Below are 144,179 nucleotides of genomic sequence, written 5' to 3'. Positions count from 1 at the left end.
AGACTTATTAAAAGACTATTAGTTATATTGTTGAATCTTTCATTTAGAGGCAACTTGCTTAACCTGATATACTCAGAAGGGTTTGGGAGAATTGAAATATTATTAATTTCATGCATTTTCACATATATATGATAAAATTCTTCTATTTTATCACATGCTCTAGTCACAGCAAACCTCAGATGAGAGCTCACATACAGCTTGTTAGCTTGTTCAATTCATGGAAAATGTCTGTCATAACCTAATGGGCAAACTCAGTCCTTATTGTCAAACTAATTTTCTAAATCAGACTTACTTTCTATCTGACTTAATTTTTCACTTCCAATGAGCACCTTAATACTCATTCCTGTGACAGCCATCTCATGTCTGAATTCCAGTGCTTCCACAGGTAAACATAAAGGAGACATGGGTACTGGTCACAAGTCTGTCTCCTGCATTTCTTACAGATACTTTATATTCTTTACTTTTACTGGTCTTTCCTTCAGGAGCAAATGAACTTTGAAAATAATTGGGTAAGGTCTGCTAAACCAAAGTGGTCAGTACCCTGTTCTACAATGTCTGAATTCAAAATATCCTAACTCAGGCCCAAATATACTATGTCTTATGCCACCTTAATTAAGGTAGGCGTCACAGTTAAAATCATTTCCAAGTATCCTTTTTTTTGGCACTGCTAAAGGGTTGAGTCTGGGGCAATGCGCCATGGTGAAAGTCAGGATTCAAGGAGGACTATACCTGTCCTTTGTAAAGTAGGAGAAGGATGACTATGAAAGAGGTGTTGGGGAAAGAACTGGCCTAATGCCCAACTGCAGGCACATTACTGAGCATGAAAACATATGTTTTTGTCCATGAATAAGAGATAACATGCCCAACTCTGAAAAGTTATTATAAGTTATTAACAAACTAAATGCTAGGAGGAGGGAGGAGGAGAGGAGAGGAAGAAATGAAACTTAAGAGGATCAGCCTAGAAGATCCAGCATCTAAACAATGGGAGCTCAAAAGAGAAAAAAAAACTCAAAATAGAAGGAAGGAAATTATCAAAGACAAATCATACTGGAATTTTGCTGAGCTGAAGAACAAGGCTTGAGATTTGAAAGTTTATTGTGTGCGAAACACAAATAAACAAAGCACAAAATTTCATCATGAAATTTCAGAGCACCAGCAGTTAAAAAGTACATATAAAAGTATCTAGAAAGTAAAGACAGGTCACATACAAAGAAACAGGATTCATAAAAGCATGTCATATCTGAATAGCAACTGTGAAAGCTAAAAGGCTATGGAACAATACCTACAAAATTCTGAAGGAAGATTATTTCCAGCCTAGAATTCTGTTCCCAGACATATTATCAATTGAGTGTAAAAGTAGAATAAGGCATATTTCCAGACATTCAAGACTCAAAAACTTACCTGTTCTGTACCTTCTCTCATGAAACAAGTGGAATGTGTACTGTGCCAAAAAAAAAAAAAAAGAGAGAGAGAGAGAGAGAGAAAGACATGCAATTCAGCAAAAGGAGAGAATTAAAGATAAGTCTCAGGGCAGGAGTCATAGGTGACAGCAAGCTCCAGGGCCTAGAAAGCAACCAATTCAGATTGAAGCAAGAAAAAGAAGGTTCCAGGGAAAAACAAAACTAAAATATTCTCTGATGTGTTTGGCCATATGAAGAATAATTTGGAACATTTAGAAAAAAAAAAGTAGTGCCAAGCACATAGAAAACTAAACAAATGCAAATAGGAGGCAATTATGAATTCCTAAGGAGAGAGTGCGGTAGGGAGCAGCATAGAAAGGAAATGTGCTAGTACACTTCTTGGCTCAATGGTGAATAATTAGTCACATAATTATGTAAAACACTGGATATTGTTAACAATTCTTGCTTTCAAATAAAATTTATAATAGTACTGGACTTCCCTGGTGGCGCAGTGGTTAAGAATCCGCCTGCCAATGCAGGGGAACAGGTTTGACCCCTGGTCGGGGAAGATCCCACATGCCGCGGAGCAACTAAGCCCGTGCGCCACAACTACTGAGCCTGTGCTCTAGAGCCCGCGAGCCACAACTACTGAAGCCCACACCACACCTGCTGAAGCCTGCGCACCTAGAGCCCGTGCTCCCCAACAAAAGAAGCCACCACAAGGAGAAGCCCACGCACCACAATGAAGAGTAGCCCCCGCTCGCTGCAGCTAGAGAAAGCCCACGCGCAGCAACAAAGACCCAATGCAGCCAAAAATAAACTAATTAATTAATTTAAAAAAATTTATAATAGTACTATATTATGAGATATGTGGAGAAGGTGAGAAATTGTGAGAAAAAAGCTCAATTATTATTTATCATAATAAGTTGTCGACACATAACCACCAAAATCTATAAAGCAAAAATTATCCATATAAGCCTATGTGCTGGTAATTTTCCCTGTGCTTCTGCAGATCTATGTTTACCCTTTCCACCCTGCTCTGTGACTCAGAAGGCTGATCTCTTCAGACTGTATCATCTAGGCTCCTTGTCTTTGGCTTCTAGTTGGATTTGCTTAATGGGCTGCCCTAGTGGGAAATGGGAGGATAAGAAGAGGCAGAAAGAAGGCTATTGTTTCCTTCACCTTCCAGCCTCCCACCCCTTGGGCAGTGACTGCACTCCTCCACTTAAGGCCACAGCTCCTGTACAGCTACAGCTACAGTTCTTACTGGGTTCTGATAATCATTCCCCAGAATCTTGCCTCTTTTAACCCTAGAGTGGGTAATGGCATCATACTACTGTTAGTTCCACTACTGCTACTCCCAGGTGCTTTACCATCCCTTGCTGTTTCCTTAACTCGGCCCACTCCTTTGTAAATCATTTCTTCATTAAGCTCCTCTAACCACCCCTTTTCAGGGGGCCATCTGTTTCTGCTGGGACCTGAACAATACAGCATATGAATTAGAACATGGATATTAAAGCTTTAAGAAATAGTTAAAAACTTTTCAAGTATTCACCTCTAAGAAGACTCATGGTTGAAGACGGATGGGGCAAGAAATTATTGTGTTTTTAAACATATGTAATATAAGCCTGTGCTATTCTTTAACCTTTAAATTATAGACATGCATTATTTTATAAAAATTAAAAAATTATTAAATAACAATAAACGTTTTAATTTAAACTATTAAATCAACTGAAAAAATGCTATATAGCACAAAAATGGATGAGATTATATATACACAATATATTTTAGATAGACGAGAGAGATTGAGAGAGTAAAGAGGGGTAGAAAGAGAGGGAGAAGAGAGAGGAGGAAGAGAGGGAGCGAGGACAAGAGAAGAATGTACAGTGGTTAGTGGTTATCAATAGGTGATAGGATTTCAGGTAGCGTGTTAGGGTTAGGGTTAGGATTGGTGTTGGGGTTAGGGTGTGTGTGTTGTGTGTGTGTGTGTGTGTGTGAGTGTATGGTCCAAGTTTTCTTCATTGTGCACGTATATTATGCTTATAATAGGCTAAAAAAATGTGGGGGAAATTAACCTTCTTTTAGAAATAGATGGTAGAAGAAAAGGTTCTGCAATTTGAAGAACAATACATGACTTTATTACAATGGGAGAATGTGTGAATATGTTTGTAGACTAAGGGAAAGGAGAAATAGAGAAGGAATTTTAAGATTCATGAGGGAGGATAAGTGAGGCATGGGAAAGTTTGATATAAAAATCGCAGGGCGTGCTATTAGAAAGGAGGAGACAGAAAGGTGAGAGAAAAATTTAAAAAGGAAAAATGATATGAAGACATTTTGAGGCAAAGAGTAAAAACGTTGAAGTTTCTTGTATCAGGTTGACTAGCCATTTTCTGCAGAGAAAGTACTAGGTGAGCTCCTACCCTGAGCAGGAATCTTAGAGATCATTGATTCCTGAACCAACTCCTATAAACCAATTGCACCCTAATGCTAAACCCTGATTATAGAGTTATCAGCTGAGTCATCTTGGGCAGTTCACATAATCTTCTAAAGTTTCAGTCATTTGCTCTTAATGTAAAATGAAAATAAAGATAGCACAGATTCTGCTTAAATTATAGGATTTTGCAAGGTACAAATAATAATTGTTAAAAAAATTTTTAATGAAATATGCAAATAATTTAGCCCTCAAATGATATATTTGTCTGCTTGGACTGCCATAATAAAATACCAAAATATGCCAAAATAAAATGTGTGACTTAAACAACAGAAATTTATTTCTCACAGTTCTAGAGGCTAAGAAGTCCAAGATCAGATGGTCACCTTCTCCTTGTGTCTTCATATGGCAGAAAGGGTTCTAGTGCTTCTTCCTCTTCTTATAAGGGCACCAGCTCTATCCAATTAGGGGCTTACCCTTATGACCTCATTTAACCTTTATCACCTCCTCACAGGTCCCATCTCCAAGTATAGACACTTTGGGGTTAGGGTTTCAACATATGAATTTGGGGGAACACAAACATTCAGTCCATAACAACAAATGGTAAAGAACTTTTACCTCCAGGAGAGAAAAACAAAAGACACACTGAGGGAGGGGTGGGGTGGAAAGAGGACCAGCCTGTCTTGGAGGAATTAACATGTTTTAATATTATTCTATTTTGAAGAATGAAAATGAAGCCCATTTTTGCTTTCTTTTGCTGGTGTCATCTTTAATCACACTTAAAAACTTTCCCAAAGAGTCTACCCATCAATTTCTTAAAGGACTCTACTCCTTTTTTTTTTTTTTTTAAATAATAGCACATTTTGGAAAAGGAAAAGGACTGGGGGCAGTGTGTGTTGCAGATATTGGAATTTAGGGTTGCCAGATAAAATACAGGACACTGAGTTAAATTTGAAGTTTGGAATCTCATGCAATATTTGAAACATGCATATGCTAAAGAATTATTCATTGTGTATTTGAAGTTCACATTTAACTGAGTGGCCTCTATTTTCATTTGCTAAATCTAACAGTACTAAAAACTTACCATTATAAAATCGTGGCATGTATGTACAAATACATAGACTGGCAAAATAGAATTAAAAACTCAGAAACAATCACAACTATATAAAGGCAATTAACACTTGATAAAATGGGTATTTCAAACAAGGGGAAAGTATATATAACTTGATAAATGTTACTGAACATATACATACCAGTTAGAAAAAATAAAGTTAAATGCCTACTTCACACTAACCAAAACAATTTGTTGCAAATGGAGAAAAGTGCTAAATTTAGAAAATAACAACTAGAAGGACCAAAAGAAAATGTGGATGAATACGAATCTAACCTAGGGTGTAAAAGATCTTTCTAAAATAAAGCAAAATAATAATAATAATAATAATAAAGGAAAAAAAGATAGCTTTTTCTACCCAAGTATTAAACATGTGTATGTTTTTTAAAAATAAATAAAGTGGGGGGGGGGGAAATTGTCAACATATACAACAAAGGGCAAATATTCTTAATGCCTAAAGAATGAGATGCCATTTTTTTTCCTGCCAATTTGGCAAAACTATTAAAAATGGTACTACTGAGGCTGGCAAGAGTGCTAAGAGAACACAGCCCTGACACACTGCTTGTGGAAGCATAAATTAGTATTATCTAGAGAAAACATCCTTCAGAGAGGAAAGGAAAGAAAAAACATTTTCAGATGAAGAAGAAATAAGGGATTTTTGTTACCAGTAGACCTGCTCTAAAAGAAATTCTGAAGACATTTTCTTAGCATTTCTTCATGCTGAAGTGATAATACAAATTATTATGACTGTAGTGGTGGTTTACCTGACTATATATTTGTCTAAACTTACAGAACTGTATACCAAAAAGAGTGAATTTTACTGTATGTAAAATTTATAAAAAGTAAATTTAGTGTTTTTTAAAATTTGGATAAAACAAAAGACAATGAGGGCTTCCCTGGTGGCGCAGTGGTTGAGAATCTGCCTGCCAATGCAGGGGACACGGGTTCGAGCCCTGGTCTGGGAAGATCCCACATGCCGCGGAGCAACTGGGCCCGTGAGCCACAATTACTGAGCCTGCGCTTCTGGAGCCTGTGCGCGTCTGGAGCCTGTGCTCCGCAACAGGAGATGCCGCGATAGTGAAGAGGCCCGCGCACCGCGATGAAGAGTGGTCCCCACTTGCCGCAACTAGAGAAAGCCCTCGCACAGAAACGAAGACCCAACACAACCATAAATAAATAAATAAATAAATAAATAAATAAATAAAAAAAAAAAAGACAATGAATTTATCGTCTCAGGGCACTCGAGGAGAGATTTTTTTCCATTTTTTTCTACCTATGGTCAGTCATCAAAATATGAATCAGCAGAAGAGGAATATGCCAATCATCAAAATCCAGAGATAATTCTAAAGCACGATTTGAGCTCCTCTTCACAGTCTCTGAGCTGACACTCAAAACCTCTTTCCAGAACAGCCAATGAGGCTTGACAGAGTTTCAGCATCATTGCCAGACCTCCCCAGGTGGAGCCATTAACAATCAGTGAAATGGCCCAAAAAGAGAGCACTGAAAGGAACATGAGTTTCAAAAACCTGCTCACTGCATTGTCAGTTTCTGAATGATGGAGAACTGAACAGAGAGGCCATGGTACCACTTTCCCTGTCTCACACACCTACCAAACTCTGTAGCAGAAATCAACTCCGCAACAACAATCTCATGTTACTGTGTAACCCTGAGTAGGCCAGGATGCGGCTGTCTCTGTCTGGAGTTGTGCTGACTGTCACCCGTCAATCTGTACAGTCAGGAATGTCTGTACCCAGAGCCTCTGGCAGCCAGTTCTACTTTAGACTTGTTCCCAAGTGACACTGGTGATTATTTTTATCTCCTAATGTTATTGTTTAACTAATTCACTAATGATTAAGACAATTTTGAAGACTGAGCAAGCCCCACTAACTAAAAGGCTGTTGCACTTTTGTTAACATGCAAAGGGCGTCCACTGCCTGCAGTTAGCTAATAATGCATTATAATTAATAGTACTTGGGGAAAGTATCCTGTCAGCGGGAGCCCTGAGGTTGTTTTCCTAACGTTCCAAGATGATCTCCATTAGGGTTTTTCTGTTTCATTGGATTAAGTGGTTGGTGTTGTATCTACTCTGATTCTTTTAAATTCTAAAAGTAATTTGGGTTCTGATTCCACAAACTCACAGAATTTTCTTCATTAGCATTTTCTTGAACTGACATGTGGGGTGCTGTGATGATAAAAGTGGATAACCGCCTTCTTATTTACTCACCTCCAATTCTGCCTTGCAAAAGCACATCTATCTCAGCAGGAGGGCATGGGCAAGCAAAACCCAGGGGAAGTCAGAACAATGATTCATCTACCCCATTAAAGATTTCTCCATTTGCTTGCTTCATCTCATGCTCTTCTCACAGTTTTTTGTTTTTTTTTTTTATTCCCCTGTGTATAGGATCTGCTGTGTTCCATTATTCTTACTTGGTGCTAAAAAGTACATTTTGTATGTAGGGAAATCAATCTTGGATGTCTTATACAATTAACTAGTACATCGCCTAACACCACTTTGCTGGAGTAAGAAACAGGTGATGATGGTTTCTGACACCAGAGCTGTTCGGTGAAAGCCAAGAAAAAGAACAGCAAATAACAGGGTGACAAGATAGCCAAAGACCCGTCCTCATCTCCCACATCATTATGACTGTAAAATAAGAACACACATAGAAATATTTTTGGCAATTTAGTGCCCGTCTCCAGATTCCCCTTCCCATCTCTGCCGTCCTCCATTGCCCACCCACATTCCAGGGGCAGTGGCTGAAGAGGGATGAACAGCATACATGTCCCACACACCACATTTTGCAAAAGCAAAAAGCACCTAATCATGTAAACATGATGGAACTATCAGAAGTGAAAGAATGTGAGATGAGTTATACATACTGTGAAACAAGAATCATTGTTCTTTTGGTTCTGCAATTATATTTCATTTTTATCAAGTTAGAAATTAAATACACAGGAAACCTCTAATAACTCTGGCATTCAGTCACGTGGTGGCGAGTCTAGTTGTGTAGTCTGTGCTGTGGGGTAGAGTATCCTATGAATGTCAATCAGGTCAATTTGGCTGATAGTGTTCTTCAGGTCTCCTATTTCCTTACTGATGATTTATTCCTTTACCTGTTCTCTGACTGCTGAGAGAGAAGTATTGAAGTCTCCAGGTGTAACTGGATTTGCCTAGGAGCATGACCTGTGCCACCATCATACATACACCTCCCCAACATTTTTATTATTCTAAACTCTACTATTATGATGACAACCATTTAAAAATGAGGAAACTGAGGGATGGGGAGGATAAGTAAATTGTACGAGGGCACTCAAATAGGAAATGTCGGGCAGGATTCAAACTGAGGTAGCTTGACTCCAGAGTCCCTACTCTTCAACCCCATGATATTCTGTATCCTGTCTCATCTGTGAATTTCAAGAGCGGGTCAGATGGGGCCATGACTTTATTCACCGGTTACAAGGCATCTGCAGCACAAGTCAATTTCTAGGGAAGCTCAAGCGCCACCCCGCCTCCACATTCTCCCACTTCCACCCCGACTCAACACAATCCCATCCTCCCCTCAAGGAGCATTAGAGGGGAAGCCCTGAAGGTATGCTGTTAGGAGTTGCAGCTTTCAGTGGGCCAGAAGAAAGTAAAAGCCCTTGCTTTGGCATGAAGGGCTCTTTGGGGTTCTTTCCTTCTTTCCAGCTTCTCTCGGTTCTTAGCTTCCTCGACTTTGTTCTGTTCGGGATGCTGGCGTGGATGGGTCTGAGCTCTGCCTTGAGAGGGGCCTCCACCCTGAAGAAGCCTAGAGGTGGGGTTATAGAGCCGGTACTGCTCTGAAGGGTAGCAATTCACCTGTCTTTGCTTCTTTCTGTCATCAGTGTGGATAAGACCCCAAAGGTCAAGTATGGAGTGTGGGCTTTGAGGAAGGACCTGTTCTCAGATTAGCTTTAGGCTAGAAAGGCAAAAGCCAGTCCTCCTGGTTCATTCACAGTTCACTGAGTCTAGCAAGGCCAGGATGTCTCAAAGGAGTTGGGGTCAAAGTTATACAGGAATAAGTAATGTGTATCATCCTGGAATATGGCTTCTGTGTAGAGATCTCCTTGGGACACTGCAATGGTGGGCCACTGGCCACTTCTGTTTTCATCAGAGAAAAACTCAAACCATAAGATTCTCCATGGGAATGGAATAACCACTTCTAAATCTAAGAAATGTAAATTCCCATTCAGAATACAGCTGAAGAACTGTTCCGCTGTAGGCCTCAAAGATATTTTTCAGACCTGAAGGCCCTTCTGATGTGGATTAGGGCAAACTTTGGATCCAATGCAAGACAAGCAGACCAGTGCATCTGATATCTTGAAAGCAAGAGATGACCAACCACTCTCTCTAATCAGTTGAGGAAGGACTGTGAGGTCTGAACACCAAATCCAAGGCTGATATCCAGGCACTTTGGGAGACCAGCTGCCAAAGGCACCCAGACAAACCCAGCAAAGCGGTGTTTATCTTGCTGCATTTACCACAGAGTCTGACCTCAGCCTTGTGGGCTCAGAAAGTCAGTCCCATAGGGTCCCAGAGCTGCCTGCCTGGCTTCAGGGATGCAGTGCATGTATAGGTAAAGAACAGGGACTCTGAAGTCACAGCACCTCAGTTTGAACCTGGGCTTTACTCTTTACTAGCTGCAAGTTACTTAACTTCCCTGTGCCTCTGTTTCCACATTTAAAAAATTATGATAATAATAGTTAGCTACCTTCTAGGGTTGTTGTAAGAATTGAATATGAGTTAATATTTGAATAGTGTTAAGACTAGTGTCTGGCACATAGTCAGTGCTTTTTGAGTGTTATTACAAAATTAATAAGAGACTGGTCATAATACCATAGTGGCAAATTATTTTACAATGAGAAAACAGAGTTGTTGAGCAATCTGGAATTTCATGTTGACCTGACCTGGCTCCAAGGGAAGCCAAAGCAACATGGTTTTTACTGAACATGGAATGTTAGCAAGCAAGGAGAGTTGTTATGACCTGAAGTATCTAGTAGCGTTAGGCTCTGAGATTGTTTCAGATTGGAACATTCCTACTAGAGATATGTTAGTATATTTATCAGGCAAGAATTATGGGCCTGGGTGTGTGTGGGGGGGTCATCTGGTTGCTATATGGTTACTTTGCATATCTCTACATTGATATATTGCAGCAGCTGTAATAATGATGATGATGAGAATAATAATAATTTGGTGACTACTTAGTATGTCCATTATAAACATTTTCTCATTTATTCCTCACAACACTCCTATAAAGTAAACACTTACAGATGAGGAAACCAAGATTTAGAGAGATAAACATGGTCTCTCTGCACTTTTGCCCTTGCAGTTTCCTTGCCTGGAACACACACTTGCCAGTCACCTGGATCACTCCTATTCATCCTTCAAGATTCAGTTCTAGTGTTCCCTCTTCTAGAAAGCAGGCCCAACTACCCTTCCTGAGGCCTCCTCTGGGCTAGGCACCCTTCCTGTCTTCCCCCCAGTCCTCTGCATGACCTCTGCAAAGCACTCACTGCATCATAGTAAAATGTTCTTAGCTGCCTCTTCCACTAGGGCAGCATGTGCCTTGTTATGACTATATCTTCTTTCTTCCCAGAGGTGCTTAATATCTGGCAGAAATGATTATTCAGTAGAATGAGTACAGTGCCTGGTACTGAGTAGGTACTCAAATACTTGGGGAATCACAAATTAGATAATGGTAAAGGCTTTAGGTATCAAACGGGTGATGGACTAAGGGTCCTTTAAGGTCCAGTTGTGAGGCACCACAGTTTTGAGATTCAGATTTGAGCCTGGCTAGCTTGAATAGATGATGCCAAACTTCACGGAGAAAAGAAGTGATCTCAAGAGGAAGATAAGGAAGTCAGCTGTGAGTTCAAATGAGCAAAAGAAATTACCCCTTCTAAGTTGGTAAACTTATCTAAAAGTGGAGGACCCACTTTTTTTAAAAGGAAAAAAACCCACAGTATATTCTAATGTTATTCTAGACTACACTAATTCTAATTTTCAAATGTAAATCTCTCTACAGTTGCTAGGAATTATAGTAGTTCGACCCTAGAAATAATCCAACTTGAGTCATATCCTCAAAGAATAAGCTGCTCAGTTACATAACTCAGATTACGTATTAAAAGACATGAAAATGCCACACAGGAGGGGAGGGTGAGCCCATCCGTATTACCAAATGGCCACTGCAGCAGTAGCAGTGGGCCTGCAAGTTTCCATTCACAGCTTTGATTTACCGTTGACCTCTACTGACTACCCCCGTGATCTTCACCAAGGTGTCTCATGGAGTAGTCATTCTTTTCTGCCATCTAAGGGCTTCATGAATTGTAAATCAATTCAAAGCTGATAAACACACATCAACTCCTACTTAAACTCTGTTCCAAAGCAGAGTTGTTTCCATTAGTCTAAAATCTGTTATAAACCTTTCACACTAGGAAACCCATGGTGAGACTCTCTCTCAGTAGAAAGCATATTTATTTCAGTTAAGCCTTGGAAACTAGCTTAAAATGTAACATGGTTTCTTTTGTCTTGTTTCTAATGCTTCTTCATTGCAGGGGTCTCTGGCAGAAGGCTGGTTTTGATTGTCATAATTAGATTAGATGTCATAATCTAAATTTCATTGCATGTGTGGATTGATTCAATAGTAACAAAGGAGAATGGTCGCCAGTTCTCTGTTGTTGAGCAAAGTTTAATCTGAGTGTTGTGGGATTATTAATTCCTTTACGGAACTCCATGCAAGACAAGGTGCTCATGTTCTTATGCAAATCTGTAATTTCAAACTGTGTTTGCCAATAACAGTGTCACTATAGTACAAAATCAAAGTTTAATGTGTCTGTGTCCACATGCTTTCAAAATGAGTTTCAGAGTCCACCTGCAATACAGATAAGCTGTGAAATCTGCTATTCTGGATTTTACCCAGGGAAGTCTCTGCAAACAACAGGCTGTGTGGTTATTTTAACGTGTGAAAATCACCCCTCCTTAGGCTGTCCATTTCTGTTAGACAGCTCTAAATACTGGAAACGACTTCATTAAATTGAACCAAAAGCTGCCTCCCTGAAATTTCTTCCATTTTTCAGGTGGGAATATCTTCCAGGTAAAAGCTACAGGGGCCCAATTTCAACCTATCACAAAAAATAACTTTCTAACAATCAAAAGCTTTGGTGGACAGTGAGCTCCACGTTATTAACATGACTACTGCGTGAATTGAGTGTACATGAATTGCACGTATAGATGCTCCTCAACTTATGATGAGGTTACGTCCCAATAAACCCATCATAAACTGAAAACATCGTAAGTTGAAAATTCATCTTATACACCTAACCAACTGAACATCACAGCTCAGCCTAGCCTACCTTAAGCATGTTCAAACACAGGACATGTAGGGTATCGGTTGTTTACCCTCATGATTGCATTGACTGGGAGCTGAGACTCACTGCCACTGCCCAGCATCATGAAGGAATATCATACCACATATTGCTAGCCTGGGAAAAGATCAAAATTCAAAATGTGAAGTCCAGTTTCCACTGAACGCCTATCACTTCTGCACCAGTGTAAAGTCAAAAAAGTCTTAAGTCGAGCCATCATAGGTCGGGGATCGTATACTATATGCCAGACCCTCTTTACCTATATGAAATCTTCTATCACAACAGCATCTTTAAGTGGGCGCTATGATTATCCCATTTTAGAGATTAAAAAAAAAAAGGCACAGGGATTTTAAGCAACTTGCCTGAAATCATACATGCAGATACTAAATGAGTAGAGCCAGGACTCAAATCCAAGCAATCTAACTCCACTGACCATACTGCAAAGCCCTGTGTATTACATCACCACTTGACACAGAAAATTCTAGCAGCAAAGAGGCTTGAACTAAATGACATCTGAAGTCTTTTCCCACCCTGAGAATATATAGCACAGGAAATTCTCATGCAATGTCAACATTTCCCCTTAACTACCCTTCGTCAGAGTCTGGAATAATTGCCTCTCTTATGTGCCTCCCTGGATGTGTGTACTTCTTCTATAATGGCACCTATCCAATGACTTTATTTATTGTGTTTCTCTCACAAAGAACTATACTTCCTCAGATTAATGACTACTTGTACCTTCTTCATCATTATATCCTGAGTACCTTGCACAGATCCTGGCACAAAGTAGGCAATCAATAATTATTTGTTAGATAAATGAATAAAGTATATAATGAACCAATGGTAACATCCTATTGTTCTACAATTTAAATTGCTGTCTCACTGCAGAAATAGATGCTGGAACGAAACCTAGGGAGAGAAAAAAAAGATATACACTCTTGAAGTTAAGGGTCTTTAAAAAGCATATCCTTTTATGCTTACTGTATGTTGCTTACTAATAAAAGAATATAAATATTTAAGAATAGGAGATTATTTAAATAAATTATGATCTGTTCACCCAGTGGAATATTGGACTTCTATTAAAAATGATGCTGAAAAATAATACTTAATAACATGGAAATACATTCTCAATACATTAAATTTTTTAAAAATTAAACCCATTTTTTGTGCATGTCAGAAAGGAAAAGAGGAACAAAATGGTATATACACACAAACATTACTGAAAGGATTATATAGCAATAATGTTTTTCTCTGCTGTAGAATCAGAAACGAATTTTTTTACAGGTGAAGGGTTTTTTTATTTCACTTATCTCTATTTTCTAAATTTCTACAATAAACATGTCTTACATTAGGAAAGAGAAAAATTAAAATTTTTTGTAAATGCCTTGCACATGCTGTGTAACTATTCTTAAATTCATGGGCATCAACCAAAAGTTCAGGGCAACCTAAAGGAAGTTTCCAGCCTTTTTCTTTAAAACCACTAAGTTCATCTGTTTTGCACTATTAATAACATAATACAACCACTTCTGCTTTATCTTAAAATTAATGGTATTTATTTGACAACTCAGTGTAACAGCTTGCTATGCACTTTCTTTTGGAAGTTTCCCATTTGTAACGTTAAAAACAGGAAAAATGTCAGCTGGCAAATGCATTCTTTTTTTTTTTTTTAGTTAGAGGGTAGATGAATGGGGGTGAGAAGCATTCTGATTGTCTATAAACAAAGCTTTAATGAAGATGTGTCAGAGTATTATTAAAGTGTGATTCTACTTTTGCAGAAAAAAATCTAAAGATCAGTTTATATGGCTTTATTTTTTACCTTATCGAAATATACAGAATTTTAATATGCGTATATTGTCTCTGACTTAGTTATAATGTGTGTCTGCATTGCTGTTTAAAATGTCCATTCATTATGTAATGTAATAAAAGAGAATCTTCAAAAATGTATTTAACATGAATGTTATCTCTAGGTGTTGTCATCATAAATACTGGAATTTATTTTTAAATTATTGAATATAGTAGGTGTGTTTAAGATAATAAATCAGCCTCCAAACAGAAGTGTTTAATTGATAATCATTTATTAACGTGCTTTGAAAAATTAAATTGTGAATTAAACAAAAAAAGTTTTTGTTCTTGTTTTTGTTTTTTTGCTAAATATGAATAAATTACCTGTATAAAATAATTAAAAAGGAATGGCTACAACTTACTACCCATGTACTCAATTATCTTTTTTTACCCAATACTTTAGTTGAAATACGGTATATAGGCATGTGTAAGGGGAAGGGGTGACTCTTGAGAAATATTTTTTCAAAGTGGAAACAAAAGCACCATAGACCATCATCACCCAAACTTGACTAAAGTGTTCAGAGGCTACTGTGCTAGCACGAATCTCCTCATGCTTTTACCTTTCTCCACTGATTGTAACAAATGCACTAACTCCCATGAAGTGTTTAAAACCAACCAACCAAACAAGAAGCAATAACAAATTCTTTATAATAACAAGTACCGTGGAAAAGAGAAACAAGTGCTGGTTGTAGAAATGAAAAAAACAAACAGGGGTAAGACAGTGATAGTTCCCGGCCTAGAACTATATAATCTGGGGGGAAAATTATATACAAAAATTCCAGGCAAAAACAGTTTTTCTAAATGTTTTCTTTAGGTCTTCCTATTTTTTGCCTCCAATAACATCAGACTTGGCAATTTCTAAAAAATGTTATGCCAAGATTTAAACTACTTAATTTTTTTTCCCTGCCATAACAACAAAAAAGAAAGGGTGGAGGAAGAGAGAGAAACAGGGTAAGAGAGAAGGGAAAATGTGGTGGGTGAGTAGTGCCACTGCTGGCTCTTGTAAAGAATTCCATTGTCAGTGATACGGGTAATGGTCAGGAAATAGTTTTTTTAATGAGGGGGGCAGGATGTGCAGCAGAGGATGCTCCTGTGGGTCACTGAAAACTGGCCCTCCTTCCACCTATTTGTGGGAAGGGTTAGACTTCAATGTCCAGTATTGGGAGAAGGAATAGAGAGTGGTGGGAGTGATGGGCCAGATGTGAGCATGAAGCAATCAAGAAGGTAAACAGCTTTGTCTCTCCAGACCTTGGAGTCATATACACAATAACCTGGGAACAATTTATCATCATTACAAGACTTCCCTACAAGCCACAGAAATTCTCTGCATTACAAAAACACAATATTTAGTTAAACCTCCTTCTCAAAAGAAATTGTTTATATTGAGAGACAGCAATGCATTCACAAAACAAAACAAAACAAAAAAACCAAAGTATTTTTTTAAGACAGAGCTATGGTAGGTAAAAGGCAGTAACTTGAAGAAACAAAAATCACAATTGAGAGTTATAACATTAAAAATAAGCATATAGTGGGTGTGCAATACCTCTGAAGATACTGTCCATCCTAAGAAATAGTGCCTAGATATTTAGCTGATGTGGATATGAGATATATTGGGTTGGCCAAAAAGTTCGTTCGGGGTTTTCCATAACATGAAAAACCCAAACGAACTTTTTGGCCAACCCAATATTTGGAGTCCAGTCTGGGTGTACAGGGATTGTCCTCGGAATAGCACTATAACTAAAGATAAGCAAATCTAATCAAATATGAGCAATCTGACTGCTTGGAGACTGGGATGTGGCAAGGAGCGATATCTTCTTGGAGCATGTGAAAAAATATATATTAAGAACTACATAGAGCAACATGGATGAATTCCACAGGCCAGTGTAGAGCGAAAGACACCAAATACCAAAAGGTCCATAAAGTATAGCCCATTTACATGATGCTCTAAAGTGGGCAAAACAAATCTGTGTGCCACAATTAAGGATACTGGTTTTGGGGGAGGCAGAGGATGAAGTCGGGTTTTGACTAGGGGTACAAGAGGGAAGCTACTGCACTGCTAATAATGTTCTCTAACTTCATTTGGGTGATGGCAATATGACGTGTATACATTTGTAATAGTTCATTGAGTTCTTAAGTATAAACTTAAAATTTGTTTACTTCTCTGTGAGACTTTACCGAGTTAAGGAAAAAAAGAAACATATGCACTTTGCAAAAATGGGACGCTGTACTTGACAACCTAAATCATTCTGGTTACCAGAGAGACCCACCCCATTATGAGACGTGTGTAGTGCAAATATTCTTATGGCCTTCATGACATTTCCATCACGATCATTCCTCTCCCTTTTCTCAGTCTCTTGAGTAGCCTTCTAAATGCTTGTTCAATCTCCCGGGAAGGCTAGCACAACTCTGGAGCCAGAGAGACCAGGGTTTAAATTTTGCTCTCATCACACTGACCAGTTTGGGGAGCTTGGGCATGTTCTCCATGCCTTGGTTTCTTCATCTGTAAATGAAATGCTAAAATGTGAAGCACCTGACACATTGACATTTTAATAAATGTTCACTTATTATCTCCAGTTTCCCTTCCTAGCAGTAAGAAACGCAAATTATTCTGGCTACTGGTATGTACTCTCCTGCTCTGAATAATACTTCAGCATTCCTGTGTGTAGCTGTCCTGAGAGCTGATCCTCCACTGGAGAGACTGGAACGTTCCCATCTCTGGGCTGTACAAAGTTGAGGTCAGACCCCACTGTGGAAAAGGCAGCTTTGTGAGGCCCCGACTGAGAAACCTGCCTGCCTCCCCTCCACCCACTCCCCTTTCTACAGGAACAGCTGACGGACAAACTTTCTTAGGTGACTGATGCTTCTTTCAACCTGATGGTAGAGTGTGCTTCTCCCATACCACCTTCCTGTCCCTTTACACAAACAGTTCCCCAGAACCCATGATGAGCTGCCACATTGAGACCAGCCCAAAGCAATCCGTACCCTCCACACATTCCCACCACTTAGCTTACCTGGGAGCGTTTCACAAAGCGCATCAGGCCATTTGAATTTGTATCTTCAAAGAAAACATTCTGGTGATAAATTCTAGCATTTTTTGTAATTTAAAATAAGAATAGAGTAACTGCCTTCTTGTGTGGTTGGCCGGCTGCTGCTTGCAAAATATCTACTGCTACTGCTGCCCAGATTACTGAGTACTGTTTACCGCAGACAGTGGTGGTGTGGCTTGGATGGTGCGAGGCCACTAAGGGTTGCTGCGTGCCCCGTGGCCTCTCTACCACTCTCATTTCCTAGTTGCCAATGGCAACTACAATCAAAGTGCCTCTTCAGTGTAACCACCAGCATCTTTTGGCCTAGTGTGGCCTAGCTGCTTCAGCTGAGACAATAGCACTAATATGTCACTCATTTAAGACAGTGGTTCTGAACCCTATCTGCACATTAGAATCACCTGAGAAGCTTAAAAAACAATTAACCTTTGCCTGGCTCCCCATCTACTCCCATACCCCCCGGGATCCTGGCTTAATTGTTCTGGGATGACATTGGTCATGGTTATATTTTAAAAGTTCCTTAGGGGAATCTAATGTGTAGTCTGCGTTCAGAACTACTGATTAAAGAAGTCTAAAGGCTATACACCATAATATGAATACTGGGTCTATCTGGGTGGTGAAGTTACATACAAATTCTATTCTCTTTTCTGTCGTTTTTGTTTACTGTTTTCCAATCTTTAAAATATGAAAATGTTTAAATTGCATATTAAAAATTTTTTTCAAAAATGAAACCTACAAGTAAAACATGAATTTAAATTTTTATTCCCATTTTTATTAAAGTCATAGCCCTACTTTGGAATAAATTTGAGGTAAATTGTAGAAATAATAATCAATGACAGTTATCTTTAAAAAAGTGGAATGAATATAAACCATACATACTCCATGTATTTAACATGGTATCATGATTTGAAGAGTTATTTTAGAATCCTCCCTACCCACAAATAGCTCCAGAGTGTCAGAACCCCCTTTCATTACTCTTTCCACTCCTTCTCTAAGTTAGATTCAGGCTCTTACACATATCTGGACCCCCTCAGGCCCACTCATCCTAAGGACCTATCTCTACGTAGACAGGAAGGATATAAGAGGTCCTTTTTTGACGAAGATTGGGCTTAAAATCACTTACACAAGATGCTCTGTTTACTGGTGGCTTGACTTGACTTGTGTAGAGCTGGAGCATACGCCTACCAACTACAGATAATGAAGTTTTCCAGAGTCCCCAACAAGGGGAGAGCACTCTTTGGTGAGATATATACTGAGAATTTAGGGAGAGTTTACATAAAAAGGCATACCAGTCCTAGTTCCTTGATGAACTACAAAATGCCTCTCACCCCCTTTCCTCTCACTGGGCAACTCTCCTTTCTTTATTAAAATTGACATCGTCATTTATTATCCCATACTAGTGTAACTGTTCGTATGAAATTGCTCTCCACATCAAAGAAGTATTGGTCTAATATGCCAGTAGTACTAATGTTAAGAAACCCTAGCTTACATATATAACTTTATTTGTATTTTCTGAATGCTACTTTACTCACTTGTAAAATGGGAATAAAAATACCTTCAAAGTATTTTCTGACCCTCAAAAATATAAATGATTTACTCAAGACCACCTACTCAGTAAACAGTAACACTAAGTATTGTTCCTAGATTTCTAAGTGTAGTTATCTTCCTACTACATTGCAAACTTGGTATCTGCTTGATTTCTCTGGTTCTCCTACTTGTACTCCTGTGTCTCTCTGTTCCTAAGCATGGTAACTGCACTTCTTAACCTTCTTTGGGTTCCTCATCTTTTCTGGCCTCTAATACTGTCTTCCCCGTGTCATCGTTTGGCCCTTCCGGTCCCCTGGTTCTATGTGAGGCCCAAGGACTAGTGTTACAGACTGAAATTTCTTCCTGTTTTACTGAATTTTATGTATACAATAGAATAACTTTTGAGATACAATTATTTTCTAAAAATAAATTTTGTTATTGTTTTCTTAATTAGCTCATCATTAAAACTTAAAAAAAAAAGTAGCAACAGAGAAAACTGAAAATAATCTCCAAACTTAGAAATATCTCTGCCATCACATTCAGTCTTTTTTCTATGCATATATATTTTTTCCTTCCATTACAAGGTATTGTGATGTCAACACTATCCTGTAATTTTTTTCCACTTAATACATCAGGAAACTCTATGTCACTAAATATTATTCCCTAAATATTTAGAGAATTCTCAATTCACTAAATATTATTAATGGCTTCATAGTAATTCATTGTATGAATTTGTTTAACCAACCCTGTATTGTTGGGTAGTTAGACTATTTCCAATTTTTATCTCTTATAAACATGCCTTTCCAAATATTCTTCAAACAAATCTTAGAGTATTGTTATCATGTTCTTACCTAGGAGTGGAATATAGGGATCAGATGACATGCAAAAGTTTAATAGTTTTCACATATAGTGTCAAATTGAATGGAAATTTTACTTCAGATTGGTTAATAGGCCATGGACATCCTTCATCCAGCTTGGTTTCTCGCTATAGTGGCCCCTCATTGCATATCTGTGAAATGGAAAACCAGGGTAAGGCTGGCAATTGATGGTGATTAGTAAGCACTTTCACCACTACTGTAAACTAGCTTTGAATAATCCTGAAATTCAATTCCACTGACCTTCAGTGAATGCCACATAGTACAAACATAAACACAATGTAGAGACTATAAAGACAAACTGCCTACCTTGAAAGTGTTTATAATTTAATTACATAATTATTACATAATACAAAACGTGAAAATAAGAAAATTACAAAGTGCTGTGTGAAGAAGATTTCTGAATGGGTTGCTTGGGGAGATTACATAAAGAAAATGAATTTAATCTGGGCTTTGATGCGAATAAGGTCAAACTTTGTCTAGTGTTGGGCAGAAGGGCACCTTGGGTATGGAGACATATGAAGTGAAACACTCAAGGGCAACAAAGTGTCTAAAATTCATTTTAAAAAAAGGACAGCAATCAAGGTGTCTCATGAGTAGAGTTAATGCAAGGCAATAATGGGAGATACCCTGGGGAAGCAGACTGGTATCAAACTTAACACTTTGCTGAGGAGTGGAAATTATTTGGAATGAAATGGGGAGCTGGTGAAGGGGAGAGAAATGTTGCAGGAAGGTCACTGTGTCAGCAGTGTGGATCAAAGCAGTCTTTGGTGTAGGGAATCATTACAGCAGCCCCAGTGAGAAGTAAATAAGGGCCTGGAAACAGAAAGGGATAGGAGAGAGGCAGACTGAGACAAAGAAAATTTATAGCTGAGACTCTTCGATTTATGTAGAACATAATAATGCAAGAAAGAGTGAACACTGGCAAAATTTAAAAGCTGGATTTATAGTCTGTGACCCCTCCCACCCAAATTTTTCCTAAATAAATATCCAATTAATTGTCAACAGACTGTTGGTCTGTTTATTTAGCTTTATTTGAAAAGCACGAGCACCACCTGGTGACAATAACTCAGATTGCCCCCCAAACGTCCTGAATTCCATCTTTTTTTCTTTCAATTTTTCACATGAAAACATTTCACACATACATAAAAGTTGAAAGAATACTAAAATAAACACCCCTATACCATCATCTTTATTTACCAGTTGTTAATGTTATACATATATATGTATATATGTATGTATATGTTATACATATATATAGTAATTATACAGGTATTGTAATTCTGAAACTTTTTCATGTAATTGTAGAATAAAGCAAATCAGCAAGTATATTCATGAAATTAGGAAAAAAGATTTCACTGTAAGATAAAAGAGATACACAAATAAAATAAAGTATGGAAAAATGTTATAATGTTAGAATTAGAAATATCAATATTACCTCATGATTTAAGAAAAAATTACTTCTTGGTTCCGTCCACTAATCATTTAAACAATGGAATTACAGCAGCAACAGCATACCTAGCACCCAGATCTTGGTTTTTCACATGCTTGCTAGTCATTTGAATATCTTCCTTTGTGAAGTGTCTGCTCGAATCTTTTCTCTGTTTTTATTTTTGTTTGTGTCTTATGATGGACTTCTTTCTATGTTCTGAATACAAGTTCATTATCAGATATATGTTTCGTGAATATTTTCTCCCATTCTATCGCTGTATTATTTATTTTCTTTTCTTATTTATTTATTTATTTTTGGCTGCATTGGGTCTTCGTTGCTGTGCGGGCTTTCTGTAGTTGCAGCTAGCGGGGGTCACTCTTCGGTTTTTTTTTTGGTCTAATAGTCCTCTCAATTATTGAGAGAAGCAGGCTAAAGTATCCCATTATGATCATGGATTAAAATTTTTTTCCTTGTACTTCTGTGAAATTTTGCTTTATATTTTTTGAGGCTATGTTAATAGGGGGAAAATATTTTGTAACATTATACCTTCCTGGTGGATTAAAACTTCTGTCACTGTGAAGTGGTCCTCTATCTCAGTGATGTTCTTTAATATTTTCATGATACATCATTTTTGTTTATTTATATTTAATCTTTTTGTATCCTTATATTTTATTTTATTTTTTATTTTATTTATTTTATTTTTGGCTGTGTTATGTCTTTGTTGCTGCTCACGGGCTTTCTCTAGTTGCAGCGAGCGGGGGTTTCTCTTGTTGCGGAGCACAGGCTCTAGGTGCCTGGGCTTCAGTAGCTGTGGCTCGCGGGCTCTAGAGCACAGGCTCAGTAGTTGTGGCACATGGACTTAGTTGCTCCATGGCATGTGGGATCTTCCCGGACCAGGGCTCGAACCCATGTCCCCTGCATTGGCAGGCGGATTCTTAACCACTGTGCCACCAGGGAAGTCCCTGTATTATTTATTTTCTTAATGAGCAGTTTTTAATTATGATGAAGTGCAATTCATACATTTTTCTTCTTTTATAATTATGCTTTTCTGTGTCCTTCCCAAAAAACCTTTGCCTACCAGTAAGTCACAGATATTCTTCTTATATTCTCTTCTAAAAGCTTTATAATTTTACTTTTTATGTATAAGTCTATGGTCAATGTAAAATAAAATTTTGGATATACATCTTTTATTAAATACCATCAAGTGCTTAATCATCTCCAACTTTGTTTAGATATTTCACATTTGTTGACTACCATAAAACAAACATTAAATGTCAAAATAAATTTTTAGGAACATGAGTTTTTTCCTTTTTTTTTAAATTGAAGTATAGTTGACATACAATATATCAGTTTTAGTTGTACAACATAGTAATTTGACATTTATATGCATTACAAATTGATCACCACAATATGTCTAATAACCATCTATCACCATACAGTATTATTATTTATTTTTTTTCACCATACAGTATTATTGACTACATTCCCTATGCTGTACATTACATCCCCATGACTAATTTATAACTGGAAGTTTGTACCTCTTAATCCCCTTCACCTACCTCCCTCACCCACCAACCCTCCTCCCATCTGGAGATCATCAGTTTGTTTTCTGTATCTATAAGTCTGTTTCCGTTTTGTTTGTTTGTTTTGTTTTCTAGATTCCACATATAAGTGAAACTATACAGTATTTGTCTTTCTCTGTCTAAACTTACTTCATTTAGCATAATGCCCTGAAGTTCCATCCATGTTGTCACAAATGGCAAGATTTCATTCTTTTTTATGGCTGAATAGTATTTCATTGTAAATATATACCACAATCTATTTTTATCTAAAGTGAGTCTCTTCTCAGCATGTACATGGGTCTTGCTTTTTTTTATCTATTCAGCCACCCTATGTCTTTTGATTGGAGCATTTAGTCCATTGACATTTAAAGTAATTATTGATAGGTATATTTATTGCCATTTTGTTCATTGTTTTCTGGTTGTTCTGTAGTTTTTCTGTTCCTTTCTTCTTCTCCCGTTCTCTCCTGCTGTGATTTGATGACTTTGTTTAGTGTTGTTTGTATTCTTTCTCTCTCTCTCTTTTCTCCTTTTTGTATCTGTCATAGGGTTTTGGTTTGTGGTTACCATGAGGATCATGTATAGCAACCTAGGTATACAGTAGTCTATTTTAAGTTGATGGTTGCTTAAGTAGCACTTTAGTGCCTCTCTTATAGATAGCATAGAGTTGGGTCTTGCTTTTTTTATCCAATTTGATCATCTCTGCATGTAAGTTGGAGTGTTTCTAGGTGCCTTATTATAATTATGAAATGTAATTATTAATATAGTTTAAGTCTATCATTTCATTATTTTGCTTTCTACTTGTGCTACCTGGTTTTTGTTCCTCCATTCTTCTTTTTCCTTTTTTTTTTAGTGAAATATTTTAATTTAAAAAATTTAATTTACCTGCTGCTTTTTATTTATACCTCTTTGCCTTAAATATTTAGTGGTCACCATAGAGATTACAATATATATCCTTAAATTTTCTCAGTCTACTTAGAGTTAATATTACTTCTCATAAAATGTGGTAACTATGCAATCAGTTAGTTCATAAAACCTCTCATCCTTTAGGCTATAGTTGTAATATGTAATGCATTACATTTACATATGTTATAAACTACAAAAGAGTATTATAATGTTTGCTTTAAACAGTTATATGTACTTTAAATATGTGCTTATGTGTACATATATTGTATATATGTATACTTGTGTATATGTATATTTTAAAATAAGAGGAAAAAATAATCTTGTGTTTACATACATATTACCTTTTCTGATGCTACTATTCCTTTCTGAAAATCTGAGTTTCTTTCTGGTTTTATTTCCCTTCAGCCTATAGAACTTCCTTTCACATTTCTGCATTAAGTTTTCAGTGGTTACTATAGGGATTACAATATACATCCTTAACTTTTCTTGATCTACTTAGGTCTGCATGTAAAAACTTCTATTTTACCTTCATTTCTCAAGAACATTTTTACTAGAGAGAGAATTCTAGTATGACAGTGTTTTTCTTTTATTCCTTTAAAAATTTTGATCTAGACCTCTGCCTCCAGTCAAAATTTTGTAAAAAGCATGAGATTTACTCTTCTGCCTTAATGACAACAGCAACGAAAACCACCCAGACACAATACATCAAACAACAGTTTTCCAGGTATTAGATAGTAGAAAACAGAGAACAGTAGTCCCCAACAGACAGAAAACAAACAAGGGAAACTAAGGGAAAAAGTCAGAGCCCAGCAGTCTTCCTAAGTTGAGGAGATGGAGCTGAGAGTACAAAGAGGCCACAGCAGCTAGAGTTCAAAGGACAAAATACTGGAGAAGAGAATGCTGCACAGAGAAAGAGCCCCAGAGATCCCATCGAGGATTCCCATCAGTACTCAGTGCATGTGTGTAGGGAAACTACCTGAAGCCATGGAAAGAAACATATGAAAGGATTAGAGGGAAAAAACTGCCTGAAACTTACATAGACCTGGGAATAGTGACTGTTCCCACCAGCCAGACTGCAAAAATTTCGTAATTCAGGGGCACTGGGTAAAGCACTCAGGAAGGTGCTGTCTCAGTAGTGGGAATAATTAGCTCTAGACTGGGCACTGCTCTGACCCAGGTAGTAAATCATGAGAGCAAGCCTTAAAAGGATCAAATTGTTTCCAAGTAACTTAATTGCATCTGAGAGAAAAACTCAAGAAGGTTTACAGGACCTAACAAGGAAAAGTTTACAATGTCTGGCATCCAATCAGAGATTACCAGTCATGCATAGGAGCAGGAAAACACAACACATAAAAAGGAAAATAATCAATCGCTAGAAACAGATTCAGAACTGACAAAGATGTTATAATTAGCATAGACATTCAAACAGTTTTTACAACTGAATTCCATATGTTCAAAAAGTTGAGTAGACACTTAGAAATACAAAAAAGATCCAAATCAAACTTACGATAACTGTGATGAATTTCAATGAATGGGATTAATGGCAGATTTGACATTGTAGAAGAAAGATTAATGAATTTGAAGGAATAGCAATAGAAACTAAAATGAAACATACAGGAAAAAAAGAATATATATATATATATACACGCATGCACACACACACAGTGTATACATGAGTTAGTATACATACATTTATTTCCTAGCTTTGTCTAAAGCCTAAAAGCAGCAAGCATACCTAATAGAAACAAGATCCTGATTTGTAAATAAATACCATTTGATTCTAGGGCCAAGCAGGAAAAATACAAGATAAGCCTGGTGCATAGTATAATCCCAGAAAGTGAGGAAGTACTTATTTAAAAAAAAAGTATATGGGGGCATGTCAAAAGGACATAGGCTCTCAATAGCCAAAGCTGGAAAAATTTAAACTACAGAATAGTGATATTGTTGATTATATACCAAAGAAAAAAATAAATATCCATGAGTCCATATTGATGAAAATAAGCAAACAAATAGAAGGGACAAATCTTTACAGAAGAATTTCAAGTAATAAGTTAAGAAGGGATGAGGGAAATAGGAAATCACCATTAGAATACCACAGTAATAATTGTTGCAGGCAAGATCCACAGACGAATGCTATAATTTGTAGGAAAAGCTTTAAGGAGAGACCAGACAAGTGCATAGCCTTGAAATATCTACCCCAATGTATTTATTAATAATTGTGGGGGCTTCCCTGGTGGCCCAGTGGTTGAGAATCCGCCTGCCAATGTAGGGGACACGGGTTCAAGCCCTGGCCTGGGAAGATCCCACATGCCACGGAGCAACTAAGCCCGTGTACCACAACTACTGAGCCTGCGCTCTAGGGCCCATGAGTCACAACTGCTGAGCCCATGTGCCGCAAGTACGGAAGCCCACGCGCCTACAGCCCGTGCTCCACAACGAGAGAAGCCACTGCAATGAGAAGCCCGTGCACTGCAACGAAGAGTAGCCCCCACTCTCTGCAACCAGAGAAAGCCCGCACGCAGCAACAAACAACCAACACAGCCAAAAATAAATAAATAAAATAAATTAAAAAAATAATAATAATTGTGGTGCATTTTTAACATATGTCCATAAATTCTTTGATATTTCTCCCACCAAGAGGTGGACATTAACTCCTCTTCTTGAGGATATGCTGGATTTAGTGATTTGCTTCCACTGAATGGAATATAGAAAACATGGCCTAAAATCTTCATTGTGTTTTCCATGGAAATGGCAAGGCAGGGCAAGGGAAACAGCTTAGGGTTGACTAGTTTGAATAATGTCAATAGGCCCTGAGCTATAGGATGTCTGGTACCTGGCCTTGGGTGATTTTAGGCAGGGGAAATATTGGCTTGGTATATGAGAGCTAGATAAAGGAGGTGGCTCGGGGTATGGACCCAGATTGGTTCCAAGGTTTATAAAATGATTTTCATGTGCCTGTGAATGCTGAATCACAGTGGAGATGCAAAGAAGTTTGGCCATTCACTTGGCTCTGTGATTAATGGATGCCAAATAGATGAATACAGAATCTAAGAAAACACAGAACAGAAAACATCACATAAACTCATACTGAGGAATATTTTTCAAAATACCTTGAGCAGTACTCTTCAAAACTAAATCATGAAAAACAAGGAAACACTGAGAAACTGTTACATATTAGAGGAAACTAATGAAATAGAATGGTGTGGTATCCAGAATTGGATCTTGGAACAGAAAAGAAAATCAATGGAAAAATTGATGGAATCCCAATAAAATTTCTACTTTAGTAATAATATTGTACTAATGTTAATTTCTTAGTTTAGATAAATGTATAGATAATATGGTTATGTAAGATATAAATATTAGGGGAAACTCGGTAAAGGGTATATGGGAACTCTTTATTCTATCTTTGTAACACTTCTATAAATCTAAAATTCATTCAAAGTAGAAAGCTTACATATAAAAAAGTAAAATAACTTTCCCTTGACTTCACATCTGACTATCTGTTATTATATTTCTCTCCTCCTTTTCTTAGCAAAAATCTCTGGAGAAAATTTTCTAATCTTTAATTTTTTTCTAACGTCTCCATTGATAGTTTTTAAACACAGAAAGAATATTCAAGGATTCTTTAAAAATAATTGTTCAATTTATTAAAATTACCAATTCAAAATCCTAGTTGTTCCTTAAACCTTTTCCCTTAAGAGTTTCTTATTTAGGTAAAATTTACATAGTAAAATGCACATGTCTTTACAATATGATAACTTTTTTTTTTAATTCATTCATTTTATTTATTTATTTTTGGCTGCGCTGGGTCTTCGTTGCCGTGCGCAGGCCTTCCCCAGCTGCGGCGAGCGGGGTCCACTCTCCCTTGCGTGGGCTTCTCACTGCCGCGGCCTCTCCTGCCGCGGAGCACAGGCTCCAGGCACACAGGCTTCAGCAGTTGTGGCACACAGGTTCACTAGTTGTGGCACACGTTGCTCCGCGGCATGCAGGATCCTCCCGGACCAGCGCTCGAAACCGTGTCCCCCACACTGGCAGGCGGACTCCCAACCACTGCGCCACCAGGGAAACCCCACAATATGATGACTTTTGATAAATGCATACACCCAGGTAATCCACACGTTTAGACATAAAACATTTTCATCACCCAAGAAAGTCTTCTCATGCCCCTCCGCCGTCCATACACCACCCCCTCTCCTAATTTTTTTTATTCTCTCAGAATTAATTTTTCTGATTTTTTTCCTGCCATAGATTAATTTTGCCTATTCCAGAACATAATAAAAAATACATTACAGTATGATTATTTTGTATTTTGCTTCTTCCATTTAGCATAATGTTCTGGCTTCTTTCACTCATCCATATCACTATGGTTATCAGTAGTTTGTCCCATTTTATTGCTTAGTAATGTTCCGTTTTATGAATACAACACAATTTGTTTATTCAATAAAGATAAACATTGATGGACATTTGGATTATTTCCAGTTTTTAGTTATTATGATGCAATAAGCTTTCATGTACTAGCCTTTTTGTAGACATTTTTTTCATTTTGGGGGTTAACTAACTAAAATTGGAATTGTTTTGTTTTATAAGAAACTCAAAAATGTTCAAAAGTGGTTGTACCATTTTATAATCCCAGGAGTTACACATCCTGGCTAACATCTGGTCTTTTCAGTCTTTTGAATTTTCATTATTCTGTTGGGTTTATAGTGGTTTTTCACCATGGTTTTACTTTTGCATTTCCCTGCTAACTAGTGATATTAAGTACCTCATGCATTTAACGGACATTCATATATTTTCCTTTATGAAGTATCTGTTCAAGTTATTTGCCCATTTTTTTAATTGTTTGCATTTATTATTAAGTCGGATTCCTTTAATTAGGAGGAATGTAAGCCATTTGCCATATATATTTTAATAGACTTTCTTTTTTTTACAAAAGTTTTTGATCTACAGAAAAACAGATAATATATTACAGACAGTTTCCATACACCCCCTCACCCAGTTTCCCCTATTATTAACACCTTACATTAGTATGGTATTTTGTTAAAATTAATGGACCAATATTGTTATGTTATTCTTAACTAAAGTCCATAGTTTACTCAGGCTTCCTTGGGTTTTTTTTTAAAAGTAATGTATATTTCTGTTCCAGAATCCTATCCAGGATGTTACATTACATATTTGTGTCATGTTTCCTTGGGTTCCTCTTGGCTGTGACAGTTTCTCAGACTTCCTTTATTTTAATGATCTTTACAGTTTTGAGGAGTACTAGTCAAATATTTTGTAGAATGTCCCTCTACTGGAATTTGTCTGCTGTTTTTCTCATGATTAGACTGGGGATATGGGTTTTAGGGATGAAGACTTCAGCGGTAAAGTGCCATTTTCTTCACATCATATTGAAGTACACATTATCAATATTGTTTATCACTATTGATATTGGCCTTGATCACCTGGCTGACGTAGTGTTGACAGGTTTCTCCAATGTAAAGTCACTGTTTTTACCTCTTTCTATACTGTACTCTTTGGAAGATAATCACTATGAACAGTTGGGATTTATGCTCCCTCTGTTTGAGGGCAGAGCATCTACATAAATTATTTGGAATTTTTCTACAAGGGAGATTTGTCTTTTTTCCTCCATTCACTTATTTATTCAATCATTTATTTATATCACTATTATGGACTCATGACATTTATTTAATACTTAGGGTTATAATCCAATATTATTTCATCTGTTGCTATCGACCTTGATCACTTGGCTGGGGCAGTGTTTGAAAGGTTTCCCCACTGATACTTTTTCTCCCATTCCATTACTCTTAGGAAGAAAGTCACTGTATGAAGCTCACACTTAAGGAGTGGGAAGTCATGTTCCAGTTCCTTAAGGTTGGAACAGCTACATAAATTATTTGGAATTCTTCTGTCCTGATAACTTATCTATTATTCAACATTTATTTACTAATTTAATCATTTGTTTATGTCAGTATGTACTTATGAATATTTATTTTATACTTTGGGTTATCATCCAACGTGACTTTATTTCGTTGTTCAAGGTGTTCTAGCTTTGGCAATAGGAATCTACTTCAGTTGATTCCTGTGTACCTTTGACATATCCCCATCAATGTAAGCTTTTTTCTTTTCATCCCCTTTTTTGGGTTTTGTTTTATTTTGTTTTTTGAGCACTTCCTTACACTCCGGTTCTACAAAATGCTCTAGGTTTACCTTGGGTTATTTCCTGCCCTAGTTGTAGAATCAGACATTTCTCCAAGAAGCCCTAGTTCCTTTTATTGCAGAATGATATTAGAAACCAAGATCTGGGCAACAGATTTGCTTATTGCTACCTCCAGGCCTTCTCAGCTGACAGAGCAAGAAAATATATACATGAATATCAACCTGGATAATATACACATCTATAAATATTTCTATGTATGTAATCATGTGTAGTTATACTAAGCTAAACATGAGTTCATTCTGATGTCTCCAATTCTTATCCATTACTACATAGATCATTCTAGTCTCCTCCCCTGTAAAGTTATACCTCCACAATGAGAAAACTGCCTTCTGTCCTGCACCATCTATTTACTTCATTGTTCAATTCCAGAATATATGTATAGCAGTATCAGGATTGTTAATCTATGTCCCCATGGTAAACACCTTTATCAACTTTATCAACTAGAGTACAGTGCTTATGTGCAATTCTTTTTGCCTTTGGCCTTAGAGACTCATTTCCATAGTTACCTAGATCAGCACCTTTCCCACCACATCTTTCTCTGGGGTTGTTTTATACATTGTAACACAGTTAGATTCACTTGTAATGTCTGCATTCCTCCCTGGATCCACCAACCTCCTAAATGAGTTCTTTTAATTGCATAGATTAAGTTTAATTCTAGTGCTGTGAAGTTGTATGAGTTTTAACAAATGCATAATGTTACACATCCACCATTATAGTATCTCACAGAATAGTTTCACAGCCATAAAAAAATTCCCTGTCTTCAACTATGAGACTCTCCCTACTTTCCCCCAAGCCCCTGGCAACAATGATCTTTTACTGACCCTATAGTTTTGCCTATTCAAGAAGGTCATATAATTGGAATCATTTTCAGACTGGATTCTTTCACTTAGCAATATGCATCTAAGGCTTATCCATGTCTTTTTCATGGCTTGATAGCTCCTCTCTCTTTATCAATGAGTAATAGTCCATTGCTTGAATATTCCACAGCTGGTTTATACGTTCACCTGTTGAAAGGTATCTTGGCTACATATATTTTTCTTATTATTTTCTCCCAGTCTATAGCTTGAATATTCATTTTGATAAGAAGTTTTATATTTGATGAAGTTTAACATATTTTTTCTTTTATGGTTATTGTTTTCTATGTCTTGTCTAAAAAATTCTTTGCTTACTCCCAGGGAATGAAGATATTTCCCTATGTTTTCTTCCAGAATTTTAAGTTTAGGTCCATGATCTACTTTTGATTAATTTTTATGTAGCATATGAAATAGAGACTGAGGTTCTTCTTTTGTTGTTGATGTGAAATTCATATAACACAAAATTACCATTTTAAAGTGTACAAATCAGTGGTATTTAGTACAGTCCACAGTGTATGCAAAAACTACCTCTACTTATTTCTTACATTTTCATCACCCCAAAAGAAAACTCTGTACCCATCAAGCAGTCTCTCCCCATTCCTCTCCTCCTTCTAGCCATGGCAACCAGCAATCTGCTTTCTATCTCTACAGGTTTACTTAATCTGGTCATTTTGTATAAATGGAATAATAGATATGTGATTTTGTATCTTGCTTCTTTCACATAGCATAACATTTTTGAGATTCACCCACATTGTATCATGTATCAGTACTTCATCCCTTTTTATGGTTGAGTAATATTCCATTGTATGTATGCAACACATTTTGTTTATTCATTCATCCGTGAATAAGACATGTGGTTGAAATGTAAAATAGATAGCTAGTGGGAAGCAGTCTCATAGCACAGGGAGATCAGCTCGGTGCTTTGTGACCAGCTAGAAGGGTGGGATAGGGAGGCTGGGAGGGAGACGAAAGAGGGAGGAGATATGGGGATATATGTATTTGTATAACTGATTCACTTTGTTATAAAGCAGAAACTAACACACCATTTTAAAGCAATTATACTCCAATAAAAATGTTTAAAAAAAAAATTAAAAATAGACCTAACTTGTGATCCAAAAATTTTACTCCTAGATATTTACCCAAGAGAAATACAAATGCAAAAATAATTTAGAGTTGCTTTATTCATAATGGACAAAAAGTGAAATAGCTCAACTGTTTATTAATAGAACAATGAGTAAATAAATCATGGAATATTCATACATACTACTCAGCAATATAAAGGAGCAAATAACTGAAACAAAACAACATGGATGAATCTCAAAATTTTATGCTGAATGAAGGAAAGCAGACACAAATAACAATATATTTGAATTTATATGAAGTTATAACAGGCAAAACTCAAAACAGGAAGCAGTCTAAATATCCGTCTACTGGTGAACAGATAAAATGTGGCATGCCAGTACAATGCAATATGGAATATTATCCAGAAAAAAAAAAGGTAAACATCTGATAAACACTATGACAGGGAAAGCATTATGCTAAGTGAAAGAAGCTAGACACGAAAGACTACATATTGTATGATTCCATACATATTAACGTTCCAGAAAAGGCAAGTCTGTGATCATGGAATGCAGATCAATAATTGCAGGGACTGGGGAGTGGAGAGTGCAAACCGGCATAAGGGAACTTTTTGAGTTGGTGGAAATGCACAACTGGATCATGGTGATGGTTGTGCAACTCTGTAAATGTACTAAAAAAAGCACTGAATTGTATACTTGTAATGGGTGAACTTTATATAGTTCAATAAAGCTGTTCCAAAAGGAGAGAAAAAAAAAAAGACGTGGTTTTTTCCACCTTTTGGCTATTATGAATAGTGCTGCTATGAACATTTGTGTACAAGCATTTGTTTGAATACCTGTTTTCAGTTCTTTGGGGTGTATGCTTAGGAGTGGAATTAATGGGTCATATGATCATTCCATATTTAACTTTTTGAAAAACGACAAAACTATTTTGCACAGAGCCTGCAGCATTTTACATTCCCACCAGCATGCACAAGGGTTCCAATTTCTCCACTTCCTCAAAAATACACTTTGTTTTGTTTTGTTTTAAATTACAGCCATTCTAGTGAAAGTGATTGTGGTTTAGATTTGCATTTTCCTACTGACCAATGATGTTGAGCATCTTTTTATGTGCTTTTTGGACATTTGTATAGTCTTTAGAGAAATGTCTATTCAAGTCCTTTGCCCATTTTAAAAAATGGGCTGTCTTTCATTGAGGTTTTTTTTTTACTGTAGCTTTATAATGTCTTGAAATCAGGTTGTAGGCATTCTCCAACTTTCTTCTTCTTCTTCCTTTTTTTTAATCATTAAGATATTTGTGGGCTTCCCTGGTGGCGCAGTGGTTGAGAGTCTGCCTGCCAATGCAGGGGACACGGGTTCGAGCCCTGGTCTGGGAAGATCCCACATGCCACGGAGCGACTAAGCCCGTGAGCCACAATTGCTGAGCCTGCGCGTCTGGAGCCTGTGCTCCGCAACGGGAGAGGCCACGATAGTGAGAGGCCCGCGCAACGCGATGAAGAGTGGCCCCCACTTGCCGCAACTAGAGAAAGCCCTCACACAGAAAGGAAGACCCAACACAGCCATAAATAAATAAATAAATAAATAAAATTAAAAAAAAAAAAAAAAATTACCATTTAAAGATATTTGTTTATTTGCTAAAAATGTGAAACCTGTTACATGTTAACATACATAACATTTTTTAAAACTATATTTTCCTCCCAATAGTAAGAAGAGTGGCATTGTTTTGTATTTTTGCAAACCTCTCTAATTTTAGACTTAATAGAAGATAGCTGGATCCTTTTGTCTGCTTCTGCATTCAGTCTGTTACAGTATCACATGTCACAGAGCCTCTGGAAAACTTCACTACATACTGTGAGAAAATGAGAATGAAAAAGGCAAATAATGTAGGAATTATGTTGTGGTATTTTTATGAAGATAGCTTTGATCCTACAGACGCCTGGAAAGGGTTTGGGGACTTTCAAGGATCCCCAGACCATACTTTGAGTATCCCTACACTATATTATTCCTTGTATTCTGATGTCTTTTTATTTTTTAATTTATTTTGTATTCTTTGTTCTTTTTATAAATTATTTTGGTTATTCTAGGTCCTTGGAATTTCCAATAAAATTTTAGAATAAGCTTGTCACTTTCTATACAAAAACCTACTGGAATTTTTATTAGGATTGCATTTAACCTATAGATCAATTTAGGAAGTACAGACATCTTAACAATATTGTGCCTTCCGATCCATGAACATGGTATATGCCTCCAATTATTTAAGTCTTCTTTAGCTTATCTCCAGAATATTTTTATTATTTTATAGTCTTCAACATATAGGTCTTACACCTATTTTATTTATAAGTAAATATTCATTTTTTTGATGCTATTATAAATGGTTCTCTTTTTAAAAATATTTAATTTCTAGTTGTTTGTCACTAACATGGAAATATAATTGATTTTCCTATTGGCCTTGTACCCTCACTTATTAATTCTAGTAAACTCATGTAGCCCTCTTTTTATATATTCTGTGGAATTTTCAACTAGACGATCATGACATCACGAATAAAGTAACTTCTGATCTGTATACTTTTTCGTATCTTGTTGCACTGGGTAGGATCTCCAATACAATGTTGAATATAAGTGATTATAGTGGACATCCTTGTCTTGTTCCTGTTCTTAGAGGACATGGTAGGCAGAATTCTAAAAATGTCCCCCAAGATTCCCATCCCCTGATTATTCAATCAAATACAAGCATACCTTGGTTTATTGTGCCTCATTTTATCACCCTTTGCAGATATTGCACTTTTTACAAATTGAAGGTTTGTGGCAACATTGTGTTGAGCAAGTCTATTGGTGTCATTTTTCTAATAGCCTTGCTCATTTCATGTCTCTGTGTCACATTTTGATAATTCTTGCAATATTTCAAACTTTTCATTATTATTATACTTGTTATGGTGATGTGTAATCAGTGATCTTTGATGTTACTACTATGACTTGCTGAGAGCTCAGATGATGGTTGGAATTTTTTAGCAATAAAGTATTTTTTAATTAAGGTACACACATTTTTTAAGACGTAGTGCTATTGCACACTTATTAGACTATAGTATAGTGTAAATATAACTTTTACATACACTGGGAAACCAAAAAAATTTGTGTGACTTGCTTTATTGTGATATTCACTTTATTGCAGTGGTCTGGGACCAACCCTACAATATCTCCAAGGTATGTATGCCTGTACTAACCTAGGTACTGCTGTGTAGGACTCTGAAGATGGAATTAAGGTTACTAATCAGCTTTACCTTAAATTAGGAAGATTATTCTGTTGGGCCCAATGTAATTACATATGCCTTTAAAAGTAGAAGAAGAAGGCAGAAAAGTCAGTCAGAGAGATGCTGAAGAAGGAGCAGTAGATGAAAGATGAAGAAGAATGGGTGGTAAAAGAGATTCAAAGCATAAGAAGGACTTGACTTGCCATTGCTGGTTTTGAAGATGGAGAAAGGGAGCCATGAGCCAAGGAACACAAGTGACCTCTACAAGCTGAGAACAATCTCCATCTGACAGCCATCAAAGAAATAGGGACTCCAGTACTAAAACTGCATGGAACTGAATTCTGCCAACTGAATGAGCCTGGAAGTGGATTCATCCTTAAAGCCTCCAGAATAAAACACAGCTCTGCTGAAACCTTGAATTTGGCCTGCTAAAATCCAGAGAAAAAATTGTGCAGAGCCACACTGTGCATGGACTTCTGATGTACAGAACTGTATGATTTTTAAATGGGTGTTATTTTAGGGCACTAAATTTGTGGCAATTTGTTACTGCACAATAGAAAAGAAATACAGAGAGAATACATTCAGTCTTTCACTGTTGAATATGATGTTAGTTGTCCACCCCCACCCCACAGGTGTCCTTTATTGGGCTGAAGAAGTTCCTTTACATTTTTAGTTTGCTGTTTCTCTCAGGAAAGGGTATTGAATTTTGTCAAATGCTTTTTCTACATCCATTAAGATAAGCATATGTTTTTCAACATTTTTCTGTTAATATGGTTAATTATATTGATTTTTTCTATACCCTTTTTATTAATATTCAGGAAAGTCATGATAATAAATGGAGTTTTTCATGTTAGGCATACAAAGGAGTAGGCTTGCAAAAGGACCCTCACTATGGTATGGCAAAATTATTTATGCTGAGTGGATGAGTATTGATCCTTACTTTTTATCTTTTCTTAAGTAACAGCTTTATTGAGGTATAATTCATATACCGTATAATTCCCCCTTTAAAGTACACCATTCAGTGATTTTTAGTATATTCAGAGTTGTACAAACATCATATTATCTATTTTCAGTACATTTTCATCACCCCAAAGGAAAGCTTGTGCCTATTAGCATTCATTTCTCATTCTCCCCTCCACCGAGGCCCTGTCAACCACTAATCTATTGTCTGATTCTATGTATTTGCCTATTCTAGACATTTCACATAAATGAAATCATTCAATATGGAGCCTTTGTGGCTGGCTTTTTTCATGTAGCAAATCTTTAAGGCTTATCCACATTTACTATTTATATTGGGTTGACCAAAAAGTTCCTTCTTTTTAAGTAAAAATAAAAGACACATTTTTCATTTTCACCAGGAACTTTATTGAACAAAATATTCACCATTTTGTTCCACTACCTTCTGCCATTTTTCAGGCAACTTCATAATTCCATCTTCCCAAAACTTTATATCTTTTTGAGCAAAGAACTGTGCCAGGTGCTTTTTACAGTCTTCCAGGGAATTGAAATTTTTTCCATTAACATAATTTTGTAAAGACCAAAATAAATGGAAATCCGAAGGTGCAATGTCTGATGAATACAGCAGATGAATCAGAACTTCCCAGACAAGCTGTACAGTTTTTACCTGGTCATCAAAGAAACATTGGGTCTTGCGTTATCGTGATGGAAGATTATGCATTTTCTGTTGACTAATTCTGGACGTTTTTCATCAAGTGCTGCCTTCAGTTGGTCTAACTGGGAGCAGTATTTGTTGGAATTAATCATTTGGTTTTCCAGAAGGAGCTCATAATAGACGACTCCCTTCCAATCCCACCATATACACAACATCACCTTCTTTAGATGAAGACCAGCCTTTGGTGTGGCTGGTGGTGGTTCTCTTCCGTTCCACAGCATTGTACAGTATCCACTTTTCACTGCCCATCACAATTTGTTTTAAAAGTGGAACTTTTTTTTACGTTTAAGTAGAAAATCGCCTGTGGAAATACGGTCAAGAAGGTTTCTTTTGTTTAACTTATGTGAAACCCAAACATCAAAGCAATTAATATAACCAAGCTGGTGCAAACAATTTTCAACGCTTGATTTGGATATTTTGAGTATGTCGGCTATCTCCCACATGGTATAACGTTGATTGTTCTCAGTTAATGTCTTGATTTGATCACTATCAACTTCACCTTGTCTACCTGACAGTGGAGCATCATCCAGTGAGAAATCTCCAACACAAAACTTCTCAAGCCACTTTTGACATATTCCATCAGTCACAGCACCTTCTCCCCACACTGCACAAATCTTTTTTTGCGTTTCAGTTGCATTTTTACCTTTCTTGAAATAATAAAGCACAATATGCCGAAAATGTTGCTTTTTTCTTCCATCTTCAATATTAAAATGGCTACTCAAAAATTCACCAATTTTGATAAGTTTTTTTTAATGCATGCTGATATGACAGCTGTCACAATACAGTCTAACAAAATTGTTTCAAATGAAGTTAAAGACAACTAAGTGCTACTAGAGCCATCTTATGGAAAAAACTGAACGAACTTTTTGGCCAACCAATACTTCATTCCTTTTTTATTTTTGAATATTCCATTATATATAATAGCATATTTCCCTTATCCATTTATCAGCTGATGAACAATTAAGTTGTTTCCAGTTTTTTACTATGATGAATAATGCTGTTATGAACACTAATGTACAAGTTTTCTGGGGGGATGTACATTTTCAATTCTCTTGGGGATATAACTAGGTGCAGAACTGTTAGGTCACATGCTGCCTCTATGTTTGATATTTTGAGAAACTGCCAAACTGTTTTCCAAAGCAGCTGCACTATTTTACAATCCCACCAGCAATGTATGAAGGTTCCAATTTTTCTACATCCTTGCCAACAATTGTTATTGTCTGTATTTTTATTTCAGCCATCCTAATGGGTATAAAGTGGTATCTCATTGTGGTTTTGATATGCATTTCCCTAATAACTAATGATGTTGATAATCTTTTTATGTGCTTAATGGCCATTTCTATATCTTCTTTGGAGAAATATCTATTCAAATCTTCTGCCAATTTTTAAAATTGGGTTATTTGTCTGTTTATTTTTGAGTTGTAAATGATCTTTATATATTCCATATACAAATCCCTTATCAAATATGTGATTTGCAAATATTTTCTCCCACTGCATGGTTTTCTTTTCACTTTCTTGATGGTGTCCGTTGAAGTACAAATGTTTTTAATACTGATGAAGTCCAATTTATCTGTCTCTTTTTCTTTTATTCCTTGTGCTTTTGGTGCCATATCTAAGAAACCATCACCTAATTCAATGTCATGAAAATCCATTTACTCCTACATTTGTTGATTTTTAAATATTGAACAGCCTTTGCATTCCCAAAGTGAAACCCTCTTGACTTCTTGATCATGATGTTATTCCCCGTTCATATATATGGTGAATTCAACTTGCTAATATTTTGTTAAGGATTTTGACATCTTTCTTCATAAGGAATATTAGATTATAATTTTCTTGTAATTGTCAGGACTTGGAAACAGGGTTATGCTGGCCTCAAAAAATGACTTGTGTAATGTACTCTTCTCTAATATCTAAAAGAGTTTGTGTGAAATTGGTGCTATTTCTTCTTAAAATTTTGATAGAATTCAGCAGAAAACATCTGGATTTCTTTCTGGAAATATTTTTGATGATGAGTTCAATTTTTAAAAATAGACGTAGGGCTATTCTGATTTTCTGTTTCACCTTGCATCCATTTTGACATGTTGCATTATTTTAAGGATGTGTTCATTTCACCTAATTTGTTAAAATTATTGCCATAAGTTGTTCATTATACTTCTATATTACCCATTTATTTTGAAGAATCTATGGCACTAGCCCTTCTTTCACTCCTGATGTTGGTCATTTGTGTATTCTCTTTTTTTGTTGTTTAGAACTCTATCTAGGGTTCAGCATTGGCTATATTCTCTATTTTTAAAGTACCTCATTGATCCTGTGTTTGTATTTATTCTTTCCTGCCTTCTACTTACTCTAGATCATGGATTTGTGAACGACAACCCACAGGACAAATCTAGCCAACCTCTCACAAACTGCTGAGAGAGGTATTTAAAAATACCCAACTGTGATTGTGAACCTGTCTATGTTTCCATTTAGTTCTATTAGTTTTTGCTTCATGGATTTTTAAGCTCTGTTATTAGGCATATACACACTTAAAGTACAGATTTTCCTAAAGATTCAATCCTTTTATCATTATGAAATGTCTCTTTTCCTTTGGTAATACTCTTTGTCTTGAGGTCTACTTTATCTGATATCAATATGACCACTCCTACATTTTAATGCTAACTGTCTGAATGGCATCTAGTTTTTCATCCCTTTACATTCACCTGTATGTGTCTTTATTTTTAACGTATTTCTTGTAGATGGCATGTATTTTGTGATTCTCCAGTCTGACAATCTCTGCCTTTTAACTGGAATGTTTAATCCATTTATATTTAATGTCGTTAGCATGTACTGTGTGATTCTCAGGTCTTACAATCGCTGCCTTTTAACTGGAATGTTTAATCCATTTATATTTAATGTCATTATTGATAAGGTTAAATTTAGTTCTCTCTTTTTGCTATTTGTTTTCTATTTGCCCCATCTAATTATTTGACACTGATAATATATTTTTAATCTAACATATCCAAAATATCATTTCAACATGTAATCAGTATAAGAAATTATTAATGAGATATTTTACATTCTTTTAAAAACTTTATATTGAGGTATAATTGACAAATAAAGTTGCAAGAAAATTAAAGTGTCCATCATGATGATTTGATACATGTATATGTTGTGAGGAGATTCCTCTCATCTAGTTAATTGGCACATCCATCATGTCATATGTCATACATTTATCTTTTTTTTTTTTAATATTCCATGTATAATGAAACCTAAATGCAGTAGTTTTCTTTCTACATCTGGCTTATTTCACTTAGCATGATGCCCTCAAGGTTTACCTATGTGTCACAAGTGGCAGGATATCCTTCTTTTGTGTGACTGAATAATATTTTATTCATTGTGTATATATACCACATCTTCTTTATCCATTCACCCACTGACAAACACTTAGGTTATTTCCATACCTTGAATATGTGAATAATACTGCAATGAACATGGGAGTGCAGATATCTCTTCAGTATCCTGTTTTCATTTCCTTTGGGTATATACACAAAAGTGGGATTTCTAGATCATATGGTAGTTCCATTTTTAATTTTCTGTGGCACCTCCATGATGTTTTCCACAGCAGCTGCACCATTTTACATTCCCAAAAACTGTGCACAAAGGTTCCCTTTTCTCCACATCCTGCTAACACTTGTTATCTCTTGTCTTTTTTATGATGGCCATTTTAACAAGTGTGAGGTGATAATCTAGTGATTCTGACTTGCATTTCCCTGATGATTAGTGATGTTAAGAACCTTTTTATGTACTTGTGGGCCATCTGTATGTCTTCTTTGGAAAAATGTCTATTCTGTTCCTCTGCCTATTTTAAAATCAGATTGTTTGTTCGTTTGTTTGTTTTGCTATTGAATTGTGTGGATTCTTTATATATTTTGGATACTAACTCCTTAACAGATGTATGATTTGCAGACATATTTTTTCCATCCCACACGTTGTCTATTCTGTTCCTCTGCCTATTTTAAAATCAGATTGTTTTGTTTTTTTTTGCTATTGAATTGTGTGGATTCTTTATATATTTTGGATACTAACCCCTTATCAGATGTATGATTTGCAGACATATTTTCTTCCATCTCACAGGTTGTTTTTTCACATTGTTGATGGTCTCCTTTGCTGTCCAGAAGCTTTTTAGTTTGATGTAGTCCTACTTGTTTATTTTTTCTTTTGTTACTTTTGCTTTTGATGAAATATCCAAAAACAATCATTGCCAAGACCAACTTCAAGAAGCTTACCCCCTATGTTTTCGTCTAGGAGTTTTATGGTTTTGGGTCTTATGTTCACGTATTTAATCTATTTTGAGTTGATTTTTGTGTATGGTATAAGATAGGGGTCCAGTTCCATTCTTTTGCATCTGGCTATCCAGTTTTCTCAACACCATTTATTGAAGAGACTATCCTCTCCCCATTGTACATTCCTGGCTCCTCTGTCATAAATTAATTGGCCATATAGCATGGGTTATTTTCTGGGCTACTTTTCTAGTCCATTGATCTATGTGTCTGTTTTTGTACCAATACCATACTGTTTGGATTACTATAGCTTTGTAATATGGTTTGAAATCAGGAAGAATGATGTCTCCGGCTTTGTTCTTCTTTCTTTAGATTATTTTGGCTATTTGGGATATTTCCACACAAATTTTAGGATTTTCTATTTATGTGAAAAATGCCAGGCTTCTCTGGTGGTGCAGTGGTTGAGAATCTGCCTGCTAATGCAGGGGACACAGGTTCGAGCCCTGGTCTGGGAAGATCCCACATGCTGCAGAGCAGCTAGGCCCGTGAGCCACAATTACTGAGCCTGCGCGTCTGGAGCCTGTGCTCCGCAACAAGAGAGGCCGCGATAGTGAGAGGCCCATGCACCGCGATGAAGAGTGGCCCCCGCTTGCCACAACTAGAGAAAGCCCTCGCACAGAAACGAAGACCCAACACAGCCATAAATAAATAAATAAATAAATAAATAAATAAATAAATAAAAATTTTTAAAAATGCCATTGGAATTTTAACAGGAACTGTACTGAATCTGTAGATTGGTTTGGGCAGTGTGGACATTTTAACAATATTAATTCTTTCAGTCCATGAGCATGGAAAATATTTTATCTGTGTCTTCTTCAATTTCGAAGTCTTAAGAGTTTTCCGTGTATATGTCTTTCACCTCCTTGGTTAAATTTATTCCTTAGAATTTTATTCTTTTTGATGCAATTATACATAGGATTGTTTTATTATTTATTATTTTATTAAAGTATAGTTGATTTACAATATTATGTTAGTTTCAGGTGTACAGCACAGATTCAGTATTTTTGCAGATTATACTCCATTATAGATTATTACAGGTAATGGGTATAATTCCCTGTGCTATACAGTATATCCTTGTTGCTAATCTATCTTATGTACAGTAGTTTTTAATCTGTTATTCCCATACCCCAAATTTGTCCCTTCCCCACCACTTTGATAACTGCAAGTTTGTTTTCTATATGTGAGTCTGTTTCTGTTTTGCATATACATTAATTTGTATTATTTTTTTTCGATTCCACATGTAAGTGATATTATACAGTATTTGTCTTCCTCTGTGACTTATTTCAATAAGCATTAATATTCTCTAGGTCCATCCACATTGCTGCAAATAGCAGTATTTCATTTTTATAGCTGTGTAATATTCGAGTGTGTGTGGGTGTGTAATGCCATACTGTCTTAATCCAACCATCTGTTGACGGACACTGGGTTGCTTTGGAGATTGTTGTTTTAGTTTCCCTTTTTGATAGCCCATTGTTAGAGTGTAGAAACACAACTGTTTTTGAATATGCATCCTGCAACTTTATAGAATTTGTCTATTAGTTCTAACAGTTTTTTTGGTGGAGTTTAGGGTTTTCTACATGTAATATAATGCCACCTGCAAATAGAGACAATTTTACTTCTTCCTTTTCAATTTGGATGTCTTTTATTTCTATTTCTTGCCTAATTTCTCTGGTTAGAACTTCCAGTACTATGTTGAATAAAAGTAGCAAGAGTGGGCATCCTTGTCTTGCTCCTGATCTTAAAGGAAAAGCTTGTAGCTTTTCACCATTGAGTATAATGTTAACTGTGGGTTTGTCATATGTAGCCTTTATTATATTGAGGTACAGTCCCACTATAAACAGTTTGTTGAGAGTTTTTATCATGATGGATGTTGAATTTTGTCAAATGCTTTTTCTGTGTCTATTGAGATGATCACATGATTTTTATCTTTCATTTTGTTAATGTGATGTATCACATAGATTGATTTGCAGATGTTGAACCATCCTTGCACCCCTGGAATAGATCCTTCTAATGTACTGAATTCATCTTGCTAATATTTTTGGGGAGGATTTTTGCACTATGTTTGTTATTTTCCTTTCTTGTAGTGTCCTTGTCTGGTTTTGGTTATCAGAGTAATGCAGGCCTCATAAAATGAGTCTAGATGTGATCCCTCCTCTTCAATATGTTGGGAAAGTTTATGAAGAATTGGTATTAATTCTTCTTAAATGTTTGGTATAACTCACCAGTGGAACCATGTGGTTCTGGACTTTTCTTTGTTGGGAGGTTTTGATTACTGATTTAATCTCCTTACTAGTAATTTATCTGTTCAGATTTTCTATTTTTCATGATTCAGTCTTGGTAGGTTGTATGTTTCCAGTAATTTATCCATTTTTTCTAGGTTGCCCAATTTGTTGGCATACAACTGTTCATAGTAGTCTCTCATGATCCTTTGTATTTCTGTGGTATCAGTTGTAATGTCTCCTCTTTTGTTTATAATTTGAGTTTTCTCTCTCTTTTTCTTGGTAAGTGTAGCTAAAGCTTTGTGTATATCGTTTATCTTCTTTAAAAAACCTGCTTATTTTCACTGACCTTTTCTATTGTCCTTCTACCCTCTGTTTCATTTATTTTTGCTCTAATCTTTGTTATTCCCTCCCTCTAGTAACTTTAGGCTTTTTTTTCTGGATTCTTGAGGTGTAAACTTAGGCTGTTTACTTGGGATCTTCTTGTCTTCTTAATGGAGGCACTTATTGGTATAACTTCCTTCCTAGGACTACACTTGTGGCATCACATAAGTTTGGGTATGTTGTGTTTCCATTTTCATTTGCCTCAGATATTTGTTATTTTTCTTTCGATTTCTTCTGTGATCCATTGGTTGTTCAGTAGCATGTTGTTTAATCTCCACATACTTGTGAATTTTCCAGTTTTACTGCAATTGATTTCTAGTTTCATACCACTGTGGTTGGAAATGATGCTTGATATGATTTCAATTTTAAATTTATTAAGATTTGTTTTGTGGCCTAACATATAATCTATCCTGAGGAATGGTCCACGTGTTCGTGAGAAGAATGTGTTTTCTGCTGCTATCAGGTGGAATGTTTTGTAACTGTTAAGTCCATCTGGTCAAACGTGTAGTTTTAGTCCAATGTTTCCTTATTTGTTTTCTGTCTGGATCATCTATCCATTGTGAAAGTGGGATATTGAAGTCCCCTACTATTATTGTATTGCTGTCTATTCCTCCCTTTAGGTCTGTTAATATTTGTCTTATATATTTAGGTGCTCCCATGCTGGGTGCATAAATATTTACCAATGTTAATCCATTTTCTGGGATTGACTCTGATATCATTATATGACTTTCTTTTCCTCTTATTACAGTCTTTGTCTTAAAGTCTATTTTGTCTGATATAAGTACAGCTACCTCAGATTTCTTTTGGTTTCCATTTTCATGGAATATCTTTCTCCATCCCTTCATTTTCAGTCTGTGTCCCTAAAGCTGTGAGTCTCTTGCTTTAGCATTAATCACCATCTATATACTGATGATTCACATATGTCTATCTCTATTTAACATATAACTCTCTCCCACAGGAACCTTAAACTTGATCTACCTAAAAGTGAACTCAATTTTCCCTGGAAACTTGTTTTTTCTCTTATATTTTCTATCTCAACAAATGGTGCCACCACCTTTCCAGTTTTTAATTTGACTCTTTTCTCTTCTTCACATCCTGTGTCTCCTTTCCCTTTTGACCCTCAACATTCAATTAATTATGACATTCTTTCCATTTTCTCTTACAATTCTCTTGAATCTGTCTTCTCTATATTCTCATAGCCACCACCTTTGTTCACCAACATTAACTATTTCTTCCTAATTGGTTTCGTATTTCCAATATTTTCTCCCCCTTAAAAATTCTCCTTATCACAACCAGAATGGTTTTTCTAAATAAAAAAATAAGTTCTTGTCATTTTCTTATACGTACCATTTCACTGTTTCTCTATTGCTCTTGGTAGAAAATCCAAATTCACCCATTTCTTTTTAGAGTACACACCAGTCACACTAAACCATATGCAGTCCAGGATGATGCCACAATTCTGACATCTATAGGCCTTTGTACTCCCAATCCTTTTGCCTAAAATGACATTTCCAAACTCCTCCTCATTGCTTTTACTCATTTTTCAGATCTCAAATTAAGATATCACCCCCAGAGAAGTAATCTTTAAATCTTCTAGACCTGTGATGTTCGATATGGTAGCCGCCAGTCACACACAGCTATTGCACACTTGAATATGACTAGTCTTAATTGAGATGTAGTCTATAGCAGATTTTGAAGGCTTAGTATAAGAAATGTAAAATTATCTTATTAATAATTTTTATATTGGTGACGTGAAATAATATTTTGAATGTATTGGCTTAAATAAAATATATTATTGAAATTAATTTCATCTTTTTTTACTTTTTTATTTGGCTACAATAAAACTCAAAATTACATGTTGCTTGCATTGTATTTCAACTGGACAATACCTAGACCAGATGAGGACGACCAAGCCCTTTTTTCCAGCACCCCATAGTTATTTCTTTATCAGTATTCTATCTGTTAAAATTGCTAGATTGTATCCTGCACTGGACAGCAAGCATCTAATGAACAAGGGGCTATCTTGGTCAACAGAGTAATTCCAGTGCTGAGGGCGCTAAGATAAAAAGTCAATCCTCATTTTTCATGGATTCCATATTTGTGAATATGCCTAGTCACTAAAGTTTACTTGTAACCCCAAAATCAATACTCACTGTGCTTTCGTGGTCATTTGTGGACATTCACAGAATAGCAGAAGATTTGAGTCATCCAATACACATTTTCCTAGCCGAGGTCAAACAAGGCAATGCTCGGCCTTCTTGTTTCAGCTATCAAACTGTAAACAAGTGTTCTTTTCACGGTCTATTAGTGCCGCTTTTCGCATTTTTGTGACTTCTGTTGGTGACTTGGCTATTTAAAATGGTCCCCAAGCATAATACTGAAGTGCTGTCTAGTGTTTCTAAGCACATGAAGGCTGTGATGTGCCTTACAGAGAACATATATGTGTTAGATAAGCTTCCTTTGGGCATGAATTACAGTGCTGTTGGCTGTGAGTTAAATGTTAATGAACCAATATACATTAAATAAAGTGTCTTCAAACAGAAACACACATAAAGGAAGATTATATATTAGCTGACCAAAATGTTGCCATGCTCACAGAAACGTACTATGTACTTCCTCTAGTAGCAATAGTTCAGTATTTGCTAATTCAATGTTCCAGCAACTTTACTAGAATCAACTATATTGAATGACTGACGCTGGATCATTTGACCAAATCCAAATCTTGTGTGAATGCAGTATATGGTGGTATATAGGCAGTATGTGGTAGTATATGGTGGTAGCAGTGATTGTGGAGCCAAACTGCCTTAGAGTTCAATCCTGGCTCTCTGACTTGCTAGCTGTGTAATTTGGGGCAAATTACTCAACTTTTCTCTGCCTTTTTCCACAAATGAAAATGTAGACTAAAGAGTAGTCGCTAATGGTTGCCAGGGGCTGGGTGTGGCGGGAGGGGACTGACCACAAAGAGGCACAAAGAAACTTCTGAAATGAGGGAAATATCCTATATCTTGTTTATAGGATTATAGTGGTAGTTACATAGCTGCCTATGTTTTTCAAAACTCATAGAACTAAAAAGGGTAAATTCCACTTTGTATAAGTTATAACTTCGTAAATTTGAAGTTAAAAAAGGAGTAACAGTCAAAATTAAAGGAATAATGCACTACCTGCTTACATAAATACTCTTTAAATATTTGTAACTGTCCTAATAATAATAGGGAAAGGTTAGGTGGTGTAAGGAAAAGCAGAGCGGACTCATGAACCAGGGTTCTAATCTGGCTCTTTCACATATTAGCTAGAGGCTGAGCTCAGTTTAGAGAGTTCTCTTACTTATTGTAAAGGTTAGATTAGACAACATGTGTGAAATATCTGTGAAAAAACTTGAGTCACATAGGAAAGTGAGAAATGGGATTTTTCATGAGACAGCAATACAAAATCACAGGGCCACATAAACTGGGGTAAAGGTCACCTCTCCAAGGTAGGAGAATGTGGTGGGTTGTGAAACCACTGAGAAAAGGAGAACGCATCTCTTTCTAAGAATCTCGATCCTAATCCTATTGAAGTCGCTATTGGCTCCACATTGATTCCAAGACAACCCAGCTGGTCTAACGAGGTACGGACATACCTCAAACTCAAATGCCAATGCCAGGAGGAAGGAAGAGCTGCATCTGGCAGAACATCTTTCTGCTGGACAATGCAGTAGGAGTCAGACACCCATTCGCCTCCAAAACTCCATAACAGCCTCTGATGTGAGGAGTGAGTTAGGTCATTTCACTGCTGCTTTTTATGTCTCGGACGTCTCAGGAGTTGCCACCCCTGAGAGAGCTGCTGATCCTGGCGGAGCTGCAGCGGCAGTGGCTGCTGGGATCTCATCATGGGTGGCTAGGGTCCCCCGCAAAACCCACAGTGGGAGCCACGTAATAAAATACTGCACTCGGGCTCTTCCTCGGGGAAGAAGCATGGTTTTCAACGCCAAGTAGGGCTGCAAGTTGGGCCAGAAGTTGGAACACAAAGTTCCCTCCACAGCCACGAGGCACAACCATTGAAGGCCCACGCCTCGAGAGTTCTGGCAGCCGTCACATGACAACCGCCACGCGCCTGAGAGCAAGGGCCACCGAGTGCGTGGCTTGGTTCTCGTTAACTTCGACTGGGACGTGAACGTAACGAACCTAAAAGTTTGAGGGAGCAAGTTTCCTTGCCGGCGAGTTTACTCTCAGCAACCGAACTCCAGAAAGTGCTCTTCACGCCGGAAGTGCACTAATCCGCAGCACGTGGGGTTGCCAGGGCGCTCTTCACGTGACTGGGAGGGGCCTCGGGAACCTTGTAGCCAATGGTAGCGCGAGAGGGCGGTGCCTATGACGCGCCGGGACCTATCCCGGAAGTAGGGCTGATGTGGGGGCGGGAAAGGGCGGGGAGGCCGGGGTGTGGGAAGTGTGGCGGCCCCGCCCCGTCTCTTGGAACTGCCGCGGTCGCCACCGCTGCCGCCGCCGCAGCTGTGGGGGACTGGCGCGGTTACGCAGGCGAAAGGCGCTCTTTCCCTGCTGAAAGGTGAAGACTCTGGGAAAAGGTGGTGGGGCTGCGACCGGAGCGAGGCAGGGCCGGGGAAGGCGGCCGGAGCCGAGCCCCGACCGTGGAGAGGAGGAAGGATGGAAGGGGGCCTGAGGCGAGCGCGGGACCCGCCAAGGCTCAGGCCCGTGAGGCGCCGGGCCGGGCCGGGGATGCCGGCAGGACAGGGGGCGTCTGAGAGGTCGAAGTGACGGCGCTGCGGGCTGGGGGGAGAAGTGCGCTCCCGCTGCCCGAGGGCCAGGTGCTGCTGGCCAGGTCCTGTTATCTCCATCCTTCGTGGGGACATGAGGCCTGGGCTGGGCCCCCCGCAGTGAGGATCCGGGCGGTGGCGGAGGGCCGGGAGGCGCGGCGCGGTGCGGGAAAGTCACCGGCTCCTCCTGCAGTGGGACGGTGGGGGCCGGGATTTGCTGCCCCCAGCGCGGGTGAGCACCCTGGGCGGGTATCCCCGCCCCCCCCAGCGAGCTCTTCTGCGACTTCCCTCCCACCTCCCCACCGAAGGATGGAAAAGTTTGTAAGGCCGGAGTTAGAAAGTCCCCACTGTTCTGGGTGGGTGTTCTATAAATGCAAAAATAATAGATCCATGATGCGTGGCTCGTAACCTCTCCGAAATGAGGCGTTTCCCTGCCTGCATGCCAGTTGTTAAAAAGCAAACAAACTTTTTGCATAGTACCCTCAGAAAAGCAACCATCTCCCCAGCCCACCATGGCGGACGAAATTGATTTCACTACTGGAGATGCTGGGGCTTCCAGCACTTACCCTATGCAGTGTTCGGCCCTGCGCAAAAACGGCTTCGTGGTGCTCAAAGGACGGCCATGCAAAATAGTGGAGATGTCAACTTCCAAAACTGGAAAGCACGGTCATGCCAAGGTAAATGCCCTTCCAGGTCTTTCTTGGTGTTGGGATTTTGATCATTTGTATTCCATTACAGAACATGAGGTTTCTGTAGTTATAAGCGTATAATGACACTTTTTTTTTTTCTTCCCACAATTACTGGGTGATCAGCTATTTGAATACTGAAAGGTAACATTTCCTTCTTGGGCCCTTATAATGTTTCATTAACGGGGAACTGAAACTTTCCTGAATCCTAGTGACTTAGACAATCTATTCAGTTTACAAATGAGAAAACCTATTCTAACATCATTCTAACGAACCTAAATTCATTTTTCTTAATCACTCTTATGATTGAATTACTAGAGTATATGATATTGGGTCTTGATATGTCATGATACTGTCTAGTTGTTCACTGCTTCTCAGTTGTATGACCACTACATTTTTTTTTTAAGAAAGTAAAATTAGATGACCTTGGAAGGAGAAAGAATCTGTCATAATCAGCTTTGGTATTATGCATCTGTGTATGTAATGAGTGATATCTTGGCAAAGATTAAACAGTTTCCTGTTCTCCCGTCTCTGTTAGGTTCACCTTGTTGGAATTGATATTTTCACGGGCAAAAAATATGAAGATATTTGCCCTTCTACTCACAACATGGATGTTCCAAATATTAAGAGAAATGATTATCAAGTAAGTACTAATTTCCTTTAGAATGCTGCTTGTTTCCTAAAGGTGCAAATACTTTTTACTGTCCATTGTAATTTAATAAAACCCACAAGTAGTTTTGTAGGTTTTTCTAACCAATTGTTAAGTACCACTTATTTTAGAAATTGGAGAAATAGATAGTGCTATTTAACACTTGTACCTTATCTAGGATGACTGCTAGTTTGCCACTGTTTAACATTCTTGCATTTTAAAAAATTTGAACACTTATTATTTCTCAAATCAAGTTACTCCATATTGTGAGTCCAATGTTTAGTAAAAATACTATTTTCTTTGTTGTAAATTGTTTCTCTTTGTTGTAAATACTTTCCAGGTATTTCTTTTCCCTTACCAGACCTAAGACTCTCAAGAAATTATTGGAATTCATGTTCCACCAACCAAGTTTGTGTGTATTAGTGAATGTGTGTCAGAATTTGGTATTCTTAAATAGGGAAATAAGTTGAAAGCCATACATACAAAGGATAAAGTGTATGGTCACTGAATTTGGTGAAGAAAATACAAAAACTTCGTAATTGTTTTATTTGTATTCAGTGACCATGCTGTGGCCTTTTGTTAAATTATAGGTATAAACTGCAAGTTTTAGTTCCACTTATGCATTTGGATAAGTCATGTTTAATGATAGCATTTTCTTGTTTGGAGTATTGATGGTAACCAAACCACTGACCTCATAGAATGTGGGAGCTCAGATTAATCATAACTAAAGTCTTTCTTGAAAGTCTGCAATTTCTTTATCAAGCATACTATATATAGAACTCTTTTCATTTTACATAGTGAAAAATACAAGTGTGACACTCGAATTCGTTTTACCCAATTTAAACTTGTTCCTTTCTATACCTCATATTGTGTTGTATAATTTTTAAAGAATGTCACCATTAACTGCAATTATCCAATGATTTCCTTTTACTTTTTGTCCATATGTAAACATATTTTTGCACAGTTTTAATCTAGTAAGCAGTTTTATATTTTCATTTTCCCACTTACAAATGTTTTCTAGGTTGCTTTGGAGTCTTCATAGAAATTTGAATTGTCTTAGTATAATAATAGCAAGATTTTTTTTAAGTCAGGCAGATCTGAGTTTTGATCTAGTTCTGCCACTTTCAAGCTGGGTGATGTTGGAAAATTACGCAACCTCTCTGAGCCTCAGTCTTCTCATCTACAAAGGAGGGATAATATGAAGATTAATGAGAAAATGTACCCCATAATTCCCTCATAAGTAGATATGTACCAAAAAGTAGTTTTTTTTCTGCTTCCCCTTTTCCTGTATAAAAACTTCACTTAATCATTCCATATTCTTGGAGCACCTAATTTAGACATGGCATATAGTGGACGCTCAATAAACATTTGTTAAATGCATACATGACTACTCAATGAGGTAAAGATAGTACAGCCAACTGAAGCTAAGCATAGAATTTTCTTTTGCCGAAAATAGATTTCTGTTTTCATCCTTAACGTGTGAATGCTTTGAATATTCAATATTCATTAATATTCATTCAATATACAATGCTTTTGCCCTTGAGTGTTTCAGAAAGATGGTATCAGTAGTTCAGATGACTACTACTGTGATCAAATTAGCCAGTCATTGATTGGAGCTCAAGATTTAACATAAAGGAAAATTTTGGTTTGGGTTTTATTTTGAGATAAAGCAGGACCTGGACTAGGATGAGGGGTATGAGGTGAGTGAGGCCCTTGCCTCAAGCACACAATTTTATATAAAGACAGTACCAGAAACAATGCCAAGCTACACAGGGGCCTGATCCTGTCTGATATTTTGTTCATTATAGAATTTATGCATTAATTCTAATTTTTAAAAATATTACATTAACCTGATCACTGAGGGGTGTGTCTGTGTGTGTGTGTGTGTGTGTGTGTGTGTGCGCCACCTTAAATTTTGCACCCAAGACAAGTGCCTCACTTGCCTCGCCGTAGTCCCAGCCTTTGGCATGTAGTCTGTGTTCCAGAGCAGATAAGAGAATGACTCAAGCCTAACAGTCTGGGTCCAGATCCTTGCTTTGGCACTTACTAACTGCATGACCTTGGTTGGCAAGTTATTTAATCTCTCACCTGCCTTTCTTTATAAAATAAGGATAAGAATAATAAACTCCTCATGGAATCACTGTGAGGTTTAATTAGTTAATTCTTAGAATAGTGCCTTGCAGAGGGAGCACTCAGTGATCACATCCCTTCATTATCAAGTCACCATAGAATACTTATTTCTGTTCATTAAAAAAAATTAGTTCCGTGAGCCTTTCCAGTTATATTTATTGTCCTATGGTGGTCTTCACTCACCTTTCCAAGTGCCTTGATTAAATTTCTACTTATTATTTAGCTACATGTAGTCTTTTGTATTTGCTGAATTCAGTATTTCAAGTGCCAGTTTGACAGTCAGCTAAAGTGAAATATATATATATCTGTTCATTATAATAATTAAAAAGTAAGTGTTTAGGAAAAGAAATGTATCAATATTTACAATTTTAATTTTACATATTTTAACATAAGTTCAGAATGAAAGGAAAATTGTCTCCTAAATTCCATTCCAAGATGTAGCTTGGATTGGAATTGCTAATTTCCATCACTTCCCCCAAAAGTAGTTATGGTTATCTGGGGCTCACTGATGGTGTAAAATACAAATACACCCAGACACCTTTGGGAATCCCCAGACTCTTAAATATAGAAACGCTTGTTCAAACTCTGGTACGCACTTGAGTCATATTTCTTTAGAAAGTTCTGTGTTCCTGTGCACTACACCACAAGTTAAATGCCTTTTCTGCATTTACTAAAGTTTTACCTATCATTTAAAGGCCACTTTTCAGAAGGAAAGCTAATCACTACAGGACATGTTAAAGTGTATATTGTGCATCTTTGGATTATTGATGAATTGCCAAAACTGTGAATATTAAATCCTAGTATATTCTTCAAATAAGTGGTATGTCTTTTGGATATGGAGTTGAATTTTGTTGCTGCAACTTAAAATAGAAAAACAAAGAAAATAATGATGCTATGAATTCCTTGTGCCTAAAGTCTTTTTATAATTTATACCCGTTCTGTGGAATCTTTGTGTTCCCTGGTAAAAGCAGTCTTTCTTTGGAGTAGAAAACCTCTAAACCAGCAGATCCCAGTACTGCAGGGACAAGAAACAGATATTTTGCTACAGTATTATTAAGGGTGATAATGAGAAGAGCCTCCTACCTTTGGTTCCTAGACCTGTGTATTCTACCTATGGGAGAAATAGTACCATATATTGGAATATATTTAACCTGTAAAACAGCACCCAGGCCCAGAGAGTGTCATTCAGCAGGAGGCAAAGATGAGTCTTCAGTAGGCAAATGCACACAGGCAAACTGTCTTAGAATGATGGAGGACATGGACCAGTGAATTCTCTGAGCATTGTCCTGTTGTCTTTTTATTTTGCCTGTCAAATGAATTTTTTAGCCAGAAATGATACTACGTGAGGTACTGACAGTAATGTGACTGTTTACAAATCCTCAGATGAGATCTTAGCAGAAGTACTGCAGGCAGCAAAGGCAAGTTTATATGTGGAGTAAGGATCTATTACAGTGAGCACAAACTGCTGCCTCTTCCATGATGGAGGGAGTACAATGTTACCAGGTAGCTGGCTCTTCCCCCGGGGAAATGGTGCCATATCAGGGACTCTGTATTGGTCTCTGCTGTGAGGTACCAGCAGTGGCTGTAGTCAGATCAACCTTGGTGAGAGAAAACCGGTGTCGTTGAGCCCATGCCACCATGGCCAATTGTTTGTGAGCCAATTGAACAAGGACTGGGAAGACTACAAAAAGAAGCTAAATGACATTCACAGGTAGAATCATCTTGTCACCTAATTGTCTGCCTCCTTGGTAGCATGTCCCCTTGGTAAGCATTTATATGGACACATTCTCTAACTATTTGGAGAGGTCCCTCCACGTACCACTTTCCCAGACCTTATTGTCAGCAATTTTCCCATCTTTTTCTTTCAGTTTTGTTGACCTTCCATCCATACTCTTAGCCCTTGCCCATAATCAGTGTAAATCCAAACCTTTGGTTCCCTCTTCTTTCAAGTCCAGTACATGAAGTTCTCATCCCCACTGTCTTTCAGGGCCACCTCTGAATAGTTTCATCAGACTATGCATAACCATCTAGAAACCATTCTGAATTTTGTTTTTCAGTCAGCTGGTAATAGGGAACTCCCCACAAAGTCATTGGTACAAGTTGAGGGAGAAATTGTGGATGTTGCAGAAGAAGGTGCTTCTGAGTCTCATACAACTTGTTGGTGCTTTCAGGAGCTGCTCAAGTTGATCTCACATATGCAGCTTCCACTTGATGATGGAGTGCTGCTGTGCATACCCAACTTTATGGCTTGGTGTGTCAGATAACACTCTAGTTGATGATAGCGTTATTTCCTTGTGTTGTCTGATAACAATGATCAAACATTCAGTTCCCCCAGGGACCAGCAGCTCTAAAGAAGTAGCTTGAGAGTGCTGGGGGAAGAGGAAAAGGAAGAAGGAGAAAGGAGGAGGTCTTACCTAAAGGTCTGACTGTTTTGAAATAGATTGAGAAATAAAATTAAATTCAGAAATTAGGGCTAAGGCACCTGTAATGATGCTATTCCTTCTCCAGCCTTCTTCTGTTGTATACCAATAATACAAATACAAGCAAAAAAGTTCCCCCATAATTCTCCTTTTTCATGTTCTTTCTTACCAGACCACATCATGGTTAGAATCTGCAGTCACTTACTCTCCCCATATCCTTCCTTTTAGTTCATGCTTTGCTTCCTCAGCTCCCTGTACCCCCAACTATTTAGTGGTTAACAGTGCTCTTTCTAGAATTCTTATATACCATAGCATTTTTCTTTTTTACTTTTTATTGTGGACATTTTCAAAATATGATAAACCTCACGTACCCATCATCCACCTTCCACAATTATCAGTACATAACCAGTCTTGTTTCATCTATACCCCACCATCTATTTTTATTTCCTGTACCCTCTACCTCTTGTTTATTTTGAAGCTAATTCCAGATATTATATCATTTATTGTTTCATCTGCAAATATTTTGCTACGCATTTTTAAAAGGTAAGGGCTGTAAAAAATAAAAAGCATACTGTGGCACCCCCAAAATTAGTAATTCCTTAATATCTTCAAATATCCAATCAATATCTACATTTTCCTAATTGTCTTTGTTTTTTTGTTTACGTTTTGCTTTTTCATATGTGATAGTTACTGTTTTTGTTTTACAGTTTTTCTAAATCAGGACCTAAATAAACTCCATGCATTGAAATTGGTTGAGGTATCTCTTAAATCTACTTTATAGGTTCTCCTCTCTCAGACGTGCATTTGAGTCTCTCTTCCCTCTCTTTCCTCCCTTCCTTCTTTCCCCCTCTCTCTCTCTCTTCCCCTCCACTTTCGATGAAGAAACTAGATAAGTTGTTCTGTAGACTTCCACGCAGTCTGTATTTTGCTAATTGCATTTCCTTTGTCCCACATATTCCCTGAAAATTGATAATTAGACGTACAGACTTGATCAGATCCACTTTAGATTTTTATTTTCTTCTTCTTTTCTTTAACAAAAATTACTCCATAGGTGATATTCTGTGCAACCATCAAGTAAATGAGTCTAATGATTTCTTTTTTTTTTTTTTAATTTATTTTTTGCTGCGTTGAGTTTTCGTTGCTGTGTGTGGGCTTTCTCTAGTTGTGGCGAGCGGAGGCTACTCTGCGTTGCCGTGCGCAGGCTTCTCATTGTGGTGGCTTCTCTTGTTGCAGAGCACAGGCTCTAGGCACACGGGCATCAGTATTTGTGGCACGTGGGCTCAGTAGTTGTGGCTTGTGGGCTCTAGAGCGCAGGCTCAGTAGTTGTGGCAGAAGGGCTTAGTTGCTCTGCGGCATGTGGGATCTTCCTGGACCAGGGCTCGAACCCGTGTCCCCTGCATTGGCAGGCAGATTCTTAACCACTGCGCCATGAGGGAAGCCCCTGATGGTTTATTTTTTTGTGATGTTATTAGATATGTAATAATTGCCTCAATCCATTAATTTATTAAAGGAGACAAAGTAATAATCTGTTACTTTTTTTTTCTTTAAAAGCCAGAATACTTCTATAAGAGAAAGTTTCCTTCAGCTTTTTTGTTTACGCTGTGGTACAGTATATAATAGGAAAGCCAATATAAATACTTGATTCTTTCCCTTTAGGTACCAGTTTTCAAAATTAGTTGGTTTCCTGGCATCTACTGAAGATGACCAGTGAAATTTTTTTTTTCACTATGAACTCAAGCATTTAAACACATTTGTGTTTCAGTCCATTGTAGTTATTATCATTATTGATTCTCAAATTGTTCTTTCTTTATTCCGGACCTTATTCTGGTTAGCTCCTGAATCCCTTTGATATGGATCTAGTGGTCTTTAATAGCACCATGCTTTCTCATCTTGTATACTTCCTACTCTGTACCTGGAATTATCCATTTTCCCAGGAGCCCTATGGAGAGAAGTAGCACCATACATTGGATTCTTTTAGTAGGAAATGACGGATACCACATTCTGGTACTAGGATTTTGGGTGTATGGTATAATTTCAGATGTCATTCAGCAGCTTGCTACACCACTGCATGCCTGACTCCTCTATTACAAGTTTTCTGACCCTGCCCTCTCCTGTCTCCTTGCTTGCTATTAGCAAAATGATTGCTCTCTCTACCAAAAAAAAAAATTGTTCATAAACATCTCAGAGTTATCAAATAAGTAGATTGCTTACAGGTGAAGGATCAGAAGGAAATATTTAGAATTGACTTATAACTGTTTTCTTACCATCCTCTCCTTCCAACTCTACAGCGTCAGAGAGGGCTTTGAGGGAAGATTGAAAAAGTTGCACAGAAATATGCTTGAAACACAAAAATGACACCGTTAGCTATTTTTTTCAAGATTGAAAATTACAAAAGGGGAAGTGGTACCTTGAGAGAGGAAAAATCTTGCAGATACTACCTTAGCCAGGTGATCAAAGTTAATATCACCAGTAATAGGACATAGTGACATAATTTGCCTCTTGATGTGATACTCTGAGGACACATCATATATGTAGTAATCCTTCCAAAAATGCACTAGCTGAATCATTAGGAAACAAACTCAAACTGAGCAACATTCTATAATACAGTGAACCTGTGCTCATCAAAAATGTCAATGTCATGCAACACAAAGGGTCAGGAACCGTTCCAAATTAAGAGATTAAACTGACATGACAGCCAGATAAATACAAGGCATGATCCTGGAGTTGGAAGGGAAAAATTGTTATCGAAGACAGTATTGGGACAATTGGCAAATTTGAATATGGACTATATATTGAATAATATGTTAGCAATATTGAATTCCCTGATTTTGAAAAATAAACTGTGGTTATGTAAGAATATGTCCTTGTTCTTGGGAAAAACACAGTGAAGTATTATTGCTGAAGAGTCATGATGTTTGAAACTTACTCTCAAATGGTTCAGCAAAAATAAAAGAATAAGAATGTGTATGGTATGCATTTTATATATTCCATATATACAGAGAGGGAAAAAAAGCACGTGGTTAAATGTTAACAAAGAGTAAATCTAGGTAAAAGATAAAGGATTTCATTGCATTATTTTTGCACCTTTTCTCAATATCTGAAAATTTTTAAATAAATAATTTATTTAAGAAGATCAAATAATTCATTTTTATTATTTAATTTTACTTTTCTGTAGCTTAGCTTTATTTTTGAAATTTTAAATTTTATTTCTATAGCAATTTATTTTAATGTTTAATATTTATAAATATATATTTTAGTAGATGTTTTATAATATGTCTGTACCTTTTTGTATTTGAAATGCTTTAAATTTCATCCCATGGCTTATTTTATTAATTCCTTTTAAAAAATAAAATACCATATAAATACCAAAATATCAGTATTATTATTTGGTTCATGTGGTTCAGTCACTAGTGGAGTGGGAACCTTTAACTCTTGAAATTGACAGGGTCTACTTCAGGGAATTGTTAAAAGAGCTGAAATAAAAAAGATGAGCCTGTGGTTAATTGTTTAAAAATTACACTTCTGTCTCCACCTCCTTGCTTCCCGCTTTTCTGCCAACTACCTCACTAATGTTTGAGTGACCAAAAGATTAATTAAAAGTGTTTGTGGTGGCTCAGGAGGATGGTTTTTTGTTTTTGAGATTGTAGACATGTGCAAAAACTGAAATCTCCGGTGGTAGGTGGGGTTTCTGTGGAAAGCCATTGCCAGAGTTGGTAGTGCCATAGAGGAGAGCTTTGAAACTCTACCTCTGTGGTATGCCTGTGTTATGTCATAGTGGCTGAAGGGGACCAGGGACCATGTCTTTAACTCTTTTTGTGTATGTCAATGGTAGCATCTGGTATGCTGGGTGATTGCCTTTTATAAAACCTGTTAGACAAATGGGACCTAATGAAACTTAAAAGCTTCTGCACAGCAAAGGAAACCATAAACAAGACAAAAAGACAACTCCCAGGATGGGAGAAAATAATTGCAAATGAATCAACAGACAAGGGATTAATCTCCAAAATATACAAACAGCTCATGCAGCTCAATATCAAAATAACAAACAATGCAATCAAAAAATGGGCAGAAGACCTAAATAGACATTTCTCCAAAGAAGACATACAGATAGCCAAGAGGCACATGAAAAGATGCTCAACATCACTAATTATTAGAGAAAAGCAAATCAAAACTACAGTGAGGTATCACCTCACACCAGTCAGAATGGCCATCATCACAAAATCTACAGACAATAAATGCTGGAGAGGGTGTGGAGAAAAGGGAACCCTCTTGCACTGTTGGTGGGAGTGTAAATTGATACAGCCACTATGGAGAATAGTATGGAGGTTCCTTAAAAAACGAAAAATAGAATTACCATATGACCCAGCAATCCCACTACTGGGCATATACCCAGAAAAAACTATAACTCAAAAAGACACATGCACCCCAATGTTCATTGCAGCCCTATTTACAATATCCAGGTCATGGAAGCAACCTAAAGGCCCATCAACAGACGAATGGATGAAGAAGATGTGGTACATATATACAATGGAATATTACTCAGCCACAGAAAGGAACAAAATTGGGTCATTTGTAGAGATGTGGATGGACCTAGAGACTGTCATACAGAGTGAAATAAGAAATAAGAAAGAGAAAAACAAATATCGTATATTAACGCATATACGTGGAATCTAGAAAAATGGTACAGATGAACCTGTTTGCAAGACAGAAATAGAGACACAGATGTAGAGAACAAATGTACGGACACCAAGTGGGGAAAGGGCGGGTGGGATGAACTGGGAGATTGGGATTGACATATATACACTAACTAATATGTATAAAATAGGTAACTAATGAGAACCTGCTGTATAGCACAGGGAACTCCACTTCGTTGTACAGCAGAAACTAACACAACATTGTAAAGCAACAATACCCTGATTAAAAGAAAAATTGTTGAAATTCTAGGCACACTGATGGTGTACATGCTTTTAGAATAAATTAATGTGGCCTGGCAGTTTCCTCATACCTGTAATGAAAGAAATTCAATGATACCAATACTGTTCTTTTTTGCAGGTTAGGTTGATGACTGGTTTTGTTTCATTAATGTCATCAACAAGCTAATGTTTTTCTTTTTTAAAAAAATCTAGTGTTGTTAGCAGTGAGCTGGAGACCAAAAATTTTCCACTTCAGTTTGTTCATAATCAAATTATAAAACACATTGTTTGTAATCATGAAAAACTGAAAATAACTTTTATGCCCATTAATACAAAAATGGTTAAATCAGTTACAGTATAACTTTGCAGTTGTGAAATGATTAGAGAGACTAAGCTAGGTCCATATTTTCCAAAACGGAAAGATTTCTAAGACATTTTAAGTGAAAACAACTTGCTGAAAAATACTTATAATATCCCATTTATTTTTTAAAGCAACTATATATTGTGTACATAACTTCAGGATACTCTTATTAAAAAGCCTAAACTGTTTAATAACGTAGAGATTTGGGGGAGGGGAGAGTGCAGGAAGGAATGAACTTATATTTTTTGTCTATACCTATTTTATGCTTTTGTATGTGTAGCATTCTTAAGCACCAAAAATTTATTAATGTATTACTGTGTACTTATACAAATTAATATAGTTGGCAATTTATGTAAAAATTACAAAGTAGTGGGTGTAATCTAATCAGTGCAAATGATATAATTTCTTTCAATAGCTGATATGCATACAGGATGGTTACCTTTCCCTGCTGACAGAAACTGGTGAAGTTCGTGAGGATCTTAAGCTGCCAGAAGGTGAACTAGGCAAAGAAATAGAAGGAAAATACAATGCAGGTGAAGATGTGCAGGTACAGACCTATGGAGAGATTGTTTTTTTAAATCATTTTACAAAAACTTTGACCTAAACTAGTTAGCATAAAATACTATAGGTGAAATATAGCTTTTAAATACTGATGAAATGTTGAAAATGATCTCTAGAACTAGGCAGTTTTCCTCTGATACCTTTTAACATGGCCATTACCAAAGAAAGTATCAAAGTTCATTTTTACTACATAGACACTGTCAACCCTGAATTTGTTTTGAAGATCAGCCTGAACTATTCTTAAGGATGAGAAAGGATGTTATGGGAATACTAAAGAGTGAAGGTGACTTACTTTATCTTTGTTATAACTCTCAGAAGTATAACGTCTAATAAGTATTGAAACATTTATAGTTCTTATTCTCCTGTTCCCTGGAATTTTTCTTAAAAACCACAATTTGAGAAATTTAGCTTTAGAAAACTGTAAAAAAAGTAGATTATTTGGTCTTGGAATACCTCTTTGCAAAATCAATATGTATAAAATATCCACAAATATCCAATGTATGATGAATTAACTATATCTTATATATGTATTGCCTTTTGAATAAATTTTTGCCTACATTTTTTTCCTTCTAGGTGTCTGTCATGTGTGCAATGAGTGAAGAATGTGCTGTAGCCATAAAGCCCTGCAAATAAATGGGAACATCAGGCATGAGCAAAATGTTTAGGTCTGGATCAACTGCAGATCCAAAGTTTGGTTCTAAGTTGTCACCAAAGCTATGGCATTCATAAGCAACCTCATTTCTTTTTTAATTGTTTTGAAATTGTGCTGAGTTAGTTTTGCAGGCAATTCATAATTTAAAAAAATGATCAAGATGTATAATTCTTTTTTTTAAATTTTGTAGGTGTCTTTCCTATAACTTTCCTGTGGTTTTCAGTATGTAAGTCTAAGAAACAGACAAGATAGCTTCAGAAGATGTGATTTGTCTGAGCAAATCGTTCCTAAATTTTTGTTAAATGATAAATAAACCAGGGTTTTAAATCAAACAATGTAGCATCTAGTGGTATTGAAGCACCACATTTAAGTTGAATTGCTCTGCATTAATTTCAAACTTAATATCATAGAATAAGTAGATTATGGATTGGAATTGTCAGAGTTTCAGCATGGGTGTGGCAAGTACAGATCCTTAAAAATCATGTTATCAAAAAGTGCCAGTTATCTTAGTAACCATGTGCAGCCCACCTGTATTACCTCAGTCATTCTGTTCTTTGCCAAATTGCTGGTAGACTTAATATAACCTATATTATGGTGATTTTAGTACTTTCTTGTGGTTGACAGAGGCATTAAACTGTTCTGTGACTGTTAGCAAGTCATATTGTAGGGAAGACACAGAGGACAGTGGCAAAGGATGTTGGTTAAAGCTATAGGTTTTTATTTGAGGCCTTTGTATTCAACATAAAAATAGGAAGTTTCCATTTGTGTTTTTGCCTTTAACTCTTGTTTTCTCTCTCTCTTTATTTAAAGGAGTGACCTGCTTTACAGGATACTATGCAGTACTTTTTATTAATTATGTTGAATAAATGTTGGTATTTGTAGTAGTCACTCCTTTTCAGCCATTTTTAAGTAGACTTTTTTGACATCAAAATATTTGTTAGACAAAACTGGAAATTCTTACTTTAAATTGATTTGGAACATTTGTTCAATTTATGTACATTTTTTCTAACATGAAAGTGAATCATAGAAGAAAAGTCACTTTGTGTGATAATTATTATTTAACTTAAGAAGTATATGTATTTTATCTGATTGTCATGTGACTTAATTCAGTTACTGGTGTGAAATATATCTAGGAAAAAATTCTATAAACAATTATTTAAAGAAGTATTTTAGGTGATTCTGCTACATTTCTGTTTAGTCTTTTGGATCACATATCTATATTTCCAGAATTCTAGGCATTGTCACAGGGTTTGCGAGGACCTTTGACTCAATACCAGTCATTATATTGCAGTGCAACTTAGAACAAAATCACCATTTCAGTAATAACTTCATTCTCTAAGACTCATTATGAGACCTCTCTCATCATACTTTGACTTCTGAAAGGCCTTTGTACCTATCATCTAGAAGAAAATATGTATGATGCTGTAACTGGTCTACTCAGTGACTGGAAATAGCATTAGGAACAGAAGATCCCGAAGTTTTAGTTACTTAATTTGTGCACACTTTTAAATCTTGTATTGGCCTCAGCAAACCCATTTGGAGAAGAAGCAAGATACTTTAAGGAAATGCAAGAGGAATTCTAAAGCACAAGAAATATTGAGGTTGTAGTTAATCATTTTTAGTATAACATTTTAGCTTTTGCCCATCCAAAGCACAGTTAGTAATTAGACTAAATTCTTTCCAGTATTCCATTTAAGTGTCTACTACATACTGCTCTAGTTTTTTAGTACTCTGTAATATGTATCTTACTTGTGACTGGTTGGCATTGTTACCCACAGGAACTCCAGAAAGTTATCAATCTGTGTTACTTGCTGGTCATTCATATGACCCCAGTTAACCACACTAGTGTTCTGGTTTAGTATTAATTCTGGATTGACATGCCCTTGTTCTTCATAATTTGTCAAACTTCACATAAATATATTTTCAATTATGAGGTAAGTGTATATAAATTGTAATAATGCATCTGTACCTTCATATCTTGAATGGCAAAAGCTATGCTTAAATATTTCATTTTAAGTACTATAATGAAGTTTAAATACTCTTCTGTCATATAATTAATTATAAGTATAGATTTTAAAGATATGGGACTGTTTATTTTCACATAAGTTAGTACATGTTTCTCTAGAACAATATATTTCATTTAGAAAAGCTTTATAAATTGTATTAAAAGGAAGCAGGAAACATATTTTTTAACAGAACAGAAGTGACTTCATTCTTTTTTGACATCAGAAATGTTAAAAGTTGATTCCTAGTATTTGTTGTACTTTTTGTAGCAAATGTTAAATGTCAAAGTTACCATGTATAGAATGTAGACTGTCACCTTGATAGATTATACAGTGATACCTTTTTGTCTGTAGGCATTTCACCAATTTATATACAATATTATAGTAACAAGTAGAATATTTGTTTCCTTCTAGAACAACGTATTTTATTTCTACTGTGAAGACTTTGTTATACCTTATTCGCTACAAAGTTGTATACCCTCTGAAATAGATCAAATTACTGCTACTTTGACTTAGCATTTGCATCATGAACATAATTATGATGTTTCTTTCATGCTCCCCTCCAAGGGCTGTCAGTCACTTGAAATTATTGCTAACCAAGCTCTTGAATCTGTTTCCATTTATGGTAAAAAATTCTGTACCAATGCTTTATAACAATTATCAAAACTCTCCTGCAGCCAGAGCATGAAATCTTAAATAAGAGATGCTGCAATAAAATGTTTAGGCTATAAAATTTGGGGACACCACTTTTCATTATAGCACAATGAATGTGCATGTGCACACATAGCTTTGTATGTTTGTTCTCTTTACAAAGTCGTTCCAACTCTTAAAAGTACTGTAGTCTGGTAGTGCCTCAAATGTTGGTAACTTTTTTTTTTAATTTACAGCTTTTCCAGAATTTGTTTTTGTACTTTAAAGTTTCTCAATTAGATTATTTCTAGTTGAACTGTAATTTGAATGCATTGTTCTCAGGGCTGTTTGTGCTAAGTGCTGAAGTTTCATTATTTCAAAGCTAACTGCCTGAAAGTATATTGCAAATTTTTCCCAAATTGTAATAGAGTGATACATACAAACAAAAATCTGTAATATCAACATACTTAAACCATATACTAAATATTCAAGAAAAAAAATGGGAACATTAGTAACATCTATACTGGAATCTTGCCATATTTTTTTTCATTTTAGAAAAGAATTTGGTAGTCTTATCTTAGACCCTTATCCTTAATGATATATCTGAAAGCATTCCTTTGGCCTGGACCCCAAAGATAGTTTTAGAGCCAAACTTTGATGTGATTCTCAAACATATTTAGGGACAACAGAACAAAAATTCATAGTACTTTTTTGGGTACATTAAAATGTTTACATATTGAATTCTGTAATATGAACTAGGAACAAATTTATTATGAGAAAATATGGCTCTTAAGCAGAAAATGTGCGAACTATAAGCATATTTCCATAAACAGTATATTATATTGAACTGGTCAACAGTTTAAAATTTTCTGATACCATCTAAGCAAAATATTTCATAGTTTTCAAGCCTTTTTTTCTCCTACCATTCAGACAAGTAATAGGCAACAAAAGCTTAAGAAAAATTTATTGTGGAAAATCTTAAAATTGAGAAAATTCAATCTATTAACTTTATTAAATTTTTTTCTCTCAGTTGGGTATATGGCATTATTTGATTTTAGCAGGGAACATTTGGATTTAGCTTACGGAACACAGATGTTCTGTTCTGTGGGAACATGACTTGAAGTTCTATATAATGTTTTTTCATTAAATAACCATCTGAACATCAAGGTAACTACCAAGTGAGGTCAAGTGCCTGAAAAGTGCTGTATACATCTAATTAGCATGTTTTCCTTACATGAAAGATGCATCTTATAGCAATGCATATCAGGCTTTCACGTTCTAAAAACATACTTGCCAAACTTTACCACCCACCACTCTTCCTGTCTCCTTAGAACAGGTCGAAACCTATTTTACAGTTGAAAGAGAGATTCCTTTATTTATATAAAGTCCCTAAAACTGTGTCTTGATATTGGTAGACTTAAGTTTATCTTAGTTCAAGATTGCACATTTTTAAAACTCTGGATATAAACTTTATTCAGTGATGACTATACAGCTTGTCATAAGTCATAGTTGTGATCATTCTTGAAAGGAATTCTTTACTGTGGTTAATATCTACTATAAATAAGCACTCTTGTGCTTGTTACAAAGTATAATGCAAATTACTAGCTCTATACTGTTTTTGTCCTCCTCTCCAAAAAGAAAATAGTTGAAATGGCATTGTCTAATCCAGTGGCACTTTATTAGTAATACATTTTATTTGTCATAGGTATAAGAGAACTCAAGCTTTTACCTGCAGAGACTCATATGTTTTAGCTAAAACTTTAAAATTGTAAGATTTGTAGTATGGGTATTATTATAATCATGTATTTTACATTTCAAAAATGGGTAAAATTAAAATATTAAGCCTTTGTCTATATTAAAATAATTGTGAAATCCTTTAAAATGTAGATGGTGAACTTAGCAATTATAATTTTTGTTACGTTAAAATATATTTGTCTGTTAACTTCATCAGTTAAATAAAAATAAAGTTAATTTAACAGCTTACACTATTCTTGTATATATACATTCCTAGAAACATTTTCATACTAGAAATTAATTTGTATATTACTGTTAAAAGAAAATCTAACTTGTATTTTTTTTTTTTTATATTTTAGGTTCTTACTATACAGCACCCTAGCTTTACAGCTGGGAATGTTAATTTCTAGATTTTAGTTCCAGATTTAGGTACATTTTTTTTAATCTTTAAATTTTTAATAGTTTTTAAGAATACATAAAATACATGGTTCAAAATTCTATAGGTACAAGAATAAATACATCTTCCCATCTTCATCCTCCTTCTGTGCATTCTTCCAGAGATACACAATGCAAGAGAGTTTAGTGGTCCCTTCCCCACCCCTGACCTCCCAGGATCTGAAGTGTTCCTTCTTTACCAGAGTTGCTGTTCTCTTTCCACGGCGATGTGAATGGTGTGATGAGTCCCTGAAGCAAACTCTTCACCCTTTTCCCAATCCTCACCATATCTAATCAACACCATCTGGAGAGATTCATCCTGAGGTGGCTCAGCAGTTTCTTCCTTTTATACACTGTACTATTCTAGAACATCTCTGTCACTTCCTGACTTGTGGACAATACCAAGACTTCCAGTGTAGTTGTCACCTCGTATCCATGATCAGTATCACTGTTATCCATAATCTTCCAGATCCAGCAAGCATAATTGGGCAGTGGGAGAAGCACCAAATTAGAGTCTTCCACCCCTTAGCCCCACTCTTTTTTGCCACTTGAGCAAATACCAGTAGCTTGTTTCCCAGAAGTAGGCATGAGAGGGGTAAAAGAAGAGTGAAAAGGGACTAATTGTATGTTATGTATCAGCCTGTCTGAGTTTCTTCTTCCCACCACCCCAACCTCATATTTAAACATTCTGTCCAAACAGGAGGTGTCCTATGGAATTGCCACTTTTAAAACCCCACTGCTTGTCTAAAGTGTGTGTTCCACTGGGAGTTTAAAGTATCCATTGCCACAGTACATTCAGCAGGATCAGTTACAATCACTGGATGTGTATCGGCTCAAAAGAACCCATCTACAAGGTTTTATCAATCCATTTTCCAATTTGAGAGTTATTTCTGAGTCCAGTCAAAATAATTTTTTGCCACCACCCACGGATACTACCCAGCATCACAATGACTTGTGTCCCAGTGTTTAGGAGGGCCAAAAAGGCTTGGCAACCACAGTTGCTATCAGATTCGCAACAAAGATCCTAACTGGGAGAATGGAGGTTTATCTACCTAATAATGCTAGTGTGTCTGCCTTTTTGGTTCACAGTTATGTGTGTGTTTCACTTAAATTATTGTCACTTTAGTTCATTTTAATTTCTATACAGTCAGTGAGATAAATCTTGGAGAAAAAAAAATATACATGGAATCTTAAGAAAGAAAGGACATTTAGGACACAAAAGTTTCTATAAAGTGGAAATATTAAAAATAACACTCTGATACCAGTCCTAAGTGAAATTAAAAACAAAACTAGATGTAAGCTTTGTACCTTGTTAAATTTATTTCAAATTATTTTAAATTAAAAAAAAACTAGAAAATAAAAAGACTTCTACCTGGAAATTTTAAAACCTATTACGTAATTCTATGATGAAAGGGGTACTACAAACAGAATTCCTGAAAGATAATGAAAACACTATATATCAGAATCCATGTAAAGCAGTATAGATGAAAATTTGTAGCCTTAACACCTGTATCAATGAAAATGAAAGAATGAACATATGAATTAAATTCCTAAATCAAATAACTAGAAAAAAAAAACAGCAAAATAAACCAAAAGGGAGCACAAGGGAAGAAATGATAATGATAAAAACAGAATTAGGTGAATAGAAAAATAGCAAATTAAAAAAATAAAATTCTGGTTTCTTGAAAAATTAAAGTAAACCACTGGCTAATTTAAGGTAAATAAAGGAAGAAAACACAAATGTAAAAAATGAGAAATGACAAGGAGTGACTAATGCAGAGAAAAGTAAAACAAATTCTATGCAGATAAATTTGAAAACCTAAATGATATAATTTTTAAGGAAAATATGGTTATTAGAATCAACCTCAGTAGAAACAGAAAGTTTAAACAGAACAATTTTAATAAAAGAACGAGAGAAACTGTTCACAAAAAACAAACCAACAGCCAAAAACCAAAGCCAGGCAAATTGTTTCACTGGAGAATTTTACCAAACTTTTAGAGACCAGATGGTTTCAAAGTTACATAGGTTGTTTTAGAGCATAGAAAATCAGAACTTCTAAATTATTTTTACAAAACAAATATAACATTGATACCTAAACTTGATAAAGTTAACCAAAATAAATACAAGTACTTATGCAAATATCCTAATATACTATACTAGTAGTGATAGACTCAAACCTCACATGAAGAAAATGATACCCACGCCCACATGGAGTTTATATCAGAGATGCAAGAATAACTCAATATTATGAAATCTATTAATTCATTCCAGAAGGAAACAGGTTAATATCTAGGAAATCTCTCTTAATAGTATTCACTATATTATGAGTCTAAAGAGATAGGTCATATTATTTTCTCCATAGATACTAGATACTGAAAAAAACTTTGGACAAAGCAATACCCATCCTCAAAACATCTCTCGGAAAAAAAAAAAAAACAAAACACACAGAAAAACAGGTGGATGAATATTTAACATAAATATATCTACATTTATACATGATAACATGGTATATATAACATTATATGCGTGTATGTGGGTGCATGCTCATGTGTGCGTGTGTTTGTAAAATTGTAAAAGCTAGCCTCTTACCTAATGGAAAAACACTAAAGGCATTCTCAGTAAGGTCAAGAACTAGGCAAGAATGCCCACTATCTTGACCACTATTATATTGTTCTGAAAGTATTAGCCAATACTATCAGACAATAGAAAACAGTTAAGACACATTAGACTTGTAAAAGTAAGAGGAAACACTTTTCTATGTTCAGATGATCTGATAGTATACCTGGAAAATCCCAGGTAACCAATGACAAACTCAAGCAATAAAATTATTCATCAAAGTAGCAGGATATAAGATTAACATGCAAAAATCAATAGTTTTTATAAACAAAAATAATAACCAATTAGAAGATAAAATGGAAGGAAAACCTCATTTACAGTAGCAACAAAAAGATGAAATATAATGAAGAAACATACAAAGAAATGTTCAAAACCTATAGGAGGAAAACTATAAAACACTCCCAAAAGACACAAAGTTGACTTAAACACATGGAAAGACATTCCTTATTCTTGGCTGATATTTCAATGTTATTGAGATGTTAGTTCTATCTCTTTTGATTTATAAATTTAATGCAGCCCCCTCAAAAATACAAGCTTTTTTATGGAGTTAAGCAAGTTGCTAAAAAGTTCATATGGAAATATAAACATGCAAGAAATAGCTAAGAAAATACTGAAAAGAAAGAGCTATGAGTGGGGACTAGCACTACCAGAAATTAAAACTGCTACAAAGTCTCTATAATGAAGAGTCAGGTACTGGCAAATGAACAGACAAACCAATAGAGTGGAACATAAAGTCTAGAAATAGACCCAAATACATACAGAAATTTAGTATTTGATAAAAGTGGTATTGCAAACCACTGGGCAAATATTAATTTAGCTAAATTGCGCTGGGACAATTGGAAAAAAATAAATTTGGAAAAAATAAAATGAATTCCATACAACATACACAAGAATAAACTCCAAATGAAGCAGTGGTCCAAATGGTAACAATAAACTAAGTCCTAGAAGGCAGTATGGGTGAATTTCTCTATAACTTGACTTCTTTTCAACTATGACTGAAAATGCAGATATAATAAAAAAATTTATAGATACATAGATATACTGTAAAGAAAAAATAATAAACGGAGCAAAATGCTAACAATAGGTAAAAATCTAGATAAAGAATATATAGACACACACATATATATTTATACATTCTTTATCCAGATTTTTATGCATTTATATTTATATGTTTATAACGTATGTGTGTGTGTTTTGAACTATTTTTACAATTTCCAGTAAATTTGAAATAATTTATAAATAAAAAGTTTTTAAATTTCAAAAAAGTGTGTATAGTACCAACCAATATTTACAAATGTATGTAATTACTTGTGTAATCCAAATGATACAGATATACAAATACACTTCATAAACATGCATGCCCCAAAGCATTAAATAGCTATTTCTAAGCAGGTGGGATTTTATATATTTTTATGCATTATCTTTTTTGCTTCTCTATATTTCCTTTCATGAGCATTTCTTTCGGCATAAGAGGATAATAATTTTGTTATTTAAAAGCTCCTCAAGCATTGTCTATAGTAGTGAAAAATGGAAATACTCCAAATGGACACAAACAGGTGAATGACTAAGCTAAAAATGACAAGTAATAAAATTAAGCAATGAAAAAAGATACTTGTTCTCATTTTAAAGGCTGATCAACTATTCAGAATTCCTGTGGCACTGTGTAATGAGAAAATCTTACTTCTGAAACTGCAATTGTTAAAAATAATTTTAAAATAACTTAGGTTTTTCTAAATACATACTGAGAGAAGAGATGAATTGAAGCAAGTATACATTTTTTTAATCATAGGTTTTAATGCTTTCCTCTCAAATTAGTAAAGAAAAGGGCAAGCAGCGACTTCAGTTCCTATTTCCCCTGCCTGATACCCTTAACTTTCATTTATGAGTATCTAACAAAGAACATTCTTTAGTTGGAGGAGTTAGAAGCAATATTCTTCAGTAGTAATATGTTTCTCCTCAGCACCTGACTGTTGTTTGCACAGAAGGGCTATAGCACATCCTTTGTCAAAGCTGTGCAGTTTACTTCCATAGGACTGTTTGTCTGCAATGTCATTTGAGGATATTTTTTTGGAGATGGGTAGTGCAATGCCTCATGACACTCAACATGCTCCATTTTGTAGCACATGGCGCAGAAAGAAAAAATTCCATTAAAAAAACTATGAAATGGTATTTTTCCTACATATACAAAATCTTTTTTTTTTTTTAATACAATGCTTGAATGATGATAACATTGAATACTGGAAGGTTTGGATAAAGGGAAATTTAAGATTCCAGTTTCATAAATCAGCTTCTAGCAAATAAAGTGAATTTTAATAATAAGTAAATTTCAGATATGCAGATACTGTCTACTTTCTGTGTTACAGTGTGATCCTTTGTGATGTTAACAGACCTGAGGTCTTCCAAAAGAGAACGCTGTAAGACTGAGGTACACCATATGATCCTGTAAGATATTTTGTGTGATGCACAAACCCAGAACAGACACAGAGCTGCAGGAAAAGCAGATGTATGAAATACAAATACACCATGACAGAAAACTCTGTCCAGAGTCTGTTTGCCTAAGTGTCATAATATTGTGTGTGTGTGTGTGTGTGTGTGTGTGTGTGTGTGGTTCAAAATACATATTGGTACTTATATGGATAAATGTTTATTAGACTATTACAAACATTCATTAAAATATAATCCTTCCAGTACAAAATAGTAGTGTGGATTTTAAAGTTTTACATTGACTGCAAGGTTTATGTTTTTGCAGGTGTACATGGATTTGCATATTAGAAAATAATTAGAAAAAAAATGATGGTTGTGAGAACTTTTTCCCTACTGTTCTTAAGTGCCATTTTGTCATCAATGGCAAAAACACACATTTGTGTGTGCTTATTTCTGAACTCTCTATTCTATTGGTCTGTAAGTCTAACTGTGAAACAATATCCAATTGTTTTAATTATAGTATCCTTAAAATAAATCTTAATCTATAGAGCAAGTCCTCCCACTTTATTTTTCCTTCTTCAAGTATATTCTGGCTATTCTGGTATCTGTGTTTCCATACAAATTTTCAAATTGGTTTGAAGAGAGAGGGAAGGAAGGATGGATAGATGGTTGGATGGAAAGAAGGGGAAGAAGGAGAGAGAAAGAGGAAGGAGGGAGGGAGGGAGGAAGGAAGTAAGGAAGGAATGAAGGAAAGAAACAAGAAACATCTGTTAAGCTATTGTTTGTGATCACATTGAACCTATAATTCAGTTTGGAGAGAACTGACATCTGTATTATATTGGTTCTTCCAGTCAAGGCACAGTGAATTTCTATTTATTTAGTCTTCTTTAATTTTTCTCAATTATATCTTATAGTTCTGTGTAGAGGTCTTGTACATTTTTTATTTTTTTCCATAGGTACTTGATATATTTATGTTATTGAAAATATCTTCTTTAATTTTTGTCTTCTAATGTATTGCTGGTTTATAGATATGCAATTGATTTTTATACCTAAACTTTGTATCCAGCAATCCTGATAGATTCACATATTAATTCTGATAATTTATCTGTAGATTATTTTAAATTTTGTACATATACAATTGCATATCCACTACAAATAATGGCCCAACTTGCTGCATAACATATTGCTGGATATAGTTTTATTAATAATATATCTGTGATTATAGTATGTTAAAATAAATATTTCTACTAATATAAACAAGTTGATGACTGAAAGAGTTTGTGTAAAATTGGTGTCTTAGCCTTCATACATTTGGTTTATTTGGGGAAATGATCCCAGGTAACAGAAATAAGGAACCGGGAAGTGTGAACCTGGGAAGGAGCAAAAGCAAAAAGGAATGTGCTGGGGACAAGTGAGGCTTAATCCTGCTGGGATCTTCCATGCAATGATGTAGAATGTACTTCTGAACTGTCCACTCAAGAGAAAGAAGAAGGGAGCGGCAATTTGGGGCAGGTGTAACTTGGCAGTGTTTCCCCATATATTTTTCACCTTTTATCTCTATGGCTTCTCTGAGGAGAGGCATGGGAATCTCCCTACTAACACTCATTTACACATGTACAACCTGGAAATACAAGGCAGTTAACACCCCATGTATAACTATTGACCAATGGGGTACAGGAAACTGTGGATAAATGTTCCCCTCTTCTGGATTAAAAGGGAAGCTGACCAAATGTGAGCTTGGGCATAAAAGGTATCTGTTAAAATTAGCATTATTTTTTCCTCAGATGTATGGTAGCATTGACTGGTGAAGCTATCTGGGTGTTTTTCTTGTGGGAAGGTTTTAATTACAAATTCAATTTAGTTAAAAGATAGAGGACTATCAGATAGTGTGTTTTTTCTTGTGTAAATTCTAAGTTGTATTTTTCGGTATTCATTTCTTCTAATTGGGCATACAGTAATTTAAACTATTCTCATTTTTAATTGTAATGTAACATATACATATATAGAAAAGTACACAGATTATAAATTTACAGCTTGATGAATTTTCACAAACTACACACACTCATGTAACCGCCACCAAGATCAAAAAACAGAACATTACTAGCCCCCTAAGCCCACAAAATAAACATGTTATTTTTTTATACAGTAGGTGTTTGTTTAGATTTATTCACAAGTTAGCCATTTTGTTTGCTCAATATTTCTTTTGGCACATAGGCCTTCTTTCTAGGATTCTTTTCCTTTATCCTGAAGTATATTTTTCAGAGTTCCTTTCCTGGGGGTCTGCTGATAGCAGATTTTCCGTTTTGTTATCTAAAAATGTCTTAAATGCATCTTTACTCTTGAAAGATAGCTTTATACTTTTTAGTTCTAGGTAGACAGTTATTTTCTCTTAGCACTTTGAAGATAATAATCCTCTGCTTCTGGCTTCCATTATTGCTGATGTGAAGTCAGCTGTTAATATAACCCCTGTTAGTAAATATTTTGGTTTTTCTTTCTGTATGCTTTCAAAATAATTTTGCGTTTGTGTTTTGAAGTTTCACTACAATGTGTTTAGGTGTGCGTTTCTTTTCAGTCATCCTGCTTGAGGTCTATTGGGCTTCCTGAATCTAAGAATTCAGCCATTATTTCTCTAAATTTTCCCTTTCCCCCATTTTCTCTATTGTATCCTTTTAGATCTCCCATTTGACATAACTGGAATATTCTTACTCTGACATTTTTGTCTCTTAACCTGCCTGTTATATTTTCTATCTCTTTGCTTTTCTATGTTGCATTCTAAGTAATTTCCCATTCACTAATTTTCTCTGCAGTTGTTGTCTACTCTCCTGTTTAACTCATCCACTTTTCTAATTAAAGATCTTCTATTTTTAATTTCTAGAAGTTCTACTTTGTTCTTTTTTAAAAAAAAAATTTCCTGGCCAATTTCGACTGTCCCTGGTTCCCTTATCGTATTCTAAATAGTTTTAGCTTTTAAATATATTAAAGAAACTTATTTGCATTTTCTTCTGCCGGGCACTACCAAGCCAAGCATACTTTTTTTTTTTAATTAATTTATTTATATTTACTTTTGGCTGTGTTGGGTCTTCGTTTCTGTGCGAGGGCTTTCTCCAGTTGCGGCAAGCGGGGGCCACTCTTCATCGCGGTGCGCGGGCCTCTCACCGTCGCGGCCTCTCCCGTTGCGGAGCACAGGCTCCAGACGCGCAGGCTCAGCAGTTGTGGCTCACGGGCTTAGTCGCTCCGCGGCATGTGGGATCTTCTCAGACCAGGGCTCGAACCCGTGTGCCCTGCATTGGCAGGCAGATTCTTAACCACTGAGCCACCAGGGAAGCCCCAAGCATACTTTTAAACTACATTTTTAGGCTGGAGCTTTCTCACGCTATTTGAGCAGACCTAATTCTAGCCCTAAACTTGTATGAGCATGAGGACTGGTCATTTCTGTCTCCAAAAAAATTCTTTTACTTTTCCACCAACTTAACCATACATTAGAAATTATTGATAAAACTATATTTTAGCCAGTTTTTTAAGGTGGCTACATATGGGAGGGTTTCCCTGTGAATTTGATCTGCCATATCCTTCTATATTTTATTTTACTGCTCTATTCAGGCTCCATTATCATATAGATCCAATGACTGAAGTTTATAATATATCAGAAACGTATCTATCATATATTATAGAATCTTATATTTGAACAGCAGAAAAGACAACTTCCCTTCATTGTTCTAAATTGTCTTGGCTCTTTTCAGACACCTATTATTTCATATGTTTTAGAATCTATTGTCAAAATAAAAAATACCTATGGGGTGTTGACAGGCATTGTATATATATATACATACATATATATATATGGAGAGAGAGAGAGAGAAAAAGAGAGAGACAGGGAGAGAGAATCTGTGTGTGTAAAATTTGGTTATTTACAATGTTTAACCTTACTATCTGCACATTTCTGGTTAATATATTTTTTAGGTTTTTTTTTCCTAATTAAGAGGGTTTTTTTTCGGTTATAGTTTCTATTTAGTAATTTTGGGATTACTAGTTATTTTGAAACACATGTTGTTTTTAATACCCACTTTGTACAAATGGCTTAATAGTTCCTAGGGATTTTTTGTCATGACATGGAAGGCTGCCAAAAACAAGCAACAAAGTAATAAGTGCCTCAATTAATGACTTATTTTCAAAACATCCAATAGTACAAGGATCATTTCTGCTTTTCAGCCTGGGCAGCCCTCAAGGAGAAAATGCCAATGGCTCTTCTTTCCCCTTAATGTTTGGAAAACAAATGAAATCATGGTGGTTCTTAAGGCAAACAAGCAAAAATTCTTGAAACGGATTTCTTCTAGGAATTCAACACCTCTTTTTAGAACCTACACGTTGTATGCTTCATTAAAGTATAGTTCTCACTATTACTAATCACTGTCATAAAGGAAATACACAGCTGTCGCTTTCTAGGGTCACCCTCCAAATTAACAACAAAAGTCCACCCCACCTGCTAAGCCTGGTCCCCCGCATGACAGTTTAACCTCAATAAAAAAATACTGCAAAACGCTGAGAGGCATGCCACTTTTCTGAAACGAAGTCAACTTACAGTCCTTCAAAGCTCAAAAACGACTTCTTTTTTCCTTTTGTCATCATGACTATCACCACCGCACATCCATCCTGGTGTGTCTTTTACATTTTAGTAGTTAGGTCTCAGCATATATTCCTTGAATATTAACTGCGAGGCATTTTGGATGAAAGTCAGGAGTCCTAGGATTAACTCTAAAACCTATAAAATAGAATAAATTACACACAATGTGTGAACAAGTGAGCACTATGTATTCTTCTCTAAAAGGTTTTTTTGGGTTGATTTTTGGTTTTGGGGTTTTTTTTTCCCCTCAAGAACCAAGTTTGTTTTGGCTCCCTGAAACACTGATTTCCCTCAACAGTCATTTAGAAAACAAGACTTAAAAACATACATACAGAAATATTTTTTTTTGCTGGAAGATTATAATTGCAATATAAGACAGGAGATCCCAAAGGAACCTGAGACATTGCCTTGCCCTGATTGGAAAAAAGATCCAGGCGATTAGTGAAAAATGTTTCCTGTATCCCTCGGGTGTGTGCATCTGGAGCGGCCTCCCAGCAAGCAACCGCAGAGACCACTGTGGTCAACCAGCGTTTGTCGTCACCAGCGTAAAATCGTGAATGGTCTCAGCTAACGTCGCTGGTGGGCGCTCTCAGGAAAAGTGACTGCCTACTGCCCTCCAGCCTACGCCCCCGGTTTCCTGGGTTACTGGCCTCCGCGCTCCTCCCAAGTTCTCTTCCGGGAGGCGGCGATCTTACGTTCTCGGCGCGTGACGCAGCACGCTCTGGTATAAATATGTGCCGCCGGTCTCCGCTTTCTCTCGGATCGCGCGGCCGGCGTGCAAGATGGCGCTGGTGAGTGACGGTGGTCTCGCCGGGAGTATATTACTCCGATGTAGATGATTTTTGCAGCTGGCGAGCTGGGAGCGTCAACCTCTAGGTCGAGGAAGGGTGAAAATGGAGACTTGGGTCAGGAACACAACCAGGATGTTAAGATTATAAGTTTCTGACTCCTGGCAACTGCCATGTGGTCTGGAGGAGTTCGAGCTGGGCCCAGAATTGGGTTAGGATGGGCGGTCGTGGGAGCGCAGGGAAGGAGGAGGCACGATGGTGAACGGGGCTAGTGGGACAGCATTTGGGCCATTTCTTTTCTCCCTCGTGCCTGGTAACGCCGATGATAACCTGTTTATTTGCGCTAGGAAGCAAATGTGGGTAATCGGGCAGGCCCGGTCGAATGGCCTTGCCAGGGCAGAGGGAGACCCGAGGCACTCAACTCCCGGGATAGCCGCGGTTGGAGAAGTTTCAGAGAACTTTAAAACTAAGTTGGGGAAGAAGTTTCTTCATTATCTCATAACGAGTTTTTTTTAAAAGGTGAAAGCCACGACTCTTAAGCAAATAGAAAAGGAACATGCTTCAAAGACTTTAGTTATTAATAAGGGAACCAGTAATACCTTAAAGCCGGTCCAAAGAACATTTGATATTAGGGTAAAATTGCTGGGTTAAATACGAAACTAGATAATGTCCAAAACCCTCTGGGCTTATCTCTCCCCCCAGAGAAATTATTTGCCTTTCCGAAGTTAACTGATGCCCCAACAGAGGTATAAATTGCCCAGTCAAGGCCAGTTCCTAGTCTTCTCTTTTACCAGTTCCAAGTTCTGGATGAATTTTTTTGGCACAGAGTATTTCACTGCCTAAGAAAGCAAACTGGCATTAGTGCTTGGTATCCCATTTGGTTGGATTTTACTTGTAGCCTTATTCTGCGGTATTGGCCTAAAAGTTTGGGGTATGGAAAACTTAATGCATGTTTAAAAAAAAATTACCAGATTAAAGGTATCTCTGCCCTCCCTTTTCCTCACCCATAACAGCATTAAGGATTGAATTCCCTACACATTAGTGGGCGGAATATCCTATTCTGGCATGCAGCTGAGCTTGGACTAGGTGGTACTACCTGTTTCCCCATCTGCAGTGGGGATGGCAGTAATAAAGTAGTGCCCGGTAATTTAAAATTGAACATCTGTGGTCTGGAAAATATCAATAATAAAAGCCCACAAAACTTAAGTCTTGGTAATTTGAACAAAATGGGCCTGGTTAGCTGTTCAAACCAAGCTAGGTGGGTATTTTTTAGTTTTAACTTGTAGTAGAAAGTAGATTGATTCTCTTAATCTTTTCCATTTGCAAAATAGGATTCTTTGGAATCTTCTGATGAAGGAAACTAATAGTAGCTCAGCATATACTTTGCGCTTTCTTGAGTTTTGCACTTGTGAGGTGCTTATGTGGTGAACAGGAGAAATTTCCATCGGATTTCATGAAACTTGATTTTAACCAAGTTAATGAGTGTACTCCCCTACACATAGCCTGGTTAAAAAATAGTTAGGGTATATCTGATAAGTATTAAGCAATTTTTTAAGAATTTCGCACCATTTCATGTGTATAGCCTCATTGTACAATACTGCACTGATACAGATCTTTGATTTTGTATATAAAGTGAATAAATTCTTGTAGAGAGCCATAATTATATTAACTTTCTGTAGAAGAAAGACAGGAAGCCTAAGAAGTCAACCTGGAAGTTTAATTTGGACCTTACTCATCCAGTAGAAGATGGAATTTTTGATTCTGGAAATTTTGTAAGTATCACTCTACTCAGCTTGTTTTTTATCATTGTAGTAGAGTTCTTAAAAATGAATTGAGTATGTAATATTTGATTTTAACCTAAGCTCTGTTCCTAGGGTACCTTCCCTAGTGAATATCTAGGGTTTTCTTCCCTAGTGTGGCATTTTTTCTGTTTTAAAATAGGAACAGTTTCTACGGGAGAAGGTTAAAGTGAATGGAAAAACTGGAAATCTTGGGAATGTCGTTCACATTGAACGCTTCAAGAATAAAATCACAGTTGTTTCTGAGAAACAGTTCTCTAAAAGGTTGGTATTTGTTTTCCATGGTTTTTTTTTTTTTTAAACAATGCTGGGTGCTTTAATATTAGAATATGTTTGAAGAAACATGTCTGTTGTGTAACTTGGGAGTAGTGTCCCGACTTTCTTAGTTTTGGTTGTCTAGTAGAAGCAGCCAATCAAAGGTAAAGTCTTTAACGTTAATCTTGCAGCCAGTTTTCGTTCATTCAATTTACTTGACAAATAGTACATAATACATGGCAGCACTGTTGCAGGACTGAGTAGCCTAGCAGTGAACCAAGCAGACTAAGTACCCACTACCAAGGAACTTAAATTCTAGTGGAGAAGAGAGATAATGAAATGCAATATTAAGTAGTTGGTAAGTGCTGTGTAAGTGCATAAAGAAGGTTGATGTATAAAGTGGTCAGGGAAAGCTTCATCTAAATGAAATGCAGTAGTGAGCCATGCAAATTAAGGAATTGATCATTGTGGCTGAGGAAGATTGATGGTGGAAACCGAAAACTTAGGAGTCTTGTGGTAGGAGTGCATGTTAGCTGTGGTCATGAATTAATCACTAGGTATTTGGAGATGAAGTATCTGTCCTCAAGGATCTTAAAGACATGCAGATAATTGTTATAAATGCAGTATTGTAACTGTTACATTGAAGGTAGAGATTGGTACAGCAAGAATTTGCAGAGAACCTGAGAATAAGCTTAGCATTGCCAGTGGAATGAAGTATTCCTAACAGGGAGCAACATTAATAAAGGGCAGGGAGGCTTGAGAGGAATGCTTGGGAGTTCAGGATTGCTGTAAAATGTAAATGGTGAGAATGGCTGGAATGATGAAATTAGGCCGTGCTGTAAGCTTTTTTATAAGGACTGAGCCATATGCTAGTTGCAAAACTGGATAAACTTAAACTTGTGAATTGGATTCAGCGCTGTTGACAGGTTGCCTCTTGTTTATCCAAGGTGGGATTAAGGTTAGGGAGGTTGATAGTGGGGAAGAGAATGTTGACATTTTAGTACATAACATTTGAAGAATGAGATCATACATTGTTTAATTAAAAAAATCTAATGTGGCAGTAAGACTGAAGAGGAAACTACTATTACTGCTCTCAAGCGTAAAGTTTATTTGGGGAGGGGAGAAATAAGGGTTTTGATAGGGCATAAACTGATTTTAATTGGGGTGAGATGCTGCCTTATTTATATCCCTAGCAACCTTGCTCAATGCTTAATACAAATGAAAGGAAATATTTTGGAGGGAACTGGGAACACAGAAGATGAATATGACAGTGCATATCTTATATAATAAGCCTTTACATAGTAGGTATTTTATGAAATTCATGTTTTTATTTTAAAGGTATTTGAAATACCTTACCAAGAAATACCTTAAAAAGAACAATCTTCGTGATTGGCTTTGTGTGGTTGCATCTGACAAGGAGACTTACGAACTTCGTTACTTCCAGATTAGTCAAGACGAAGATGGATCCGAGTCTGAGGACTAGATGAAGCCGTCCCTTTCAGGGCTTTGCTTGCTAATAAAACAGATGAAGCATACAAGAGAGACATCTTGAAAAGGACCTTTAGTTTATCAGTGAATAAAAAACGTTACTCTGTTAAGCATTCATCTCTTTGATTTAAGTATATGCTGTTCATAGTGCTGGCTTTCCTTTAATACTGTTTTTTAAAAATTTTTATTGGAGTATAGTTGACTTACAATGTTGTGTTGGTTTCGGGTGTACAGCAAAGTGAATCAGTTACACACATGCACTCCTTTTTTTTTTAAGATTCTTTTCCCATATAGGCCATTACAGAGTATTGAGTAGAGTTTCCTGTGCTATACAGCAGGTTCTTATTAGTTATGTGTTTTATGTATAGTAGTATGTACATGTCAGTCCCAGTCTCCCAATTTATCCCCCCCCGCCCTTATCCCCTGGTGACCATAAGTTTGTTTTCTACATCTGTTACTCTACTCCCGTTTTGTAAATAAGTTCATTTGTACTCCCCTGTTTTGTTTTTTTTTTTTCATACTTTCTGTAAGCAGTATTTAAATAGCCTGTAGCTAGTGGAATTTCTTCCAGGATTTCTGAAGTGTACTGCTTTTACAAATGTCCTCGAGTTAAAGTATATAGTGAAAAAATGAAGCACAATTTTGGGTATAACTTTATATAATAAAATATTTAAATTCTCTTGACAGTCTCAAATATCATTGTACAGTTTATAAATGAAATCCTGAGTGCCTAGAACAGTTCTTGCACGTAGGTGCTCAATATTGAATCACTCCTGCCCTTTGCTTCAAAGGAGCAACTTTCCTAGTTAGCCTAAAGGCTCTATGAGTTGAGCATAGTACTGCTCTAAACCAGCTTGCCTGTTAGAGATCTCTGTCCAGATGCCTTGTGGGCACTAGAAACTCAAAACCTTCAAATCTGAACTCTTACTATCTTGCCCACTAAACTGTTTCTGTGTTCCTTGTCTGAAAAATCATAATTCACTCAGCCAGTTGGAATCTTCTCTGTCCTCTCAACCCCCCTCCTGATCATGCTAAAAATGTTGGTCTTCTGTTGCTTAAAACTTTTTAGTAGATAGACCCTTTCTCCCAAGTAAAGCAACCTTTGAGAGCTCTAAGCAGCGTGGTTTGTCAAAAATCCAAATTGTAGATGAGAATTATGGGAGCCATATAAGTTTGCTTTTCCATTGGTCCCAAGGTGGTATTAGTACCTCAGGCATGGGCTGTGAGTCCTGATAGCAGTAAAATCATGTTTCCAGATCTTGACTATACTGACCTAATACAGATGAATATAATTTGTTTTGGGAGTGTTAAAAGTTTTAATTCTCTTATTTTATTGAGAGCTTGTTTTAAGTACTCACCAATGTTACACAGCAACTCCCTACCTCTGCCCCATTTGAATTGTTCATGTTTTCCATCAATAGTTACCGACATCCTACTATGTGCTTGCTCTGTTGAGCATTGTGGATGCAATGGAGAAAAAACAGCCTGTTTTTTGGTTTGGTGAGGGAAACTGTCCAAATAATCATATAAAGTACAACAGAGAAGAGGAGTTTTAAAAAGGAATTTGATGAAGTCAAGGAAAGTAACTGAGGAAGTGTTTGAGCTGACCTAGAACAGGCAAGGTAATCTCTGGGTAAAGAGAAAAGGGTGTTCCAGCCAGAGGGAACAGCATAGGTAAAATTCTCCAGACATTGAGGATCTGGTTGGCATCCAGTGCATCTGGAATGGAATGATTGGTTATGAGAAGAATCTGGAAAGGTAAGCAGAAACCAGCGCATGCAGGACAGAAGTTGATGCTTCCTTTTAATCTTGAGAGATGGTAGGCTACTGAATTCTAAGTGGAGTGTAATGAGATGAGCATTTTGAAAAAAATCAGTGTCTACGTTATGAAAAACGGTTTTCAGTGGCAGTCATTGGATGCAGGGAGACAGGAGGCTTATGGCTGTATCCATGACAGTAGGTAAGAGGTGTTGGAGATGGGAGAAGTAGATAGATTTTCGAGATTTTTCAGAGGATAAAATTTGTGGGACTTGGTGATGGACATTGGTGGAAAGGGGGAAATGTCAAGGGTGACATACAGTGGGCTTAGATGGTGGCATTTGCCAAGTTTGGTAACATTGGAAGAAGGCAAGAGTAGGTTTAGGCCATGCTGAATTTGAGGTCCAGAAGGTGTCAAGCATGAAGTTGAGTATAGTGTAGGTTTAGAGCTCAGAGGAAGGATCTAGGTGAAGATACCTGCTAGTCTTGTGCACGTGGGTAGTACTAAACAGTGGGCATGGGTGAAGCTGCCTATGGAGAGTGCAGAGTGAGGGTCAAGTGTTGCAAACACCAGCTGCCTCCTTAATTTCTCCCCTAGAGTAATCTTTCAGAAACACAGCTAATTTAGCATTTGATGTTGTGTGCTAGGGCCTGGGTACACTATGCCAGGTAAGATATGCACGCCTTTAAGGAGTTGGCAGGTTAGTTGAGACAAGCGCATTCATTTAACAAATTTATTGAGAGCAGCTGCATGCTAGCATTGGGGATACTGCAGTACAAAAGAGAAACATTTGTCTTTGTGAAGCTTATACTCCAGTGGGGGAAGACAAAGTAAAATGTATGGTACGTGGTGGTAAATGTTTTGAAGAAAAATCAGAGATAAGGAATGTAGGGAGGGAGGCATGTTGAATTTGTCTATAGGGTCAGGAAAGGCTTTACTGAGAAGGGCTCAATTGAGGAAAGACCTGAAGGAGCTAGTGCATCCAACTAGATACCTGGGGGAGAAGTATCCAGACACAGAATAACAGAACAAAGGCTCTGAGGCAGGAGCGCCTCTGGTACATTCAAGGAACAACAAAGAGGCTGCTGAGCTGAGGGTGTGGTGGAGAGTAGAAGGATGAGGTAAAACTAGAAAGGTGAAGGGGTATGTGTGTTGGGGGGTGGGCGGTCGTAGGGGAGGGTGTGTTATTTCCATTATGCCAAGCGTAGCGGATTAAAACAGTCAACTTACGGTTTCTGAGGATCAGGAATCGAAGGAGCAGCTTATCTGGGTGGTCCTCGTTCAGGGGTTCATGAGATTGCTGTCAAGCTGTGGGCCTCGGCTGCAGTCATGCAAAAGTTAACAAACTACTGCCTCTTTTTGTAAATAAAGTTTTATCGGAACACAGCCATACCCATTATTTTTTGTTTGCGTACAACGGTAGAGTTGAGTAGTTTTCAATAGGGACCATATGACCTGCAAGGACTGAACTATTTACTACCTGGCCCTTTAAGAAAAACTTTCCTTTAGGCTTAACTGGAGCTCCAGGATCAGCTTCTAAGCTCCCTCCCAAGGTTGTCGGTAGGAAAATTGAGTTCCTTGCCAGGTGGGCTCTACATGGACCTGTTCATGACATGGCAGCTGGTTTTTACCCAGAATGAGTGATTCAAGGGAGAGAGAAAAAACAACCAAGGTGGCAACTGCAGTGTCCATAACCTAATCTCAGAAATAATATGCCATCACTTCTGCTTTATTCTATTGATCACACAGGCCTACCTTGGAACAGAGTGGGAGGGGATTACGTAAGAGTTCAAATACCAGGAGGTGGAGATCGTTGGGGTCATCTTCAGGCTGGCTGCTACAGGGGATAGCAAGTAGGGAGAGCTTTGTAGACCACTGAAAGGGCTTCAGCTATTTTTCTGAGTACTATAAGGAGCTACTGAGAGACTTGAGCAGAGAAGTGTCATGATCTGACATTTTAAATGAATGATTATAGTGAAGTGTTTTGTTAGTCTGTGATAAGTTTCAGAAATTCAGAGAATCTCAGTGAGACTAGGCATTCTGGGCAGGTGACTTCACAGTTTGGAAGTTGTCTTTATTTTGAAGGGCTGAGAGAGTCTCGGATTGCCTTACAGGGTCTCTGCATCAACTGGAAATTGGCTTGCTTTTAACATTATTGTTTTTATTTATTTTTAACTTTTTATTTATTATGGAGAAAGAGAAAACTTATTTACCCTGTGTTCCTATCTACTCCCCACACCCCCAGATTATTTTAAAGCAAATTCCCAACATATCATTTCACCCATAAACTTCTGTTTGTTTCTCTAAACTTTAGTATCTAAAAGATAAGGACTCTTTAAAGCTAACTACCATACCATTATCACACCTATAACAAATTAACAATATTTTCTTATATTATTCATTGTCAAATCAGTGTTTAAATTCCCCCAAATAACTTTTTAACTGTGCAATTCAGGGTTGTAATTAAATAATGGCTCTTAAACCTCCTTTAATCTAGAGTTTTTCTCTCTGTTTCTGTCTCTCTCTCTGCCTCTCTCCCTCTCTCCCTCTTCCTTTCCCAGTTTATTTGTTGACCAAACTGGGTCATTTGCCCTGTAGAATTTCCCACAATCTGGATTTTCATGATTCCTCACCTCCCAGCCTCAGTAGTGTCATTTAACATATTCCTCTGTCCACTGTGTTTCCTGAGAATTGCTAGTTTGTTCTAGAAGCTTGATCAAATATTAGATTGAAGTTTGATTTGGGGGGGCTAGAATACTTATAGGTGTCATTGTGCACATCTGTTAAGATGTGTATGATGTTTGATTTCCTCTTGTCACGTTAGTACCACTGAGACCACTGCCTAGGTTCATTATTTCCCTAGAGGTGTCCAAATGGTGATACTCTATCATTCTTTTAAAATTTTTGGGCTGAAATACCCTAGAAGAAGTGCCCTTCATCAAACCCAAGCTACAACTGTAAGATAGGATAAGTGCTTGCTTCTTTTCTTTTATGTATTACTTTTCAAGTTAATTTCCAAGCAGATTGCTTCTAAAGGTGATCAATGAGGGGTTTTGTTTCTTTGTTTTGTTTTATTTTAGTGTCATACTGAACCTATGGTGTAAAAGTATTGAATATTTGGTATGTTCTAATCCATTGTAATTACTTTTATTGACTCACATGGTTCCATTTTGACCAATGAGAGCCTCTTCAAATTGGCTCCTGAGTTTTTTTTGACATGACCTCATTAGTGTTTTATTTCTTCCATGGTTTCTGACATGATAACATGTTCCAGGCTCTTCCAAATTTCCTTCCCCAGATCTGGAATCATCCATTTCTCTAAAGAGCTCTGGATCATGTTCCAGGTGTTAAGAGGTGCTCATTGCTACTGGTTTGATCATTGTTTCTAGACATATACAGTGGACAGAGAAAGGAAATATATTTTTGTTTTTCAAGGCAGTATACTTAATGAGTTTATACTGATGCTTCCAATTCAAATTCAGGATGACAGGGTTTTTACCTCATCTACTGCATAGCCATATTTCCTTTTTCCATGCTGAAAATTTCAGTGACACCAACACCAGTACTCATTTGCTTTACCTTACAATCCACACATAATAGTCTCAAAAAGGCAATACCAGCATTACTACCTATAATATAATACTTTACAGTTTAAGATTGTTTCACAGTTCTTTTTGTCCTTACGGTATATCCACTAGGAATGAACAAAGTCCTATGTTTTAAAGTCACTGGAGATGATTCATCTCTCCATGGCTATGGCACAGACTTGATACACGGGTTCATTTATTTCATTTTTCTTTTGATTTTTACAGTTTGCTTAAAATCTTTTTATGTTTTATAATTCTGTAAAATATTTACAAGTTTCCAAAGTCCAAAACAAAGTATGTTTAAAGAAGTCTAGCTCCTGTATTAGTCCCCTCCATTCAGTTTCATCCCTTCCCCTACAGGTAGCTATTTAAAAAGGATATTTTGGTTTATCTGTCCTTTTTTTTTTTTTTTTTTTTTGGCTGTGTTGGGTCTTCGTTGCTGCATGCGGGCTTTCTCTAGTTGTGCCGAGTGGGGACTACTCTTCATTGCAGTGCGTGGACTTCTCATTGCGGTGGCTTCTCTTCTTGCGGAGCACGGGCTCTAGAGTGCACGCTCAGTAGTTGTGGCGCACGGGCTTAGTTGCTGCAGCATGGGGGATCTTCTCCGACGAGGGCTCGAACCCGTGTCCCCTGCATTGGCAGATGGATTCGTAACCACTGCACTGCACCACCAGGGAATCCTCCATCCATTTTTAAAAAGATATGCACCATTAGTTAAATGATAGCTTACTGTACTCACTTTTCTCCACCTTACTTTTTTTTCACTTAGTAGTATCATGGAGTCATCACTCCCATGTGGATGTACTGAACTTTATTCAACCAGTTCTCCACTGATGGGCATTTGAGTTGTTTCCAAGCTTTTGCTACTATAAATAGTGCTGCAATTAAAAGCCTCATGCACATGCCTTTTCGTATTTTTGCCATCAAATCTTTGGAGTGGATTTCCAGAAGTGAGACTCTTAGGTCAAAAGATAAATGAATGTATAATTTCACTATATATTGCCAAATTTTCCTCCATGAGGGTTTTACCATTTTACCGTCCTGCTAGCCTTCCCACCAGCAACATATGGAAATGTCCATGGACTCACTCACAGATTTTGTTGTCCAGTTTGGGTATTTTTGTCTGATGGGTAAGACATTGTTTTCAGGATAGTTTAATTTGCATTTCTCTTATGAGTGAGGTTGAGTGTAATAAGTTTAAGACCATTTGCATTTCTTTTTCTGTGGGCTGCTTGTTTATATCTCTAGGATGTATATGGGATTCTTGGTCTTTTTATTCTTTCTTTTTTTTTAAGTTATTTATTTTTTATTTTTGGCTGCGTCAGGGCTTGGGTGCTGCACGTGGGCTCTTCGTTGTGGTGCACGGGCTTTTCTCTAGTTGTGGCGCGGGCTCCAGGGCACGTGGGCTCTGTGGTTTGTGGCACGCAGGCTCTAGGTGAGGCACATGAGCTCAGTAGTTGTGGTGCACGGGCTTAGTTGCCGTGCGGCATGTGGGGTCTTAGTTCCCTGACCAGGGATCGAACCCACGTCCCCTGTGTTGGAAGGTGGATTCTTTACCACTGGACCACCAGGGAAGTCCCTTATTCTTTATTTTTAGAAGCTCACTCTATATTAAGGCTATTAAACTCTTGCCTGTGATATAAGTTGCACGTTTTCTTTTTAATTTGAATCTTTTCCTTATATTTATGGTATTTTTTGTTTTATCTTGTTGAAGTGTTATTTTTCTGCCATTGAATCCTAATCTTTTCCTCATTGTTTCAGAATTTTTGAGTCAAGGTTGGGAAAGTTTTCCCTTTTTCCAGGTTATAGAAGAATTCATTCATGTTTTCTTCTAGTGCTTGTAGGGTTTTATTTTTAAAATTTAGGTCTCTGTTCTATTTAGAATTTATCCTGGTTTACAATTTGAGAAGTAGATGTAATTTTACCTTTTTTTTCCCCATGTGGCTACCCATTTATACCATTACCCCTGATTAAAAAGTGCTCAGGAAGTTTTGATTAGCATTAATTTTCCTACTTGTCTGGAAGTCCTTGTTTGTGGTTATGCTGAAGTGATGGAGAGCCTACATTTATAGCTTTAGTGTGCCGTTCTTTTACAAGCTGGATGATTTAAATGCTAGAAAGGCCACTTTTAAATAATGTTTTGCAGTTTATAAAAGAACTTCTCTTCTCCTTTGCCCCTTCAGCAGCCCTGTGTGATTGAACATTACCTTCCCCATTTTGTATATGAGCATATGACCACTGGCTTTCCCAGGATCACACCGTGCCTTCCACCTCTCAGTCCTCAAACCAGTGCTCCTCCTGCCCTAGGGCTGTGCCACTTCTTCATCACACAAGGCCATGGTCAGGCTGAGGTGTAGTGGAGGAACACTTATCTGGGGGTCACAAATCCTGCCTCTGCTGCCTACAAGCTGTGTCTCCTTGGACACACCTCTTTATCCCCCTGGGCCTCAGTATCCTCATATGTACGCAAATAAATGGTTGAAAATAGATCAGTGTTTGTCAGACTTCAGTAATGCCTGCCTCCTTTTGATAGATACAGATACCTCATGTTTCCCTGCCTCAGTTCTGATTGCCTTCCCCATGATATGACTGATGTGAAAATATCCCTACCAACCAAGGATTTTTTGGGCTTTCCATTCCAAAACACAACAAAGTATAAAGTCCCTCTTTAGCTTTTCCAAATATAAACTTATAATGTCGAATACATTTTTTAAGGCACACAAGCTCCTTGAGATATTCCCCCCTCCCGCCATGATGAGGCACTCTCTAAAGCTTTTTCCTGCCTTAGAGTTATATGATTCAAAGAACCAGACTGGGAATCAGGGATCTGCCGTCTCAGTTTTGATGGATTGGATATGTTTTCTCCCAAGGGAGGGAATCAGTGACATAGACTGCTCTTTCCCTATCTCTGAGGTTGGATGGTGTCCACATATGTCATAAATGTCAGGTCATTGATTACTGTTCTTCCAGGCGCTGTCCTGAGAGCTGTACTCTCAGGAATCCATTGTTCTCTGTATGCAAGGAACCCACAGGTCTAATGGGGGAAGCGACTTTACAATTTCAGTTAAGTGTGGTTAGTGCCAAAATAGGGATAGCACAAGATGCTTTGGAAGCACCTATACCATAATGAGGGGGAAAGGGAGTCCATGAAAGCCTACTGGAAAAGGTGAGTGACTCTGAGCTATCTTTACGGAAGAGTGGGAATTAATGGGGCAGGGAGAAGGAGGAAGGGATTCTAGGCTGAGGAAGGATGGTGATGGTGGCGATAACCCATAGAGGGCCATCTGTTTCACAGTCTTTACATTCAACATTTCATTGGATCTCTACAGCCATCCTTCAAGTTAGCTATTATTTCCCTTTTACGAGTCAGAAAACCAAGGGCTTAAGAGTGACAAACTGTCTACCTGTGGTCACACAGCTAATAAACTCCAGGTCTGTCTGACTTCAATGGTCATTCTGTGTAAAACATTTAGTGTAAAAATGTTTCTAAACTTCTCTCTCTGCCAGGCAGTTCTTTCTCATAGTGATACACATTCAACTGGTTCCATTCAGCTGCTTAGGAGAACCAATATTTTGTTTTGCTTTGTTTACTGCTTGAGACCCGCAAACTGGCTTAAAGCGGTTGTCTGGCACGTACCTTTGTTGCAATAAAGTCAGTCATGGGAGTGGGCCCACTGCTTTCTAGAAACAGCATGGAAGATTCCATATTTCATCACTCCTACACTTTTCTTCTAGGCATGAAACAAGATTTTACAATGAGACTTTTTCTCTTTCTTTTCAGCTGAGATCCCAAAAACTGAGAACAAAGTTAAACGTGTCAAATTTTCCCACTTCCAAAGTAAGGTGCTTATAGTCTCTGTAGAGCTTGCAGAGGAGGTGCTCAGGTTCCAGTTTTACAAGCCTTAGTTCACTGCCTACATCCAGGACCTATGAGAAGTCGGACTCCTGGGTGTTTGACTCATCCTTGAGAAATTAAGGCCCACGGTAGTGGCCGGAGCAGTTTACCTACAGCAGAGCAATGAGAAGTGCATGTCCACAGATGCAAGGATGAACAAATGTTTCTCTGGACCAAATGTGGTCCATGAAGAAGGACCAGTCCTGGGTTAAATTTTTGTCTGCTTAAGAGGACTACTTGGGAGAGAGAGGGGACCCCAAACAAAAAGAATCTGTGTAGAATGACCACCAAGTACTCAGAGGCTACAAGTGGTGAGTGAAAGTTCTAAGAAAAAGCATTGCCCATGTTACAAATGTTGTAGATAAAGATTCTCAGTGATAAATCTTTGAGAAATTCAGATATGTATTGTCTACTGAAATGGAAACATACAACATAAAAGTTATGAGTTAAGTTTCATTCATGGACCTTACTGAGGACTATAGCCCAGGAAACAGCCTCTCAGACAGCTTTGAGGAACTGCTCTGAAGAGGTAAAGGAGGAACCAGGATATATATGAGGGTTTTTGCTGTAAAAAAACATGTCAAAAGATTACTGCTATTCACAAAGAACAGGCATCTCAGATTAATGATTTTAGTGCTTTTCTATGTACAGGAAGGTGCAAGAAGCTGGGTTCATTGAAATTATTCCTTAGATGTGTATCTTAACTATCTAGGGCCAATATACCAAAGCACAGAATATTTCCTGTTTTTCTCCATCCTGAATTTCCCTAAGGGCGACTGCAGTGGCTGATGGCTTAACCCCTGTAGAACTGGAACGGTGGACATTCTTTGTTTACATTCATTCTTTGTTTACAGTATCCTTTGAGATAAAGAATAAGGCTTGAACTTTCTTCTTGTCCAGAGAACCATGCCACCAAACCGTTGCTCTTAAGTCTGACCTTTCTACCCTTACCTTTTCTCTGCCAGCCCCTCCATTTCCAGCCCAACCCAGGAAGAGCCAGAGGCAGCTACTGAAGTTGGATGAGGGGCACACTTGGAATTTCCTGGCACACAAACTGATACCACCACCTTTTGTTTTTGCTTAAGCTGCACTATAGGCATTCTGACCCTCTGACAATTTTTGGTTTACTCATTATCCTCCCTCACTAGACTGTGAATACCTCAAGGTCACATTTTTCTCTGTGTGCCTTTCTATGTAAAGAAATCTATATAACTACAGATGAATCCCAAGCCAGATCATAAACAGGACCTTTCATTTATAAATGTGGAAGGATCAACTAAAGATGACCCAAAATGAATAAAACATCAAAGATAAAAGGACTGGATGAACAAATGGAAACAACTGGTCTAGATATAGAAATGCAAGGAACTGATGAAAGTTTCCCTGAGCCTAAGGAAACTTGGATCTTCATATTAAAAAGTCTGACTGTAAGCCAGGCAGAATGAAGGGAAAAGCTTGGATCTTCATATTAAAAAGTCTGACTGTAAGCCAGGCAGAATGAAGGGAAAAGCTCATACTTAGACACACCTTGAAGAAATTTTAGAACTCCAAAGTATAAAGAAAAAATCCTAAAAGCTTCCAGAGAGAAGACAAAACGAAACAGTTTACCTACAACAAAAATAATTTTGAAAGGGACTTTTTCAGGGTATTATTAAATTTAGCAGCAGGAACAGCTGGGTTTTAGTTCTAAGATGTGTCCCTCATTTAGTTCTAAGCTGTTATTGAGAGTCCTTTCCTGTTCCTGGGCTTCGTGTCCTCTGTAAATGAAGAGACTAGACTGGATGATTTCTGGGGTCTTTTTCAGCTCTGACTTGTTGCCAATTCTTGTTGCTCAGCTGCAAAGCTGACCGCACCACTGGAGCTTACCCCCAGTGAACCCCACCAGACCTTCCTCTCCATGACTGCAATCTACACAGCAGATTTTTTTTACTGCCTTATCCTTTAAATGAGCACAGTGCCTTTGCTTCCTGGACACCTGCTGATTCATTAACTCAATCTTATTTCCTGAGAACAAGAATAGTGTTTTCATGTATAGTACCCTATAAATAGAAAACACACAATAAATGTCTGTAGGATCAATCTATCAGCAAACCTTTACGAACATCTGCAGTGTGTCTTGCACCATACAAAATTATGGAATGCTGAGAAGACCATTCAGATCTTTTCCTCCAGTGTATATAGAGTGTGTAAAACAGGACTCTAGTTCCATGTGAGTGTAATAGGTAGTACGACAACAATAACAACAACAAGACACATGGGAAATGCACAGTTAAGCAAAATTAAACATTTCCTCACTTTGGGGCTTTTCAGGTCTTTATTTGTAAATCTCCATGTGTTGATTTATAAAAATATACAGCATTTCCCAAACATACTGCATCATAGAGCACTTTTATTTACCAACTCAAGAAAACACATAGAATCTCTAGGTCTGTCTGCTGGCTTACAAAAAAAACAGTGGATGAAGATGTGTTAAACAACACCAGGAGGATTCAACCAGCCATATGTAGAATGTGAGAAACTCTAAGATAAATGACCGGTTTCTTCAACAACAAAGAAGTAGCATTAACCAAAAGGGATGGGACTTTTACAGAATAAAAAGATTTAAGAGAAAAACCAACCAAATATAATATGTGGACCTTTCTGGATCATGATTCAAACAAGTCAAATGTAAACAGACATTTTTGAGATAAGCAAAAAAAAACTGAACATGAACTGGGTATTAAAAAATTTAAGCATTAAATATTTAAAATTCTAATTATTGTTAATTTTATTGGGTGTGATAATGGTATTATGGTTATGCTTTAAAATTTTTTATTATTAATGGTATTATGGTATATGTTGAATATCAGTCTAAATAAAGAGGTAAACTGAGGCAGGCTCGAATTGTCAGAAATTGAGTTCATTTGGAAATAGCAGGAGAATTGCAATCTGGGACACACCAAGCTACAGGTGAGTCTGTTGAGGGTTTGGGGCAGGTGGTATTCACGGGCAAAAAGTGCAAAGAGTGGGGAGTTCAGCCAGAGTTCAGGCAGTAAGTTCATAGAAAATGGGGAGGGATTCTTGGTGGATGTTCATTGGTCAGGAGATAAGTTTCGGGAAATCAGTCTTTCCGTTCTTAAGTTTTATTTTCCTGAGGGTGCATGCCTGAGAGTCTCCATTTCACATCCTCCCGTTCCACTTTAGGCTGAAATCTTTTCTCAAGAGATACGTACTGAAATATTTACAGGTAAAATTTTTAAATGGCTGGGATTTTCTTTTAAATATACATTAGCAGTGCTCTTTTTCTTGATATGAGTTTTTGTTACTTGCTTATGTTAACTTTATGAAAATTTGTTGTCCTTCACACTTAAGATTTGTACTTTTTTTTATATGTAAGTTCTTTTTATAAAATTTTAGGGAATTCCCTGGCGGTCCAGAGGTTAGGACTCCCCGCTTCCACTGCAGGGGGCATGGGTTCAATCCCTGGTCAGGGAACTAAAGCTCCCACATGCCACGTGGCATGGCCAAAAATAAATAAATTAATTAAATTAAATTAAATTAAAAATTTTACAAAGCATTGAATTTATTAGATTTTTGATTTACAGAAAATACATATAGATGGTTTAAAAAATCAGTTTATAAGGAAAGGGTATACAATGAAAAGTATGTCTTCCTCCCCCTGACCCATTTCTTCTCTCAGAGGCAATAGCTATTACCAGCATTCATCTGGAGGTATTTTTATACGTGTACAAGTATGTGTGTACAAGCATGTCTTGGAGATAATTCTATGTCAGTATATATAGATTTTCTAACTTTTAATAGTTACATGTATTTCACTGTGTGCATTACACTTGTCATCTAGTGCTGGACATTTAGGTGGCTTACAGTTTTGGTGACTCTACATAGTGCTTGTGTGACTGTCCTTGCCTATAGGTTTTAGTACTCATGGGTTTTGAAATGTTAATAGATGTTGCCAAGTTGTCCTCCAAGATGTTTGTATTAATTTATTTCTGTTTCCACTCACCGGTATATATCAGAGGGCTGCAGTTTAAAAGTATATTGGTGCATAAATAGTAATGCCCTCAAGAGGGAGATATTTTCAAAATAAATGGACCATTTTTAAACAGTTCTTATTCAAGTACCTTAAACAAGGAGGACATGGCTTGTTTGTTTATAAAATTAGTACTGAGAAACGTCAACTGAAGTACTTCCAGAGTGAAAGGTTTTCTCTTCTAAATGGTGTGATAAGTAAATATAAATTTTGGAAAAATAAAATAAAAATAATAAAATCAGTAAGAAAACTTTGAATTATCCTTATTTAACAAGAAGACTAATGAGATAAACTCAAAATTTTGAAGGAATGGATTTTGATGCCTTTTCTCTCTGACCTTACCCTTGCTGTTGGGTAGATCTTGCTATTGTCTGGTTCAAAACAAATGCACATAAACCTTATGTGGCAGGCCTAGGTATAGGATTGCATCTTGTGTTAGGTGATCCAGGGAGGGTTAAAATAACAGCAATTGGCTCAAGTTTGGGTGCTATCAGAAGTAGGAATAATTCTGTGATTGGGTTTCTTTCTGAATCTTACCTAGGAGGTAGGAAGAATTAATTGGGGCTAAAACTGTAATAATAAAGTAACAACAGTTCCTTGTATTAGCCAGAAAATAGGAATATTTGATCATTTTTGAGGTTGGGAAAGTGTTGTTGTTTTTGTCTTTGCTCAGACATGATTACTAAATTGCCTTATTTTTGTCTTGCTCTCTCATGGTCACAGAGTGACTTTGTCTGATGCTAATATTTTATGAATTTTTTTTATGTTTTGCAGAATACCTTTGTCGGCCTGTGAGTGCCAGGCCAGCTCCTGGCTGTTTTTCTCTTTTTCAAGAGGTAAGACTCATGAAGTTGCAAAGGACATAAAACCCCAACCAAATTGACTTAAGCAAAAAGGTAAGTCCAGGGCTATACTGTTTATATTACATATATATTATATTTTTATAGATGAAGTAATTGAGGCTCAGAGTGATTAAGTAGCTGAGCTTGAGTCTGAACAGTCTGATTCCACGAACTTTTTTTGTTCCATTACTGCCAGGCACTAAAGTATGAATGAGAAGAAGGAAATGGAGCTACAGACATGGCATGAATGGATGGGAATGGGGAGCAGGAAGGGAAAAGTTTGGATAGTTAGGTTGGGGTGAGAGTAAGGAACAAAATGAAATGGAGATGTGTGTTTTAAGGCAGGGGAATGAAATGATGAAGGCCATATCTTAAGAAATTTAGTCTGAAAATAACATGCAGAATGTATTAGTTGGGAGAGAATGAAGGCTGGGAAAATAGCCCCCCTCAAAAAATTTAGCTAAGAGACCCTAGTAGTTACCTGGGCAGGAGGCATTGAGGGTTTGGTTTGAGAGGAAGGAGTGGGTGGACCCCAGAGATTCCAATTTCATTTATTTAGTCCAAATCTAAGGGAAAGAGCAGATCTTGCAAAAACTATGACTAAGTACCTTTGGGTCCTATCTTGTTTCAAAAAACAAAGCGGCACAGAAAAGCGTGTGTGTGTGTGTGTCTGTGGCCTACACATACTTTATAGTTTTACTAACGCTCATGGAAATATTCCTAGCTCCATGAAGGGGTGTAATTGGATGTTTTTTTCCATTAGATGGAGCTATATCTTTGTTACAGGAGGATTTATGAATTTTTATAAAAGGAATGCTTGATAGATGATGAACTTTAATGTGGAACAGGAAAGAACTACAAATTAAAATGGTCTTTAGAGTAACCATTTTATTTATAATTTTTGAAATATCTTGAGTTGTTAACATGGGTGCCTATGCATAGGTCTTATATTTTACATACTCTGTTCATATAAAGCATGTTTAATAAAACTTTGTTTCTTGTGACTCCCTTCAAAAGGGCCCAAACCAAACCCTACCCCCGGAACAGTAGTAGCTATAATAGTATTTCAGTTAAGATATTTCTCGATACAAGTCCACAATCACTTGTTTGCAATTCTGAAATTCCAAAAGCCAGAGTTTTGCAAATAAAAAACCAGGAAACTCAGTTGAATTTGAATTCTAGATAAATACCGAATAACTTCTCTAGCACAAGTGTGTTCTATGCAATATTTGGGACATATGCTAAAAAATCATTTGCTGTTTATCTGAAATTCAAATTCAGCTGGACATTCTGTATCTTATCTTGTAACCCATTCTGAAAACCAAAGGTTTTTGTAACTTACTTGGTTGGAAAATGTAACCTAGATTGATGCGAGGCTATTCATAGTCTTTACCTCACTTAGTGCAAATATTTGTATAACTGCAGAAATATTAATATGTTTGATTATGGATACTGCCTCGACTTCACTGGGAGTGCTACATAATATATGATATTTGTACCATATTATTGTTTCAAAATCAGAAAAGTACTGAATTTTAAAATACAGTTGTCTCCAAGGCTTTTAGAAAAGAGATCATGAAACTGTGATAAGTTTTATTTTAGTAGGCAAGAAAAATAAGTATGCAAAAAATTATTTCTGGAGGTTTCCCTGGTGGCACAGTGGTTAAGAATCCGCCTGCCAATGCAGGGGATACGGGTTCAAGCCCTGGTCCAGGAGGATCCCAGATGCCGCGGAGCAACTAAGCTCGTGCGCCACAACTACTGAGCCTGCGCTCTAGAGCCCGCGAGCCACAACTACTGAGCCTGCGCTCTAGAGCCCACGAGCCACAACTACTGAAGCCCGCGCGCCTAGAGCCCGTGCTCCGCAACAAGAGAAGCCATCGCAATGAGAAGCCCACGCACCACAACGAAGAGTAGCCCCCACTCTCCGCAACTAGAGAAAGCCCGTGCTCAGCAACAAAGACCCAACGTAACCAAAAGTAAATAAATAAATTTTAAAAAATTATTTCTGAAGGTACTGTAAGAAATTTTTTTTAAATCCAAAATTAGTTCATCATAGGTAATATGACTGAGAATAAACCTAATTGCTTTTGAAAAGACTGTCTTGGTTTTTCTCTGCTTCAAAAAAGTCAGAAGAGTAATGTAGAGAGCAGGGCACCTCCAGTTCAAACTGAAAAAACAACTGAGAAATCATTCAGTCATCCCCAGCCCAAACAAAGTTACCTCAGACTCTGAAAGAGAGGTGGCCATCTTCCCGTTCCTTCAAACAAAAGAAACCTTATGGAGGGACACTGCCGGATTTCCTTGGCATTATATTCCAGAATGTTGTTACTTTGCTACTTAGGAAATGCTTTCTAATTTGTCTTAAATCTGTCTGCTTTCATCAGATATTTGATAGAGTCAATGTTAATGACCGTTAAAAGAACTGCTCATTAACGTTTTCACAAATATTCCTTTACCTCATTGAATATGGATTTTCTTCTCAGCTTCTATTTCCAGCTTAAATAATCTCAATTCCCTTCAAGATTTTTCCATTGTAACCATTTAACAAACTTTATAATTATTAAAAAACAACTAGCCTCAATCTTGTATGCATTGGTGTATTAAGGGCATAATATATAGGAGGATTACTTTTCGGTAGGCATCTATTAATATATACACACATCCCAGAATTATGCTCCAGAACAGTCTCAGTGTTTATAATGTGTCTACTAGGTCTTTTCCGGCTAGGCCTTTTTATGCTGAATCAGTTTCTTCTGATAACTTTGAAAATCGGTTTTTGCCAAATAAGTTACCTAGTGTTCTCTTTTTTATATATGTGTTTGCCTCCATCTTCCAACTTTCTAAAATCAGCTTAACATCTATTACATACCCTCACATCGTCAGCACGTTGGTGTTGGTCTGTGTCACTAATTAAGAAATAATGCTAGTCCTTCAGTTGTGCATTTATAACATGAATCATATCCAAAGGGAAACAGGTCTTGTTTAGGACCATTGTACGAAGTGATCTGCTCACAATGAATGTCAAAATATGTACAAAAATATATATGTATAGGTACATTCAACATATTTGTGATCGCACTATATGAATAATTTTGTACCCTTATTTTTTAGTTAATATTATAATGTAATCACTTTCCCCACAAACAATTTTTATTGGGTACCTCATGTAGATTTACCATAATTTGCTTAAATTACTTCTCTATTATTGGACATTTTTGGGTTATTTTAAATTAATTTACTACTATAAACATTATGGCAATGAACATAATGTTTTGTTTTTAAACATTTGGGATTGTTTAGGATAGATTTCCAACAGTTGAATTGCTAGGTAAAAGAATGAGAGGTAATTTAAGGCTCTTGATACACATTGCCACATTTCTTTCCAAACCAATTGTGTCAAGTGATATTTTAACCAGCAGTATATGAAAGTGAATATTAAGAATCTTAAATGCAATTGTCAGGTATCTAAATAGGATGATCCCTTTCTTATCACTTTTTGATATGGCTCTTCACTCAAGATTTTTACCTAAAGATAACTAAAAGCATTACCTAGAAATGAATAAATCCACCCTTAGAATGAATGATATGCAGTTTACTAAACCCAACGTTGATATATGGGTTTTAGTTAATATAGAGTTAGAAGTATGGAGAGTTGCTGATGCTAATTATAATCCCTCTTCACTAAAGAATGGTGAGGCTAATCCAACATGGCTGATCCAACATGGGGGCACGTGGACAGCCTTTGTGCCCTTCTTTGGAGGCAGAGAAATTGAGGAAGGACAACCTGCCACCTCTGCCTTATTAAAATAGCATTGAGAGGGAAGAGATATGGGAACATATTGTATATGTATAACTGATTCACTTTGCTATAAAGCAGAAGCTAACACACCATTGTAAGGCAATTATACTTCAATAAAGATGTTTAAAAAAAAAAATAGCATTGAGGTTCCTAGTGGTACTCATCAGGCCTGTTCCCAAAAATTCCACCTCTCTTTCCAGACACATGATGAAATTGCACCTTCCCAACTCCCTTTGAGGTTAACTATGGCCATATGACTTGCCTGAGCCAATGAAATATGAGAGGAGAGTCACAGATGCCACTTCTGGGTGGCAGCTTTAAAAGTCAGTGTATGTTTTGCCACTGCCCCTTTTTGCGCCTTGGTGATTGTGGAAGCACATGTTGAGATGGCATCTCCATCAGCCTTGGTCCCTGATGGCTCAGTGAGTATCCTTGCCAATCTGTGATGGATACGGAAGTGTGAGTGAGAAGTAAACACTGTTTTAAGCCACAGAGATTTTTGAAGTTTGTTTCTACAGCAAAATCTAGCCCCTTCTGATGGATACACATCTTTCAACCCAGCTGCATATGGGACGGTGGCTCTTTCCCCACCAACGGTGAGTCAGAGCGTGTGGGTAGTCTCACTCCTGTGGATAGCTCCCTGGCAGGTTCCATAGCCAATTCCTGTGCAACATCTTTCTTCTCCAAAGTACATAAGCCACCTTTTCCCCTCATCACATCACACCTAGTTTTCGCTTTGCCAACTTTGCTTCCTCTGTTCAAAGGCAAGAAAAAGGAAGCTCTTTTTGGTTATATTGAAGGGTGTAGAGCAAGTTGGGAGTGTGGTGCAGGGGAAGGCATTGAGAGTTTGCACCAGGACTCATTTTTACTAGTAAAATTTCTACTCATTTTACTGGGTCTGATCCTCTCTTTACCCAGGTTCATTCGTCGTTGTCCTTTTATCTCCCATGGTTGCTCACACCTCAGGCGAGCCACAGTTCCTTTACTCGATAAGGACTGATAATAAAGGTGCAGATTTTCTTAGTCTCTTTTTCTACAGTTCTCAATTCCAGATTTTAAAGTGTAGAATCTTCACAAACCATATTTCTACTTCTATTGCACCACCACGCAATTTATTTACTACTGCATGCATCTTTATAAATGCTGGAAGTTAATGTTTGGCTTAATGTTACTCTGCATACCAGCTTGGTCCCGCAAAATGATTTCTTTTATTTATGTGACTCTGATAGGTGGGGTGTATAGGCTGTCCAAGCATTGTTTTTTTAAGGGAGACAACCTCAGAGTTGGACTTGACCTTGAGATGTTTTCCTTCATTATTAGAACAAAGAGACAAACAAAAACATAATTCTGTGGTTATTTCTTGTCTTGCATCATAAAATCCATTACTGTTATCTGTAGCTGCCCGGATTTTGATGTTTGGGTATTTCACACTGATCTATGTGAGGGTTATAGAGACATCTTTTGATTATACAAGGAAATAGACATTGTATAGTAGTTTAGAATGATGTTCTGGAGAGAGAAAACCTGGGTTTATACCCTGGACTTCCTCAGTGTAAATTAGAGATGCTGAAACCTATCATGAAGGCTTGTTGTGAGTACTTAGTGTGAACGTAACAAGAGAAAATAAAATTGTTGCTCATAAACCCCCTCCACTTTATAAAGAAGGGTCTTAATTTGCTGACAACTGGGTATATAAGTATGCAGGTTGGAGGTGAGATATTGGAGGAAGGAAAGGGAGCCAGAGGGTCTGGGGGCTCTTCGAAGGGTGAAGGGTGATAAGGAAAACCCCAGCTGGCAGCAAAGCTGGGGAGTGAGGGAGGAGAGACAGCACTGATTTGGATGTTTGCTGCAGTTTTCTGAGAATGTGTAATGGAAGACCTCTTTTCTATTTCCCATTTGAAATCTGTAGTGAAAAAAATCTCAAAGCGCTAGGAATGACTGTCTTTCTTGTGTAAAACGGGGCAGGGGCCTAAGTGCCCGCTGCTGTTGGGTGAAAACAGAGTCAGCCTGTGAGGATGAGTGACAGCCTATATCTTCATTGTAAAGAAAACTACTGCACTGCCTGGCAGGTCCAGGAGTCTAAACCCCCTGTGCACTCATTGTCTGAGAGAGAAGAAGGTGTTTTGTACCAGGAACAATAGTGGACATTTATGGCATTTGAACAGAGTCATATCTGCAAGGGTCTGTGATACAGCAATTAGAGACTGAGGTAGCTGGTGATTAGCAATATAATTAAAGAAGACATTGTTTCTTGAAGTCTGAGACTTGAACAATTGGAGACAGAAAGACTAAGAATTCAAGCACAATATAAAGAAACGAAATGTCTGAGTGAGGACTGAGACTAGCATGTGATACAGTCCAGCAAGGGGCACAGAGCTGTAGCCCTCAAATGATACTGAACAAGGCTTTGAGACTCCAAGACTCTAGATGGGACCATGGCTTCCCGAGTAATTTCTCTAATCATTTCTGATTCATGGTTTCTTCTGTATCCTAGAGAGAACAGTTTGGGGATAATACCGTTTTGTTTGTATACTATTCATATGATATTGTTTTTGTTTTAATATTTATTTGTTTATTTGGTTGCATCGGGTCTTAGTTGCAGCAGGCGGGCTCCTTAGTTGTGGCATGCGAACTCTTAGTTGAGGCATGCATGTGGGATCTAGATCAAACTCAGGCCCCCTGCATTGAGAGCGCAGAGTCTTAACCACTGTGCCACCAGGGAGGTCCCTTGTTTTTGGGCTTCGTTTAAAGCTTTTTTGGGCTCTGTTATTAACTTTATCACAAGTCATTTTATTTGGTTCTTTATTTTTATTTATTGCTGTCTTTTTATTGAAGTATAGTTGATTTACAATGTTGTGTTAATTTCTGCTGTACAGCCAAGTGACTCAGTTATACACCTATACACATTCTTTTTTTTATGTTCTTTTCCATTATGGTTTATCACAGGATACTGAATATAGTTCCCTGTGCTATACATTAGGACCTTGTTGTTTATCCATTCTAAATGTAATAGTTTGCATCTACCACCCCCAAACTCCCAGTCCACTCCTCTCCCTATTTGTTTCTTCTTAATTGAACTTTTAATAAAATTCTCAGAAAAGACACTCAGGCACCTAACCTAGATGGATACAAGATTACATCTATGGCTATGTTTTTGAATCCCAGAATGTAGAGTAGGACAGTAGCCATCCTTATGAAACCTTGTCTCAACAAAACTCCTTTCTTCACCATTGTGCCATGACTTGTAAACTGCACAGTGTGTATTTGGTAACCCAGGATTTTTTTTTTTTTCCAGTATCCTTCCCCCAAATTATGAAAGTGATAGGGCTTCCCTGGTGGCGCAGTGGTTGAGAATCTGCCTGCCAATGCAGGGGACACGGGTTCGAGCCCTGGTCTGGGAAGATCTCACATGCTGCAGAACAACTAGGCCCGTGAGCCACAATTACTGAGCCTGCGCGTCTGGAGCCTGTGCTCCGCAACATGAGAGGCCACGATAGTGAGAGGCCCGCGCACTGCGATGAAGAGTGGCCCCCACTTGCTGCAACTAGAGAAAGCCCTCGCACAGAAACGAAGACCCAACACAGCCATAAATAAATAAATAAATTAATTAATTAAAAAAAAAGGAAAGTGATAAACACTATAAAAACCATACAGAATAGGAAAGCATAAAGAAGAAAATGAAAATCATACTTAATCCCACCACCCAGAAATTAACGTTTTATTTCCTACAATGTTAAATTTGAGTTTTGGAAACTAAGTTGATGAGCTCTATAAAGAACAGCCCTGGAAATCAAAGATTTGCTCTTGGTCAAGATTGAGGTTTATATGTCCTATAAAAATCCTTAAAATTTGCAGGAGAAATCTTCAGTTTTTAAAATTATTTCTTAAGCACCCTAGGATTTAAGTATTTGGAACTGCAGAAATGAACATTTGCTTTATTAAAATAATTAGGTATTTACTTCCTTGCTGAATTTGCTTAACTACCAAACTAGAAATGTATTCATTGCTCTAGGTGCTCTATCACAGCTAGTATTTGTGTGTGCAGAAACAGGGAAAAAGTACCCACTTTCTCCCTTATTATCATGAAAAAAGGGGACTTTTCTCTCTTTTTTAATTATATATCTTTTACTGCAAGTACACTGTTTATTATAGTGTTCCTCAACCTCTTTACCTGTTGTCTTCATTCTTTGTGTTGCTTTTCTGATTTTAGTCTGAGAAATAAGATGGAAATGAATGAATAATGTAATTTTAAATAATTAGGACTCGATATATTGACCCATCTCACCCCGTAGTCACTTAGAAATTATTAAATTCTATGGATAAAGTCACAAGGCACTAAGTCTACTAAGGAATCTGTATACATGTCTGCTTTAGGGTGTTTGATATAATGCTTTGGTAAACAGAGGCCTTGCCTAGAAAGGTAAAGTTCAGTGAGAGCAATGTTTCTGGGGGTGTGTCTAGTGGGGAGGAAGAAATGTAGGGAAATTCCCCAAATATTTTGATTAGCCTAAAAAAATTTATCTAATTAGATGATTTTCTCCAAGCACATTAAACTTTTTAATTAATTTTCACTTAATTTAGCTAGAGAAAGCTGGTCACCATTAAAAAAAACCCTCTCACTCCCTACATGTGTATAAACTAGATCATCTTTATGGAGATGTTTAGAAATGAACTGAAATGTCATTAGCATATTTCATTTCTTAGTCAAACCAAATAAGGCAGAACACTGATACAGAAAACATGCCACTTCATCTTGAGCTAAACTTAAAAAAAAAATCTATCTTTGACCAGATTTCTTCTCAAATCACTATTTTAGGACCACGTCTTATTTCTAACAAAAATCATCCACCAAAGACGAAAAACTATCAGTGATTTTGAAAACATCCTTGCAACTGCTGTGTTGAAGAAAAAAAATGTGTCTTATTAAGGCATCTTCGGCTGGCATTTTTCACGAACTGATGGACGTCTATTCAGCCTGGGCACTGTGCAGCTCAAAACACGTTTTTTCTCTCAGCATTCTTAAGGGGCTCTGTGCACTCACTGGATGCCAAAGATAACATCTAGATCAGCAATTTCTCATAAATCATTGGAACACGGAACATGAAACAAAGAGAAGAAATCAGGAATTCAATAATAAATATGGCAAGGTGCACAAACAAGAGAATTGAAACCAGATGAAAAGGAGCCTTTCAGAACAGAAGGTCAAGAAACGTGTTTCCCCTGCTCCCTCAAAGCCTTAGACTAATCCCTCTGTGCTTCCCATGCAGCCATCAGCTTACTGCTCTGAGTTGGTTTTGGAATATTTATGTGGTGGATTTAAGGCTTTAACATACAACTGAAAAATTAGTGTCGTTTATTTTAGTTTGCTCAAGGCCCCAGGCTATTACGCAATGAAGAGGAAAATAGTGTTTATTGTACTTTAAGGAATACTGTGCCCACAAGCCTTGAAATAAATTCTAGATATGTGTATGTAAATATAGCTCAATTTATACAATAGATTTTTTAAACTTGAAGTTACATATGTGATAATAAAGTAATGTGACTCGTTCTGTTTTTAAACAAAATGTCAGAATTTCTCAGGAGTCATCTGAGGAAGATATACTTATCTTAACACTTTTGACATTGTGAAATATGTTATGGGAATATCTCTTTGAGTCTAGAAACGCTGCAGTTCCTTTTTTAAAAATAGCTTCTCTGGTGGTAAGTCATCATCATTTGTTAGTGGGTTTGAACTTCTGGAAACATAGTCATTTGGTGACAAGTATGGTAAATGATGTAGGTAAAATGATTTGTTAAAAACAATGTAGAATAATAAATTAATAATAAAGGTAGTTTTGAAAGCATTTCCAAGGAAAAGTGACAAAATATGAGCAATGTCTCCCCACACAATTATTCAACATGTAAACTGAGTATCAGGATTTTTTGGATTTTGTTTGTCTTATAACAGAGACTCTCATTTTACTCTTTTATTTTGAATATTTTAATTTAATTTTAAGTGCACAATGAGAGCTCACTTGTAAAGGGCATCCTAAGCAATTATTATAGACTAAAGAAATTATGATGTGGGAAAATAAGTAAATAGTTGATCACTTTGTAAGTTCAGGTTTATGAACACTTGAATGTTGTTTGTTTTTCTAAATCTGAATGCTTTCATGGAATATTTTGTGGTTAAATTATCTTCAAGACACTGAGTTGATGTATTTTTGCCCCTTCCAGGTCTCCTTAGATTGATTTGTTTACCCTTGATTTCAGTTTCCCATATCAGCCTTGTCAGAACTGAACCCTTGCACCACAGGCAGACCAGTCTTGGACCCATCTCCCTCAGTGCCTCTCTTAAAGAGCTGCTTTCAGAAGATGAGTTCCTTCTATGCAGAGATGCATTTTCTCTCCTATGGTCACCATTCAAAAACAGCCTAATTCCATTTGTCTGCTAGGTTTCTCCATACATAGGTAGGCATTGTCACATGTGCTTAAGCGTGTGGGTATTAACCAGAAGACCTGAGACCAGTGACCTGAGACCAGTTACCAGCCTTCCACTTGCCAACCATGCCATCTCATCCAAGTTTCTTAACTGCTCTATACCTCAGTTTTCTCATGGGCAAATTTGAAAAAAATCACAGTTCCTCATTTTTTGGTATTATAAGGCTTAAAGGAGTTCACATAGTTAAAATGCTGCACAGAGCATCTGGGACATGGTGAGTCTAAACAAACATTTGCTGTTATCATTACATTAAAATAAATGTACAGAGTAAACCTTTTTGCTGTTATAATTTTGAAATTTATGGAGAACATTTTCTCAAAACTATAAACATGTTTTACAGCTGATAGTATATTAGCTTGTGGATGCACCATAATTTACTACATTAGTCTCTTATGTTTGATATGTTAGATGGTTTCCATTTTTTGCTGTTTTGAATAATGTGATAACTTTGTTCATCCTTGTTTTCCTAAAATAATAGGAGTCCCCGAATAACTCCATAGGGTGTGTGCATTTTAATCCTTTTGATATTTTTTTCTAAGTTGGACACTAGAAATATATCAACTTACATTCCCATCTGTAGCGACTACGCTGATTTCTATAGCTCCCTGTGCACATTTCCGTCTGCCCATCCGCATAATCCCTCTTCTACTGCTTTAATCTGTGAGGCACTTGTGCACATTTACCAGACTCCTCACATAGAAAAACAGCTTTTACTGGTTCAGTCATCCAAATCATCATCGATGATTGATATACTTGGGATGTATTATCCCAAATGTTTGGTTCTTACATTGCCTTTGTCTTTCATCTTGGTTCTACTGATATTTCCCATTGTTCCTACTCCTTGCTCCTTATATCCTGTTACATATCTGTCTCTCCAAAAAGGTACAAACTCCCAACCTCAGGAATTTTCTTCAGACATGCTATCACCAGAGTTCTTGGAAGCTTAGGGTCACTGCAGCACAAAGATGGATCTTCTTCCTTTAAGCCAGATGCAATGTAAGAGGAACAGAAAGGAAGGCTTACAACAAAAGCAGAGACAGAAAAACAGTAAAATAAGGGACAAAACAGACACAAACGAGGGCAGTTAGAAGGAACCTCTATTATGGGGCATAATTTTAAGGTAGGAATCATGTACGGGGAAGTTCTTTATATACTGATATGAAAACACATTCAAGAGATATTGTAAGTGTAAAAAAAAGGCATTGAACAGTGTTATTGAACAGTGTGTTCCTATTTGCATTAGAAGATAGGGCCTAAGACTATATGTATATTGCTTGTTTATGCATAATATTCCTCTGCCAGAACACAAAGAACTCTAGAGGCTCTGATTACCCCTGGAGAGGAAAACTGGAGGGTGGAGAAGAGGGATGTGAAAAGATTCTTTTCATTCTCTCTCCTTTTGTACTGTCTGAATTTTGAACTATATGAATATATTGTCTATTTGAAAGTAGGTAAGTAAAATATATTAAAACTTCTCTCTCATACGTGAATGCCTTGTTTTACTCCTTAACTTACATAATGGTGCTTTTGTTTTTAGAACCTACTACCTGCCTTTATCCTAAATTGTCCTATTAGCATACATAATAAAGGACCCCTGAGACTAAAAGGCTTTCTTCTGACAGAGTTGTTAATTGTAAATTTCAATTATCCACAGGCTGAATATGACAAATCTCTGTCATATAAAATCTTTGCAGGTTATCTTCATTTTCATTTTATGTTTGGTGAAAACTAGGGGCTTGGGTGATAGGAGGACAGTAATTGCTTCCAGGTTTCTTAGAATTAATGGCAGGGTTGGGGAAAAAAGCTAAGTTTTTTCCTTTCTTTCTTTCTTTCTTTTTCTTTCTTTCTCTTTCCTTCTTTCTTTCTTTCTTTCTTTCTCTCTTCTCTTTTTTTTTTCAAAAGAGGAAGCTCATTATGTTTGGGCTCCCACAGCTATATAGTCTAAAAACATTTTTGGTTTTTTTTTTTTTTTTTTTTGCTCTTTAATAAAACTCAGAATGATACACTTGGACAAGTGGTCTTAACAGCAAGGAAAACAAACACTTTATGAAAACAACATCTATAAGCCTCAGCCTCCTGTCTTTTATCTTTACTATTTTCTCTGAGTCTGGCACGAAACAGACACACACCATTCTCCACAGGGGTTAAATAGAGAGCCATCCAAACATCACAAAGCGCCGTCCAGAATTTTGATGACTTCCATTCCCCAACTCTGGTGCACAAGGCCTGGCTGGTGGTGCAGAGACCACGGTGTCCTGGCCGGGACAGGCACTCTCAGTGTGTGCCAGAATCAGCAGTTCTCCTCAGCCCCAGCACAAGACCCGCACGGCCCACATCTGGCTCAAAGTCCATTTCTCCCCAATCTTAGAGTAGGGTCTTTGCTCCTGCTTCGTTTTAGGTCAGCTTTCAGCATCACTTGTTTAATTCACTAAGCTCTTCCTTCTGTATATGATCAAAGGTAGGGACAGAGGGAGAACCAAAGGATCCAGACATCTGCTTTTTAGGGGGATCAGGACAAGGCTGGGGGCTAAGGCATTAGTTTTGGGGTCTTCAGATCTCAGAGAAAGGAACCCTCTCTGGAGCTTGAACTCTAAATCCAGAGGGGTTGTACACAGGGGAAAAAAAAAAATACGGAGATACATTAGATGCTAATAGTGGTTTGTTTGAGCGGGGTTGTGGGTAATTCCTATATTATTCTTCTTTATAACTTTTTATACTTTTCAAATTTCCTACTGTGAGCCCACTGTTTAGTGGGTCTGTAAGCTTGAACAGTTACATGATCTTGTGAAATCTATCTCTTTTTAAGAAACCTTTAAAATGGAGACAAGAGTAAAAATGCTTAGGGCCTATGGAAGGGTGACCTGAGATCATGAACATACAGTGCCTGACCTGTAGTTGTCGCTCCATGAACACTAGTTCCCTCACCACTGTGCTCCCCTTTCATTATGGGCCAGTGGTTTCATATAGGACTAGCTGGGAGGGTTCCTTCTGTGAGAGGGTTCCTTCTGTCCACAACTGTGCTTCTCAAAGTTTAGTGTGCATCAGAATCGCCTTGAGGGCTTGTTCAAAACAGACTGCTCTGTCCCCTCCCTAATGTTTCTGATTCAGTAGGCCTGAGGTGGGGTCTGAGAATTTGCCTTTTTAACACGTTTCCAACGATGCTGATTCCGCTGGGCCAGGGAGCGCACTTTGAGAAACATGGATCTGTAGGATACACAACAAAAATTAATTTCAAATTATTCTAAACATAAATATCGGGACTTTCCTGGTGGCACAGTGGTTAAGAATCCGTCTGCCAATGCAGGGGACATAGGTTCGAGACCTAGGCTGGGAAGATCCCACATGCCGCGGAGCAATTAAGTCCGTGCGCCACAACTACTGAGCCTGCGCCCTACAGCCCGTGAGCCACAACTACTGATCCCACGCACCACAACTACTGAAGCCCGTGTGCCCTAGAGCCCATGCTCCGTGACAAAAGAAACCACTGCAATGAGAAGCCCACGTACCACAGCAAAGAGTAGCCCCCGCTCGCCGCAACTAGGAAAAGTCCATGTGCAGCAATGAAGACACAACACAGCCAAAAAAAGAAAAAAAAGAAAAAAAATTAATAAAAAAAATAAATAAACATAAATATCTGATCTCTGTCTTGACTTCCTCCCTTTCTCCCTTCCTCCTCACTCCTACTGTTTTTTTTTGTTTGTTTTTTGGTTTTGTTTTTTTCTTATTTGGAGGTTATAGAAACCACCAGACTCTATTTCTCACCTCTGTATTTTTTTGTCAACAGCTCAAGTCTCTTCTCATGTCAAAAAAACGGGGGGTGGGGCTTCCCTCGTGGCGCAGTGGTTGAGAATCTGCCTGCTAATGCAGGGGACACGAGTTCGAGCCCTGGTCTGGGAAGATCCCACATGCCACGGAGCAGCTGGGCCCGTGAGCCACAGTTACTGAGCCTGCGCGTCTGGAGCCTGTGCTCCGCAACAAGAGAGGCCGCGATAGTGAGAGGCCCGCGCACCGCGATGAAGAGGGGCCCCCGCTTGCCGCAACTAGAGAAAGCCCTCGCACGAACCGAAGACCCAACACAGCCAAAAATAAATAAATAAATAAAGTAGCTATAAAACAATCGAATTCATGCTCTGCAATTCAGTTTAGAAAAAAAACAAAACAAAAAAACCGGGGGGTGGGGGGAGCAATAATGTTGTTTTGCTCTAAGGATCTTCTTTCATTCGGATACAAGAGAAAGAGGAACAAGCATTCTCTGGACGGTCCCTAATCTGAACTGATATTTTCTACTAATCATAGAAAGACAGTCTCTTTGATGACTGATGCTTAAAAAAAGTTGGAAGCGCTATAGGCATCCTGGTGCCAGGGAATATTTTTATATTTAGGGTCTGTTTAATCTTTTATCAATATAAATATTTGAAAAATAAAATGATCAGGAAAATGGCTAAGGAAAACATTTCAGGCTAGCGTGTGGAATAGCAGGCCATGTTCAGCTTGAAGCCTGAAAAGGCCCTCTTCGTCTTTCTAAACTCTGTAGGATAGAAGTTCTTTGCTTGGGATTCACGAACCCCCCTGAAGTTGAATGCAAGATGGTGTGTTTGCTTATGTACGTTTTTCTGGGCAGAGAGTCCATGGCCTTCAGTGGATGATCAAAGGAATTGTGACTCAGAAAAGATTAATACCTCCACGGAGACTTGCTTGGTCAAAAGCCACATGTTAATTTCTTGAGGAAGAAAACAAATTCCTAGCACGGGAGAAGGAGCTGGGCACATGGGCTGGCAAGTGGCCCGTTGAAAGATGAGTGAGGACTGAAGTCTACCAATGAACTCTGTCGGGGAACCACTGCTTTAACTTTTCTCAGCTTTAGTTCCTTCATCTGTAACATGTAGTTAATGAAGACACTCACCTAGTGGAGTTTCGTCCAGTTTAACGAGATATTTGCAAGGCCCTTAGCATAGTATCTGGTGCATGGTAGATGACGCTAAATGAACCGCAGCCAGTAGCAGTGGACGTCATGGTTGCCATCTGGTGGGCCGTGTGGTGATCACTACAGAAGCTTTGGGAGCAAAGATCTTGGGCATGTCTTTGGCTCCAACTCAAGCATCAGAGGTCTCCCTCTGTGAGGTAGGGTTATTAACCTCATTTTACAAATCATGAAACTGGGGCTCATTTTCAGTTCTTAGGGCAAGTTGTTATTTTATGCCGCATTCATTTATTAGAGCCCTGTTTTCTGCCAGTTAAATTGTATCACATCATTATGTAAAACATAAATATTTCCTGCATTGTACCTTGTTGGAAGCATTGTGATTTCCAAGCACTCAATCTCTCAAACAAGTCTGAGAAGCACTGGCCAGGGTGGTGTTTTGGAAAATAGCTTGGCCAAGGCCGAGAACCTTAACTGTTGGTTCTATACTCTATGTTCTACCCACCAAACCACTGCCCTGGCTGGGAGTGACACTTGTCCCTCCCACTCCCACATCTTGTGCTCTGGAATCAGTTTTGCATTTAAGCAAAAACGTAGCTAAGAAAATGGAAATATAATACACACTGGCACACGCAAAACAACAGCATACACATACTACTTAAACTGTCTTTTTTTCTGAAGAAAGGTAAAAACAGACAGACTCTGAGTAAGATAATATTTTAACTCACACTGTTGAGGTTAGGGTTGATGATAGCACAGCAGAAATGCTTACAGTTACTCCCAGCTAATGAATCTCTTGTGTTTTCACAGTTCCTGCTCTTAGCCAAGGACCTCACAAATGGAGCAGTTAGGGTCACGCTGCTCAAAATGTGGGCTCTGCACAGTCGGATCAGCATTCCCAGGGAGGCTGTTAAAAATGCAGAATCTCAGGCCCACCCCCATTGCTGAATCAAAATGTATGTTTTAATAAGATCCTCAGGTGATTCATACGCACATTACCATTTGAGAAGCATTTGTTCAGGTGGCCAGAAAGTTTCTTCTGGGGAGTGTGAGGGCAGTTCCAGGGCAGGGAGATGGCTTTCTATTTCCTGCCTCTCTTCCTTCCAGCCAAGTGTGCGAGTCAGTACTGGATGTATCTCTCTGCTCTCTGGAGCTGCAAACTTCTCCTCCCTCTGTGGCTTCTGGCTCATTGCTGCATCCGAGGATATGCCCCACTTTGACCAGGGGTAATTGCCACCTTCTCCTGAAAAGCCCAGAACCTAGAGAATCAGCAAGCAGGCAGCAAAAACCCTCTGTTTCACCAAAATCTTTCTGGTTGGGCACTAATGGGCAAAGTGTTAAGGCTGTGCTCCGGTGACAGAGCTCCTAGAGCAAAGCTTTAAAGGCCTTGATGAAAGCAATTGCTACTGAGGACTCTAATCCATAGTAATTAGGAGCTTGCTGGAGAAGAGGAGGGGTTAGGAAGTGAGGAGTGGAGAGAGACCTATTTAAAGTTGAAACGTTGTTTCAACTTCTTACTTTAATCCCTTGCTGTCTTCCCATTCTAGTTATAGGTGAGCCATTTACCTAGCAGAGCTGTATTTGGTCAAAGTGCTTTAACCCAGTTCCAAGGGTGCTGATTTTCAGGAAGTGTACCTGCACTGGGGAAGCAAATGTGATTCCATTATTGGCCAAGAACAAGCTGACCGTGTAGATTCTGGGGCTGTCATTTCAATGTCACTATCATAAAGGAGTTGGGGATTATTATTATTATTATTGAAATGGTCCCCAAACTTGGGGGTTAAACACCCTAAGGGACAGAGAAGATGTTGGCAGCTCCCCAAAGAGAGAGGAAGAAAGAAAGAAGGCACGTTGAGGTGCCGTGGGTGGGAGCCATGGAATTTAATCGTGGTGGGGTCAGCCTTTGACATGAGGAGTCCTGTGACTCTGGAGCAGAAAGTCCAGTATGGTCTCCTCCCAGGCTTGGGGAGGTTTAGTGATCTGGTGGAGGTCATGGCACTGAAAGGAGGCAGTGCTGGAACTGGAATCAAGTTTAATGAGTTCCTTGGCCTGGGAAAGTCCAGATCAGGAAAAAAAAATTTTTTTGCTTCTCAAACTGTAGCTGCCTCACAATCACCTGGAGGGCTCGTTGAAACACAGAGAGTGCTGGGTTCCAGTGCAGAATGTCTGGTTCAGTAGGTTTGGAGTCGAGTCTGAGGGATCGCATTTCTAACAAGCTCCCAGGCAACGCTGATGCCGCTGGTCCAGAGACCGCATTTTGAGAACCATTGCTCTATTGGCTCCCCCACTGCTAGACAGACAGTCCTGATGTTGCTTTCTTTTTAAAAAATTATTTATTTATTTATTTATTTATTTATGGCTGTGTTGGGTCTTCATTTCTGTGCAAGGGCTTTCTCTAGTTGCGGCAAGTGGGGGCGACTCTTCATCGCGGTGCGCGGGCCTCTCATTCTCGCAGCCTCTCTTGTAGCGGAGCACAGGCTCCAGACGCGCAGGCTCAGTAATTGTGGCTCACGGGCCCAGTTGCTCCGCGGCATGTGGGATCTTCCCAGACCAGGGCTCGAACCCGTGTCCCCTGCATTGGCAGGCAGACTCTCAACCAGTGCGCCACCAGGGAAGCCCCTGATGTTGCTTTCTTAACAGGCCATTACCTTGTTCTTCACTTACCAAGGTGGGTTTGTCTACTGAACTACAGTAGAGAAAAATATTAATGCATAAAAGGGACAGGCATGATCAATATATACATTTTCAGATTTCTCCTCCTTTCCTAGCTTCTCAGTGGAGGAAGATTCTTGCTTGATGGTCAGAACTCCCAGGGTTTTTCTCTATAGCCCTGAATACCGGAACTAGGTAAACAGACAAACTCAAGGAAGCCTGAGAGGCTAAACTGACATACACAATAAAGTGTTAAAAGAAAAAGAGATATATTAAAAAATCCACTTTGGCTGGACATTGGGAAGAGAAATAGAGGAGAATTGGGAGTAAGGAATTTTGGAGAGTGAGAGGCTCTGGAACAACCACAGGAGGTGAAAGAGGAGAGGAGAGGAGAAAGGTTCAGTGGGCTTTGGACCAAATGCCTCTCATATCCTTCAACAGATGCAATTAGAGCTTGAAGTGTCTCTTTGCTCCTGAACTGTTTCTTTGAGTGTCATATCATGTGAGTCTGGGCCCCATGGGTCCTGGGATTGACTGGGGACACAGAATTGGTCTTACAGTAGTGATGATGACTTTATTCTGACACACCTTATCGTCCAGTTCTTGTTATAGCAGGTGGCAAGACAGCAAGCTGGGAAAGCATATCAGGATACCAAGGAAATTCAAGAACACTGGTGTTGCATATCTAATTCTGAATTGTTTCTTAATCTGCACTGTGATTCGTCTTTGTTACCTCCAAACATTCAGCGAAGTCTATTACATAAAACAGCATTGCCTTGGAGAATGAGGAAAAGGGTAGTGAGTCCACGTTGGGGATAAAGTGATAATGAAAAGGACAGCAGCTGAGAAGACTGGTGATGAGGAAGGCAGGGGAGACCAAAATGAGACCAGGAGGAGAGGTTTGGAGTGAGAGGTGACAGCCAAGCATCAGGATAATGAGTTCTCCCAGAAAATTTGTGGAGAGCATGGAATTTCTTAAAATTATATTTTGTTTGACCATGAAAAGCAAAGATGATCCCAAAGGCTGGAGAATAGTGGTGCCTCTTAACATTGGAGAAGAAAGTTGGATCCTTTATGCAATTTTTACAAACTCTTATAACTAATTTAAATGTACACATGATCTGCCTTGACACAAGAGGGCCATTATGCTAAAAGGCAAGTCACTGGGAGCGCTCAGACTTATAGGAACCAGAATGCGATGAAGAGAGAGGAAAACTTCATAGAAAAGCTGCATTTTGATATGCTCCCAGGTGGATTCACCCCAATCAAAGAGTTTTAGACAAGGAGTTAAACATCTGGATTACAAGAAATCTTTAAAGAACGGTGGTATTCACAAAGGACTTCAAAGCCTGATTCAATTTAACCAGTTTTTAGACTAAAAAAATCATCTGCCTGGCTCTGAAATACTTGGAGAGCAATTTTACATTCCAGTGCACAGCAACCTGACACAAGATCAAATTCCTATATTTTTCGAGGCTTCAGTTTTGCTGCTCTTATTAAGAACTGAAAGAAGTAGCCTACTTTTATGATATGTTATCATTATATTCTTTATTATATAATTATCATATATATCATTATTATACGATATATCATAATATCATAAAAATAGCCTGTATCAGCAGCCCAGGATGACAAAAATGACCCGGCCCAGAAGACAGACGCCCACATCTGTGCTGTTATTTGCAAAATAGTTCTGCTAAGGTGCCCAAATTCCCCTTCAATATAAAGGTGATTTTACCCAGGAGGGTGAAACATTAGACAATTCCAGTAGGTTGCAGGTAAAAGGGCTCTGGAGTCACATGATCCCAGTTCTAGCATTTCCTAGCTTAAGCGCTCTACCCTCAGTTTTCCCATCTGTAAAATGCAGCTAATAAGAGTATTTCACAACACAGTGCCTGGAACTCAGCACATGTTCAATAAATGTTAGTATCTTGCTCCCTTTGGTGATAAGCACAGTTACCTGGGAGGGTTACTCAATAGCTCGCTAAGAGGGGCAGGATAGGAGAACAAGGATTAGTCTCATCTACAGGCCTTGAGAGAATAGAACAGATAGAGGCCAAGGTGCTAGGCAGGTAGAGAGTCCTGAGTCCTGGCTTGTTTTTAAAACCTCTTAAGTGTCAAGTGTGGTCTGTAGGCAGCATGCATAAAATGCCTCACACATTCCATTTTTCAAAAGTATGTGGAGAAAAGGGAACCCTCTTGCACTGTTGGTGGGAATGTAAATTGATGCAGCCACTATGGAGAACAGTATGGAGTTTCCTTAAAAAACCAAAAATAGAACTACCATGTGACCCATCAATCCCACTACTGGGCATATACCCAGAGAAAACCATAATTCAAAGAGACATATGCACCCCAATGTTTATCACAGCATTATTTACAATAGCCAGGACATGGAAACAAGCTAAACGCCCATCAATAGAGGAATGGATAAAGAAGATGTGGTACATATATACAATGGAATATTACTCAGCCATAAAAAGGAACGAAACTGGGTCATTTGTGGAGACGTGGATGGATCTAGAGACTGTCATACAGAGTGAAGTAAGTCAGAAGGGGAAAAACAAATATCGTATATTAACGCATATATGTGGAATCTGATAAAATAGGTGTAGACGATCTTATTTACAAAGCAGAAATAGAGACACAGATGTAGAGAACAAACATATGGATACCAAGGGGGAAAGGGGAGTGGGATGAGCTGGGAGACTGGGATTGACATATATACACTATTGATACTATGTACAAAATAAATAACTAATGAGAACCTACTGTATAGCACAGGGAACCCTACTCAATGCTCTGTGGTAACCTAAACGGGAAGGAAATCCAAAAAAAAGTATGTGGACGCTGTTATGGCTCTTAAAAATGCAACTTCATTAAAAAATCAGTTTTGAATTTATGGTAGCTTTGGTCATTCTACATGTTCTCAACCAATGGATGATAAAAGCACAGCTACTCTAACAGAGGGCGTGTCTTCCTTTCCACTCCCCCCTCCTTTTTTTTTTTTTTTTTCTTTAATCAAAAACTGTCTCAGATTGGAAAAGGCTGGGACTGTCATATCTGGGACTGGAGTTTTGTCCTATTGGGGAAGCAAAAAGCCTTCGGGTGCCTGGGTTTTGGGACTCAGGAGGGAGAAGGAAGTTTGCAACAGGAGAACATCATCCTGAAAAATGTCGTGGGGTCAGTTTTGCTCAGGCCATCCTCAGAAGAGATGCACAATGTCAGAAAATGGCAATGTCCTGAAAGCACACCTGGCTGTGTGAGGAATAAGCAGATTCTGCGAATGGACTGGGAGATCCGAAATTCCTTCAGCAAGCTGAGATGCAGTTGTTTGCTTTCCCCCCACATGCTCCATTTCCTTTGTTTTCTCCTCTGCAAATTTTCCCTTCTTTCTCAGTTCCTCTTCTTTTCACACCCACAGAGAACCCGATGCTAGTAGTAAGGAAAACTTGTGAAACAAATATTTTGGTTGTATTCTAAATCAGTTGTCATTTGTTTTCCGTTTCCTCTGACTATTTACATTAGCCTCCCAGCCTGGCTTTGTTTGGAGAGGGGGGCACACACTCAAGCCTTAGTGCATGAACCAAAACAGGGGTGACTCCGCAGCACCATGACATGCTCACTCAAAGTGTCTGCTCTTAAAAGATTCTAACTTTGGCAGTATACTTTTTAACCATTCGAAGCTTGCTCTCTGAAGGACATAAGGGTACAAATGGGGTCTTGCCAATTGCAACCAACCTTGTAGTACAACAAATTCTCCAACTATTTGCCATTCTTGGAACTTTGAATCACAGCATAGATACTATTTTAAATCTTACTTTGTTATAATAAAACATTTTCCTTGTAATAAAAGTATTCACAGAGGAAAATATCTTCAGTGGTTGTATTATACTCCAGTGTACAAGGTAGCAACATTTGTGCAATCACCTTCCATTTGTTAGGGATTCAAGTTATTCCCAGTTTCTTACTAAGATAAACCCTGCTGCAATGAACATCTTTGTGAACAAAAACACCGTCTGCATTTGTGACCCTTCCCGTGGGATAGTCACCTTGAAGTGGAATTCTTTGGCCAAAGAATGTGAACATTTTGATGGCTCTTGGCATATACTGCCGAGTTGTTTTCCAGAAAAGCTGCACTGTCTTACTACTCCATACCCACACTTCCCCTACCTCTGTCTGCAGCCTCCACACCAGTATTGTAAAAATAAAATGTGAAATGCTTGGCATATGGTACTTGGCACCTAGTAGCTACTCAGTAAAAGGTAATTGATGATGTTGAGGTCGAGCAAGTTTATTCTCACGTTGCCTCTTTGTAGAGGTGCAGGGCTTCTAGGCTCTTCTGGTTGTACATCATCTGGACATCCAGAAGCACTTGTTTATGTACCTTCTGGCAAAGCACTGTGGAGGGACTGACTAGCTAATGTGACAAATTTCTTGAAACTGGAGTTGTTGGAAGGAAAATAACTTACAGTTTTACCTGTCTGGATTTTCAATAGCTGCTTAAGGTTGTAATTCAGTGGTTCTGAGCTCAGATCGTACAATAGAATCATCTGGGAGCTCTGTAAACAATACCAGAGCATGGCCTTACTTGGTTGAGGGTGGGACCTGGACGTTGGCATTTAAAAAATTCTTCCCAGGTAATTCTAATATAAGCAAGGAATGAGAATCCTAACCCAAAAGATGAGTCGTTTGGAAATTCCAGGCACCACGTGGTACCTACTGAGGGACTTATTTGGAAGCTTTCTTGTGTCTCTTAAAGATTAGACTAAGAATACAGGATAAAACCCTTAGGGGCCTCAATCTTCAAGTATTGGCAAGTATTTACTAACATCCTGCCTGCTCAGAAGGCCAGATAGTCAACTCCTTCTAGAAAAGTATTTTTCTCTGAGTTTAGAATAACCTGCATAGTGCCTCCTGAGGAAGGAACTGGAGCTCAGAGTGGTTAATTAACTTGCTCCCAGTTTGCTAGCAAGAGGCCAAACTGGGAATCAAACCAGGTCCCCGAATCCCATGATTTTTCTACCACACGATGTTGCCCTTAAAAATTGCATTCATCTTTTTGTGCTCATGTAACTGATTTTGATTTTATTTTTTTGCTATGTGGGGCAGTCTTGGTTCCTCATTTTCAAAGAAGCTTGCCTCTGAAAGTGTCCCCTTGCCCCCAACAGACAACAATTGTATCAGTTATTATGGGTGTGTCCTAGACATGGCCCAAGAGGAATGTAGTTGTATCTAGTCATCACTTTATAAATATTGATGAAGAATGGTACAAATGTTTTAAAGGAAACTTTATCTGAAGGAGTGTCTTGGAATTCAGCTGTTTCTTTTCATGTTTTTCAGACCTCCTACCCTGGCACTGAAATCCAAACAGCCAAGGGTGGGCCAAATCCAGTATTTCCTCATTATTGTGGCACCAGTGATTCTGTACCTGGGAGGATTCAGGGTAGGGTGACTCCAGGGACTGCAGTTGGCACACCTGGTCATTGTCCCTGAGCGGGGATGAATATTTCATGACACAGTGGCTCCACAGAAGGAAGTACTGAGTTGCAGATCGCTTTATGAACTCCTTTTTTCCTAAGAATAGGAGAAAAGAAAAAGCCCATTTTATAGCAGAGAAAACTGAGGCAAAAAAAGCCATTGCTCGACTTGCCTGAGCACACATGGTCACACTGGCCATTCTGGGAGGGAAGTTGTGCCTTAGATGGTTGTGCTACACTGGGCCCACTTCACCACCTTTATCTCTTTCCTCTATTCGCTGCTCATTTAAAAGTTGGGGACAAAGAAGTATGCACAAAGAAGTTTATCGCTGCATTGATTACAGTAACAAAATTGAAAACAAATTGGCAAACAATAGGGAAATGGTTAAGGGAAAAATATGGCCTATTCATTCTATGAAATGTATAAATATTGAATATAATAGTTCAAAAATAGTTTTTAATAGCTTGGGAAAATGCTTAAACTATAAATGAATTTTTTTAAATCTTCTTCATCTTCCTGACCTCTGAGTGCATGGTCCACTGACCCGTGAATCACAGGTGAGAAATGCAGAATCTCAGGCCCCCCTCAAGCCCTGCTGAATCAGAATCTGCATTTTAACAGCACCTCCAGGTGATTCACCACATTCATGTTTGAAAAGCGCTGATATAAATAAAGAGTTCTCAAAGACTCAGTCCTCAGACATCTTCTATACTCAGTTGTGCCTTGAGTTAGTGATTCTAGCACCTGGTAGCATATTAAATTTCTGATTCCATTGGTCTGGGAAAATGGCCTTGGGGACTGGTATTTGTTTTTGTTTTTGTTTTTAGCTTTTGTCTTATTTTATTCAACATGTTTGAAATAATCAGGGGACTGGCATTTGTGTATGAACCTCAGGTACTAAAAAATGCAGACGAGATTGAGATCCACTGACTCTATGATTTCCCCTGTGACACATTTTTAAATAGAAAATGCATGATACCAAAGAGCGTATACCTTGTACATTAATCATGGAAAACTATAGAGAGAAAAGACTGAAAGGAAAGATACCAATATATTAACCATGATACAAATAGTGGTGAGTTTTTTGTTTTTAGGGGGGGTGAGTTTCTTTATATAGTTCTCTATAAAATGGTCACAAACATCAGGCCACAGATTCAGAGGTGCAATAGACATTATTTTTACGTACTCCAAATTAATTTCTACTTAGAGCCCCGATCTGCTTGTGGTGAAAACTCTTCAGTCAATTCTACAAATCAGGTTGATTCAGTCAAGCTGCCAATGGCCCATGACATCACTGTGCGAACTGGAAAAAGTATTCCTCCAGGCCAGTGCAGCCCCACATTAGCACACGTGGTGTGATGGCAAAGCACCCACCAGATTTGATCTCCACCTGCTCCCTGGGGCACCTCTCTGCAATGAACAACCTGCACTCCTCTGTGTGGTGGTCCTGGGCTCAGCTAATTTAGGACCCCGTTTCTTTGACGTTTTAGGTAAATTCCAAGAAGCTCTCACGGTGGCACTGGATGAGCAGTGGGGCAACGGAGGCATGGAGTCCCCACAGTCTTCGTCAGTGACACTGTCCTTGCTGAGACGCCCTGATTCCCACCTGGCCTCCAAGGGAGCTGGTTGACCAGACTGATGCTGGAGCCTCCTTGCTTGTCCAAAGCTTCTCCCAGCTGGGTTCTCTCTCAGAACTTCTAAGCCTTATTGGGAAATATGCAGCTGCTCCATGAGCCTTATGGGAAACAGGGAACTTCTGAGGCCATCTCAGCCCCAGCGGCCTGGATATGCCCTCCGCCAGCTCCCCGTGTTGCACTTGGGGTTGCTGCATAAAACTTGCAGCCCTCCTGAGCTCCACCCACATTCCCCAAACCCTCCTGTAGGTTTTCGCCATCTTCCCCTCCCTGGGACTGGCTGGGGGCTGGGGCAGGAGTGGGCAGAACACAGAGCCCCTTCTCAGGGCTGTTTTTTGCGTTTCTACCCAGAGAATCTTTTGCTCCTCTGGGACAGGCGAACTGCCTCTTGTATCACCTTGCAGTCTTCCAAATCTATTGTTTATTCATGTACTTCTTGTCCTGGTCTAGGATTTACAAATCAAAACGTTGACTTTAGTCACCAAAGGCCTTTCTTCTCCTCTTCTCCAGTTTCACCCCTTCCGTGAGAGCCTCCACTGAATGGGGGAAGGGAGGCGTTCTTTTAAGGAAACACGGGAAAAAACGTTGATTAACATCGTAAAGTACTATCCTGCCACTCGTTCTTTCCATATTTTTTACAATAAACCAACAAAAGAAACTGCAGGAAAAAAATCTTGCAGAAATTTTTTTTATAGAGAAGATTACACTTTTTTAACACTTTCCCTCCTCTTATTCTCTTCCTGATGGGAGGACAGCTACTGGCTAACTCTCCTCAAAGCCTTATTCTTTGCTCTGCACGATCGGGAGTGCTTTGTATATATTACCTCATTTCATCCTCACTATCATATTATCATCAATTTTGAGAGGGAAAACTGAGACATGAAGAGGTTAAGGGACTTGCTCAAGGCCTCACATCCAGCGACTGGTGAACAGCCCTCAGGATTCAAGGCCGGCAGCTCCTGAAGAGCCTTGCACAGGATGCAAGGCTGCACTGCTCTCCACTCTTACCTGTGTGCCTCGCTTCCACCATCAAGAGGAAAAGATTCCATTGGTGCGCTTGAAGTACAGAGGCAGTACTCACAAATCTGTAGTGAATATTTATTTTTTGAAAAGTCGTTGGTAATTGTGGATATGTTTTTGCAGGTGGCCTGATGTCTGTTATTGAAGGGAAAGACAAGGTTCATGATGAAAACCCGACACTGGTTTTGGCTCATTCCTCACAGCAAGCCCAGTTTTCTCACTAAGTTTTGTTGATCAAAATGGAACGAAGGCCATAAAGTCCAACTCAGCGTGAGAAGCACATCATTTACTCCTGGGTGTTTGCAGATGTCCATGGGGACATTTAGGAGCAATACCAAGGGGGACAGGAGAACTTTGGGTTGCCTAATTTCATCTCACCTAGTGAACAGTTGATTCTAAGTTCACACACCCATGAAATCACAGCCAGCCTGCAGCTGGGAAAAGAAAGTTCTAGAAGATGAGAAACAACACTGGGGGCAATGCTTCCCATGTGGGCATTTGGATGGATGAACACAAGTTTCTCCAGGATAAGAAGACAGCTGGTGAGTTTCTTTGAGAAGCAGCTGGCACAAAGCTGCCACATATATTGGCTGTCAATACAAATTAGTTTCTGTCTTCCCTCCTTCTTTGGAATTTAGAATTGTGTGTGGTCTGGTTGTAGGAATTTTGTTAAAAAGTTTTCCTTTCTGTATGAGTCTTCTCAGGCTGCTGTAACAAAATTCCACAGACTGGGCAGCTTACAACAGAAATTACTTTTCTCACCGTTCTGGAGGCTGGAAGTCCAGGATCAAGGTGCTGGCAAGATTGGATTCTAGTGAGGCCTCTTCTCCTGACTTGTAGATGCCACCGCCTCACTCTGTGTCCTCCCATGCCCTCTCCTCTGCGCCCATGAGGAGAGAGAGAGAGAGCTCTCTGGTGTCTCTTCCTCTTCTTATAAGGACACCAGTTCTATTGGATTAGGGTCCCTTATTGCCTCATTGAACCTTAATTATCTCCTTAAAGTCCCAGTCTCCACATACAGTCTCACTGTGGGGTAGGGCTTCAACATACGGATTTGAGATGAACGCAATGCAGTTCGTAACATGTATTGGGTCCTGTTCTGGGAATAATAATTTCTGAAGAAGTTTCAGTCCATTCCTTAAGGAGCTCCTAGTTTAAGGACTAACTCTGTAGCTATTAGAGTAGTAGGATATTCAGTGAGCTGTGGGGACCACTGGAAACAGACCTCTACTTTATTTATTTTTATTGAAGTATAATTGAGTTACAATGTTGTGTTAGTTTCTAGTGTGTAGCAAAGTGATTGGGTTATATATATATATTCTTTTCCAGATTCTTTTCCATTATAGTTTATTATACGATATTGAATATAGTTCCCTATAGAGTAGGACATTGTTGTTTATCTATTTTATATTAGTAGTTTGTATCTGATAATTCCAAACTCCTAATTTATCCCTCCCCCCATCTTTTCGCCTTTGGTAGCTGTAAGTTTGTTTTCTATCACACCTCTACTTTAAGCGGTAATTCCTTATGTGGCCTTTACTATGGTTGTTTCTTGAGCAAGCAAATTCCACAAATATTCTGGGTGAGCAGTGCTGGAGCTATTTTTTTGGTGTGGCAAAGTTGTACACTGAGGCCCTTAAAGGTATCGATGAGATGAATTTCTGGGAAATCCAAAGCAAGAGCTGGGGGTGAACTTTGGCAACTGGACCAAATTTAAACACGGGATTTTCCCGGGCTTCCAAGGTTTTGAGCATCTGGGACAACGTCTCTCACACACGCTACACCATTTCCTTGACCACAGCTACAGGAAGCTTAGAGAGGACAGGAAACTTGGCAGAGAGAACGGGGCAAAGTCTTTGGGGCGGGAAAATTTGGGATGGGGGTGGTCACAAGAGGAGGAGGCCACCGGCCCTTCTCACATTACCAGTTACGTGGGAAAAGGGACACTCTAAAGGAGGTACACCAAACACAGGAAGCTGTATGCTCCACAGACCCAAAGACTTTCAAGCTCTTCACTAGCTGTAACTAAACCTCCACACTGCAGCCCCAAAATATCCTTGAGTTTGACACTCGAGACTGGCCACCGCCCTGCTGGTGAAACTGTCCAGAAGCAGTCAAGGAACAAAACCCTGGGATGCAATTTTGCCCTTGAGCCACTAGGGGGCGCACGGGGTTTCCCTCTCGTCAGAAGAAGAGGAAGGGAAGGACCCGCATTATGGGGGTGTGGCGTTAGGGTGAGGCGTTCAGTGAGGTATTGGGGGTAGGGTTAGAAGCTCTTGCGGGTGTTTTCGTGGGGAAGGGTAGGTGGAGAAAAATAATCAACTATGATTATTTTCATTTATTCTGTTCTTGAATTGGAAATTTCTGGAGTTTGGCTGTAATTGCATAGAAAGTCAGCCTGGGCTGTTGTTTGTCAGGAGCCCTTTTCATCATTTCTATAACCAGTTGATGGACTTACTAGGATCTAGGGGATCTAGTTCATCGGTTTCTGGTTCAGTGAAGGCCTTCAAGTAACCAAGGATGAAGGAATGAATGGCTATTTTGTTGTCACCTACAAGCATTTGGCTATAAAACAATGAAATAGGGAGTGATCAGGGGAAAGTAGAAGTATGGTTAACAACGAATTTGAGTGAACAGGTCTTGACACACTGAACCTGAGTTAATTGACCTGCTATTCTCCTACCTGCAATATTGGGGACGAAGCAGATGAGTCCCTTCATATCAGCACCTTGAAAAGTGTCAGATTTTAAACCAGATCTCAGGAATTGGTCAATACTCCCCAGAGCAATACTTTTTAAACCTCAGTGTTTGAATATCTCCCTAACAATATTTCAAAGAACAAACAAAAGGATGGGTTCATCAACAAGGGTCAGATGGGTATTATCTGAATATCTGGGGTACGAGTAGTTCTGCTATTGGGTGAGCGAGCATTGAGAAATAGGCACGGGATAGGACGGAGGAGCATGGCCACTGCCCCAAGGCAACAGCCCAAGGAGGAGGACTCACTTTAATTCCCTAGGTGGCAGCAGCCCACAAGGATTTAGAAGTCCCCAAGGGTGGGACATCTCAGGGAAAGCGTACCTTCCGGAGATGCAAAGAGAAGCTGGATTTAATATTGGGTTTAGGATTCTGAGGTGAGTGGTGAAGAGTGTGGGAATGAGAGGCAATGTAGCACAGCAAGGAGTTAGAATCAGGAAGCCTGCCTCTGAGTCCAGCTCTGCCACTGGCTGGCCATGGGACCTGGGGCAACTCTTTTGTCAACAATCCACCCCCATCCATCACCTTTCTCATCCTCACCCTCATAAATAAATGTGGGGTTGGATGGAGTAATCTCTAAGTACCTTTAGATATTATATGACTCACAATTTGATGATGCCCCTGGCATTTTCATCACATTCTTTACGATGAAAGAACTTGATTACATTGGAGGGAGTTGTGGAGGGAATGTGTATGCTCTAGAGAGATGCATTATGTCACTGTCTTTTTAACAGTGTTTTACGTCCAGAGAATATGCTGACCTTCACAAACTAGGACACTGTTGTTATCCTACCATTGGTGAAGGTGTTTTTTTGTTTGTTTGTTCGTTTGTGGTTGGTGACATAATGTGGCCCACCTATTGCTCCCTCTCAACTGAACCTTCTTGCAGTCTAGCAGTTGTGCCCAAAAGGGATGGAGATTTTTAGTACTGTCTTCCAGTCAGCTGAGCTGAGGCTATGCCACAATAGTTACAGTTTCTTTGTTCTTTTACTATGTGCCAGGCACTATGCTAAGCCCTGAATATATCTCACATACATGTATCTCTTTTATTCTACCTTCAGGTAGCTTTAACTATCTTTGTTAAAGATAAACCAACCTCTTAAGCCAAGTTCCCCTTAATAATAGCTAATATGTACAGTGCTTATTATGTCTCAGGCACTATGCTAAGTGCTTTATAGACGTTATCTTATTTAACCCTAAGATAACTCTGTGGATTAGTACTAGTACTTAATATTATTTATAGATGAAAATTGAGGCACAGAGAGGTTAAACAAGTTGCCCAGCGTGACACAAACTGATCCACAGCAGAACCCAGGCAGCCTGGCTCTAGGATTCCTCAAGACACCACGCCTAAAACAGGGCTAGAGATACTGTGTATATTGTTTCTGTTTTTCTTCCACTAGATTAAAATCAGAGGTTTTTTTCCAACTTACTACAGAGACATTCAGATTTAACTTTGTCCTCTTCCTGGGATTTATAATTTAGGAATGTAGTCACAATGACAAATCTTACCACCATCCTGCCAAGACAGCGTGACTCTCCCCTGGAGTTTATTTTTACCTATCTACTTATCTATCTATCTTTCAATCTATCATTTATCTATCTATTTCTCTCTGTGTGTGTGTGTGTGTGTGTGTGTGATTGGAAAGGGTGTAGTTGTTAAAAGATGGAGAAATACCATTAGGAGAAAAGAGGCAGATGCTTTGGGCTGCAGGATTGTTTGAAGGGGGAACTTATCAGGGTTCACGAAAAGATATCCATGGCTCGCATGGGTCCTTTATAATGGGGAGCAGAGATGAGAAACGGTGAAGACACTGTGTCTGAAGTGACAGGAATGCCAACTGTGGGGTCACAGGTAACCTCAGTTGCTCTTGAAGGAATGTAGCTGGAGTCCAAGGTCACACTGGAGGAGTCCCGTAAATGTTCCATGTCAAGGGGGCTGAGGACACTATGCTTCTAAGGCTTTTAATCCTGACAGCAGGAGGATTGGTCCACTTTATAGATGTTTCTTATTTCCTATTCTTTGGAGGGATTCCAAACTAATGTCTCCATTTTTGAGATGGAGGCATGAGTTTTAGAGTGGTGAAGCGTCTGGCATGCAGCTCACCACAGCCCTGGGGAACCAGGAAACTAGCTCGGCATCCAGTCAAGTTACCTTTCCTCCCCATCCTGTTTCCTTTAGCTACGAGCAGACGCAAGTGTTTATGTGATGTCTCTCTGGGGCCAAGGTGACCATAGTATATGTCTTCTGAATATTTTGTTCAGTATTTATTCATCTCTGAGGTGCCCCAAATCCAAATTGGCCCTTGGCCATTGACTTCAGTTTCCCCAAAGGGAGGACTGGCTGAACAGCCAAAGGCTTTTATTCCTGAGGAACTTAAATCATGATCTATCTCTGTTCCTCAGGGAAGAAACAAGCATAGGCCACTCTCACCGCTGTGAGAGCTTATTCCTTACATGATACTGTTTGGAGCACACTGTCCCAGTGATTCTTGGCAAATCAACAAAGCTTTTCTCCAGCATCACACTGTTTGGCTTTCAACTGTATTAAGACTGAAGACTCATGTTATGTGCTTCCTACACAGAGCCTCTCCCAGAGTAATTCCTTGGAGGACATTGGTAAGAAGACATATTAATCACAGGATCACCTGTAGTGCCAGAAAGGAATAGAGTTGAGAATAAGTACCATGTGAGATCCATCCTTGACTCCGCCGTGTCTTGTCAATACCCTGAACCTTTTGCTTGGGAAGGCGATATTGAAAGGTTTCTGTTGATTTATTCTCTTTTAAGTTCCTGAGGGAAAACTCTTGAGCTCTGGGGAAAACTGACTCACCTTCTTCCCTCTAGGAGAGATCGCCTGACTTTCACTATAAATAAGACATCTTGATTTATACCGGGTGCTTTCGAATGCTTGGCAAAGAAACCTGATTATTTTATCATTTATTATTCCGAAGTGATTGGGGTATTCCCTTTCAGAAATGCACATTTCTCTGGCACTATTTTAATAGGTAATAATAAGAAACACTGTTGATACTTCTTCAATATTTCCTAGTACTACAGGGCTCCTCTGAACACATTGTTTCTAGGAGTTTCCCAACAGCTCTTTTGAGGTAGGTTATTAGAATGTCTAATTTGTTATCTGGAAAATAAAGGTTGGGGAAGTTAAACGACCCACTTAAAGCCACACAGGAGATAAGCAACAGGTGTTCTGACTCCAAGTCCTGAACGCTCAAGTCTGTGTAGCGCTGCCAGTCACCAACCTAGATTAAACACACAGATTTCTTTCTATTACCTTCTTCTCTTCAGGGAACAATCACCTCAAGTTCCTGACTGTCCCTGAAAGTTAGTCCCTGGAATAATATGATCCAATTTTGGAAGGTGGGAAGGAAAATTGCATAGCAAACTGATATCATTGGTTAGGTCAGTGGAATGGGATTGGTTAGGAGGTGAGAAGACTCTGAACTTTTAAAGAACTTATAAAAATGAGTGTGTATCTTTTTCATAATCTAGAAAAGTTAAAAAAAGAAGAGAAAAATCTCCAGATGAAACAAAGAAGAGCCACTCGAGATGAAATACGATGTAACTGTCCTCTCTGAGTGACTGCTTACAGATGAAACACGTAGGAAAGGATCCATGCAGGGAAGAGATGGGAGGCTAGGACAAAGGGAGTTCAGGGGAAGAGGAAGAGAACGTCTGCTGGGCGGGGCAGACTTACCTGATACCAGGGAATACTTCCTTGGGGGCAAAGGGGGAAAGAACTTTTCTCATGTAGAGAAACTAGAGCCATTGACCTGGAAAGTGGATAAGGGATTGTCACTGAAAACCAAAGCTAAGAAGTGGCTCACAGGGCCCAGAATCTTTACAGAGCTGGCCTGGGGTACATGATCCAGTGTAGCACACACTGTCTTCGAGGAGTGATGGTCTCTGGGCAGGTCCTCTGGCATTTGGGGAGCAGGGAAGATCAGTGAAGATGCAACATGAGCATTTAAGATCTGCTTAAGGCTGCTTCTCCTAGCTGGTTAGTGTTAAAATCCTCAGCATGAAAGAGACCTGAATGTTTATTTTGAGGGTCAGCAAGGAAAGGGAGGCTGGGGAGACTGTGTCCTCTGTCACAGCATTTCCTAGTGGAAGAGGAAGCTTAAAGCCAGAGTAGGAGATAGAATGGACAACGCCGAAATGGAAATAAAATCAGGTTGAATCCTTGGGAGCCCTGGGAAAGAACAGAGAACAGAAGGCCCCTGTTCTGTCCTGAACAGAGAACAGAAGGCACCACCTGCGGAAGGTGCCTTCAGGAGGCCCCCTGACTCTAACAAGCCAAACCCCAGGATCTTTCTGGGGCGAGTGTGTGGGTCAAGCGAGGAGCTGACCACCCAGGAAGCTGGGCCAAGCCAAGTGTCGGATGTTTCTGTGTTTTGTCACTTAGACTCTTCTAGCTCCTGTTTCAGGCTGTTGAATGAGTCTCATCCCATTGCACTGATCCCTGGGTCCTGCCCAACATCTTCCAGTATTTAATGGCACCGAGATGATTTGCAAGAAGTGACTCAGAAACCATTTTATCTCTTATTTTGGTTCAAAGTAGTATTATTTTAGGCCCTTGGGAAGATTCACTACCCCTAAAATGCATATTTTCTCTCTATCCTTGGCCCTCATCTCTTCTCCCTGCCCCCCAAAAAAGAAATCGAAACCTATATATATATTTTTTAAATTTATTTATTTTATTTTATTTTATTTATTTTTGGCTGTGTTGGGTCCTTGTTGCTGCATGCGGGCTTTCTCTAGTTGTGGTTAGCTGGGCTTCGTTGCGGTGCGCGGGCTTCTCATTGCGGTGGCTTCTCTCTTGTTGCGGAGCACAGGCTCTAGGTGCACGGGCTTCAGTAGTTTTGGCACGTGGGCTCAGTAGTTGTGGCTTCCCGGCTCTAGAGCGCAGACTCAGTAGTTGTGGCACACGGGCTTAGTTGCTCCGCGTCATGTGGGATCTTCCCGGACCAGGGCTCAAACCCGTGTCCCCTGCATTGGCAGGCGGATTCTTAACCACTGCACCACCAGGGAAGCCAGAAACCTATATTTTTAAAGTTAAAACTATATATTTTTTTGCTTATGACTTTAAGCTTGGTTAATGAAACTGCTGCTTTTCGGTATTATCTACCAAAGATAGAGTCATTGTTACTGTTTGCTTAAGGCTCTAAGGTTTACAAAATACTTTTTCCTGCATTATCTTGTTAAAACCTTACCACCAGCCTTTGAAGGTATAACTTGCTGATAGATTGCTGAGGTTGTGAGAGGTTAAATCAGTCCCTAAGGTAACATAACTAGGACATGGTGGACCCAGGATTTCAACACAATTAGACTCCAAATATCAGACATTTCCCACTACATCAGTCTACTTATTTATAGGTGGAAAGTGATTACCGTGGTCAGTACTATCTGGGCTCTGGAACCACATGCCAGGTTGGGTTCAAATGCCCATGCCACCATTGACGATTGAATGATCTTAGGTAAGTCACTTAGCATCAATTACATCAATTTCCTTATCAGTAAGCTGGTGATGCAGTACTGTTGCCCACTTAATAGGGTTGTGGTGAGGATTAAATAAGTTAATCCATATAAAACTCTTAGAACAGTTTCTGGAACATAGGGCATATGTAAGTACTTGGTATTATTAAGAAATCTCTACTTCCAAGGCACTTTGTGGTAAAATAATCTTGTTCTCTATTTATCTCATTCTGCCTTTACCTCTCTCTTGGAGAGTAATGGGGAAGAAAAATAGCTGCTTCCCTGATAGATACACTGGGCTGAACCTCTGGAACTTTCTATAGATTTTCCTCCAGGCTTAAGACATTAACCTGTGGAATTATAGACCTTCTGGGCTGGAAGTGACCTCAGACAAGTCTCTTGCTCTGAGGAGGAGGCTGGAGTCCAGAGGGTCCCACATCAAACTGGTATCCGAGCTGTTTCCTGACTTCTAATCTAGTGCTCTGGCTTTGAGCTACAGACCATAGACATGGCACCTTTTTTTCCAGCTTGAAGGCAACCTTCTTGTTCCTTAGGAAATAGTCACATTTGCCCTGCAAAGCCAGTTTGAAATCAAGCAGGCAATTGTCATAACAACACGTGTTCATTTGTTTTTTTAAAAAAAGGTGATTCCTGAGTAGAAGCTACAGTTAGGTTTTTGAGAAAGAGCCTATTTTAGGTGCTTTTTACAGAAGTAGGAAAAATATTCTGTGAATTAAGGCTCAAGGCAGAAAAAGAAAATTTAATCACATTGTTTTATTTTATTTATTTACCTTCAAGGTGATCAGAGGAAGAAAATAGAAATGGAGGCTTTAACCAAACAAATGTAAAGAAAAAAATTGCTCTGAGATTGAAACAGAATTGAAATTGACATTTCTGGTCACCAGAAAAGCTCTTACGGAAAGGGAAAAAAATATTTCCCATCCTATCCTCTGATAGAAATGTTAACAAGCTTTTATTCATTTGAGACATTTTTCTTAATAACATTAAAAGACAAGTCAGTGATTAGACTTTCAATCCGTGTACTTTAATGTACGGGTGATAAAACGAACCATGTTTGTCATTGCAGCTGTTTCATCAAAAATAAGGGAACATGTAGTTCACTTGTGAACAAAGATTCTAGTTTTCTCAGATGGGGATGGGAGGCAGAGACTTAAAAGGCAGAGGCATAGCTGGCTCCCAAGGAGCCCCTGAAAAACGTACAAACCTTCAAAAAAATGACAGGTCCCCCAATCTGAACGTGAGGGCATCTGCTTATGTGATCTGGAAAAGAGATCCTCTCCACAGTTTCCCTCGAGGGAACAGAATTTAAATTGTAGATGAATCATACAAATTTAAGGGCAGTGGTTATTTTTCTGAGTCTTATGACGGGCTCTATTTTTTTAGTCATACCCAGACTAGCCAACCAGGGTATGAGCAGGCCTACCCCTAACTTATGTAGGACCTGGGCCGCAATGCAAGCAGAGGCCCACGTACCAGGACGTTCAATATTTACAAGTAATAAGTTAAGCTAACATACTGCTAAACAAAATATATCCTATTTTCTTACCTGGACAAATATATCCTTTTGTCTCTTGTCCTGGGATATGGGTGTTCCTGGAAGGGAGTTTGTTGTCTTTCATGAGAGAGGCTGAATACAAGCGCTGGGACTGGTCTGTAGCTAAATTAGCAAATATATTAATTTAATGGAATAATCATGATTTAAAATATGCTATTCTGTTGTCTGACCGTGGATCAGGCTACAGGTTACAGCTTTTAGTTTGGTTACTACATACATGTGTATGAAGGTCTAGTGTTTCTTAAAGGTGGCAGCATTTGCATTTTTATCAGGATAATTCTTCATTGTATGGGACTCTCTTGAGCACTGCAGGAATTTTAACATTCCTGACCCTTTCCCATTAAATGCCAACAGAAGACCTCAGCCATTGACAAGTAAAAGTGTCCCAACTTGGTTTCAGATGCCTCCTGAGGGGGTAATACCACCCTGATTTATAACTTCTGGTAGACTATATCGTCAATATTTTCTAACAACTGCAATGGTTAACATTTATTAAACACTTCCTATATATAGAACACTCTCTTGGGCTCTAGGTTGAAAATAGAGGCTTGCTCTGGTGATACTATCTTGTCAGTAGTATCACTAGGATACCCAAGTAGAAGGTGTAGAAATTATCACTTCTTAAATGTGTATTGTCTTACATCTGTATTGTCACAATGGCATGGAACCCTATAGTGATAAACCTAACTTTTAAGAGCATCGATATTTTCCTCGTCCTATATTTGGTTTGTAAGGAATATACTTGTGAGTTTTCATTACAACTGTTGTGTTAGTCTTTTGGGTAGCAAGAAATAGACACTTAGTCAATTCACTTCAAATCATAGGAGATTTATTGTGAGGATACTCTTGGGCATAAGTTGATTAGACCATCAACCCTATGGCCAGGCCCCATGGGAACCCAGGAATAGTTGCTCAATCAGGCCTCAGAGGGAGAGGAGGGAACAGAGTTTGTGAACAAGGTCATCGGGGTCCAGTGGAGTTCTAGAGGCTGGGTCACCTGGACATCCCCTCAGCACCTGGAGTTGTCAGTCCCAACTGAGGTACTCAGCAGTTGGAGGGACTCAGCTGTCTGACTCTGTTATTTTTCCTCCAACCAACCACCTTTCCTCTCCAGCGTGTGTGTCCTTTAGCTTCTGCTTACTCAAGGCTCCTTTTTGTTCTTGTTCTTCTTGTTCCCCTCATCCTCTTCTCTTCTTCCTCCCTCCCACACCCCACCTCTTCCTCCTTTTCCTTCTTTAACGGCTTCTGCCTTCTAATATCTTCTGGTTCCTCTATAGCTTTTACTTATTCACGTCTTCTATCAACTCATGACCTCTGCTGTTTCTTGGCCTTTGCTACCATCTTCTCTCTGCGTGTCTTTCTGCTTCACCACTCCTTCCCATGCCTCACATTCAGATTCGTAAGAAAAATAATCAGATTGGTCCAGAGAGTCACTATCATTTGTTAGGGGCAGTTCTCTCATGCAGGATTTGAGCTGTTCTTTGGCTCAAGGACAGGTACACAACATGGCCATCAGGGACCTCTCTGGGGCTTCTGCCCTCTTCTGTGAGTGTGCTGTGTATCTAAGGCTGGCAGACAGCCCTCCAGTATGTGAAGTGTTATAGCATGAGAAGGTGCTTTACAGTGCGGATGGAAGAAATAAATACTATGAACAAAGTGTAGAATAGTAGGAAAATTCTATTTACAGGACGCTGAAACTCGGGTTTAATTTATTGTTCTGTTTTTTTCGAGTTAAAAACAAGAAAATTATCTTTTTCTCTCCTTTAAGGTCATTATGTATAATTTGACTACAAAAGACCTGGGTGACCTTAAGCAATTGATTTAAGTGGTCTGAACTTCAGCACCTGCACAAGGAGCTGCACTTCACAGAGCACCAAGTGACATTCCCATGAGATTACAGCTGCAAAAGGGCTTTGTGTGTGTGAACGCTGCAAATGATGCTTACTCTTTTTCTACTTTAAAAACGTGTGTAGAAGTAACACACATTATTCAGTAATATGTCCCAAGTCCTTTAAAATCCCCACCCCTCAGTGTAATCTATCCCTCCTATTGGTATTCCTCTGTGCTTCAGTTGGGCAATTTTACACAGATCGCATGTATGTCTTCTGGACAGACAAGTCATGTGGGAACTGGAATCTCACCGACAATCTTCTCTAGAAAGTGGAATTCAGTAGGAGGGTCTCCGGGACACTGTCCATGGGGCTTTTCCAGGAGGATTTCTGTATAGTGGTTTCACCCTCTTGCAACCCTGGGCACAAGTCCTGAACATGGGCTCCTAGAATGGCTTCAGAAGGATCACAGTCATCCCATGCTTGGGGTGCAGAGGCCCGGCCTCAACCAGGAGAGAAACAAACTTAAGCACAGAAGGACACCCCAACCCCCCGACAGATGCTCCTCTGAAAAAAATAGACAAGGCGAGAAGGAGTCACTGCCAAAGGATCTTCAACACCAGTTCTGTTGCAAAATCCAATCCCATGTTTGTGATTTATAACCCTCCTAGTGTGAGGGCCTCAGACTTTATTGCCTGGAAGGGAAAATGATTCTTTAGCCTGAGACATTGCTGTGCACAGTGACATAGGGACAAGGAGGGAAACTAAAGAGCAAAGCTTGTGGATACACTAACTGTGTGCCAGGGTTGGTTTTGCTGCTATGATTCTCAGCGTTCCATTTCTAACTGATGATTCTCAAACTGGGAATAACAAGATGTGGTTTAGGGTGCTTTATTTAAGAGATCTGTGGTCATAATCTGAGTACAGTTGGCTGGGAGACATGTCGGAACCTCCGCATATTTCTCTGTACATTCTCTGACACTCCTCCCAGTGAGAGGTAGGGTCTCTTCGCTTTCTCCTTGAATCCAGGCTGCCTGTGATTGCTTTGGGCAGTAGAACATGGCAGGAGTGATGCTGTGCCAGTTCTAGACTTAACCTTTAAAAGGACTGGCAGTTTCTATTGTGGTTTCTTGGCTCCCTTGGCTCTCAGGTAGGAAATATGACTAACCTGCTGTGGGAACCCTGTAGAGAGGCCCTGAGACTGCATGCAAGTGGAGAGGAGACCCACTGAGTCAGCCTCCCAGTTGTCTTGGACCCTCCAACCCAGCCCAGCTGCTCGTTGAATACCACCAAGTGGCCCCAGTTGACACCGTGTAGAGCAGAAAACTTGTCCAACCAAACGCTGCCCAAATTCCTGACCTACAAAAGCATGAGGTATCGTAAAATGGTGGATGATTTCAGCCACTAAATTTAAGGTGGATTTTAAATGTAACAACAGATAGCCGAAATATTCACAATAGCAAGAAAGGAAGCTGGGGTGGGCTCGGACCTGAGGGAAGGGCATAAAAAAAGCCAGAGACCAATGGATGAGTCATAAGGGGACTATCCCAGTTGGGGGGTGGGTATCAGGGCTGGGGCGATGGGGCGTCAAAATGCCCAAAAGTTCAATTAACTGTGCATCTACTGGGGCTTTGAAAATTCAAGATCCATTTAGGCAGTGACAGGGACAAGGGTGGTAGGGCATGAGATTCTAAAACGGGCCAAGTTGAAAGTCAGGCGGTGAGAGCAGTGGGGTTCCTTGTCTGCCGGCTGGTTTTTGCAGGGCCAGCCCCAAAGGAAGAGTTGTTAAGTGGTGGGAAGTGTTCCAGAGCCTCAGATGAACAGCCTGGAAGTCAGAACAGAATCCATCCCCTGAGGGGACTTAGAGGACAAATGGAGAGAGAAACTCAATCATGTGACCACGAAGATGGGGGAGAACTCCCAGTGAAGGCTGTGCTCAGTGGCCCCGGGGTGCCTTCAATGCCTCCACGTCAGACCTGGGAAACTCCGAAGTAAAACTGAAGAGAAAGGTAGTGAGTTTTGCAGAAGTGACTGCCCATCAGTGTATATATGTGTATGAACAGACACATAGATAGAGAGATACAAATATTATCTTATAATTGTTAGGGTCTCGGGAGGAAACAGTGCACTTGAAAGGGTTTGACTGAAAAGTCTTGAGCGAAGAAATAATTTACAGATGTGTGGGCAGGTGTACAGAAAAGAGTTAACAGAGTGGACTGCTATCCTCAGACAGGCCTGCTTGCAAAGGTGGCCCTTGGTTGGCATCTGGGAACTTGGATTTGGGGAGGGTTCCTACTATTCCCTGATAAGAAAAGCTCATTGTGTCTAAACTCTTTGTGCAAATTGTATGGTTTATGTCGAACACCTGATTTCCCTCTAGGAGTCTGGCATTCTGGTACGTGCAGAGGGGGCCTATGTGACCAGCCTCCAGTAAAAATCTTGGGCACTAAGCCTCTAATGAGCTTTCTTGGTAGGTAACATTTCACACGGGCTGTCACAACTCCTTGTGGGAGGAATTAAGCAGGTCTTATGTGACTTCACTGGGACAACCCTCTTGGGCCTTGTGTCTGGTTTCTTCCAGACTTCACCCCGTGTACCTTTTACCTTTGCTGAGTTTGCTTTGTATTCTTTTGCTGTAAGAAATCTTAGCCATGAGTATTACTATATGTTGAGTCATGTGTGTCCTCTCAGTGAATCATCTAACCGGAGGGTGGTCTTAGAGAACTGCCCCCTCACCCCCACCAATACATCAGGTTCAAGAAAACATTAAGGAATGGTGAGGCATTTGGTGACTAGCAACAGTGGGGATTCATTACCACCCTTAGACCCGAAGGGGCAGGAGAAGGAGGCAGTAACCAGAACTTGGGGAGAGCTGTAGCTGTAGAAAGGAGACACTTCACATGAGCTGAGGCCTTGGGAGAGAAACACTGACCAAACACATCCATACCTCTCTCTCCTCCTGACCTGCAGACCTGCTGGTACCTCCCACTGGACACACCCTACCGGAAGGCAGAGGGCGAGGGGGCCTGGTGAAGTCAGCCTTCTGGGGCACAGCACAGGAGAGAGAAGGTGAAGAATGGGTCTGAGGGGGCACACAGAGAATAACTTAGTTTGAAATGTTTAAAAGCAAGTAATTTTTAACTGTTACTGAGCTAAGTTGCTAAGCTAGCTTGTTATTGAAGGGCAATATTTCACAACATTGCATTACTCAACGGTCCTGGATGAATACTCATTGCACATATAGAATAAAGTCCAAATTCCGTAGCATGGCATTTCAAGGCCCTTCTTAATCTGGCCCAAGATCCCAGCTTTATCTCCCACGGCACTGCTTCCTCACCCCACAGCTGAATACATTCCACACTCCTGGCCCACCACTACTAGCCATTGCTTTAATATGGCAGCATTCTCCAGCCTTCATATTTTGTTTTCCTCTTCCTTGTTCTTTGTATGCCCATTCCTTGTTACTTCTGCTTAATGAAGTTGGGTCATGTCCTCCTTTACCAGCCCACTCAGTGTCCAGGGCAGAGGCTCCAGGCACCACCTAGAAGTGCCCAGCTGAGCCCTGCCCTATGAATTTGTCTTCACACATTGGTTTCCCTTGTGTGGTGACCAGCTTCGAGCTGTTACTCTGGTGCTACTCTAGTACCCTGACGGTGCTGCATACTTACCTGCCGCTTTGGATCAACACCCAACCAATGCAGGCTCCAGACCTGTGTTTCTGCAGACTCCAGAGAAGGCGCTGGGACTCTACCCACTGGGCCTGGAGTGACTCCGTCCCATGCTCCTTGGAGACTGACATTGGATATTGCGCATATGTTCATTTCTTCACTAGTTTATGATCCTCTTGAAGACATTGACTGTTGCCAATTCATTTCTACACTCTCCACATTGGTTGGTACAATGACCTGTGCATAGAGGGTGTTCAGTACACATCACTGAAATGAATTAATTGGAATAAAAATAAACTGAATAATACCAATTTTTTTAACCTTCTAATCTGTCACTTTTGGAAAGTGACAGGAAAATAGATTGTTCCAGTTTCTAGTTTTGAACCTGGAAGCCCTAAGAAATAAGAAGAAAATGAATCTTCTCTGAAAGAGGACTTTTTCTATACCCTGGAGGTTTCATCTTTGAGAGAGAAAAATTAGTCAGCCATTTTAGAAGGAAGGAAAGGATTCTGCGATATGACCTCCCCTTCCACTTACAGACAAACTAACACACAAGGCTAAGACTTACAATTTTAATGATAAGGTCAGGTTTTTCAATTTTTAAATAAGAAATTAGCTTAGAAATATTATCAATGATTTAAATTCATTCTGGAAGCTGTTTTATGTGTGCATGGACCTTGCTTTCTTCTTTTCCTAAAGCCATGTAGAATAAAAGCTTGATTAGAAACAAATTTTTAATATTCCAATAGGTCGACATCACAAAGAAGTGGTATCCTAGCAACAAGAAGTGAGACAGTGGGGTGAGTAGATACAAACTGTGGATAGATATTCCACCTAGGATTTTTCAGAGGCAATTGATAAGGTGACCAGCTCATGGACATGGCTGATCATTAAATTATGTTCTTGAATAAAAGATCCAGTGGGGAGAAATTTTTCACTTAATTTGGCTAAGTCTTACGGCTTTATAGTTTTTAGAGAGTTCTTGAATGAGCTATTCTGAAATTTGGCCTTTTAAATTTTCCATAGGATTTTAGGAGATAAACCAGAATTTAATTCTTCTGCACACTTAGCTCTGTAGGATCTGTCTAAAGAACCACTTCGATAAGGAAAATGTAGTGAGCTTTGCCAACCAACAAACAATAATCTCTGTGGTGTAGTTAACAGCACTGGGCTGTAGGCTTTCAATTTCTTTTAAAACACAAATCAAGTATTTACCTGATTTATTTTAACTTGACTATACATATTAGAAATGGTAAGTATGCTTATAATCCTCTGGAATCTCTGGGATAGTTTAATAAACTATTACCGCACTCTAGCTTTTGAGTTTTCTTTGCCAACCCAGTCAGTAATTTTTTTACAACAGCTTTATTGAGACATAATTCATATATCAAAAGATTCATCCTTTAAAGCGTACAATTCAGTGGTATTTAGGATATGCACAGAGTTGTGCAGCCTTCAACACTAATTTCAGAACATTTTCATCTCCATACAAAGAAACTGCATACATATTAGCAGTCATTCTTCATTGTACCCTCCAGCCAGCTCCTTACAACCGCAGTCTTTCGTTTCTATGGACTTGCCTATTCTGGATATTTCATATGAATGGACTCATACAATATGTGGCTTTTGTGTCTGGCTTTTTTCACTTAGTAAATGTTTTCAGTGTTCATCCACGTAGTATGTATTAATATTTCATTTCTTTTTATTGCTGAATAATTTTCCATTGTATTGATATACCACATTTTGTTTTTCCATTCATCAGCTGATGGCCATTTGGGTTGTTTCCACCTTTTGTTATTGTGCATAGTGTTTCTGAACTTTAGTGGATAAGTTTTTGTTCGAACACCTGTTTTAAATTATATTGGGTATATACCCAGGTATGGAATTTCTAGGTCATGTGGTAATTCTCTGTTTAACATTTGAAGAGCTGCCAAACTGCTTTCCAAAACAGCTGCACCATTTTACCATTCCCAGAGCTATGTACGAGGGTTCCAGTTTCTCCACATTCTCACAAATGCTGTCTTTTGCTTAGTATAGCCATCCTAGTGTGATGTGAAGTGGTGTCTTAGTGCAGTGTTGATTTGCATTTATCTAATGACCAAGGATGATGGGCATAATTTCAAATACTTATTGGTCACTTGTAGCTCTTCTTTGGAAAAATGTCTATTAAAATCTTTTGTCCGTTTGGAATTTGTTTGTCTTTATTATTGCGCTGCAAGTGTTCTTTAAATATTCTGGGAACGAATCTCTTATCAGATATATAATTTGCAAATATTTTCTTCCATTCTACGGGTTGACAAAAAAAGACTATTTTTTAGAGCAATTTAAAATTCACAGCAAAATTGAGCAGAAGTGCAGAGAGTTCTCATATACACCCTGTCCCTGTACATGCACAGCCTTCCTCACTATCAACATCCCCCTGTTCCATAGTGGAACATTTGTTACAGTTGATGATCCTACACTAACCCATAATTGTCACTCAAGGTAGATAGTTTACATTAGCATTCACTCTTGGTTTTGTACGTTCTGTGGTTTGTTTTTTATTTGACCATGCCACACAGCATGCAGGATCCTAGTTCCCCAACCAGGGCTCGAACCTGCACCCCCTGCATTGGAAACACGGAGTCTTAACCACTGGACCGCCAGGGAAGTCCCCATTCTATGGTTTTTGACAAATATATACATGTATCCACCACTGTAGTATCATATAGAATAGTTTCACTGCCCTAAATACTCTGCACTCCAGCTACTCATCCCTCCCTTGCCTCTTCCTCCCGGTTACCATTGATCTTTTTACTGTCTTTATAGTTTGCCTTTCCCAGAATGTCATATAGTTGGAATCATACAGTATGTAGCCTTTTCAGATTGGCTTCTTAATAATATGCATTTAAGTTTCTGTTATGTCTTTTCATGGCTTGATAGCTCATTTCTTTTTAGTGTTGACATATATTTTGTTATCTGGATGTACCACAGTTATTTAACCATTCACCTGTTGAAGGACATCTTGGTTACTTCCACGTTTTGGTGATTGTGCTGTAAACATCTGTGAGCAGGCCTTTGTGTGGACATAAGTTTTCAGTTCCTTTGGGTAAATACCAAGGAGCACGGTTACTGGCTCGTATGGTAAGAGTATGTATAGTTTTGTGAGAAACTGTCTTGCAAAGTGGCTGTACCATTAAAATTCCCACCAGCAATGAATGAGAGTTCCTGTGGCTCCACATCCTTGCTAGCATTTGGTGTTTTGACTATTTTGAATCTTTGCTTTGGTTGACTTCTCACTCTCTTACTGGTGTCCTTTAAAGCACAAATTTTTTTAATTTTGATGTGGTCCAATTTATCTATTTTTATTGTTGTTGCTTGTACTTTTGGAGTCATATATAAGAAACTATTGCCTAACCTAAGGGCATGAGGATTTACTCCTATGTTTTCCTCTAAGAGTTTTATTGTTTTAGCTCTTACTTTTAGGTCTATAATCCATTTTGGGTTATTTTTTTATATTTGTGTGAGGTAGGGGTCTAACTTCATTGTTTTGTATGTGGATATCTAGTTGCCTCAACTCCATTTGTTGAAGAGATTATTCATTTCTGGTCTTGGCATCCTTATTGAAAATTAATTGATCATAAATGTAAAGGTTTACTTCTGGATTCTCAATCTATCCTTATGCCCATTCAACACTGTCTTGATTACCGAATCTTTGTCTTAAGTTAAAAAAAAAATTTTTATTGAACTGTAGTTGATTTACAATGTTTCAGGTGTACAGCAAACCAATTCATATATACGTGTGTGTGTGTGTTTTTGTGTGTATATATATATATATATATATATATATATACATACATATATATATAAAGTTTTGAAACCATGAAGTGTAAGTATTCCAATAGTCTTTTCAAGATTGTTTTGGATATTCTAGGTCCTTGAAATTTCCATATACAGATGGTGGTTTTTTCAACTTTACAATGGTGCAAAATCAATACTCATTTAGTGAAAACCATACTTTGAATCTTGAATTTTGATCTTTTCCCAAGCTAGGAATATGCAGTATGATACTCTCTTGTGATGCTGGCAACTGGCAGCGAGCTGCAGCTCCCAGTGAGCCACATGACCGCAAGGTAAACAACCGATATACTTATAACAATTCTGTACTCACACAGCCGTTCTGTTTCTCACTTTCAGTACAGCATTCAATAAATTACATGAGATATTCAACACTTTATCATAAAATAGGCTTTGTGTTACATGATTTTGTCCAACTGTAAGTTAATGTAAATGTTCTGAGCACGTTTAAGGTAGACTAGGCTAAGCTATGAGTCCAGTAGATTAGGAGTACTAAATGCATTTTTGACTTATGATATTTTCAACTTATGATGGGTTTATCAGGACAAAACCCCACTATAAGTCAAGGAAGATCTGTAAGTTTTAGAATAAGCATGTCATTTACTACAAAAAATGTACATTGGGATTTTGATTAGGAATGCACTGAATCTACAGATCAATTTGGGAAAAAACTGACATACTAACAGTGTGCTCTCTGATCTATGAAGATGATATACCTCTCCATTTATTTAGATCATCTCCAGAATATTGGGTAGTTTTCAATGTGTAGGTTGTGGACATAATTTTTAAAATATATTTCTAAGTATTTCATTTTTTTGCATGGTATTAGGAAAATTATAGACACATAGATAAGTGGAACAGAATAGAGAGCACAGAAATAAACCCACACAAAAATCGTCAACTGATATTTGACAAAGGAACAAAGGCAATTCAATGGACAAATGGTGTTAGAACAGTTGAACATCCATTTGCAAAAAAATGAACTTAAACACAGACCTACACTTTTCACAAACATTAGCTCAAAGTTGATCACAGACCTGAATGTAAAGTACAAAAGTACAAAAGTTCTTGAAAAAGTAGGAGAAAATTTACACAGTCTTGGGTTTGGTAATGAGTTTGTAGATATTAACACCAATAGAAATGAAAGAAAAAATTATGAATTAAACTTTCTTAAGAATAAAAACTTCTGCTCTTCAAAAGACACTGTTAAGAGAATGAAAAGAGAAGCCACAGACTGGGAGAAGATATTTGCAAAACACGTATCTGATAAAAGTCTTGCATACAAAATATATAAAGGACTTTTAGACTCAACAATAAGAAAACAAACAATCTAATTAAAAAATTGTGAACAGACACTTCACCAGAGAAGACACACAAATGGCAAATAAGCATACAAAAAGATATTCAACATTATTTGTTATTAGGGAATTTCAAGTTAAACAATGATAAGAAGACACTACATACCTATTAGAATGGTTAAAATCTCCAAATCTGACAATACCAATTGCTCGTGAGGATGAGGCGCAATGGGAACTCTCATTCATTGCTCTCTGGAATGCAAAATGATATAGCAACATTGGAAGGGAGTTTGGCTGTTTCCTACAAAACCAGAAATAGTTTTTCATATGTTCCGGTAATCACGCTACTAGGTATTTGCCCAGTAGATTTGAAAACGAGAAACCTTACTCATAATATAAAAAAAAACCCTGGAAATAATGACCATGTCTTTCAATAGATGAACAGATATATTGTAGTACAACCACTCAGTGGAATATTACTTAGTGATAAAGAGAAATGAGCTATCAAGCCATGCAAAAACATAGATGAATCTTCACTGCATATTACTAAGTGAAAGAAGCCAGCCTGAAAAAGCTGCATAGTGTATAATTCCAATGGGACATTCTTGAAAAAACAAAACTATAGTGATGATAAAGGATCAGTGGTTGCTAGAGATTTGGCAGAGGGCTGGGGGAGGTGAGGTTTGAATAAGTAAAGTACAGATGATTTCTTAGGGCAGTGAAACTATTCTCTATGATACTGTAATGATGAATACAAGATATTGAGCATTTGTGCAAACCCGTAGAACTTTACAGCACACAAAAAAACATAAACCTTGTATACGAATTTTAAAAAATCATTTAGGAGGTCAGAGAATGCCAGTATGGAATGTAGAATGTGACAAAACAATCTAACTCTTTTGCAAGGTATGAAACAACCTCACTAAAGGGAGTGGGAGAAAGAGTGCTAATCTAAGTACCTTTGGAAGTGAGTGGAGTCTGTAAACACTAAAGGCAGAATAAACTGTACATAAGCATAGTACTCTTGTTGATAACGTTGTTTCCCACAGAGGTAGAAGTTAGTAACTCTGAACCACTGTACATGTATACTGGAATTGGATAATGAAGCAAATGGATGGCAGATGGTGGGACCCATGTTTTCCACTGCTGGAGTGGGAGGTTACAAAGGGGAGGAGGATAGAATGATGCTTGTGGTAATGGATTAAGGTGGAGGCATCAGTATGAACTTATATTTGGCTTAATATAGATACACATGGTAATATTTGAAATATAGTAATGTGTATATACACAAGGAAATATATTCACACATATATCTCCTTGCTTTATCGGCTAAGAGAGACTAGAAGCAATGACACCCCAATAGTAATGAACACACCTTGCACGAAGATCTTGGTTTCTAATACCATTCTACAATAAAAGGAACCAGGTCTCCTTGGAGAAATGGCTGCTTCTAGGACTGGAGCAGGAAATACACAAGATGCTCCAGGAGCCAAAATGTTAGTGCCAGAAAGTTAGAAAGTGCTCAAAAATTAAAACCCACAATGATGGGGATATGTCAAAGGGACACAGGAGTCCACTGAAAGAGCTCCCAGTGGCCAAAGCTGGAAAAATCTGAGCAACAAAATAAACAAGTTAGTATTGGATTATAACCCAAAATATAAAATAAATCTCCATGAGTCCATACTGATATAAATAAATGATTGAATAAATAAATGATGAAGAATAAATAAATCCCCTTTGCAGAAGAATCCCAAATAATTTACATAGATACTCAACCCTTAAAGGAGGTGAAGCATAACTCCTCACTCCTTAAGTGCAGCTTGTACATAGAGACTACCTTCCAAAGAGTACAGATGGAGGGGATGGGGTGGGAAAGAGAAACTTTAGAGTGGAGAAACAAATACTATCTCAAGCCGCGTGATCAAGCGAACAACAGTGACAAGTGATATTGATAGTATGTACTCCATTCAGCAAACTAAAATATCTGTAGTCAGCCAGAGCCACCCTCTTTAGAACACAGTCAGGAACATATCCTACCTCTGCCCAGAGCCTTTCTTCTTTAGATAACTTTTTCACATTATTCAAGGCTCAACTGAGGTCTTGAATACTCCAGCTTAGCCAACACTTGTGCACCTCTAGGACGCTGTGGATGGCACTTACCTGACTCTTGAAATGAGCTATTTATGTGCCTGTTCTCCTACACTGTGAGCTCCTCAGGGGCTGGATCAGTGTTAATTATCATTATATCCTCTAAGCCTAGAGCATTGTGCCTGACACATAGGTGAACGTTAATAAATATTGGTTGAACTAAACTGAACTGAACATTCATTACATTATTGAACATATAAACATAACACTATAGTGGATTAAAATAGTTATTTCCAACTTAATCAGCATCTTTTTAAAAAGATTCTCTCCAGCATGACTCATGTTATCTTTAAATACAAATGATGGCTGTAATTATATGAATTCACATGCTTTCTAGATCGAACTCATCTCTAACTGCAGGGTTTAAGGCTAAACTTTTTATTGAGGTGTTAGCTTACTTTGCCTTTGCCTTCCAAAAAAATGACAAAGGAAGAGCATCTGGTAAGAGTTTTACTAATTCTTTCAAGCTTCCATTTGGTGTCATGTTGCAGAAATTTACTAAAAGCAACCCTGGGATTTTAAAGGTATAAATACAGCTCACGAAGAGCCCTGTGAATTCCCTTCAAAGAAACTCTGTTTTAGGAGAATGTGGTTCATTAACTGTGGTAATGAATCAGAGAGAGATGGATATACAAGCATTTTCATAGCAAGAGCTCTGAATTTGTGTAAATGATGCATGGATTAGATGTGGGTGTAAAAACATTGGATGCAATGTGATGAAGGGAAAAAGTGGAATCTTGGGAAACCTGTGAGACTAAGGAAGTATTTCTCAAATAGTTTTGACTTGACGCCCCATAAGAAAATAATTTTACATCATGATCCATTACATTTATATACATGCATATGTATTATGTATAATGAAATAAAACACTTGCCCTTATTGTGTGTGTTCTCTTCTATTCTATTTTACTTTAGAAAAATGCTAATCTAACCCACTAAATTGATTTTACCTCTCAGTGATGAGTCAAGTTTCACAATTATTTCTCCAACATTTTATAAAAATTTTCAAATATACTGAAAAGTTTAAAGAATTGTATACTGTACAATGCTGTATAATTGTACATTGAATACTCACATACCCAACATTTAGTTTCAACATTTCAAATTTAGTTTCAGACACTTAAGTGCTTCACATATATATTATAAGTTAGAATCCAGTATTTTTATGCTTATCTGTTTAAGATAAAGTTTACATATAGTGAGGTGCACAAACTTAAGTTTTTATTCGTTTCCTAGGGGTGCTATAACAAATACTGTAAACTATGTGGCTTTAAACAACAGAAGTTTATTCTCTCTTAGTTTCGGAGGCTACAAGTCTGACATCAAGGTGTTGGCGAGGTTGCCTTCTTTTGGGGGCTCTGAGGAAGAATCTCTTTCAAGCTTCTCTCCCAGCTTCTTGTAGCATTCCCCGGCTTGTAGTTACATTACTCCAATCTCTGCCTCTGTCATCACATGGCATTCTCCCTGTGTTTTTCTGTACGCCTGTGTCTGTACATGGTCTTCTTGTAAAAACACCAATCATTGGATGTAAGGCTACTCTAATCCAGTATGACCTCTTCTGAACTTGATTACATCTGTAAACCCCTTTTTTTCCAAGTAAAGTCATAGTCACATGTCCTGAGAGTCAGGACTTCAACATATCTTTTGGGGGACACAGTTCAACCCACAATAAAGTGCATAGCTTATTCCATGAGATTTCACAAGTGCATATACCTGTGCAACTGAAATCCTTATTAAGATATACAGTTGCCCTTCCTTTTCTGCAGTTTCCTTTTCTGTGATCTAGATCAACCACGATCTGAACATATTAAATGGAAAATTCCAGAAATAAACAATTCATAAATTTTAGAGCTTGTCTGTTCTGAGTAGCATGATGAGATCTTGTGCTAACCTGCTTCATCCTGCTTCATCCCGCCCTGGACGTGAATCATCCTTTTGTCCAGCATATCCCACCCATTAGTCACTTAGTAGCTGGCTCAGCTACCAGAGGGACTGTCAGGTAATGCAGTGCTTATGTTCAAGTAACCCTTCCTTTACTTAGTAATGGTCCCATA

General features: G+C 38.2%; 2 protein-coding genes and 1 long non-coding RNA gene across 3 annotated transcripts; all 3 read left to right on the top strand.

Annotated features, from left to right (window-relative positions):
* The first annotated feature begins 47,923 nt into the window (after positions 1-47,923).
* Positions 47,924-65,236, top strand: EIF5A2 (eukaryotic translation initiation factor 5A2). The gene is made up of 5 exons (XM_036851406.1): positions 47,924-48,041; positions 48,727-48,926; positions 49,474-49,578; positions 59,824-59,955; positions 60,543-65,236. Exons 2-5 carry the CDS (start codon positions 48,762-48,764, stop codon positions 60,600-60,602), a joined length of 462 nt encoding a protein of 153 aa, XP_036707301.1. The 5' UTR covers positions 47,924-48,041; positions 48,727-48,761; the 3' UTR covers positions 60,603-65,236.
* A 10,592-nt stretch (positions 65,237-75,828) lies between these two features.
* RPL22L1 (ribosomal protein L22 like 1) lies at positions 75,829-79,530 on the top strand. Its single transcript, XM_036851852.1, has 4 exons — positions 75,829-75,876; positions 77,553-77,645; positions 77,815-77,936; positions 79,266-79,530. Exons 1-4 carry the CDS (start codon positions 75,868-75,870, stop codon positions 79,408-79,410), a joined length of 369 nt encoding a protein of 122 aa, XP_036707747.1. The 5' UTR covers positions 75,829-75,867; the 3' UTR covers positions 79,411-79,530.
* A 12,280-nt stretch (positions 79,531-91,810) lies between these two features.
* On the top strand, positions 91,811-102,693 carry LOC118894930. Its single transcript, XR_005019790.1, has 3 exons — positions 91,811-91,882; positions 93,461-93,582; positions 102,147-102,693. It is a non-coding gene; the product is annotated as an uncharacterized LOC118894930 (long non-coding RNA).
* Positions 102,694-144,179: the final 41,486 nt, after the last annotated feature.

The sequence above is a fragment of the Balaenoptera musculus genome, chromosome 4 (genome assembly GCF_009873245.2).
Source record: "Balaenoptera musculus isolate JJ_BM4_2016_0621 chromosome 4, mBalMus1.pri.v3, whole genome shotgun sequence".
NCBI lineage: Eukaryota > Metazoa > Chordata > Mammalia > Artiodactyla > Balaenopteridae > Balaenoptera > Balaenoptera musculus.
The sequence above is the reverse complement of the archived record's forward strand: the minus strand, read 5'-3'. Positions and strand labels throughout refer to the sequence as shown.

Excerpts from the sequence above, each read along its gene's own strand:
- RPL22L1 (XM_036851852.1), top strand. Across the intron at positions 77,646-77,814 it reads TTTTTGATTCTGGAAATTTT|GAACAGTTTCTACGGGAGAA; the intron begins GTAAGTATCACT and ends GTTTTAAAATAG. Across the intron at positions 77,937-79,265 it reads GAGAAACAGTTCTCTAAAAG|GTATTTGAAATACCTTACCA; the intron begins GTTGGTATTTGT and ends TTTATTTTAAAG.
- EIF5A2 (XM_036851406.1), top strand. The coding sequence starts at position 48,762 with ATGGCGGACGAAATTGATTTCACTACTGGAGATGCTGGGGCTTCCAGC. Across the intron at positions 48,927-49,473 it reads GAAAGCACGGTCATGCCAAG|GTTCACCTTGTTGGAATTGA; the intron begins GTAAATGCCCTT and ends CGTCTCTGTTAG. Across the intron at positions 59,956-60,542 it reads ATGCAGGTGAAGATGTGCAG|GTGTCTGTCATGTGTGCAAT; the intron begins GTACAGACCTAT and ends TTTTCCTTCTAG.